This window comes from Astatotilapia calliptera, chromosome 4 (genome assembly GCF_900246225.1).
Source record: "Astatotilapia calliptera chromosome 4, fAstCal1.2, whole genome shotgun sequence".
In the NCBI taxonomy this organism is placed as follows: Eukaryota; Metazoa; Chordata; class Actinopteri; order Cichliformes; family Cichlidae; genus Astatotilapia; species Astatotilapia calliptera.
Genome location: NC_039305.1, coordinates 9698464 through 9840788, shown reverse-complemented (window position 1 = coordinate 9840788; position 142325 = coordinate 9698464). Strand labels below are relative to the sequence as shown.

At 37.4% G+C, this 142325-nt stretch overlaps 1 protein-coding gene across 1 annotated transcript; it reads left to right on the top strand.

Moving 5' to 3' along the window:
- Positions 1 to 51685: 51685 nt before the first annotated feature.
- On the top strand, positions 51686 to 139274 carry hs3st4 (heparan sulfate (glucosamine) 3-O-sulfotransferase 4). Its single transcript, XM_026164495.1, has 2 exons — positions 51686 to 53039; positions 136882 to 139274. The coding sequence occupies exons 1-2, from the start codon at positions 52444 to 52446 to the stop codon at positions 137534 to 137536; spliced, it is 1251 nt and encodes a 416-aa protein (XP_026020280.1). The 5' UTR covers positions 51686 to 52443; the 3' UTR covers positions 137537 to 139274.
- Positions 139275 to 142325: the final 3051 nt, after the last annotated feature.

Genomic DNA, 142325 nt, shown 5'->3' with positions numbered 1-142325 from the left:
CGGTCGTTGTGTCCTTGGGCAAGACACTTCACCCGTTGCCTACTGGTGGTGGTCAGAGGGCCCGGTGGCGCCAGTGTCCGGCAACCTCGCCTCTGTCAGTGTGCCCCAGGGTGGCTGTGGCTACAATGTAGCTTGCCATCACCAGTGTGTGAGTCCTTGGGGACTAGCAAAGCGCTATACAAATACAGGCCATTTACCATCTCCCAGTGGGCCTGAACATGAAATAAACATGTATATACCTTGCAGTTTGCCTGAAATTATCCTGGTAAGATGCCTCAAGAAATAGTTTTTGCTTTTCTGCACAGGCATACCAATATCCTCCCATCCAAAATGCAGGTCACATTACGTGTTATGACTGAGGTGACTGAGATGGGCAGAGAACCTATCTGCCTCTATCCATGCATACATTTTTAAAGATACCTGGTACTGACTCCCCTAAAGCATGCTATTCCTTGAACAGAATTTTTTGATTTTCCCAAGAAGTCTTGCAGTTCATCAGACATCTCCGCATATGAAAGGTGTCAGTGCAGGAAAGAGCAGATCTGCTCTTACAGAGCATCCCGCTGTGAAAACAGAAGTGAGAACAGAAGGTGTTTGTAAAAAGTATCTTTTTATGATAGTGTATATGAAAAATGTGTAAATCTAGCACAAGTAACATGCAGCGCAGTGCAAAGATCTGGGACTTGGTATAAGAATGTTAAAATTTAAAAACAGCTCATTTGTCTCAGGTAAGACACCTCTTTTTTTCCTCTCTAATAATGTGAAAGTTAAGAGCTTAAAGCTTATTTCATTTCTTCACAAAGAAAAACAAACAAGCCTGAAGTAAATGCAATAATTCAAATTTATAATATCGAATCCGATAAGTAAGGCTGTGCCTGTAAAGAACACACTGATTTCTGAGTTCATGTTTACTAAACAGGAAATGTCTAAACAATACTGGAAATCTCAGTCATCTAACGTAAAAAGGAACAACTGCTGTCATCAGTCCTGCAAACACTGGTGTATAAAACAGGATTGGCAAAGCACTAAACCATATCTATTATTAAAGTGCGAAGGAGAATTTTTAGAGCACTCTGAAATTCTGCTGTATTCATAATTTATTTTTAAATCCTTCTTGGTCCCCACTACATATTCAGATCTCATTTACTGTCATCCATGCAGACTCACCTCTTTTATCCTGCAGGAATCTAGTCTCAATTAATGTTCTTATTGGGATTTCAGGGAGGATTTGAAAGGAAAGGTGCTCAGCAGTGACCATGGAAACAGGTAGCAGAAACAATCTGTGTGTTCAGACACAGACGGTGGAATAATGGAATTATTTTTGCCTTTTTTCTTCTTTACCAAGTTCCTGGAAAATCCTTGTAAGTTTATCATAAGTTGGTAGATATAACCCTACACAATCTGAAGAGGGACTTTTAGAATCGCTACATAAATATTTTATCAACTTTTATATAAATTGGTTGTTGCAAATAGTGATGGAGGTGTTCAATTTTCTGCCTAGTTTGTCTTTTCACAGAGGGCTGACTCTGTATCCATACCATTCCTGCACTGCTCAGGGGAAACTCCACTCACAGACGGTGTCTGTCAAAGGAGATAGTGTAGCCACCACGCAGAAGAATGTGGAAAAAATGGTTGGGTGAGGGGGTAGGGGAATTCAATCATTTATCACCTTTTGCTGCACCAGTGTCATAGGGGTGGAGATTCAGAAAACAAAGAACAAGGGTGAGGGATGATAAAACTGCAGAAACAGAAGGTGGTTTAGTGATTTGTCATGTTTTGCATGGTAGACAGAAATGAAATGCTACATATTTAACTCTGAGGAAGAACTTGCAAGGCCACACGATCACAAGGGTCACATTTGTTTGCTTCTCTTCAGAATTATTTTTCCAGCTTTAAAGCCATAAGAATATGTGGAAATGTAACAGATAATCAAAACACAAACAACCAATTTTATGAGCCAAACATAAAAGCTCATAAAAATGATTAAAGTTTTTTTTTCTTCCTTTGTAGCTGTAGTTGGTTGTGGAAATGAGTTTTCTATTCACTTGCTTGCCATTTGCTACTTGTTAGCTGATGGAGAACACATCAGTGAGTGATTTGAATTATTTATCACGGGCAAATGTTAAACACTAAATTTAATTATGAATAAAAAGGCCCCACATTTCACTTAAATTTTTTTTTTTTGCACCTTTAGGTTCTTAGGACGTGAAAGCTGTGCTGCAGGAAGTGATTTGTCGTGATAAAAGTTTCCTGTCATACACCAAATTGTTGTGACATGCACAGCCTAAATATTATTTTTCCCCTAAAAGTGACACCTTTCAAAGGTGAGGCTACCTGCTGAAACATATGTGTTACAGCTGCAGCCAATGTGCAACAACACAGCTTCCCAAAGTGTGGGGCCCCCCCCCGGGGGGGGGGGGGGGGGGGGGGGGCAGAGCCATTGCAGGGGGGGGGGGGGTATGAAAAGGGAAAAAAAAAAAGTACACTTGGACACTGCTAACAGAATGGACAGGTCTTTGACGGGGCTCCCACACAAACGCAAAGCAGGAGATGAAGCATCGCTGAATATGTTTCCAAATAAGCCAAAGACTAGAAAATATGGTTGAAGCATGTCTTCCCTTTGGCTTCACCTGCACAAGTGCCAAGGTAGGTCTCCCCTGCAGAATTAGTTTTCCTAGCACATGCTGGGCTCTCCAAATCACGGGCAAACAGTATCCCACATTCTTGATTTTTATTTCACAAACACTTGTTGTAATGACTAACTACTCCTGACATTTTGGAGATGTTAGCTCTTTATACAGTAAAGTTACAGCAGGATACAAATAATCCTGCCACGATTTGTTCCCTCGGTTCAGATCACGGACAAACAGTATCCCGCAGCTATTTATGTTTTTAAACCCATTTTGCACAGAGAGGCATTTTTTGAAAAATGTATTGATAGCAATGTTGAATATCATTACACAGGAAAAAAAAACAACTACACGTAACATAATTGCACCGTGACGCCTCTGCCTTTCTAAATGGAGGGACAGTAACTGCGTGTGTATATGTAAGCGTGTACATTTTTTGTGTAAAACAAAGGGGGGCCTAGCAAAAAAAGTTTGGGAACCACTGTGTTATGCTGTCTATTGATAGACAATATAAATGATGCAGCTTCTGGGTTTAAAAAGTAAAGATGAGGCAGGGGTTCTTTCCTGATGAGTTTATGAGCTTTGCTGCTAGTTTGAGGTTTTTCCAAATAGAACATAAAGTCCATTATGTGAAAATATGGTCAGATAGGAGGAAAGGAGATCTATTACAAATCCCCCCTAAAAACAAAACAAAAACAAAAAATAACATGTTGGCAATGGAGAAAACACTCAGCATGAGGCTTTATAATGAGACTTCATAAAACAGTGGGTGAAGTCCCCATGGCTACGTCCATCTTTAAATCTGTTGATATGTTGATAGTTGATAATCTACAATACTTTCCTCAATATGTTGAACACTTGCATGCAACAGCAAAATGCTATGCAAACACACAAGTGTAACATTTTAAAGATGTAAACTCAGGTCAGAGGCATAGCACTGACTAGTTTTCATTAACACGCTATAAATTGGCAACTAAAGTTAAGGTTAACCCATTAAGAGTCTGCAGGGATATCCTCTGAGAGAGATGTATGAGAGCTTTGCATACACTGTACGCTATGCGAAGGTTAACTTGAGGATATTTATCAGCAGAAGGTTAATGTGATTTGCGACTACTGAAATTACCATATGTGCTCTGGAGGCACTGAAATAATTCGTATAGCCGGCGGTATGGTGATATTTACTTTGAAATGTGCACAATTAATTACTTATACCTGTTCAGGATTCAACAGCTGAGGATGCTAAGAATAATCTTCTATTTTCCATTTAAACTTTCACTTGAGGTTTCAGAGATAAAAGCAGGCAGAGTAGGGATTATTGCTAAGTGGATTCATCATTTCAACCCATAGTTTATAGTTTAATATGAAGAGATTGTGAATCACACTGTAGATATAAAGGCTTACATATGTTCTTTCAGCCTGGCTTCAAAAGAATCAGAGCCATTACCATCAAGAAGTGATGAGTGCACTGCTGTTCCATAAAGCCCCCATAATCAGTATTTTTATAATGACAAAATGAAATCACAGCATGAAAGGGGTTGCTTTTATTGATTGCCATCATGTGAATATGCACTAATATTCAGTGCTTTGTATAGCTTTAATTTCAGTGCTTTGGTACATTCATTGCTCTAAACAACCTGGTGCTGAATGCCCAGAAGACAGTGGAGATTTTTGTGGACTTCAGCAAGCACACAGCCCCACTCCCCCCCATCATCCTGACAGACACCCCCATCACCTCTGTGGACTCATTCCGCTTCCTGGGTACCACCATCACCCAGGACCTGAAGTGGGAGCCCACCATCACCTCCGTCATAAGGAAAGCCCAGCAGAAGATGTACTTCCTGAGGCAGCTGAAGAAATTCAACCTGCCAACACGGACGATGATGCAATTCTACACTGCAATCATCGAGTCCATCCTCACCTCCTCCATCACCGTGTGGTACGCTGGAGCCACTATCAGGGACAAACAGAGACTGCAGCGTGTTGTGCGCTCTGCTGAGAAGGTGATTGGCTGCAGACTCCCATCTCTGCAGGACCTGTACACCTCCAGGACACTGGGGCGTGCAGCTCGGATCTCAGCTGACCCTTCTCACCCTGGACACAGTCTGTTTGACCTGCTCCCCTCAGGCAGGAGGCTCCGGTCCACTCGCACCAGAACCTCTCGCCATAAGAACAGTTTCTTCCCCTCTGCTGTTGGACACATGAACAATAACCATATGACTGTTCCACCACTAACACATGACCCTACGCTGTGTTCACTGCATCATTCCATGTTTGGCACTGATCACCACCTGCACTCATGTATATATCTATCTACCTAGCACTTTTAATTCTTATTTTAATGTCTATTTAAGCGTTATATGACACTAAGTACCGAAGCAATTTCCTAATGTTGCAAACCTGCTCAACATTTGGCAATAAAACCCTTTCTGATTCTGATTCTTTTAGGGTACAGCAGACAAAAAAGTTGTAAAATCCAACTGTACACATCTTGCTCATCACCAAATAGCTGGCAGACGCAAGAAGAAAGAGAAAAATAATTCCCAGCTCAAAATGATTTCCTGTTAATTTTAGTGCAGCATGCTTAAATAACTAAGCCTTTGGTTACAGGTCAAGTATATAAACTTAAAGTGTTAAGACTTGTCAGTGTTGTGTTTGTAGTTTGTTTAAAATCCCAGAACTATATCAATCAAATGCCCAAATTACACCACCGAACTATTAAATATGCTATATTGTATTAGTTTATTAACTTTATTTTGCCCTACATTATAGTGTTTTAAATTCTGGAACAAATGCTGCTCACCTTGATACACATTTAACTGTTCATACTTCTATATGCTGTTGTTTTCTCTTTAAAAGAGAAAGAGCACTAGTGAAGTGCACAAGTGAAGTTCCATGATCCCCAGGCTGAACAAACTTGATGTCCTAATGCATAGACTGAAATATAGTTCCCTAGTCCCTATCTCAGTCAAGCTGAACGCATCCTTTTTGAAGAAGATGGCAACTAAGAGGATCCAGATGATGGAGCTGACACATCCAGAGTGCAGGCTGTGATGTGACTGTACTGAAGCTTGAATTTTTGCCACACTATCAGCGTAAGACTGCTTTTGAAGTGAGTTGAAAGAACTTAAATCCAATGACGACCGGGTGCACTTTCGCTGCGGAGTGTGAGCGTAGGTACACAGCAAACCTAATGAGGATGCTAACGTATCACTTTTCCTCCAAAACAACCTTCAGAAATATTGATTATGTTTTCATCATATGTTTAGTATTTCAATATTATTCAGTTGCAAAGGGTTCTATTAAAATGCAACTCTCACTGAAACAAAAAACAGAGAAAATACTGAATATAAACTGGTCCAATAATCTAAGAGGTTATTTTTGTTCATCACCCTTGGTTAAGTTTCTTTGTTTGGATCACAGATTTTATTCACGCTTCTTCTTTTAGAGGAGATTTTTTTTTTTTGTGCAAATTTCCATGCATCATTCATGCATGATTTAGGAAAAGAAGTTATAATTAAAGACACAAAGTATAGTACGTAGATGAAGGATGATCACTTTCCAAGTATCTGAGACAAAGGGGCATATAGTCAACTATGAGTCAGTGAACAAAGATGGAAGAAGGTGGTCGAGTTCAGAGTGAACAACAGAGCAATTACTCTGGCCCGAGGAGACAAAGAAAGCTAATCACACACTTGTTATAGTCTTCTAATGAGGAAATGAAAGTTAGCTTGACATTCATCAAAGCACACCATCTTGATATTTTAAGGTTCTTCAGGATATTTGCGCATTATCCTGAAGAGGCTTTTTAATTTTTACATTCAAACAATATTTTAACTAATAAGAATGCAACGGGCCTTCTAGCTTTTGTTCTTCCTTGACTCTTATCTTACATTCCTGCACCTCTTTCTGTGACCTCCTTTTTTATTCTTTTTATTTATTTTTGAAAGTGCTTCCACTAATATTAACCAGTCTGTCTATGACTTGAGGAAGGCCAGAAAGCCTGTTTCATATTTAAACAGTCTGGTTTCAGCAAACAAAGATGGACAAACACTCATGCCATAGTTTTTGTTTAACCTTAACTTTTAAAGAATGATATTTTGGATGGATTTATTTTGGATGGCTAGACACACACTGACTGATTGCTTAACTCCAGAGGTCTTTGTTTTAAACAGAAAAAAAACTGGCATTGCAATTTCATGGTTTTACATTAAATATTGAAAATGAATTGTGTGGAAAAAAGGTGCTCCTTGTCTGTTCAGTTTCACTGTTGACAGAACCCTGAAATTAAACCTGCCAGTCTACATGTTTCCCTCCTATTTTGCAATTTCATATTTGCACTAACGCATCTTATATGACTTAGATATTTAGGACATTGAAACCACGAATGCCTAATTTTTCCAAATTTCTCTCAAGTAAATGACATGTTGCTTTAGATTTTTGAATGCTGAGGATGGGAGCAGATGAAGGGCAAAGGTGCAAAGAAGAATTTCGGAAGGCGGAGTGCAGGAGCACAACCACAGACAGCTGAGAGTCAGTGGTGCTAATGTTGGGTCTGAATGTGTAACCTCACTCTCAGCGTGCTCTGATTAAAGAATGATTTATAGGCCTGCTGGAGAGCCCCTCAGCAATCCGTCTCCTCAATGAGATTTTTTTCCCCTTTCAAGGGGTTTGGTAAATCAAGCCATCTTTGAGAGGATCTCGGGTAGACAATGTCAATGTGTTACTGAGAGGGAGCCATTAAATGCTATAATCACGAAAGCATGGAGGGGGTTCACAGGTGCATATAGACACTTGTCGCATACAGTGTTAGATCTGACACCTTCACTGGAATACATCAACCCATAGAGACAGCCGCACATTTATCATTTCCACAGACAGATTATCAGACTAATTTTAGTGTCTCAGCTTTAGGGTTCATTTGCATCTGAAGATTTAAGATATTCTGTAACGAGAGGGTGGAAATATAATATAATTCACCCTCCTTCATACTCATGCTACACTGAGTTTTTAATATTGATTGTTCAGATGTAAATATATGACCCGTGAGTCGACAGCTGCGCAACAGGACTAAACCTCACTGAACTCCATTGTGTAATGTGAGTGTCCCCCCTGACATTAGTGAACCCTAAATGTCATGTGTATCTATAATAGCTGACGGCCATGCAAGCGGCTAAATGCTAGATGTCGATTCCACTCAAAAACAAAAAAAGGAAAATCTTGGTAACAACAAGAAAGTAGTATCACCTTTTGGTGATTGAGGGATTATTCAGGGACCCTGAATGTTCCCTAATTACCACGAGCCAAATGTCACAGAATTCCAACCAGTAATTTGGGGGTTATTTTAGTATGACTAGTGAGCCAATCACTGAAGCAAAATTTCACCTTCGTCGGAAGGAATAAAAAAATAAATAATGAATTGGAATTTTGAATGAAGGAAAGAAAAAGGAGGCAGAAATTCTCTTGAAATGCAAAATAGCAATTTACATTGAAATCAAGTTCAGACCCTTTCAATGCTCTGCTCACAGACATAAGGGACAAGGACACAATAATCATCAAAAATAGAGCATAAGATTGAAATGTCCCTTCTGGTATAAAGACTTTGCACAGTTAAAAAAAAAAAAGATGACAAGAGTCACCATGTGAAGTCAGTGAGTCCTCTGACATTCCCATCAGTCATTAAGATATCATCCACAGGCTGAATGCTATCTATCAGATGTTGTCATGATGCCATTTGTTCAGTGTGTCCAGTAGGAAACTGGTCTGCATTAGAAATGCAACAGTTATTGCAACAATGAATAGCTTTTCATTTCCATATCATCTCCAAAGAATACAGTATGTCTGAACCGGGTCACAATATTAAATTTCACGTAGTTCGCTTATGATTATGTTGCATTAAAGTTTGTATTCAATGACCGTGACTCTTTTATTAACTAAAGCACACAACAGCTCTGTGTGATGCTTCCCAATTATCTCTTCCTGTTTACCCCATTACATTAATTAGAATGCATAGTATTTACATAACCCAGAACAAACAAGCCATTGAGCTAAACCTATTTAGCTTGAGTGAAAATAATTACTCCACCTACTGTTGCCATTGTCATACTGTAGCTACATTTGGAAACTACATTCGGAAACTGTTACCGCATTATTTACCAAGATGTAAAATCAGTCTATTCAGTGATGACAGGATGTTGATGATGGGGATCATAGCCTGTGATTTTGCCATTTTGAGCTCTTAGTTACTTTTACTTTTTATATTAGAGTTTATTAGTCCTTTCAGTTATTTCCCCTGCTTTTATTCTTTTCTCTGTATCAAGTATATTTTCATGTTTGAGTTTTCCAGTTTAGTTATTGTTACTTACTTCCTGTTTTACTTTGCTAATTAGTTGTCTTTAGTATTACTTCCACCCTTGTGATTGTGTTGATTGTGTGCACCTGTGTCTCATTCCTTCAGCATGCGAGTATAGTGGTGCTGTCTTCCCTTTGCACTTGGATATAACGTCTTGAGGTGAACACTACAAACTTTGGACTTCCTTACTGAACTTTTCTCCAACTTTTTTGTTTGTTCCACCTGCTTCTTGAGTTTGCAAACCATCACAGGGTGTGTGTTCTTTAATTCTCCAATACAACAATGTACCTGTGCATAAAAAGTTGGACTTATTGCGCTGGTAATCACAGTGAAACTACATTTTTCATGTAACGAATTGTGGCTAAATATGTTAGGATACTATGACATGAAGTGCTGTGAGCTCGTGTACCAAAATGAACCTACATCAGGCATCAGAATACCAAAACATTCCCATATTCAGGTCAAATATATTCACTGGAATTTTATTAATGCAAAACCATTTGTCCTCTGACTTCCCAGTGTGACAATGTCTTTTATCTACTCAATAACAATGTAAACAAAACCAGCACAGGGACAATTGTATCTCCACTGTGCTTCACTCTATATTTTCAGATTTGGCCTTTAACAATGTAGCCCACGTACAAAACTAACCTGCCTGAATAACAGTGATTAAACTGGCCAAACGGCTTGCTCATCATTATAGCACAAGGAGAGGGCAGTCAGAGAGTGCTTGAAGGTGCTTAACAGTCACAGAACACAATATTTTTCTCTGCTGATTAGCTTGCAGAGAGCAGAGGAGCATGGGCAATGATTATCCCTGAAGATGACAGAAGAAACATTTTGAAATGCGATGGAACTGTGCTAGTTCAACAAATGTTGAGGTAAGCATCGTAATTCAGTGTTTTCAGCACAAATCTCCTTTCTGTTTATACCCGCAAAAGCAAATGCACATTTCAGGTGAAAATATGCCATAGTTTACAATTACTCAGAGTAGCCTCAGTAAAGACTTGAGGGCAGGGCCAATTGCCAGCTGACAAAAAGTGGAAAAAAACTGTCACTACATTTGCAGTATATTTATTGTGTTATACATATTACAGCAGTGCTTTTGTGTGATTAACCAGGTAGCCCAACTTGTGTGCATATGGCAAAGCCTGCAAACATAATGCCCTTAATCTCTAAGAGATATTTCTGCAAAAAGTGTCTGTAACACCCTGAAACTCAGTTGTCTTTCTGAAAAAAGTGCCAATTATAACATTAAAGCTGTCTACTAGCGACCTTTTTGCATTTGCTCTGTATGCTATTACACTCAATCAAGAAAGGTCAGTGGAGGACGTGGGCCCCATGCAAAACATTTTTTTTTTATTGTTTTGGCTGTTTGTACAACTGGATGTCATCACTGCAGTGGGAAAGCACATGGAAATGTGCCTGACTCTGCATTCGATTCAGTTTTTAATAACATTTACTTTATTGATTATGTTGGATTTTGAAACTGTGTGTACTGTACTTTTCTTACACTGCATAAAGAAGTAAAATAAATAAATAAATAAATAAATAATACTCTGACTATAAGAAGTCTAAACAAATGGATGTTTTCTTTTTAACATTTTTAAAGACATGATTTTTTTTAAATAAAAGATGGAAATATATGTTTAAATAAAAATTTAATAGGTTATTCTAATTTTGTGGTTATGATTATGTAACAGAGAAACAAATTTAGACATGTTCAGCTATGACTGAACATTAGAAATATAAGGACACTGGTCTAAATTTCTCTTGCATTAAAGAAAAAAAACCCCATCTACATTCAAAAATAAAATCTTTCCAACTTTCATGTTGTATTGAATATTCTGGTATTTATTTATTTGAGAGTAAAAAAATGTGATTGTTTTCTTCTTCTTTTTTTTAACAAATAAAACGAGCATACAGCACACTGTGGCTGACTAACATTCAAAAGAGTCAAGCTGCTTTGCATAGTTATATCAGAGTTTGAGGAGGGAGCCCCTTGGTGGGCAAACTCTGAATTTCTCCCTGTATTTTCCTAATAAAATAATACAACAAAAAAAATTTAATGATAATAATTTTTATGACTATGGACATCAATTTAAATTACTAATTCTTCACAAAGGTAGGTATCCCAAGGTTAGGTATCAGCTAAAATTCCATATCATTCATTTGAAATTTGGCAGGACATTTTCTTTTTTTTTTTTCACATTTGGTGTTTTGATTAAAGATGAAAGTTTTCAGCAGATTGATCATTTTGAAACCCTAAATGAAGCTGGAAATGAATAACAGTCCAGCTGTGTATGTCTCATGATTTTTACTGCACGTAATTGTACATATCTTTACATTGTTTCTGCTAAAATATTTAAATGTGCAGTTTGAATCCCTGAAACTTAATTTATGCAACTTTTTAAAGTATATTCTTCCTGATTTTTAACAGTACTCTTGAGGCTGTTTCCCAGTTGTTTGCATCAAATAGCAAATTTACATCATACTAAATAAAAAGTATGATAAATAAAAAACCCGCCTCTTACCTTACAAGCACTGGGATAGCAATCAACTCTATGACTATATGTTGGAAATAGTTAAGACAACTCATTTATTTGGGGCTCAGTTCATCTGAAAGTCCCTAGTTAACAGATTGCTAGATAGCAAAGTAGTGATAACTCAAGCACAAAATGTAAGAATACTGTATTGAATAATAACTCAAACTTCTCTTTTTTTCAAGTGAAGTCTGTTAAAGAATAAACTCAGGTAGCTTCTGTTCTGCTCTGGAGCTACACAATTTCAGGGAAGTCTCCAGAATTCTCCACAGGTTTAACACCCAAGCATGCTTATTCTGCTCTAAGGTAAATTTCTTCAGAAGGCTTTGAGATAGGCAGGTTTTCCAGATCACATCTGTGATCTTCAGATGGACAGACAGAGTAAGTAATGTTAACTACAAAAGCTAAGGTAGCCTGAGTATTGCAACAGTCTAATAATGACTGAGGGGTAAAGACTAGGGAACTGAAGTAGCAGCAGAAGAGAGACAGAGAGAGGGATTCATACCTGGAGGACAGGAGGGACCTTGACAGTTGCACGTTTTGTATTTTCTTGTTTCTAATTACAGAGAAACTCCACGTTGTGGCAAAACAATGTCACCTAGTGGTGACATTCATTTTTAGTTCTATTCTGCCTATTCTAATAAGAATTGGTATCTTTAATGATCTGCAATATTAGTGTCACTTTTCTCTACCACTGGATGTGTCTGTCTTTTAGGTGCAGTCTATGATATCTGCTGATTATAAGCCAGTAATTATTTATTCCTGATGCTTAGAATAATATACATCAGAACCCATTTTTTTCTTTAAATGGTAAATGGCCTGTATTTATATAGCGCTTTACTAGTCCCTAAGGACCCCAAAGCGCTTTACATATCCAGTCATCCACCCATTCACACACACATTCACACACTGGTGATGGCAAGCTACATTGTAGCTTGCCATCTTAAGCCCCAAGCCTAACTGATCTCCTGCCTTTTGCCCCCGTATCAGGGGGCATTGCAGCTTAAGAGGTTAAAATGTAATAATAATAATGAAATAAAAATTCAAACCAGATGAAATAAATAAACTGCTTTCATTGTTTCCTCTCTCTTATTATATTTAAAAAAAAAAACTTTATTTAAATTCATGTGCATTCAAAAATATGCAAACAAAAACCATGACTTGCGGTTTGCCAGAAGGGACAAAACGTATCCTTTTATTCTGATTTGAGTTTTATCAAATCACTTACAAATGTTGTAATTTATATTCTGATTGAAATCAGCGAGAGTGCATTATGATGGATTTTAGATTTTCCTGCTAACCCTGTGAGTCTGAAAGTATCTGCAGCCCAGGCATTGTACTTACTTTGCAGTCAGTTTAGTACAATGACAAAGTTGGCAGGCTGCACTGTAAGTGTTACTGAATGAATATTCTACCACTATTGAAAATCTTTCATCTGTGAACATTTGGACTCGGCTCATCTATTTGTCGCTTGCAGCGGCATTATAATTCTGTCTTTTGAGAATACATTTTGTTAGTGAGAGGAGCTCTGTTTGTGGGGCGCTCCCTTCCTGTGTAGACAGAATGTTAAATCTTGATTCATCATTTCCTATGGGTGGAGAACTGTCTACTGCTGAACACAAGATTTTATTTTAATAAAAAGGGTGCATGAATTGGTCTCAGTGGGAAATCTGTGCTAAATTGCTGTTAAGGCACTATCACCACTGAATACATTTACAGTAAAGTCACATAATAAAGTCTGTCATTACAGAGGCAAAGTAAATGACAATATAAGCCAAAACTTAAAGGATGAAGCGTGTTTCAATCACAAATGCACCGTTTGTGTAACTGAAAGTGAAACAAAAATGTTTGATCACTTCTCAATTTAAGGTTTAATGATGATGAAATATCTGACAAATGTATTACAGCAGGCAGTTAAAAGCACATTAGTACATGTTTCATACATTTTCCCCCCAATTTAAATGAAATGCGCCAAATAACCAAACATACATTGACACCTACAGTACACTCGCATTGGCTCTGCTTAAAATCGGTCATGTACGTAATGCAGCTAATTTTCCTTGATTAGCTGAACTACCAGTCAAAAATATGATTTTTACATACTGATGTGACCTTTGCATGTTGAACAAGATTTAATAGTACTAATACTGCTTCCTGGGGGTTTTTTTTCTTTCTTTAAACACATCTAATTAAATCTTAATTATAATACCTTCTGGCTGTCTATGTTTTGTTAGTCACTATCATTGATGCTCATGTTTAAAGTATGCATTTGAATGCTGTAAAAAAAACTGTTACAGCATTCTGTAACTGCTGTAAAAAATATGATAGTTGCAACAAAAGAAAAGTGGTTTTGCTTTGATGGATACACATTAGGGGGAGTTGGTGTATAAGCAGAGCATGGATGCTGTAATATCTAAACACAGATATAACAAAGTTGTAATAACATTTGTAATAAATCTTTATTTGAGGAGTTGAGTTAGAAACATGGGTGCAACTGATGGGCTGGAAGTATTAGTCCAATGGTCCTTGATGTCCTTGTACTGATTTCAGTGACCTCTGTAGGGATTCATTCACAGCTAATCAATTCACTGATCAGAGCAAGCTGAGCTCAAAATAGCTCTTGTAACCACATCCCAGGCCCTCACATTATACAGATGTCAGTATAAGAAAATGATCAAAGAAACCTCTCGACTGCTTCGTATTTCAGAAACTCTTTTAAAAATTGACTCAGAGTGCATACTACAGATATGTGATTCAAATCCTACAGTACATTAAAGTAAAATGCGTAGGCTCAGTATATAATTAGACAGGAAAACGTGGTCACAGAGCTGTTAAAATACAGGCAACAGTGAAGATTAAAGTCAGCTGGGCTTTTAACGACATATTTCCAGATAGAGTTACAGATCAAATAAAGCTGTTTTAGTTTAGGGTCTTGCTCAAAAGTATTTAATTGGAGTATACACTGTCTTATGAAAGGTTTTAAACACAAGAACGGACATGTTTGTGCTGCTCAAAAGCCTTAGAACCTAGTGAAAAATTATACCAGTAACATACATTAACAAAGCTTTGGGCCACTAGAAATTAAATTATTGGATTCAGAGAGGCTTAATGAAGTGTTTGATTGATTTTTAATGAGCTACTATGCAACACACTTTACCATCTTTGTCAAACAAACAGATATGATGGGAAGCATAATAATGATCACCCATCCCTCTGCTGGTGGTGTTGATGTAGTGCCACCCATAGACAGGTCAATATATTACATCTTCACGCCACATAAATAGCAGACTGAGAAATTAGCAGCAGCATGGTATTTGCATCAGAATAACATAAAGCACTGACATGATGTAAGTGGTATTAGAAATATATTTAGACTTAGTATATTTAGGTATTAGGCTAAATAAATTAATAGTATTAATAAAATGTTCTCTAAAAACATACATTTTCTAATAAGTATGTAATAAATAAATATGTATACATACACACACACACACACACACACACACACACACACACACACACACACACACACACACACACACATATATATATATATATATATATATATATATATATATATATATATATATATATATATATATATATATATATATATGCATGCTCTTAGGTCCTGTTTAATGGATATAGACATAATGTGTCTATATCCATTAATGGACACATAATGTGAAGACTTTCTTTTTAGGGTATCCCCTTTTAAGCTGGATGAAGGGTTTGGGAGTTTCAGCTTCCTAGCATTTGTTAAAAAAAAAAAAAGTTGGACAGTTGACTGAAAGGCTATTTCATGGGCCGGTGTGGGCAATTCCTTTGTTATATCATAATCAATTAAGCAGATGGAATTTATTTGGGGTGTGGCACTTGTATTTCGAAGATTTTGCTGTGAACAGACAACAAACAAGGTCTCCCTGCAGGTGAAACAAGATGAAAACAAGGCATCCTTATGCTGCAAAAACAGAAAAAAAAACCATCCGAAAAATTGCTAAATTTTAGGGAGTGTCAAAATCTACAGTTTGGAACATCCTAAGAAAGAACTGGTGAGCTCAGCAATGCAGAAAATCTGGACATCCATGGAAGACAACAGTGGTGGATGATCACAGAATCATTTCCATGGTGAAGAGAAACCCCTTTACAACAGTCAACCAAGTGAACAACACTGTCCAGAAGGTAGGCGTATTGATATCCAAGTCTATCATGAAGAGAAGACTGCATCGCCTTGAGGCGACTTTTGTTGTGATTTGGCGCTATATAAATAAAATTGAAATTGAATTGAAATTGAATTGCATGAAAGTTAATACAGAAGCATCTCTGCAAGATCCAAGCCACTCATAGGCGTAAAGTAGAGAAACGTTAGACTGGGCTTTGCTAAAAACCATTTAAAAAGACAGCAGAGTTCTGGAAAAACAGAACAGTCTTTGGACAGATGGAACCAAGATCAACCTCTACCAGAATGATGGCAAAAAAAAGTATGGAGAAGGCATGGAACAGCTCATGATCCAAAGCATACCACATCATCTTTAAAGCATGGTAGAGCCAGTGTGATGGTTTGGGCGTGCATGGCTGCCAGTGGCACTACGACACTAGTGTTTATTGATGATGTGACACAGGACAGAAGCAGCCAAATAAATTCTGAAGTGCTCAGAGACATCCCGTCTGCTCAAATCCAGCTAAATGCAATCAAATTAATTGCATGGCGTTTCATAATACAGATGGACACTGACCCAAAATGTACAGCTAAAGCAATCTAGGAGTTTATTAAAGAAAGGAACTGGAATATTCTTGAATGGCCAAGTCAGTCACCTGATCTTAACCCAATGGAGCATGCATTTCACTTGTTGAAGACTAAACTTTGGACAGAAACAAACAGAAACTTAATGTCGCTGCAGTAAAGGCCTGGTAGAACATTAAAGAGCATCTGGTGATGTTCATGAGTTCAAGACTTCAGGCTGTCGTTGGCAAAAAAGAGTTTTCAACTCTTTTTATTTCCAGTCGTTTAATTTGTTTACTTTTGAGCCCCTGAAATGAGGGTATTGTGTTAAAAATGCTTTAGTTCCTCACATTTCTTTGCAATCCCTTTGTTCAACTCACTGAATTAAGGCTGAAAGTCAGCACTTCAACTGCATCTGAATTATTTCATTTAAAATGCATTGCGGTAATGTACAGAACCAAAATTAGAAAAAAACTTACCCCTGTCCAAATATTAATGGACCTAACTGTGTGTGTATGTGTGTGTCTGTATCCTTGCTGTTAGGACTGTACTCATCAGGACAGAGCAGAGATAGTGTGCCTGGAATCTGCTGGAGCCACTCTTGCAGTTTGGAATTTACTCTCCATATATACAGTTCAGGCCTTCAGTGCCCAGCACTTCACAATTTTCTCATGATCTTCTTTCTTGTGTTACTGTCATCTGAGTCTGTCACAACTGAACACTTCTTCTCCTTGTCAACCACAGCTTTGATTAATTGCAGCTGCTTGTCTGCGTTAAACTCGAGGTTTCTTAGTCCTGTTGTTCTCAACCACCTTCTGAGGCGTCTCTTATTGGGTATGAGGGATTTCTAATCCATGCTTTGTGACATCCAATTATTAAGAGAATGAAAGGTGCTTGTTTTTCAAAAGGATTTTGTTTTTTGTTAAAGAATCAAAAGTAGAATTCACAATATTAAAAGTGTATGACCATAAACAATGAAACAATTAAATATTTAAATTAGTTTCATCTATAATGTCATGGTTTAAATAATAGATGCATCTTGAACTTCTCTGTTGAGCATACACAGACGGTTATTGTTATCTACATAGTAAAACAGCAGATAGACAAAATCCCAATTGTGTTAATCTTTTAAACATATATGTTCCTATTGGGATTAGAGGACTGAACCGTGACAGTCTAACCATTAGACCCAGGAACCATTAATTGTTCTTGTGGTGAGGCAAAAAATGGTTCCAGATTACTTTCTTACATGCATTTTCCTGCACTAATGGCTCTGACACAAACATGTCCTTCTCAGGAAAAGAGTATTTTTTGTTTACTATATACTGTGTTGAAAAACATTCCTAAAAAATGGTCACCATACAGTACAGTTTCCTAAAACCATACATATTTATTGTCAGTTGTCTGCACTTCCACCATAGTTGCTGTGGATTGATCTGTTCTTGCAGTAATGGGGGAACATTCACTGTCAGCCTGCAGGCTGTCTGTGGGTTCCACCACATTGGTTTTGCTTGATGGTAGATGTCAGCAAGACCATAGAACAAAATAGTTTTTGAATGAATGCTGGCAAATTGAATTCCTTCTCCATTTGTTGGATGCCAGTGTAAATGGATGCTTATTGACATCCATACTGTGGAGGCCAAGATGACCAGCCCTCAACATCATAGATCGATAATATAAACTAAGACGTCCCTACAGTGAGTCTGTGTGAATAAAGGACAGGAAGAAACAGCCGGCATGGACAAAAATGAAGAGGTAATGCAAAATGTGATTTTTAATGGGTTCATTTCACGGAGGTACACGGTGACCCTAGACACGACTCTGTCGCCTTTATTAAGGCTTCTTATTTCACCTATTCATCTTTGTCATCTTGACAACATTGCCCATCGATCAATAGCCATGGAACAAAGTAGTCAACATGAATAATGTGCTAAATTAGGATCTTTAGCAAATATTGATTATGAATTTGCCCCTGCCCTTGAGCTCCTTCACACAACTTAACTGGTTTATATGCAAAGAAAGCTTGATGTCCTTTCATCACAACAGGAGAAACATACAGTATAGGTCAAGCTTTGCAGTCTTCCATCTATTTTTGAGTGTTGTGGATCGTGTGCATGTCTTCACAGTGAGGCATCCTTAAGCACTGCCCTTTAAAAATGGGGAGGAGAGTAAAGCATACAAAACTGCAGTGATTATCTCCATCCTTTACCCTGGTGGAGAATGCGATGTAGCTTGCCAAAGAGAAAGGGTTGATCAGCCCAGAACATTTTGTGGAAAACTGGCTTTGCTGCAATCATGGCATGAAGCTCTTGCAAAATGTGGCCAGGGACACGCAGTCAGAAATTATGTCTCCTTTCTCCCAGAGTAAACAAGCCAGCACACATTCATTAAAGAGCTCTCGACTGGACCTCAAATGTGTATTGACCAGCTGGGGACAAATGGGAACCATTTCCCTGTATGAATTGAAGTCATTTGTTACAGTTTAGATTGATTCTTTGTCATGGCAACCACCAATGTGTGGTCATGAAATAAGAAATTACATTATCTCCACAGAAATTGATTTAAGATAAAAGAAAATGGTTGTGTTTTGACAGAGTGAATGACCCCATCAAGACTACATAAAAGTACTCATGTACTTGGGTTTGTTGCCAGTTATTGTACCTCTTTTACGACATACTCTATTCACCTTGTTATTCATGAATATTTATAGTCAAGTCCTATATTTCTAATGTAGAAATATATCAAATGTTTCTCACAACAAGCTCAACTTTCACCATAGAATGCCACAAAAGCTTCCCTTGTGTTTTGAATATGAGTCTTTCCCTCTATTGCTTAGTAACTTGATTTGAACATGGTAATGTCATTCTCTAATTGGAGCTTATCCCAGGTGACACTGGGTGAAAGTTGAGGTATCGAGTCATATGTGAATACATAATGATTATATGACTTTTTATACTTATATAATACAGTGAATCCAACATGCACCAAATTGTAACATGACACACAGCTCTGTGTACAAATAAAGTAATTCGAACAGCAACACATTTGTACGTGAATGATACTGTGATAAGACTCATATTAAAAACCTGGTGCTTTAATTTCAGAAATATGCACTGTTTGATGTTTTCATGAAAGCTGTGACAAATACAGTGATTTCCAGCCCACTTGCCATGTTACTAGGGTACAGCAAATACAAAAAAGCATGAATCCATGCTAAATTTTACTAATAAGGGTGAACGTCTTTTTAGAGGTTATGTGTGATGTAAGAACAACCACATTTACCCGGCATTTCTAAAGTCACATATTATTCAACACATAGAGAGAGGATGCTGGAGAGGAGGTGTTATTGTAGTTCTGACAAGATGTCATAACTAAATACCTGCAAAGTGCTGATCTAAATATAAACATATAAAGCACGTTGTTAAAGCTAAATTTAATTTGATGTTAACATGACTGAAATTAGCACTTCTAAATTAGGAAACCCTAAAAATATAGTGTAACCATGCTAAGCCAGAAGGATCTGTTATGTATAGTACTTGGCAAAAATAAAACAAAAATGCTGAAATGTATAGTAATGTTTAATTTTTTAGTTTATGTAAAGCTACATATAGATGCATTATTCATTATTTAATTTTTAAATAATTAAAATTCCTGAAGTTAAATATTTGTTCCCATGCATGTTCTTATATACTGTCAGCCCTTTCGCTGCTGGCGTGTTGCACACCTGAAATAAAAGGAACATTTTTGGGGCCCCTGTGGACCCAGAACTGAAGCAGTCTCAGCTGGAGCCCTAAGTGTACCGTGTGCAATGCTCTCTTGCTTCAGTACAGCAAACAGAGTTATCCAACAAAGCAACACTGACACAGCATCAGTATTACATTTAACTCTGGTTTGAGAAGCCATTACCTTGGCACAGACGAGACAGCTTTATTTAATCTACAAGCTGCCAGCCCTGTCACCTTCCCAGACTGGCACAGCAGGTGCCTTGTTCATTCAATCTGTAGGGGCTGGCATGAGTCGGGGAATTTGATTATATCTGGAACCATGAAAAACCTGGCAAGGAGCAAAGTTCAAACTAGTGCCTATCTGCACAAGTACTGTGTAATCAGTGTTTTGGTTCGTTGATAGACTGCATGAATTAAATGCTAATTTGCAGTAAAGGTGTTGTGATTTGGAAAATATGGTGTGTTCTAGACAAGGAAAGAAAAAAAAGGCATTCTGTTCATTTCTTTTTTTTTTTTTTTTTTTTTGCTTTTTCTTCGTATACATTTCCTCTCCCCCTATTAAATACAGCACAGGCTCTATCAGTTATTACAGTGTTGACAGGCCTCAGCAGTCACAGAATGATCTTATCTTTGCAATCCACCAGAAACATCTAACCATTCACGTCAGGGTTTGAAGCACCAGCTTTATTTCACGAGTTAAATAAGTGTCAATGTTAAAAAAGCACATGTTAAGTATGCATGAAAGGTCAGAGGTCAGTAAATTCTATGTGGAGGAAGAGGAAATAGGGCGCATGTGGCAGAAGGTTAGAAGGTTTAATCCCAACAAAAAAAAGGTGCGAGAAAGTCACACAGTAAGCTGCGCTGAGGATTTATCAGATTTAGATGGGATTGTGGTCACTCTGACCTGCTCCTTCATCCAGAACGTAGAGACAGACAAGGACTAAACCCTTGTAGGATTCTATATAGTTTCTGGGGTTATTCCACTTCTTTCAAGAGATACTTGTTGACATACAACCATTTAAATATATTTATATTTATTAACCTTTAATCTTCCTCGAAAAGCTTCAGCTTTGATTCTTTTATCACCCCGTCCATACACATGAAAAAAGGTTAATGTTTTTATTATTAGATGAACAACGTCAAGCAGAGCTCTCATGATCTATTTAGTGACCTAGAGGGAGATTAGGCAAGAAGCAGAGAATTTAGTGTAAATTACTGCTACACACACACACACACACACACACACACACACACACACACACACACACACACACACACACACACACACACACACACACACACACACACACACACACACACACAGTTGTGGTTTTAAACTGACATATATTCTGGCTCATGTGTCTTCACAGCATTGCCATTGTGGTCCGATTTCTGTGATAGACAGAATATAAATTGAAAATTTATATTGTCTTCTTTAAGTTCTGATTTGTGAAAAGAGACATTTCTTTTGTCTCCTGGACCAAAAAAAAAGAAAAAGAGGGAGATGGTGTCATTTGTCGTACAAGTTTCTGTATTTTTCTCTCTGAAAAACATCTGAAGTTACCCCAGCTGAACATTTGCTTCTGGATTTTAGCAGGCAGAAAAGCTTGTCCTCGCTTAGTTGCCCTTCTTGCACCATGGCAGGTCACGCCTCTTTTCATTCTGTTCACACTAACAAATTACACTGGCCTGGCATGGTAAATAGACATAATAAAGGCTGTTTGTTTTCGGCGTCCTCTTCTAGACAAAGTCAAGGCTAAATGTTTGTTGTAGCTATAAGGTATTTCTCTGCAGACTATGCCTGAGGTCTGCTTAGTTTGGGATGTAATTATTCTGTTCTATATTTCATGCTTGTTGGTTCTGCATACAATAGAAACTGATCACTGAGCCACTGCACACATTTCCTGAAGCTGTAATTGAATAGAGAAAGAGGAAAGCAGAAAGGACGCTGTGACTGTAGTGTACTGCAGATGGCAGTAGTTGAACAGGCACAAGCAGGTAAACCATCCTCTGTTTTTTGTCTCGAATGTTAGCTCCTCCACAGGTGACAGATGAGAACACAGAGCTTCCCCAACAGTGTGGTAGTACTTTTAATCTAGTTCAGATTTATGATGTCAACAGAGGGAAAATTCTCCCTTGCGTCTTGTCTGGGATAAAATGGAGAGTGTGTGCAGACATTAAATAGAAAAGGAGGGTGTTTTTGTGGGTGATGGGGAGAAAGGGGTTTTGCCTCATATTCACCAAAGTCAATGTCCCATGTGATTCATCCCACAACCTTTTAGAAGTCTGACTGAGGGAAGGCATGAGGTGAACTGATAACCAAGTACTACATCAGACAGGAATAAATTGAAAGACAAAGTGTAAATTGCTGCAACTCCAAGAGAGATGAAAGGCAGAGCCGAAGAAAGTTCAAATTGGAACTTAAAACAGGGCAGAAAAAAAGATGATGAACAGCCAATATACATTGACTCTATCTAGTGCCTCATTCCACATGTACACCCCGTGGCTGGGTTTCTCATTACCATAAAAGTCTCGGCCTTCATCTGACAAGAGAAAAAAAAAAAGCGCTTTCTGCTGCTGCTTCAAGAGAACACAATGCATGAAGAATATTGCATCATGGCTTGATCCTGGAGACACTGCTATGTGTTTACAATTGACATATCACACACATTCACACAGTACTATAGTGCATATCGGCAGTTCAATAAAACATTTAACCATCTACTTTCAAACTCTGTGTTGCCGCAGTACAAAGCAATGCCAATTATTGCCAAAGAAGAAGCGAGAATCAAACAGCTAAACCGACATCAGCTCCAAATGAGTGGTCAACACAAGTAGAAAGATGTTCTTAAAAGCAGTGGAGAAGCCAGCATGTGAAAGATTTATAAAACAGGTTGTGCAGAGATTTACAGCCCTGTCTAGACTTAAAGTTTGTCTGTCCTGTCAAATGCTATACAGCTAAATCTGTCACAATGAAACATAGACATATCGTACTGCCAAGACCAATTGTTTGTTGCGTCTCAAAGATCTGAGCATGACCTTAATGATCTGTGCAACATTGAGTGTTGGATTACCAAGTTACTTGAGCCAGACACTGAAAAGCATGCTGCATGTTATATTTTGATTGTGTGGGCAGGAGCTGATACCCCCTCTGCCCTCCCCATATGGAATCCGACGCCAGCAGCAGGGCACTCTGGGGAGGCTTCAGTAGGACAAGGCATTCAGCCAAATAGCAACGGCACACAGCTCTGCAATTTGTCTTCCTCCTCCTCTGGACACACCTCATGAAAACAAATGAACTCTCACCTTTGCTGCTACAGCCAAGAGGCATGCAACATTGTTAGAAGCAACAGTTCATGGTATGACGCTAGGATTGTGATGGGTTCTTGAGGACTGCTTTCTTTAGGGTGGGATCTAGACTTATTACCGTTGTGAGTGGATTCCACAAAAAAAATGGTCAAGGAAAAATAAATAAATAAATAAAAGCAAAGGATATTTAGTGACCTAGGAGGTCCATTGATGTTTGGCCTTCAAGGTTTGTGGACTAGATAAAAGACAGTAGCAAAAAGTAAGTGTTGGAAATTCACTTGAGGGTCAGAGGCCAGATGCTGCATAAGCACTCCTGCTGCAAAAAGATCATAAAGCAGCGGGTGGCCTATTGATTTCAGAGTCTTTATCAGTGTTTCCATGTGGCCAGTGGCTGAAACACTGTAGGATAGATATGTCTATCATCTTTATGTGTACATTTAGAGTGCCCAGGAGAAACAACTGGCGTTAGAGCCTCATTTATTGCTTTCTGTCAACTGTTAAAAAAACAAAACAAAAACAAAAAACAACCCAAACGGTTTTTTGGATGTGTCTTTCTCATCAGCAGTGTTTTCAAAGATTGATTTTGCTAGTAGTGTAATACTATACTGGTCGAAAGGTTTATGAATATAGTGTCATGGAAATAGTGCAAATCAGTTTCCAGTATACTAAAAAAGAAAACAGAGCTACAGACGCTTTGTTGCTTTTACTACAAAGGGGGTAATGCCACCAAACAAACAACAGCAAAAGAAAGATGAGCAGTTACACACATTGTAATCAAACCAGCTGATCACCTGATTACCTGAAACAATTGAAAGCACTGGAAGTGTTGTTAATAATCCTTTCATCACTTGTCAAACCTGAAAGAAATACAATGAACGTTTACTATGGACTCCTTGCCTTTGATTTTTGCTTCAAAATGATTCCGTCTAACTGAGCGGCTTTTGTGAAACTTGCACGACCACTGGTGTTTTTTGCCCTGTTGGACATCTTTTTAAAAATGTTGCATCACTCATTGAATTCAGCAATTAACTTGGTGAGTACAATTCCCATCAGTGTCAGCCAGGTTCTGTCTTTATCCTGCCACTACATGGACTAAATCACTTACTTGACTTGTAGCCGGAAAAGGCCACAAAGAGAGTGAAATTGGAGGGCTAATGGGATAATGCTGAAACAATACTGTGATAGTAACACAAAGAGAGATAGAAAGATCTAGTATCTGGTAATAGGTCTCAGTTACGTTTGTAATACAATGCGCACACACACACACACACACACACACACACACACACACACACACACACACACACACACACACACACACACACACACACACACACACACACACACACACACCTTAATATGTGCTGAATGTATCAAATTGAGCAACGGTTTCTTTCTAACTTTAAGTTTTCAATGCATAAGCATTATTTAGTTATACAGAATCATAGTCATGTCCATTGGGATTTCAACAAAATAATTTTGTATGAGTTGTATATAAAAATAATGTATTTTATTTTTAAGCAAAAATTAACAGGCGACACATTATCACTGCAAATGGTTACATTTCTGGAAAAGGCTGTATTAATTAATAGCACATATATATACTAAAGTTACAAACTCCTACAGCTGTGTTATTGTAAGAAAGTAACATCACTGTACTTCACTGTACTTATGTAGGCAATGTGTGGTCTACTTCCTCTTTCACGCCTTTGGATTGTAGTGTACACTGCACATTGAAGGACCATGGTATCCAGAGGCTTTTGAAGCCATTGGCATAGAGTGTGAAGCTGTCTGGAGATGAGTACATCTGCAAGGGGTGTCAGGCTGACTGTTTTCATTACAACTTCATTCTGTTCTCTTGATACCCAACATGATACTGTAACAGCTGGTAGCAAACGAGTTCAGCTGCCTCTTCATGCATTGATTCAGAGTCCAACCTTCTGGACGGTGCAGGAGAACAGAGCTTTTTGGAGATGCATTTTGATGTATAATCATTCCCTTAACTTAAACAATAACAATATACCTAATCTCCCATTATCTGTATTATTGTCAGATGAAAAGAAATAGATTTTTAATGAATTTGGTAATATGAGAATTGATATTTCTTCTGTGGTGTGTGCTAATCTGGACAACATGGAGATGTTATATATTTTGTAAATGTGAAAACTTCAGTTATCCCCACTCCCACCAAAAACAAATAAAGAAAGAAATTTAGATTTGCACATATTTAAAACATGAGATTCAACATGTAATAAGGTAGACATGTCCACAAAATTCATCTGCACGATAAGCTAAGACTGATGCAAAAACTCATATGTGACTATGTGGTCACCTTTGAATTTACTGCACTGATATTTGTTGTCATAAAAATGCTACATAACCTACATAAATGTGCCAGATTTCTATCAGTAAGTCAGTTCACCAAGAAGCATAAGCTTGTCTCAGTGATGTCTGAAACTTAATGAGTTCACCGACCTCGGTTCATATTCAGGTTAATTGTAAATAAATGCGGGTAGTAGCCTCTGCAACCTGAAGCTGCTTCTCTTACTCACAGTGACCGACTCCCTTGGTAGGCACATGGGGATTAGGTTGAACCGATAGACGAGTATCTCAACTGTGTCTGTGTCTGTGTACCTCAGTGATGTAATTACTAGAGGGGAACATCACAGCTCAATTTATGGAATACCTCATCCATATTTTCCAGTGTTGGAAGTGGAAGCATATATTGTGAGTGCTACCTCAAAGTTTAGCAATCAGACATGAAAATGAACTAGCTGACATTACTGGCTAATAAAAACAAACTAGTTTGTGTAGTCTGATTTTAACATCTCTTTTTAGTAGAAGTTTATCTACCACTTATGTGGCCTCCATAGCTTTACTGTCTTTGATATTTCTTGTTATCATTAATCACTTAAAAATATTTCCCAAGACAAGGTGCTTGCCACACATCAATATGATGTGTCAACATTGTTGCCAATGCGGCAGACATTCTAACTGAAATGCTTTTTTTTTTCTTACTTTCATTTATAAACCCCGGATATTTATAAGGAATGATTTCAAAAGCGTCACTGATATCTAAACTCCCATTGTTTCCTTTCTTTTTAGAAAGCAGTGATGCCAAGGTAGGCTCTTTTCACTCTGTTCCATAATGTAATGTCACTTTCTAACACATCACTGTAATTTTATAATTCACTTTCATTACAAGTATTAAAAACTGCAGCTGAATGCCTGGTATAGGAAAAACTATCTTCAAGCTTAAGTCTTAAAAGTCTATTCAAAATATGACCATAACAATAATGTTTTTTATGATACCGTGAATACAGTGGCAGTGAATTCATGCATAAAAATGCACTACAGCAAAGTAATTTTGTGGATTTTCATCATTATATAGATTATTATGATAGCCATCTCCTTGATGGTTTTGGAATTCTATATGAGTAATGGATATGCACTTCATCCCATTAAGATAGCAGATAAGGTACTTAAAAGGTTGCTGATTGTAGACTGCTATCAGATTTTAATCCTCTTCTCCTCTTATTGTAAGGTGACTACACAACTGGCTCACTAACAAGAGAGAAATGATTAGAAGGGCAAAAATAAACAGGAAGTTCTTTATACTTTACTTTGATATCCGATATTCTTGCGTTCTCTACTTGAGAAATACATATGGAAAAATAATGCTTACAGACAGCTTTACCATCTAAATAGAAAGGCAGAGACTTTAATGTAAGACACTGATACATTTTCAGTTATTTTAAATGCTGCTTCAAAATTAGTCCTCTATTCAAAACAACTATTTTCCAAGCTGCAAACTACTTCACTGTCTTTAAAATGAATCACAATGAATCACTATTTCAATTAATACAAATTCTAGAATCTTTAGATGCTAGAGTGTGAAGATATATTTGGTAATGGAGGTAATGGAGGAAGTCAACAACAAGGTTAGTTTTCTTGACTCCAAGAAGAAGAAAGAAATACAAGAAAAAAAACAATAATAGGCTTTTTGAGTGTATGTATGGTGGTGATTGAAAGAATAGGCAGCGCTTGGATAATTTAAGTCTATAACCTTTCAGTTCAACCCCTGTGTAGGCTGAAATAATGGTAGAGCTACAACAAGTTTCTGTGATTTGCTAATACATGTAATTTTGGTATTTCAGTTTATCACAAGATTTTAAAAAAAGGCACCCCCACCTCCAAACAGAACAAAACATTATAAAGTTGAGAGAAAAGTTACTTCTGTGTTTGTTTATAGTAAACACATTCAAAAAATTTAGCTTCACTCTGTCTCTCTCACTCGCCTTGAAGGTAGAATGAATGGGATTGAATACAGAGGAGTGGAAGGTCAGTGGTAGTGAGTGTGCAGGTGTGCATGTGTCAGAAGTTAATAGAGGCAACGGTGGCTCTGTAACAGATTACAGCAGCTCTGTCAAAGGAAAGAAGGGAGGCAAGCCCTGCAGCCCATTCATCACCAGCCCTGTCTTCTCCTCAGCCTCAGTCTCTTTAAGCCATGTGATAAAGGTGCATGTCAGCTCCTCTCTGCTGCTCAACTGCATCCAGCCCCTGTAGAATCCATACACAGAGGATCGTGTGCCTTCACAGCTTGACAGTGTAGCCATAGCAATCCAAACACCACTCCCTGCGTGATAATGTAATATATATGTGGGAAAGAAGTGTTTAATATCCTTGAGATTTTACCTCTCAAAAGCTCTTCACTTATCAAATTCCTTGAAGCAAATCTGTGCAGACTTATTTATACATTACCTGCTGTGTAACTTAGCAATCTTTATATATGCCTGAGCTTAAAGTTTAGAAAATCTCCAATCAGCTTGACTGCTCAGGGGAATCTGGTATTAATCTTGCATGAAATAGACAGACAGTATCTTATTGTGTAATGTTCTTATGGCATTAAATCAGAATGATAAGTTTATTCAGTCGAACAACCACTTGGAAGCCATTTCTGTTTGACCTAGATTACAACAGGGGATATTTTCTCCCCATTAAAGACAAACGCGTCTGTTTGCTCTCGCCTGGATGTGTAGGTGGGTGTTGGTTGAGTCACATTATGAAGGATAAGCCATTCAGTCACAAAATGTCTCAATATAGGAGTTTTTACCTATTAAGTAAAAGGAAACAACTGCTATATTTTCTAATATAACGTTTTAGAAATAAAATACTTGACAGGATCATGATAACATTCACTTCAAACCTGTGTCAACACTTCCCAACAACTAAATACAGAGTAATAATGTAAGCACCAGAAATAAATCACCTCCCGAGTACAAACAGTTCAGTTTGCACTGCTACAGATAATTTCTTATCTTGCAGATTAATAACTTGATTCAAACATGTGCAACAAACACATCATAACCTTTCTATTATCTTCAGCAAATGAGACAGCTATATGCTGATGCATTCAAATGGTGTTTGTCTTTATAATGAAATTCGATGAAAATACATCAAAGCCTTGCATGTTTTTAAGCTTAAACGTAGTCGAGAGCACATCTACAGATGGTTGGTTAGAGAACAGACTGTGGGTCAATACAGATAGCTCTGCTTTGCAGTACAGAGATTTACACAAGAACTGTGTTTTATAATTCACCATATTTTTTTTTAGATTTCAACAAATTATTTTGCCTGCATTGCAAAAACAGCAATACCGGTAAAATTACACTTGGTTAGAGGAATGGTTTAGTGTTTAACGCTGAGTGATACTTCTCAGAAACATTTTGTTCACCATCCCTGAGTAGATGTCAGAAATTTGTATTGCAGTTCAGGTATTTATATTTAGAGCTGGCAGTTGTGTGTTGTATTGTTTTGCAGCAGGGATTGTTGACACTTTTGTTGGAATGGCAGAGAGATGGGTTGTCTGAGGTATATTGCTATCGACTATGACAAACAGTTGAAAAAAAAACAACTTTGAGGAGCTGCATTAAATCCAATGTAACAAGAATTACTTTACCTTGATACTACACAGCACCAAGAATATTAACAGCATCGATTAGCACTTACGGTTGCTCTGTAATTACTGGTTCTTGGAAAAGATTATTATAAATGCTGCTAGGCAGTTTAAATTCCTCTGTCCCTTGATTAAGCCCATGCAGCAGTGATCAATAATGTAACGCTTTGTTGTTTAGAAACTGTGATCACCTTATCTGACACATCATTTCCTCTGTTGTTTGTAGACCCAGATCTGAAATTATTACTAGAACAATAATATGGTGCTGACATAATTTGGACTGTGTTATAAATGCATCTATTTATTTGAATCCGTTTGCGTTATTTCTTTCCATTAAGCATGAGAAACACTGACATTAAGCTGCATCATGCTGCATTTTAATCGAAAGAACAGGCACGTTGGTGCATGGAGGCCATAAATAAAAAGCCACAAATTGATTTAGATATTAAAAAAAAAGCTTTTTTTTGTAAGGATGGAGACTGATTCTCTCACAATAGCACAGAGACTGGAATAGAAGTACAATCTAACATTTCAAAGAAGTAACAGTGTCTGGCATTAAGGTGGGTTGCAATATGATGCTCACCTCATAATGAAACTTTACTTGTCATTCTACAGTCCATTTCATTTTCACCCTTCTACTGTGTTCCGAGTCCTTGGGGTACACTGGATGAAATGTTCCCCCTGAGTGAATAAATGTCGTGCAGAAACCTGGTTAGGCTTGTGTTAATTTTGTAGTCAGTTCCCTTCTGCGCCACCAACAGAAGAAGGGTACTTCTGTTAACAACTTTGCCAGCAGAAATCTAATCCAGCTACTTGAAGTCTGCTCTGAAATGATATTCCCTCCTCCACCTAACAACACATGGTATTAGAAATTCAGCACATATCAAAGTATTGAGAGCAACAGAGACATTAGAGGAGAGGCGAGGTGTACTGTCCTCCAGAGACAGCAATTTTCGGACTGATGAGGATTAAGCTGGAGGAAACTATTTCTATGAGGATCAAACAGATCACATGAATTATTAATCATGAGCATTTTGTCCCTGATACCCTGAGGAAACAGCAGCTACTCCTAACACAATCCACATCTCATTTATTTTATGGAAAGTTATTAAAGTATATACTTGAAATCAAACTGTTGGTGCGAGGAGGAAAACATGAAAATAATGAATGTCGTAGCCCTAGCAGCAGAAAATATGTCTTTCGGTGAGAAAAAAACAGAGATTTACCGCTAACCTATGGCCAAAATAATAATAAAAAAAGATGTTTGTTCCCTTTACACTCATCACAGAAAAGTGTTTCATTCATAGGTTCACATAAGGACTTCTGGTCTGTTTTTCAAAATGAAACACAGGCAAGTGAAAAGAGTATGACTAAGAAATATTGTATATCTGCTCCCAGGTACAATCTAAAACCCACAATGATGCTTTTAGCTAAATGCTATAGCTGTTTATATCACCATAATGTTGACACGCTATATTAAAAATCATTGATTTCACACTGATTTCAAGAGAAGGATAGTAACATTTTCCAAGAGTACTTATTTCCCGTCTCTTAATATTCACTTTCCCATACCAGCTCATTAATTTATGTATTTATTATTATGTATGAAATGCCATTGGTAGATTAAAAAAATAATAGGTTAGCAGCAGTGCAAGGGGAACTCATAAGTATGTGGTTTCCATAAATTTCAATGCACTCTTTAGGTACTAGTCAATTTCCCTTATTGCCTGTATAACAGCATGTTTGGTTTTCAGAAGTTTCAGCTTGGAAGCAAAGTAGGCTGTTTACGGTGTAATTTCAAGTTAAGAGAAACAATAATGGGTAAATACTTATATGATATAATCTTTTCAGGTTTAACTGCATTGCCAGGGAGGTGAGATGTAAATTTTTTGCTATTTGAGATAGTATACTAATGAGGTGTATAGATAAAGTCAGCTGAACAACATCAGTTGGCAGGAGATTAAAGGTTTGTGTTAATGAAGGCAATGACCAATAGATAACTGTATCATCTGCATATAAATTGAATGCAGCATTTGCTAAATTGTGAGAAAAAATGTTCATAAACATGTGGAGAGAGTCGTGTTGTGGAACCACCTTTTGATACTTGATTAGTGTGAAATTGTGTAAATCACATGCTGTGGCCTTCACAGTGACCCAACCTCAAACTAGCTTAATGGGTTAAGGTGTGGAGCTAAAATTTTAGACAACACACATCACCGTGAAAACAAGAGAAAAACTTCTAGTGGAATGGTTTTCAATGGTTCTAGTTACGCCCCTCTGCAGCCCCTAATCTCTTTGCAGTGAGAGTGCAAGAGTGTTCAGCTGTTGCTCATTGACCACACCTAGTCAGGTGTGCATAAAGGCATACCTGAGGCAGACTTTCAGAGAGGCTCATCAGTGTTTGCCTTGGTGGTACCAGCTATTTTAGCTAACTTGCTATGCAATTTAAGATAAAATCTCTTCTCATTGAAATGATGGTGTTCGTCTCCATTTTTATGTTGTGGCTTTTGATCTGGGTCGTAACACTAGTTGAATTCCACAGACTTGGAGACCCAATGCCAAGGTGCATTAAGTCTGTTTGCATATGGTTTTCTTGCCATGTCACCTATCTGTTGTTTGTAAGATTTAAGTTGGTGGATAACCACAACAATCTGGATTTATATGTGTATGTGTATCAAATCACTGAATTAGGAAGAGGGTTTAAAAAATGGTTAAACTTAAATATAACCAGCAATATCCTTTACTATGAACTATATGCCAGCAAACAGATACAAAAATATTTATTGCTTTCAACATTTTGCGTTGATTTTTGAAAAATAACCCAGAGCATGTATGCAAACCTCCGCTTTGGAGTGCTGCAGAACATCTCTGAAAACCATTAAATGAAATGCTGCTGTCTTGCTGAATTCTTGTCACCCTGTATTAACTGTTTGACTACATACAGACTGTGCTTTCCTTTCATATTTATTAATATAACAGCCTTAAGAGAAATATTAATGTGAACCAAACATCCAATCATGGAGGCCCATATGTTGATAAAAGCCTTTGCCACATTACAGTGTGATGTAAACTCGCTGCAATCAAATTTTGTTTTCCTACCTCAAAGCCGTGGGCACTTGGGCCTAAATTTTGCCAAGGAAGCATCACTACAATTCAAAGCTTGGCACTCCAGAGTATAGAGCTGTTTTCTATCAGGCAGAGACTTTGGAGCTGCCTTCTAGTAAGTATGTGGATGGTGCCCTAAGCACTCGTCTCTGATGGCGAGCGCTGATGAAGAAGTACAATGTCATGGCCAGCGGTCAGCAGTGTTTATGAGGAGTGTCATCATGGCTGACAGCCTTCCTGCTCTATGATTTATGCACTTCCAGTTGCAACAGGCACCTGCCGAGAAGTAACAACTTGCCTGCAGAGGAGTGTAGAATTGTTTCAACTGAGAGGTGTCCTTGATGCCAACAGATTTAATGACGGTGTTTGAAGTTTAAAATTCAGCAGCTGGAGTACTATGCAAACATTTGGAGAGATGCGTTTCAGACATGTCTCTCATCTGATAGAGAAGCTGTTTCAGAGAAAACTGTTCATTCTCTTTTCTTTACTTACACTCCAGTTGTTTTAAAGGTGAAATTTCATGGAAACATGCACCTCTGCTTGATAGCAGAATGAATATTTGTAATAGCTGAAATTTTTCTTTGGTCTAAAGTCATGTTGAAAAGAAAGTACATCCTGTTTCATCCTCAATTTCTCATATTATATATATTATATATATATAATATATATATTAAAAATAAGCAAAAATGAACAGGCAGTGTGCGGAAAAGTTAAGTACACCCCTATGATTCAATAGCTTGTACCACTTTTAGCTCTAACCCGTCTCATTCTCCCCTACAAAGTTGATTCAGTTAATTGAGATTTGTGAGCCTTCAATTATTTACAGCTCTCTTGAGGTCCTGCCACAGTATTTCAGTCAGATTGAGGCCTGAACTTTGACTAGGTCATTATGAAACTTAATTCTGTTGGTTTTTTTTTTCAGCTATGCTGCTGTACTTGAGATCATTATCTTGTCGCTTGACACAATTTTGACCAAGATCCATCTGTGAGAACCTCAGATTTAACTCTAGAATGTTTTGGTATACGGAGGAGTTCATGGTCAAATTAATGACTGCGAGGTGCCAAGGTTCTGTAGTTGGAAAGCAAACAGAGTTCCTCACCAAACATGACAAACATGCATTATGTACACTCTGGTTTTGTCTGTCCAAAAGACATTGTGCTGTGGTTTATTCAGATGTAATCTTGTAAACTTAAGCTATGCTACCATGTTATTTTTCTCAAGGCAAGCCTTCCAAATAAGCCCTACTTGTTCAGTCCTTTTTTAACTCTACTGTCATGACCTTTAACACTGAAAATGGTAACTAAGGCTTGTAGAGTAAGATTTTGCTCTTGACTTTATTGCGATTTCTATGAGCATTGCATGGTCTGACTTTAGGGTGAGTTCTCTGGGATGTCCACTGCTGGGAAGATTGGCAGCTGTCTTGAATGCTTTCCACTTGGGAATAGTCTTTCTCACTGTAGAATGATGGGCTTCAAATTGTTTGGAAATGGTGTTGTAACTCTTCGTCAATTGATGGGCAGCAACAATATCTTTCCTCGTTGGCACTGTGTTAACACACTGAAGAGTCGGCACCAACAAGCTGCTTTTTACAGATGTGGTGATGATCAATTAATTATCGATCATTAATCAATCTATATTTATCTATATTTAAGATTTGCTAAGGACTAAATCATTTTGAGTAATTGCACTCGAGACTACCATGACCTGGATGTCAGAGATCTTACATCCTGTTTGTTATGTATCCCAAAAGGTTGATTCTGTTCATCTGGACGTAGCATTTTCAGCGGGAGAAACGTTTTATCACTCATCTAAGTGACTTCTTCAGACTGAAAACCCTAGGTCAAAATGAGCAGAATCAGCCTTTAGGGATTTCCTTGCCTGGATGATTAAGCATGCATTAAATTATTATGTATGTTAGAACTTTTTCATCTAAAGATGGTGTATTTCCTTTTACAAAGTCCAAGGATTCTACAAAGAGTAAACTAAAAGAAAACAGCTCAAAATAGAAAAAAAAAAAAAGAGCTGTATAAATCATTCTCTCTGCATTGCTGTGCTGCCCATTAGGAGGTTGATTCATCTCAGTGTCTCACTCACAAACACCTTTTCCTGCAGTTTGATGCGCTTTTAAGGATTATATAACACATGAACTGGCTGTGTAACAATGTGTCTATAAGACAAATGTGTATAACTTAGATTCTTGAAAGCCTTATTTAATTAAAATCTCCTTTTTGTCATTTTCGCTACAATCACCCATATGGCACCCCATAAAACAGACAGTAGCACAAAAAGAGCTTTGAAATCATTATACAATTAGGTATTAAATAGATGATATATCCTGTCCAGGATTCGTTAGACAGTTATAGTCACACATTTCTATCACATTTTTTTTCTATTAAATGAAACATTTTTGTTCTTGCAAACCATAGATAAGACAGATTTGACAGACGGGTGTTTCATGAATTGATGGTATAACCTGAGTTTCTTTTCAATCTAAATGTGACACGAATGAATAAAAGCACCTCTGCAGCTTCTCCATTACTGGTTACCTTTGACCTTTGTTTTGCTTCTGTTAGTTCCTTTTAGTTTGTGAGCAGTTGGGGTTAGCGTTATGGTTGCAAAAAAAAAGAAATTAGGAGTATGTGCAAAGATTTAACAACATCTGCAAACAGGTACAGAAATACAGTATATCCGGTTGTTCAGTGATGACGCGACGAATCCTACTTCCGGGTCTAAAGTAGTCTGCGTTTAATATGGCATTTGTGTTGTTAACATGTTTAATGTTATGTATTTTCTTCTATTTGATCTCAAAAAGCTCCTAAAACAGTCAGCGATCACTGTTGACCTCCCTCGGCTTTTATTACCGCTAATCATTTATTTAAGCTCAGTTTTTAAAACCTTAGGATCTAACTACATCCCAGCCCATGCAGCAGTATATGAATGACTAACCTCGTATTGTGGATGGATTATCTCAGTTGTTCTCCTGGCTGAAGTTTGGTCCATTTACAGCATCCTGCCATGCGATTACATTTGTTCCTGACCACCGAGAACACTCACGCTAACTTTTATCAAGTGGAAAAAAAGTTAGCTTGTTTATATTGTGCTAACATAGCTGTGTCGCTAGCCGTCACGTATCACATCATTATATACCAGCTAGCCAAACTTCAGTAACCCTACAAACGTCACTGCTGTTTAGCTTTCTGTCTTCATTTATGTTGGAAGTGATAACAGAGCTCTATGTTTTAATTTGTTTCCAAAACCCCGCAGTCAGGACATGCTACATTGTATTTAGATAGAAGCTAGCGAGCTAACTCCCTGCTAACTTCTAACTCCGTTAAATGTCATAAATTCCGTTTTCATGGATGCCTGGATGTTAAACTCAATTGTTACACCTGGTAGAGCAGAACGCTGATCATTTTATTAAAGATGAAAGACTTTAGACAGTTTTTCAGCTCTCAGTAATGCCATAGTGATCGTTTGATGTATGGACCTGCAGCGGAGTTTAGACCCGGACACGGCTAGTGACGTCAGACTGAACAACCGGATAGGCTAAAACAGCTTTTTTTTCAGTTTTTCAAGTTCTAAGCGTGAAAGTGAATATTTGTTCTAACCACCTTTTATTCTTCAACACAGCTTGAATTTTGTTAGCAAAGATTTCTTGTAATATCTTTAAGATGTCTTCAGGAATAGTTCTCCAGGCTTCTTAAAGGACATTCAAAGCTCTTCTTTGGATGTTGGCTGCATTTTGTTTTGTTCTCTGTCGAGATGATCTCATACTTTGGATAATGCTCTAGGGAGCCATGACTCATAATATTCTGGTGTGGGTTTTTCTATCCAGGTATGCTTTTACTACATTGGCAGTGTGTTTGGGATCATTGTCATAAAAACATGAAGTCGCTGCAAATCAGAAACTTTTCAGATGGTACCAAAAGCTGGCAGCACCTTTCTGTGTTCATAATTCTATCAATTTTTGTCTTTTTTTGCAGACCATGAAAAAAAACACACAGACAAATACAAAAACAAACGACTAAAATGTTCTCTTGAAAATGATCAGGTACAAAGACTGGACTGGAAAATGAATAAAAAGCACTTAATGTGGAAAGAAAAACCTTGAACGAATTCTTGAAATCTGTTTCTCAAACAAACTTTAAAAAAAAAAAAGAGCACCAAAGATAAGTCTGGCTCCTTGGAAGGAAAATATAAAGAAATGAGGGGTGAGTCACGACTTTTCCACAGTATGCCTGGAAATGATTTCTTAATAAACACATCATCATTCTGTGCACATTTTCATAAAAACGAGGCTTAGTTTTTCATGATTTCTTGGTTTTAATTGAAGAATTTAATTCTAGTCAGATTCCCTATGCATTTCTGAAAGCATTTAAGATGATAAACAGATTTTCAGCATTTAACATTTACAAAAATGTTTTTCACTCGAGTCAGTAGTATCCCAGCTGGTATTTTACAGGCAATTTCTGTAAGATATCAGTGGTTTTCTATTTCTATCCAAACACATATAAATTACATGATTTCTTTTACATTTAAATGATAATAACTGTGCTCATCACTATTGTTTACATTGGCCAAGATTATAGTAACAAACTGTACAAAATGATGTTTTATATATGCTTACAATTACCACAATAAAGTTGCTACTGTACAGCTCCTGATTGAAAAGACTCACATATTAAACCTGTTCCATTATTTGACAGATTTTTCAACTAAATAAAATGTAAATAAATAATCAGTCATTATCACAACATTATTATAACAACATTTGTGATCTTTTCACTCTATAAATCCAAATCACCTGAGTCTAATAGTGAGAAACATGTTTCACCACCATGTTGCCTCTACAGCACTGTTCCAGCAGCTTTGGGCTATTCTTCTGTTTTTCCACCATGTCACACTTTTGTGATAAGGACTCGGTATATGCTGGAAGAAATGGAAAAAGCAAACCAGAATCTTTATCTCTCAACATACTGGATAAACTTAACCTCTGCCTGGATGTTATCAAACACCAGTGAGCAGGACCATAATTCTAGTCCATGTGAACATTTACCCTCTGGTCTTCTCTGAATGGAAAGGTACTGTAAATTCTGAATCTCCCATCTGGGGAACTGTTCCTTTTGCACCCTGCATGTCTTGCCTATGATAAATCCTTTTGCACCATATGTGTTCAGAGGGAAAAACATGATTTTGTGTCCCCATTTTCTCCCCACACGAGGCCAAAGGAATATAATTTAAATGTATTACGCTATCATGCAAATGTACATTCAAACTGTCTAATTTTTAAAACGCAGGATACCAAACATATTTTACTACACACTAAACAAAACTGAAATATTTTAATCTTCCAATAAGGTGCTACACTACACAGAAGAAAGGATTTCAAATGCCACCTGGCTAATTAAGGAACAAGGGTGCTTAATATTTGAAAAAGACATTTAAAGGGAAAAAAAGAATGAACAGAAAGCCTTATGTGCATAGGACTAGTATTACCCAAAGACACCAAGCAATGCAATATTTGCAGAGTGTGTCTGTAAATCTATGAACATTTTCACGGCAAATTACATATAACAACTGAGAAGTCCTGTATTAGTACAGTATTAGTTAACTGTGGCACCTCTGCGATTAAAGGTCATTTGGAAACTTTGTGTGTCTCATTTTGATAAGCAGCCCTGAGACTCGTTCACTGAAAAACACTTTGCTGTCTCAGCATTTGTTCTGTAAATGCCTATTTATAGTGACATTAGGTCTATAGTGAGTGACTAGACATTTTCCAATCAATATTTGTCATCATACCCCGGTTTAATGTCAGTAAATATGAGTAAAACTCAGACAATGCTTAGCCCCTGCACAAAAAGACAGACCTGGGAGTCATTTCTAAATCTCATGATGTCCCCTGGTAACACTAAGCCAGTCCAAATGATGCTGTGAGAGCCTAATAATTCAGACTGGGCTTTAGGAACAGTTTAACCATTGTCTGATCTGATTCTTATGGGACAGGTTTTTTTTTGTTTTTTCCACACAGTTTCAGGGCTGACACAGTTACAGCCCCATCGGAGAATGCTGAAAGGAGAAACATCACAGTAGTTTGAACGCAGAGCACTGATTTAGTCTCTGTTGTAGGGGACTTGTGTTACCTGGGGAATTTTTAGTAAAAAATTAGTTGTCTTTTGTGATCCCAATCCTGTGCAAATCTCTTTAGCATGAATTCAGAAAGACATGTGTGGCTAAACTGTAATATAGACTCATTAAAAAAGCATAATCTGTTAAGATGGTATGATGAGCTATTTCAAAAGGATTTACAACTATATAGCAGTCATGGTTTTGGTATAGATTTATAACTGGCAACCAGTAAGTTTGACTGGTTTGACTTCTCTAAGTATGACTTCTCTTTTTTGCTCATGTGCAACATGAAACGTAAACGTGGGTTTCTAAAATATATCAAGTCCCATGTTAATACTCATTCTTTGTAAATAGAACTTAAGAAATAATGAGATGTGTTCCTATTACGGGTTGAAGAATAAAGAACCAAGATGCAGAAGTCTTGGCAGACTAGACTAACAAAAAGCAAACCTTTTATTAGGTTGAAGGTGCAGGCCAAAATGGGGACAAACAGAAGTCCAGAAATCATCACGGGGAATAAGGCAAGAGATTACGAGGCAGAATGGCTGTAGAAATGAGGAGGAAGTGTTGAGGACGACAAGATTGAAGTTTGGAATCAGCCACCCAACAGAGGAAATCTGAAAAGAACTGTTCCCTTTTTTCTGATGCCTGCAATAAACACTGACCCTTTTGTTTTCCTGACATCAGATCAAGTGTATGAAACCCCAGCCCAACAGAGCAGAACAGTTGTGGAAACATGCTCTGCATGTCAGTTATTGGTAAATCAGGTGGAGAATCAGAGACAGCTGCTTCACTTATTCTTTCTGTGCATGGAAATGTGAGGGGCTCTTAACAACTGAGCTAGACCGCTGTCTTTCATAAAACGTGTCCGCATTTAAAAATGTGCCTTCTCGAAACCCTGAATTTTTTTCATTTTACTATAAAACTGCCTTTTAATTCCATTGTCTGTAGATTAGAATAATGGCTTGAAAATCAATCATGATCTTAAAAAAGAAAATATTTGAGAATGTATTTTGGCACAGTAACAGACTCCTAGGTAGGGTTTACTTTCTTTGACTAGCAATGTTAAAACAAAACCTTTACTAGTTCTAAAAAGTTCAGGGTTATGGGAATACCTCTCACTGCAGTTAAGTCAGGACATGGACAGTTAAAACTAGGAAAAACCCACACTGCTACGGCCAGTTTAGCCGTGTAAGATAAAAGCATCTTCGGTAAGTCTTTACCGTTTTGTATTACAGGCCAAACATGGCATTCACGCTGTGTTTAAAAGATTTTTACATAACAATTTTCATTCAATATTCAAAGTTGCTGTATTGCAACAGTACAATAATAGCTGGTGAAGAAAATGATCTAATGGTTATCCCAATGTAAAGACATCATACCAGCTTTATAAGCATAGTAAGCATTTAATTTGAAGCAGCTAATTCACTTAACACACTGCAATGTTTGTCGTGTGTCTTGATGCATGGTCAGTCATCCAGATAAGGAAATCCCAGAAGGTATATTTTTTCCTCTGGCGCTACGTCCAAGCAACAGAATCAGCCGTCTGGGATTTCCTAGAAGAGCTTTGTCCTGAATACTGGGTTGAAAGGTATATTCTATGGAAAACACAAAATATGTAGGCATTAGTGCAGACACTATAATTTAAAACTAGCTGAATGTCTGCAAAAAATGTAATTACAAGCAAATATTTAAGCTTCAGTGATTATTATTACTATCTAAATGCCTAAACTGGCCTGAAAGAATTTGACTGAACGGCATCTTTTTAAAAAAAATCTTATTTACACATTAATAATTGCAAAGGTTAGTGGCCAAGTTGTCTGGCTCTACCTACAAGTCATTACTATGTGGAGGGAGGGAAATGTATATTTATATATGCATGCCCAGCAGAATACAGATGCTTTTTTCTGCCAGCACTATTAGGGGTGTTCTCCATTCACTGCACATGTTTTGTGAACGGTATGGCATTCTAATTTGGTCATTTCAGAGGTATGCTGCACACTCCATGCAGCTCAAGCCCCGGAGTCAGAGTCTGCATGTTTCATCCACTGCAACAGTCGAGGCCACAAGAATAATTTGTTTGTGAAAGCCATCATAAAATCAGCTGAAAGCAACATTTCACACTGACTTATATCTTGGCGCGGCATTTTATCTCAACTCCGAGGAATGATAAAAACATATGGTGTCATTCCCACTGCAAGAATGTCTTTCTAAACATTAAAAGAGAGTCGGGTTAGTAAATGTGCATTTACCCTACAGCCTAAATGACTCCATGGTCACAGTTTACAGATGGTATGTATTAACAAAGAGTCAGCTAACAGGTGTGTTGGTGGCACAGCCATGCTGTTTTAAGCTGTGAATAAAGGATTTGTCCACCTGTTCCGGGATTACCTCAGCTTTTTAAACACTCACGTGCTTTGTAATCAAACAGAAATATTATTTGTTTTAATAGTATAATTAATCCTGTTATATTGTTGTACATTGTTTCATTTTTCCTAAAGTCTGAACCCAAGATCTTTGAATTCCATGTGTACTTACCTAAAAATGTGGATAGCTTCCATGTGGCACTCACCCATGCACCCACACAAACATAGAAAAATAAATCTAAACAAGCAAGGAAAACCGCTCACACAAGCACACAGATAGGACCTTTCCTAAACACTGCTGCCAATTCTGATTTAGTTACTTTGTATCATATAGCACACATCATTATAATTACATATATTTCAGTTGCAAAATATGCAAATGCTTCTTACTAGAAGATTTTTTTATTATCTTAGGAAGACATTTGCAAAAGCCAGTCTCTTGTTCCTTTTCATAAAGTCTCTAGTCATTTTTACGGATCATTCAAATAGTTTAAAAGTACAAGCTGCAAAATGATACGTTTTATTTTTATTTTAAGTATTCATGCTGTGCCAAGTTTCTGATCTGCTCTGCTGCGTATTTGTTTATGTCTTGGAGACAGAATATGTGATTTATAGTTAGACTGGTGGGGGTGGCAGCAAGGGAAGCTGTTATGTTCTTCCTTTGCTGCTTGTCGTGCGCCGCTGCTGTTCTCTCCAGCTTGCTGTACGTTCACCCCGATATGCACCCTCAGGCAGTATGCCTTTCATTATTTCTTTTGAAACTTTCATCTGAAGTCTCTGAGGGATTAGCCCTCTTGATTCCTGACACAGTCAATGAAAAACAAGCCTCATATACAGGGAGGCTTACAGCCAGAAAAGCTGTGCACAGCCCCCCCCCGCCCTCCCCAATCTCTCAGTGTGAAACTGTATAATGGTTTGCACAACAAGTGGAGTCTCATTTTTGACCATTTTGGCACATTCGTATTTGTGTTGGATTTGTATGCAAATATATTATAACTGTGAATGATCATCCCATACTCTCACTGCAGTCGTTTTATATTTTTTCCAAGTTCTTGTAATTCTTTCTATACACAATGAGTCAAATGATTATAATGCAGTATGAAGCTGTTGCTTGTAGTGTGGCCAAGAGATATAAAACACCAAACCTTTTCACACAGTGCAAGTTTAGCTCCTTAGCTGATTTGGGTTCACAGGCTGCGCTTACTAATCGACTCCAGTGAGATGTTGCTTTGTTTTGGCTGAATATTTACATCAATTATATTTTCTGCTACCTTGTTGACAGTGTGCACTCAAAAATAAACCAGTTATCATATGGGTACATTTGGTGAGATACACTTTCAAAAATTTTATAATTAAATAATTCTCCAATTAGGATGAAGGGAAATGTATAAATGTTAATAAATGTTGTGCAAAAACACAGAGTGTTATAAGGCTATTTTTTGTAACAGAGCTATGTGTACCCTTTGTATGTTTTATGTTACTGTTTATTAGTATTGCAGCATAATGATAGCTGGTGAACATTATTCAGCATGTAGCAATGCTAACCACATATATCCTCCCAGAGTAGGTAGAGACCATAAACAGAACTACAAGAGACTGAAACGAATTTAGATTGTAATTCTTCTGGATATGCAAATGAATGAATTGAATGAAAGAATGAATGAATTTCCCATATTACCTTGAAAGGTTTTTGTTTGTCTTGTGTTTTCTATTTGATCACAAAGGGCAAAAAATGTTGATTAATTTTGAGTTAATTTAAAATTAGAAGATAACAGAAACTAGTTACACCATATACTTGCTTCTTAAGTCTTTTTTTCTGAATGACCTAATAAAAAATATTTCTGAAAACAAAAATTTACAACTGGTTGTTGAATAGTACTGACGCAGGAGGTAAGACTGGGACCTGGTTTCTCGATGTCAGTGTTTCAGTTGAAGTTTTAGATGATGATCAAGTTTAATTTACATTATAACAGTATGAGTAAGTGACTGAATATAATCTAAATTTAAACTCAGTGTCTTAGGAAGTCATAATACATGATTATGCGGAAGATCAGGATATTTGCTAAACCATGTTGAAATGTTGTGATCTTGACTTCTAAAACTGTAAAATTGGCGAGTTCTTAAAAAGGAGCATCAAAGTCCCTTTGGGACCTAAATGCAGTGTAATGACGCACACCCCACTCATTCTCCTTTGAGCTTACTTTTGTCAGCAGTTTCATTACTTTGCACTTTGCTACTAAGCAGGTGGAGCTAATCTATCTAGTTTGCCCTTCAGTTATGGTTTACTGTCCAGGGGACTGGACACAAGTGTCTCCAATAAGCCCTTAATTAGGCAATGATAGACTATTCATTTAGTATGCAAAGCTGCAAATCTCTCCATCCACTGCACAGAGCCCTCTGCAGTCATATGGAGACCAACGCTAATGATCTCAGCAAGTGGCAGCAATCCATTGGAGCGCTGTAGCAAGTGCACATTAATCTTGCGGGTGATCCAGTTGATGAATGACCCTGGCCCAGAAGCCCTGGCAGATCCCACCTTAATTATGCTGAGGGAGTCACACCTGGGAGGCACCAGGGGACATTGCTAACTCAGGAACGACTCAGGAGGAGGCCAGTGGTCCACAGGCAGTGCGCTCCATGCAGATCCAGTCTGGTCGTCATTGTATGGCCTTGCTAAAAAGAGTTTTACAGCAACTCCATAGAGAACATTATACCTGGGAGTGACTTCCAAAGCACAAGTTGTGTAAAGGGCAAATAGGTGTCACAAATTCATGACAGCCTCCGCTGATAAATCACAAGAGGAAAGCAATTCTTAGGATTAAACCAAAAGAAAATAACTCATGATGTCTCCTTTTTTGTGATGACACCTCCAACAGAACATTTTCAGCACAACCCTAATTGTACCCCATTATCTGGCTGTGCTCTGACATGTTTTAAGAAAAAAAAAGCACAGCGGGCCAAGTGTTGCATCAGTCTAACATCAACATCCTAAAGATAGCACACTGGCATAATGGGAGGTTGAGTAAAAAGAAAACACGATCAAAAAGCATGAGTAAACAATATGAGAAAAAAAGGAAAAACACTAGCAGAAACATTAAATCCTCTGGAAAAAATGTGATTATACATGACAGAAAACCTTGGACACCACCTTTATTTAATTTTAAAAAATCTTTAACATTTATGGAACCTTTTATTTATTTTGTTTCTATCTTCATTTTTGATATAATATAATATAATTCCCCAGACAAAGCTCACAAGCTTGGTTTTAATGATCTCTAATGCTATAATAACATTGTTTTTGTGTTTTAGTTGTTATCACTGTACAGTTGATAAACTGGGTAGTAGATGAGAGGAAGAGATTGGGCAAGTCTTGAAATGAGTTTTTGCTTCAAAACAGAAAAATGGTCATTTTCTGCTCTAACAGAAAAAAATATAGCTTGTCCCTGTAAGATGACTGTTCTGCTTGCCCTAATTTTAACTACACTTAATACAATTTATATTTTAAATGTAGGGACAAGAAACCTTGAAATTACCTTGATGGTAAAAAAAAAAAACAGAGCTAATCAAAATGCTTTGCAGTTTAAGGGCTTTCTAGTCACCTCTCACTGATCCATTGGGAATTCTCCCTCCCTCTATGTAATTTACACTTTCCCTACTGAAATGGGCAACGTGTCCTTATGTCCTCATATGAACGCATATGACCAATATAGGTTAACTGAAGTAAGATCTATCTATCTATCTATCTATCTATCTATCTATCTATCTATCTATCTATCTATCTATCTATCTATCTGTCTGTGAATCAATGCGTACAGTCTAACTGATGCATCACAAACATCCAGCAATCCGATAAAACTGCATTCATGTACAATAAAGTTAGGATCTAAAAGGTCAGCTCAAAATAGGACAAACCCCAAAGGAGTTCTCTTAAGGTCCAGCTGAATTTAATACACATCCATCACTTTTTATCATCTAATTAGTCCACAGTGTGGCAGCCTGGTCAACAATAGAGGGAGGCAGAATTATTGATCAAGAAGCAGATAGTATCTATCATTTCACTTCAGCATTGGCTCTCTAGTGATTTGAAAACAAGGAAGACAATATCATTGTGGCAATGTGCATAGGAAATCACGAATGGCATTGGTAACAAAGGTAATTCTATTGTTCTCTTCAGTTGCACCACAGGCTAATAGACTTGTACTGACTCTGCAGTTCAACACTTGGTGAGGTATTAGCACAACTATTTCCACCATAGTTTCTCGATCGATTTGCAAATACTTAATTAATAACGACTTGTCTTAACCAAACGTGAGATGAAAAATTAGTCAGTTGACATTATCTTCTATAAGTTGAGGGTATCACATCAAGCAAACTGATAAGATGTTTTCAATTAGGGTGTTTTTTAAGCAATGGGATTGGTATAAGAGTACAAACATGAAGGCATCAAGGGGTATTATTCGAAAGAGCTGGAAGAACAAGTGAAAACACTTAGTAAATGGAAAAGGCAGTTTGATGTTGGCCTTATCTTTGCCGTAGTCAAAAAGAATGGGGAATTCTTCTGCATTCTACCTTTTATTTATCTTAATTTTTTTTTATTTCATTTTGAACTTAAATAACAAAACATAAAAAATAAATAAAGTTATCATATTCTTTCTTTGCAACCCAAACCCCACACCAACCACTCTCTCATTACCCCTCTTGCCCCTCAAGTTACAGTAAGCCAGCTAGTAAAGGGGGACCAAATACAATTATATTGGTGCAATTTATCTAATAGACCATAAGTCACTTTTTCGTAAGATGCCAACTTAACCATCGTCATTAGCCACTCCTCATAGGGAGGGGGTTTCTTTTTCTGCCAATGTCTTAACAAGACCGTTTTGCCGTAGTAAAAGTCAGGATGATCCATTTTTTTGTATAGCAGGAAAAGTCTCCATCAGAAACTTCTGTAGTTATACCAAGTATGGACAGTTTTCGTGAGATGCCAAATCTTCTTTTCAAAACACTGAAAATGACCTCCGTTGATCTCCCACCAGTCCCATAAGATATGTGAAATCAAAGCATTTTGACTCCAGCAATCGTCCACGGGGGCCAAGTTCCATTTATACAGTTGTTGCAATGTTCAATGCCACCTATGGTTATCTTAAGTTGGATAAATCTACTGCCTATTTCTTTATACATAGTATTAACATTATGGAGACATGAGTCCCATTCAACTGAAGACATGTCCAATGCCAGGTCCTGGGCCCAATAGCCCATAACTTTAAGGGTGCATTCTACCTTTTATATATGTAAGGGAAAAATGATGAGATAAAAAAGAAAAAGGGGAATATACATGCTATCTTTAAAACATTTCTGACGGTAACTTCCAAAGTCTCTCAGTTTTCTTGGTCATCCAGTAACAAGAAACCTCTACTGTTCCCCTTCTAGAATCCAGTTGGCTTATGCCCATGTCTGTTCCTCAGTCTGCATTTGAATCTGCATCTAGATTTGTCAAATTTCAGACCCATTTGATGGCCTGCCAATGCAAAGACTGTTCCAGAATTGCTAACATTTGTGTTCACTGATCCTGGAATATGTCTACTTTCATCTTTTCTGTTTCTGAGTCTCAACTGGCAAATGTAGATGGCTCCTGAGTTATTGTTTGGAATTGCTGTTATTTCTTGTTATATCTCTTTCAATCTTTGTGTCTTTCGATTTTTAATTATTGTTTGTTTTGCCAATTTAGTTATGACTTGTATTCAATGAATTTATTGTGTATTTAATCCTGCCCTTGTTACTTTGTGTGCATACTTTTTCCATAATTGCCTCTCTTTTGTTTAGTTTGGTCCTTGTTTTTTTTTTTGCGACTTATTTTAAAGTATTCATGTTCTTTCCACAACCTTCCTTCATGTCTCTGTGTCCTGTATTTGGGTCATCTCTTGAACTGAAATCCTTGACAAGACAATTAACTGAAGTGCCAAAGACTGATGAATACTGAGGGCCATAGATGATGTGTTCACTGTGTCAGAACAACGCTGCCTTTCCACTGTCTAATCTGCTGTAGACTTTGAAATAGGACACACCATGCCCGTCCGTTATGATATATTTATTTTAAAAATGCAAACTTTTAAAGATGAAAATTCCACAACTAGGACATGGCTACACGAATCTCCAGTGACATCTGTAATGCTAGAACAAGCAAATCAATACTGCCAGTTAGTCATTCTGTCAGGTGCCCCAGCTGAGTTGTGCTGGCAAATTCAACACTTGCAAAGCAAGTGTTTTAAAGCAACAGTTATCTGTTCTAAGACAAAATGCTCAGCAATTGTGTTGCAAAAATTACAACAAAAGCACAGGGAAAAGTGTAGCTGTGAGCAGTGAGTGCACCTCATCACTCATAACTATACACAAGTCTCATGACAATGAATGATTTTAGTCCCAAAAAATTTAATATACCTTGATTATTCTGGTACGTTCATTAAGTTAAATATAAATGTTATATAATAATGAATCATTACATTTAAATGTTAATTTTAATGTCTAAACTTTGATATGCAGGTATGACCCTCTCCCTCGAAACCACCCGTTCTGGAAACAAAAAGCAGCTCCTCTTTATTGCCTTTCACACTTATTAAGGTGACTGCATTAAAAATCGATCAGTAGAGTTTTTACACTTGACCTTCTAAACTGAATTAAGGCGCTTCCAAATTCCTTGGTATGCTGGATGGAAAAAGGGACACCATTTTATAGTGCAGACCTTGAGATCAGGTTGTGATTTCGCGTTCGAACAGGGTGATAAATTAAGCTCACTGTATAATCCAGGGATATAGCTTGGTGTTATAGGATCAAAGCACTAAAGAGGACTCTAGTCTGCCTCCATTTGGTCCTATTCAGTCACTAATGACTCTCTATATCTGTCTCCATTCCGAAATGTATCGTGCATGTGTTACATAGCCAATAACTGATTAACCAAAGATTTAATAACAACAACAAACAAAAACAAAGAAATAAAGAGACATAAATGCGATACATAAATAAGTAAACAAGAAGATTTTTATGCACATGGGTCATAAAAGTGCACACAATAAACACCAGAAAAAAAGAGAACGTTTATGTCGTACTCCAACTTTGTTTTTTGTTTTTTTAAATTAAGCAAACCCAAATTTTCATGAAAATGTACAAGACGTTATATCTAAGGATATATTTTAATATTATTTTCATGGTTATGCATCCCAAATTCTGTTTTACATGTAGGCCCACAGGTTTAAGTCTCAACGTGTTTTAATGTGGCTCATGTTATTGTTACCATGCCTACACAAATGCATCAACCAAATTTTATGTTTGGGTTGCTTACCATAACCAAATGGTTTTTTTTCCACATATGATTGAGTGATACTTGTCCAAATGTGTTTACCAGGCCCCAGAAATAAAGAAGGACAATCTAATGTTTCTGGCATAATGAAGAGGTGATTTGTAAGTGTGTCATTTTTGAATAAGGAAATGTGGAAATCTTTTTTTTCCCCGTAGTACTCTTTGGTGCTTCAAATTGTTGTTCTACATAAAAAGAACAATAAAAGTAATAACAAAAACAAAATAAAATAAATTCATGCCTTAAAACAATCTTTCTACTCTAGGGCGAACATACAAAATCTTTATATTTCCAATCTTCCTGCTGAGAGATTCCACAATGAAATTCATGAGGAAAATGCCTTCAAGGATCACTCGGGGGCATTTTCCTCATGAATTTTATTATCTTCATTAAAGGAAGACAACAAGGCAAGAGATTCTCCTGAACCTGCACCAGTCCTACTTAAAGTAGATTACTGCAAAAGTTTCTGTATCAAGATTGCACACGCTTATGCTTCAGCACCATGACATTGCAGTCTATGATTAATTCAAAGGTTCCATGAAAGAGAGAGAATTAAATTACAAGGTCATACAAATATTGATTTACTGATTTGTAGGCCAAAGGCAAGTTTGCTCTTTTTATGGTATTTTCTACTTTCTTTTATCACTATCAGGATGGTCACTTAAATCCATTTTGTCATTTCCTTTCTAAATGTAGCCTGATAAACCATTTTTGCAGGTACGAACCCCAGCGGACAGCAGGGTGTGATTCTGCTGGCCACAGTACTCTGACTTTAATTGCACTGAGCCCCGTAACAGTTTGAGCATATACAGTCTGCCAAAACCTTCCCACAATAGCCGTTCATCTCAGCTCCACCAGACAAGCTTAGACTGTGGCAGAGTTCAGAATCAAGTCATTTCATATTAGTAGACTCAAATCTCAAAGGTGGAGCTGCAGCTCCTGAGCTGTAACTATATTGAGAAAGTGCCACAGGCCTGATGTAGTTTGCACTGGCAGAACAGAAGCTTCGTGTGTGTGTTGTCACAAGAATTATTTTGCAGTCTTTGGGGTTTCAGCATAAGACTGTGTATTGCAACTTCAGATACTCAATCAGGTACAGAAGAGCCTCTGTTGTCACATTAATTCACCATAGAAATGATGTGTCTTGCAGGAACTGGCTCTTGGCTAACTAGGCAGCATCCCCAGTACACCATGGAAAAAAATGCACTGGGCATTAGTTGCTGGTGTAAAAGTCATTTTTTTACATTTTAGATTTAACAATTTGTTGTCAAGATATACAAACCACATTACATCCTTTATACCGATTTAAATCATTTTAGCTTTGCTTTATTTTTAATCTAATTCCTGTAATAAATATTTTGGTCTTTAACTATTATCTGAATGGCTCAGATAACAGACACAACAAAGGGAAGATAAAATGACTTAATATATTTTCTCATGTGCTCGTGTGATAATCATTTATCATCAGCGGCAAGTCGAAGCTTCCTTTTGAATACCATTTCACTTGTGTTGTTATTAACAAAGAAAAATTCTGCTGCAACTACTTCATGGAGATTCTGAACATGCCCAGAAATCTCTGACAGAGTGACTCTTAGACAGGTAGATGGTCTGATAACAGTGGGAATTCACAAACGGTGCAGTTCGTGTTTGAGAGCTCTCTGATTCTCTGAGTGGCAATTTATGAATACAACAATTTCAACAAACCCATTGAGCTCTCCTACACTCTCTTGACTGCCAAACACCTAGTAACCATTGTGCTCTAAACACTTGTTCATACTTTCTTCCCACTCAGCCAATCACCTGCATTGCTTACATGTAGTTTTGCTTTGTGGGTTTACTTGTTTTTTTGTTTTTTAATTACTAAAACCCATACACACACACACACACACACACACACACACACACACACACACACACACACACACACACACACACACACACACATACATATATACATATACATTTATTTATGTGTCTGTGTTTGTGTATTTCAGCAACTTATAGCCCATTGAATCTCATGATACTATCTATTGTGTAAGTGAGGTTTATTTTCCAAGGAGTAACTCCGATTTTTTCATATAAATGTATATTGATAGCAAGCTGTTGCTTAGTTACACACCCAAGAGTTAATAGTATAACCGCTATGTTTCTGACAATGTGCTTGGTCATCTTATGGATGCAAAGTTCAATACAAAATTCATTCTTCTCTTTCCGAGTTTTTGCTTCCTACTCACTGCTGAAATAAATACATGACCCAATATGTCAACCAGTCACTACGTGTATCTTTCTAACCAGGAGTAAATATTTAGACCTCAAACATTCACAACAACCAAAATGACCAACTCTTAAACCCAAGGTGAGCTACAGATTTGGCTTTGTAGGTTGATTAATATGACAATGGGATTATTATTCATATTGATAATCACATTGTTTGTCCAAATGTCAATTAACATCACCTTGTAACAAAAGTATAAATTATTACAGCTTTACACTAATACAGCACCTGCAAAAGCCTTAGTCATGGTAACATGTATTTTTGTGTGTAATAGTAGCTCCCATTATCACAGTTTTTCATTCTTATTTAATGGAAATGCACTGGCTGAATATTAAAGAGCTCCTTTGCTATACTGCAATCCTTTACCGACACTATAATATGACTTGGTATCACCCCTGGTTTGCATGCCCAGCCAGCTACAAGCATTAGAAATGACAAATCTGGTCAAGCAACATATACATAGAAATATTTTTTCCTATTACGACACAGAGATCTTTAAATATAGCAGGGGCGCGCTGTTCTGAGAAGCAGGCATTGCAAATTGTTTGTGACCCAGTACTTATTGTGACGATGGCTCTCCTGGTGTGTTGGAGGTGTGTGATGAATGAGATTCTCTAATACAGGGAGACATTTCGGTGGCATGCAATTTTAGATCCTCATATTGTGGCAACAAAGTGTACAAGTTAAGGTCTACTGAATATTCTCATCAGTAATTATAGTCTGCAGCCCATGTATAATAAATTCAGTGAATAATACGCCTAAGCAACATCCTCAGCACAATGCAAAACGCGGGATTGTTTTCTGCCTGGATTCTTTCACTCAGAAATGTGACTTCACCATCAGCGTTGTTAATTTAAAAACGCTAAATATCTGTTTCCCCTCATGTATCAGGTTAAACTTTGTTTCCGTTTCTTTCTCCGTCATACACACATTCTCTCCTCTTTTGTAAATTAATGCGCCGCAAAAAACCAGCAGGGTGCAGACATGAGCTTTCTGTAAAAAATAACCTCTATCAAAATAATCTCTCTGATATTGAATTTAACAGTGAACTTTATATGGAGCAAATCACACTGCAATAAGCTCTCGCATACTCTAGTGTCGAGTTTTATATCTCCACGAGTAGTTCTATAAAGGAATAAAGATGAGCTTTTTCCCCCCACACAACTCCCTTAGATTAGGAAATCTGACGTTTCTAGCACTACTTGTGCACGGACAGAGGAAAAGTGGGTGTACACACTAGTTGTGCTGTGTGGCTCTGTAGTGCCTCAGCTCAGATGAGCTCACCCAGCCGATGCGCACATCGTAGTATCCTACCAATGTGAGAAGGCGTAAGGACGGCGAGCAGCATCCTGTAGTCAGTGGGAAGTGTGGATGCTTTGGTACAAAGGAAACCGAGTTTCTACTACGCAAAGTAAATAAAGGGACGCGTAAAGGATTGCGCGCCAAACTGCCTCATGTTGGAAAGATTTAGTGGCTTTGTAGGTTGCCTCCACCGATGGGAATCTACTCTTTTGTGGGAGACGGGACTGGACTTCGGGTTGAGCGGTTGAAGAGAAGAAGCGTACTTTAAACACTCTGGTTTTCATTGCCTTTTTTCTTTTTCTCTTCACAAAATGCCAGGATTTCGTCCATCATACGCTGCCCAGTTCCAGTCAGGCTGCTAATTTGGAAGGACGCCAGACCTCCAGCCTCTCATATCTGCAAGTTCAGTCCAATAAATTGTGACATTGTCTGTCAGCCTTGGAATTAGAAATCGATACTCGAGAAAAGGGACGCATTGTTTTTCCTTCGGAATTTTTACGGTCTAGTTCCAGCTATCCTTATAAATATGCGGTTTGGTTGGATTAGGGTGGTTTGGTCCAGCTTCACGCTTTTTTAGCTGGAGCAGCGTTGATAGTGACTGATTATTGCTGTTGAATTTGTCCATGCAAGACTCGGGGTGGAAACATGTCTGACCACTTCTTTGAGAGGATCATTGCTATCAGAGATGGCATTTTGGTCCAGCACTTCGGTTTTCACCTCTAAAGTGCCCCGGAAAATCTTATTCATGTTCACCCTCTCCCTGTCTGTCACCTACTTGTTCTATAGCTTGATGAGCTGCTACAACTCGCTGCAGTTCCCTCTGCAAGAGACCTATGTGTATCAGGGGAGGCTGGTGACAGAGGAGACAACTTTTGTGACATTGAGAGAGAAACTTTATTCCACTTCCCAGGGCTTTTCTGAATTCACCGAATCCGAGAGAACAACCCCGGTATCCATCGCGAAAGAACATGCCGAGGCCGAACAAAGGACAGTGGAGTGGATTAGGACTCAGCCGTCTCCAACTAAATCGGCGGCGGCGTATCATACCACTGCGCTGGAGAGGGAGCACCAGGAATTCAGCACCACGGACAGCGAACTCAGGGTGAACTGCACCTCGGATTACGGAGAGAAGAAACTTCCCCAAGCCATTATCATCGGGGTGAAGAAAGGGGGAACCAGAGCCCTGCTGGAGGCTCTCAGGGTGCACCCGGATGTCAGAGCAGTTGGAAATGAGCCACATTTCTTTGATAGGAACTACGAAAAGGGGCTTGACTGGTACAGGTGAGTTACCTTTTCAATCACGTGCAGTTGTTTGTAGAAGGTCACGCATATATATATATATATATATATTATATATGCAGGCGTACATGCTTTATTAGTTAATAAATTTTTCCGTGTAGAAATGACATGTATGTAGATGACCGTGTATAGATGACATGTAATCCCATTCACGGAACATAATTTCAGCCATCACGGCAAAACTTTTCCACTTGTCAATCTGCACTTTCAGCTACATTAGCTTACTTACGCTAAAATTACAAAGCAGAGCCTAAAAGGGAAAACGTCGCACTGTTATTCTCTATACCGATTTTTCATAAATACACACTGGAGACAACGGCATGCTGAAAGTGTCGGAAAAATCGAATAGAGCAGCTTTAGAGAGTGGTTTCTGTACCAGTAATACACATGATTTATGACATTTGTCTAAAACATGATGCTGTCCTTTAAAAGAATCAATTTGAATTCTTCTCCTTCTCTACTACATGGGTTAAGTGAGTTCTATGACTTTTTATCAGACAAAAACGAGACGTGGTTTTACTGTTTTTATTTGAAGCTTTCCCCGGCTTTATCATAGAGTTTATAATGAAAACATATTTAATCCCATTAAAAACCCACAATAGTATTAAAAATAGCAAAGAGTTATACATTGTTCACCTGGTGTCTGCCATATACCAGTGGATGTGCTGTCACACAGGAGGTTAAAGGTTAGACAGGGGATCATCATCATATATGTTTAAGATTTTTAAGTTATTTATATCCATCTTATACAACATTTTATTTTTATTTTTACAATTTAGCTAATTTATTTTGAAAGAGCCAATTTGGGGCTCCATTTGTCTCCCTTTATCGACCAATAAAACTGAAACACACATCACTTGTGTGTTTCAGTTTCATCACGAAAAAAAAGATTAAAGAAAGCCTATCATAAATAAACAATACATCGTTGATAAATTGTAAGAAATTTTCACATTTACATTTTGACTGTGAAAATATGTAGTTACAATTCTGTACACAGTCACAACCATGCACACAAAAGCGTTACCGGTTTTTTAAAAAAAGGGTCAGATTGTATTTTTTTGTACGTATACTGCTTATTACATAAAGATATCCCACAAATATTTAAATATATGTCAATTTATATTTTGATTTTATGAGTCAAAACATAAAACCAATAAAATGAAACCATGAATTGCTGTAGCAACTGCTTTCTTTTATTTTCCTTCCATCTACTTGACTAATAGTACCATAAAAGCTTGATTTCTTGAAACACTCTTTGTTTCCACTACAACCAGTTCTCGGTTATGTGAGAATTATTTACACAACCTTTCATGTGTGGTAGTTGACATTCACTTTGACTCCAGGTTTATTTGCCAGTGAAGAACCTGTTTATCACTAATGTGTTTATAGGAGAAAAAAAAATCAATTTAGGAGTTCATTCATGGTCAGTTGGTCATGGCTCAGTTAGGCGTTGTTTTCACATAATGATGTTTGACCAGGGGAATTTTCTAATGGAGTCAATGAGCTGATGAGAATGACACTGATTCAAAGTCCCTTCTGTTCCTCTGTAGATCTAAGTCTGTTACACTGGTGTTTGGGTTGTGGAACATCTGCTTTCATCTCACTGCGTAGACATGGGAGCTCTCAGGCTGTTCATTTATCCTGTGCTAATGCAAGCTGTTTCATTATGCTTACGGTGAAAGGCTCATTAGACAGGAGGATGACATGCTCACATAAATAATAATAAATGCACTTGTGTGTTTTAGGGCCCCTGGGCTAAATAATTCCTGAAGGGGCATTTCATTTTGAACATTCACCTCAAAATGACACAAATAAACACGCAAGAAATATTTTACGTCGATGGATAGGCTTCATCGAGTAGGGTGTGATTTTGACTTGCTTCGATGGTCAAAGTGAATAGATATATGCTTTAATCATGAGTTGAGTCACCCTTTTGTCATTGATTTAAACATTAATTCAGGCAAAGTTTGTTTGTTTCTAAACACTAAATGATGTATTATATTGCCTCTCTCTTCCCTGTCGGTAATGCTCTGGCTAATGCGCACTTAATGGAAGTGAAATTATGATCACATACTAATGTTTGCAACAGTTTGACATTGCTGTAGTTGAATGAGACCAGTAATCTCACAAAATGGAATTCATAAATTTGGGCCTGTCTCACTAACACCTGCTCTGTATTTTGACAGCTATGATAGAAGATCTATAAGGAATATATCAGTCTGACGACATCCTATAAGTACATAATGAAATGCCTGGGCTTACTTTCTGACCATGTGTTTTTCTGCCGAGGGCTGGTATAAATACAAGATAACAGAGCTTTATGGTTTTCTACACATATCCTACAAATGTTGTTAAAGTGTCTTTAGAATGAATTGCGATTGTGTTTGTGTTTTTCTTGTTTTTGTTAACTACCTATGTCATATCATGGCATTGCACAGGTACATTTTACATTTACAGATGTCTATGCATTTTGATATTTTTTCATGCAATTTTGTGAAATTAAAATACATAAAAAAAATGCCAGGATCAGGACACAGAATGCATGTCTCTAGTTTAGTTTGGAAATACTGGTAGCACTAGCTTTTTTGGTATATCATGCAAAAATGACAGATAAAATTCCAAGATTTTTCTCTGCGGTACATCTATGAATATAAGCTCTAGTAAACTCTTGCTACAGATGTTATCTTGTACACAGCCATTTTTTTCTGGTATTTCAACTGTTATACAATGTTTCTTTACAACCACTCTTACAGAATAGGGCATGTTGTAAAACAAGGTCATATGCATAATTACATGAGTCTGTTGGAGGCACAATCTTGCTAACCCTAAGTAAGTTTTGAGGTTTGGATGTTTAACTGTGGAGTTTTAGGACTACAGTAATGGTAATTTACTTGTTGGAGCATAATATTAACTTATGCCAAACACGTAACTCACTCTAGAGTATATTACATTCAACACAGCAGGTTAATGCACATGAAAACCATTATCTACTGACCAATAAACTCTGCTGGAAAGAAACATTATCATCCCAGGAAAATCTCTTGGACATCTGTGTTCTGATAACAGATATATATATATATATATTAGAATCAAATTAATCTCTGATCTTACCAAAATCGTTGCTAATACATGTGTTTACATTACACCAATTGTAATTGCTTCTAACACCCAAGCATAATAAAAACGCTCCATAAAGTCAGAGTAAGCAGGTCCAGATGTTTCACAAGGTTGGTTTAAACCTTTTAATAAACTGATCCGAAGAAAAAAAATGCCCAGTGCCAATGACTGATCGTGATTACTTTCTGGCTGCATTCCTTCCGCACAGGACAGATCATGTTGTAAATGTGTGGGGACATCTGCTTCTCCACGTCCCAAAAATAGCAGCTTCCAAGCTGAACTTCTTCATTGCAGAGTTTCCTTTGAATTCAAACTCGTAAATAATTAAAGAGCTAAGAGCAATGCAATAATGGCAACTGCTGTGCTGAACAAGTGATACATATCCGTTTTCAGGGAGCTGATCAAACACATGTGAAAGAGAAAAGATGCTTAACATATTCATCACTTTTATACATGTCACACTGTTCTGCATCAGTGCATGTAAACACCAGAGCTTATTAAAGCCATATTCTGTGAAAAGAGCTGACACAACATTTTTAATTGGAATGATTTCACTCAGAATGAAATGTAAAAAAAAAACAAGGATATAACCACAGTCAAAGGGAGTCATAGGTTCTCAGCAGGAACATATTTTGTATTTTTTTTTTCCTGCTGGCTTCAAGCAGTTCATAAACAAAAGTGTAAAGCCTTGTGTATCTTGCCTTGATATTAGAATTTAGTAAGCCTTTCACCGGTTTTCGGGTTTTTTTTTAAAAGTTTTTTTAGTTAAAGGACCCTTTGTCTTGACAGAAATGGCAGGGCTAAATAAGGCCCTGCCATTTCTTACACACAATAAGAATGCATCTAGGCAATGTAGTACTTTAATTGACAGACAATAGTCAGTTGTATCCATCCTCAGTGATATATTTTGCATTTATTCATTTAGAATGAAAATAGCTTTTTTTGTAGGAAATGTAAGGAATGCACTCATATAGACAAATGTAACGGACCATCTACTTATTACAGCTACAAAGCTGTGGCCTATGGCTAAGCAGCGGAGGAACTGAATTGAATAGTTATTGATCGAGCTGCATAGACATAGTATAAAAATTGAATATAGCTACCGTGATGTCACCTGTTGATGTCTGATATCCTCTTTTTGAAGTCTTGAGATAAACACTTCTGTAATCGTGGTCAAGAAAAAGGGAGGGTCTCACAGTTGAACCATACACTTACTGGCTAATGACTTGTGATTTACATTTTGTTAGCCAATGAGCATGCCGTTTCGTAATCCTTAATCTCTGAACCATGGTTAGAGCAAATAAAACTTCCGTCCAAAATGAGTGACTGACCCTTCAAACTCCACATGAAAGTTTCTACATGGGTCTTGACAGAAAGCTAATTTCACAATGACTTCTATAGGTCCAGCTGTCTTTTTGCAGCCACAGTTATTGCTGTCAAGTGGCCGAGAAATAGAATGAATGTTTAATGCACTTCCACATTAGCTTGTATTTATTTTATACTGTCCATGGACAGCAGAGCACTGGAGACACACTGTACGCCTCAGTACTTGGCGATTCTGCTCTAAACTTTATGTCGTTTGCCATTTTGTGGCTAATTTGCATTGGTTCCTAAACACTTTCACTTTGTAATAATACCACTTACAGTTGTTGGTGGAATATCTAGGAGGGAAAATCTTCCTGGAACTGACTTGTTGCAGCAGTGGCATCTTATTACAGCCAAACTCGATTCAGTAAACATTTTAAAATGAGCCATTCTTTCACAAATGCTCATACAGGCAGACTGCATTGCTGTGTGGTTGATTTAGACACCTGTGGCACAGGGACTAAAAACACCTGAATGCTAAGATTAAGAGGTATGGCCCAAGACTGTTTTTTCCATATAGCGCATGGTTAGATTTAAAACAAAACTTGAGTTGATATTCCAAGTTGATAACCACTAGGGTTTGCTTACTCTTCATAGCTTTAGTGATGTAAGTGTTGAAGTATAGAAAATATATGTTGGTCAATCTACGTTGAAAGGGTATACATTTTTATTTAATCATTGTGTCTGATCAAACCAATAGGCTATGAATAAAAAAACACAGAAAAAACACACTACATTAACAATGTGTTACCATGAAATCATTCACTATAGTGCTATAAAAAAGTCTGTAAATTACGGTTAATTTTTTTTAAACTCTGTTTGTATGTATGGTGTACATAACCTAACCACTTAAATCTAAAATTACACATAAAAGAAAAAAACAAAATGAACTTAATGCAGTTTTCTATGCATTTTCAATCACCAATTCCAGTATTTAGATCATATGGAGAGCTAAATACCTTCTGAAATATCTATCTAGTGTCCTATAGTCTATGTTTTAGCAAAACAATATAAAATACCGTATTTATAATGTAACATATCATGCTTAATTTGCATACAATTATACTAATTTATACTGGAGAAAAGTAACCCATTGCTAAAACCTTAGCAGCTGGAGAAACTTGAGGGATCAAAATGCAAAACTAAGCTTTTTTTTTTTTATAGAGAACTTGGAAGGAAAATGATAATTTCACACATTTTGTATATTTCAGAAGATTTTTAACTTTCTAAAATTGTAGCATAAGCATGCATTTCTTTTGCAAAAGATTTCTGACTGGATTTGAGGTTAAAGAAGTTTGTAGTTTTTTTCAAGACTATAAAAGTTTAGTTTCAAACCCACCACATGTGATATTCCGATTAGGTTTCCAAGTTTAGTGTAGGCCTGGTATAAACCTCCATAGACAGTCCCAGATTGGGGACTGGTGCCGCGTTCTTGTTTTTAGCACTCTTGGATAGTTTCTCCAGTGTGTTTTGAGCTTACTTGAACAAGCAATTTGCAATGTAGTGGCATCATTACTGCTCACAGAGGACTTTCATCAGCCAATTGGCACTTTTAATGCTGCCTCTATTTCTGAGGAAAGAGGATAAGCCATCACCACAAGGATTTAACTTATCTGTTCTCTTGAGCTTGAGTCAACCTGGTGCAAACGCCCATGCTGGAAAAGGAAGTGTTAGATGCTTGGTGACCAACACAGCAACTGTTGACTCCAGCTCTGCCTGTGCTCACGCATACAGTACTTCAGTGAAAAAAAAAAATATGTGCATCATAAATTGTGCTAAAGAATTTAATTGATTACCAGTCATTCATTAAGATTTGTGTCTGATGTGGGTAAACACTCAGCAGGAATTCACTTTACGCTGATTTAATGAGCACCTATTAGAGAGGTTGACTGTTTGGTATTTTCGTCACTTTTGCAAAATGTCAAACAATGGTGTTTACATTAATGTTAACTAATAGGGTTTGTGAGGAGTGAAAAGCACAGCAAGAGTCTATAAAGAAAAAAACGATGCTAAACTGCTGTCAAAAAAGCTTCAAAAATTCATGTATCAATAAACAAGGCAGAAAACTATCCATTTTTGGACTCACAAATGGTAAATGGACTAGTACTTACATAGTGCCTTTCTACTCAGTTGAGCACTCAGAGCTCTTTCTACAAAATCTGGGGTTCAATATCTTGCCCAAGGTTTTTTTGGCACGTGAACTAGAGATCAGTCCGCTGACCTTCCAATTGTTCAATGACCTCCTGTACCACCTGACCCACAGCTGTCTAATTTTTATTATGCATCTAATTTAAAGATAGTTAAAATATTAAATTCCAAAATAGAAAAGATATATTTTTCCAAACTTTAACATCTAAGGTGCATAGAATATTAATACTAGGAGTATCTGCCTACTACACAGTGGAAAAAAAAACACAATTTTGGAACATGTCAGATTGTCCATTTCAGATTAATTCTATTTGAAAAGCATGTGTATCCAGATCAAATAATACAGCAGAGAGCACGAGGTTTCTCATCTATTGAGGCTCAGTGTAATTCTGTTCCACACTGATGAATACACTGCAAAGTCAGTAGTTAGATTACTCTTTTCACAAATCAGAATAGCTTTCTGCCTGCAAAAAAGAACATCATATGGAGCAATTATGTTGTGTATTATGTGATAAATATGTAATTAAATAATGTTAAATGTTGAAGCCAGAATGCAATTTGCAAGCAATTCCAAGATTCAAGGTAATTAAAAGTGAAATGCACACCAGTTCTGCCTGCAGACTCATATTAAATTTGTGCAGCCTATCTGTATTATGTATAAAGGTGAACATTCGATAAGAGTCTGCTGTACAGCTACATCAACAGAGTAGATTCAAGCCAAATCCTATGTGAAATTCATCAAAAATCAATATGACTCTGAAACAAAGATGCTGGGTAAATTTCAAGTAGCTCTGTCTCTGTGTGCTAGTACATGCACCTCATGAGTACATGTGCTGTGTCTACCCTCCATATGTTTGGATAACCTGTTACATATTGAGTTTTCTTTGTAACCCTGGATGTCAAATTTGTCAGAGTGACCTACTTCACAGGGTGTAGGGTTATTGCCCTACCCACTTCAAGAGTTTATCATTCATTAACAATAAAAATATATATTTAAATTTCATTCAAATTTTATCCAAATAAAGGTTGCAAATGAGAATCAAAAACAAAATGTTATTTATTCTTCTTAATTTCCCAATAAAAATATACACATTTCCTTCAGCTTTGTGCCAAATTTTTCCTCTGAACGTCTGTGCTCAGTCTGCAGTGGCTCTATGCCCCACCAGTGGGCTCTGCCTCACATTACTTTTTAAACAGCTAGAAATCCATTTCCTGAAAAGTATGAAGCTGTTCTATGAAATGTGTCCAAAAGTAAGACTCGTTGACCCATAAATAATAAAATAATGTAATACAACATAATTTAGATGTGAGGTACAGATAAACACAAATTGATTAAGTTGAATACTGCGATGTACAATAAAAGAATCCTCGTATATGCCAGTTAATGGTTTTCCTCACAGTCCCAGTCACAAAATCTTATCTTTCCTCATGTGGTGCTTTTTCCATTGTTATACCTCTCTGACCTGTCTTCCCCATGTGATGTTTTTGTGTAATGTATGTATGGTCGGAGGGTAAGATGGCGCCGCCATTGCGTGCAATAGGTCAGGAGCCTTAACATGAAATTTCCCACTTGTGGGACTAATAAAGGTATCTTATCTTATCTTATCTTAAAATAACTAATCAAAATGTAGAATGTATCCTTTAGTCATATGGGAAAATATTGGAAAAATGTAATTCAAAGGTTTTCTACAGGTTTTGCATTCAACTTTGAAGATAATTGCATATAAATAAAACTTGTAAATTAAAAGAAAGTTCATGAAAATTACAAATGATGACATGAGTGGATCAACAGCTCAACACAGGTCTGCATGACTGTAATGTTTAAATATATTTAACCATATGATAAACTGGTTACCGGTGAGCCAGAACCAACATTTTTCCAAGATTTGGAAGCTGTAATATGTCTGTGTTATTAAAATGACACTTTGCAATAAAAGCTAAAGAGACATACCCATAAATCTTTGGGAGATGGCCCTACCTTACCATCTCTGTGCTAAAAAAACAAATCAGCATACCTTTCAACTCTATAATTGTCCCAGCAGATGTAAGTTTTATTCCAAGAAATTTGAAAACTATTTTTGTTCACCATCACTATGCATCACATTAAAATGTACTTGCTAAGTTCCATCCTTCTAAATCCAAGATTAATGTTGTGAAGATTCATCTTTCATTCCAAATTATAATATTTTTCTGAACTTAATGTAGCTTCTGGTGCCTAAACCTAAACAAGTGAAAGTGCAAAATGAAATTCTGTCAAACAAGGTAACTAAACGACCACCACTCCAAAATCCAAATTCACACTTTGCTGCACAGGACAGGTACTTTAGCATCCTCCATTAATTGATTAATTATTTTACTTACTATGAGGTTTAAAATGAATGGGGTTTTCAACTTTTACAAACTTCTCATAAGAAATGCACTATAATCAGTGAATCCTACACAGCTACATCCCTTTACCTCATCCAAGGTCATACAATAGAGTACGTTCAGTCCTCACCTTATCTTATCAAAGGAACGTATCTATTTTTTGGACTGCACTGTGAAAAAAATCCTTTTTTTAAAAAAATATTAAACTCAGTGGAAGAAGTGTCAGTGTACAATGTCTGATTTAGCTGCTGCGGCACGTCAAAGGAACAGAGTGTAACGCAGAATAGGCATTGGTGTACCTGCAACCTTTGGTCATAAGACAGGATTCGAAACAGGAGGTGTGTAATGGAGATGTGAATCCATGGCCAAGCAAAGCAGCAGAAAGTCTAAATCCCGCATTTATCCCTTGTTTAGACCTGCTTTCCCTCTCTCAGTTGCTCCTTGGGCAGCTTAGCCCCTGACTCTTGCCACCTGACTGGGAGCCCATGACTCCACTCAGTGGGGAGATGGGAAAGAGCACGGTGGGCCAGATCCCGGAGTAGGCAGGATGCCATCCATTCCAGCTGGGCCTGTGTGCTGCTGCAATGCTTCCCTCTCCTACGCATTCCCAACATGGCATAATCTGCCTACGCCCGATAAGACAGTGCCAAGACTCGCAAGGACGCACCTCTGAGTGCTCCAGTGCCAGTACTGCAGTTGTAGAATTCAACTTTTTAATTAGCAGCATACCCCTGTGCTGTAAAGACAGAGGACTGCTTCACTCAGGTCTTTCTCAGTGCCCACCCTCTTTCCACTTGATTAAACTCTCAAGGATCACAGAGCTCTGAGGTACCAGTTACCACAGGAGCAATCATGTTTATTTCTTGTTTCAGAATCTCTTCAGATCCTGCATAGCTCAGAAAATTTGCTCTTTGGATCCTAAAAACGGGAAGAGCAGCCTTTTCTTTTTTGTCTCTCTAATACACAATAATGTATAGGTCTACAACACTTGAGTTTTAATCTATGTTGTTGAATCAACAAAGCGATGAAGTCATTCTTTTTGTATTGGAAATGACTTCTTATTGCAACAGGACAATCCTTGGTAATTTATAAATATGCTGCTGAATATAAGAGTGTAAAGGTAGAGTAGCAGCAAGTAACTGCGCAATCTGAAATATGAAATAGTGTTTCACACTCTTTAATTTTAAGAAATAAGCAAACTGTTACATGCCTAAATTTCAGAAACCTGCACTGTCATGAACAAATGGATGTATTTTTCACCAAAAATTGAAAACTTGTGTTACATGGATTATTAGCATAATATATAATCTCTCTCTCTCTGTGTGTGTGTGTGTGTGTGTGTGTGTGTGTGTGTGTGTGTGTGTGTGTGTGTGTGTGTGTGTGTGTGTGTGTGTGTGTGAGGGGGTGGGGGGCTATATCCAGTGTTAATTGAATAGGCTCAAAGTGTTAATGCTAGCTAATTTTAATAAACGACACTGACAAATGCAAAACTAGGGTGGCACTGGGATTGTTTTAAGGTGGTACATGCCACCCCATGCCACCACGTTAGATCTGCCCCTGTTCCTGTTACCTTTGAGCTGAACAGAGCTAGAGTGAAAATTGTGTATGCTCCGATGGGCTTTGTGTCGTTAATGTTCGCTAACTAAATGCAGTGTTCTAAAAGCAAAACACACGTCTTGCTGTTATTGTGTGATTTTATGCAACATGTATCATCAGGTTGTGAATTAGTTAACCTCGGGTGAGACCTCTGAATTTCAAAAAGAACAGGCACTAAGCTGCAACTATTCCAAATCGCTAATTAGTACGACTATTACAACATGATTCTCTGGTGTCATATTTTCTGCAGCAAATATTCTAATACAGTGGATAAACACATACTGTACATACCTCAGTGTAGAATTACCTTTCAAGAGGTTTTTTTTCCTCTGGTGATTTGTTTTGACTGAATAGAGGCTTCTTTTATTCCAGGACAACAGATAGGCTTGATCTTATTCTAGCCATCTGTAATGTGTCATGGGAATTATGGAAGAAGTAATAGCGCTTCATCTTTTCTGCATATAGAAGAAGGGCGAAAAAACTCTTCAGCAGTTAATGGGTATAGCCAATTTCATCCTGCCTTTGGTTCTGTTCAGAATTCATGCACATACCTCCTCTTTTACACACACATTTGTCTCTTTCTCTTGCTCTGCTGTAGCTACACTCCAGTGCTTTCAAGTGGAAGTCTATTTTACTTATGGTTAGATTTTAATTCTCCATTTTTTCCCCTTCCACTGCTATGAAGTGGCCCCAGGTTATGGTTTGCCATAAAGGCACATATCCACTTTTTTGTGTCCATCAAAACAGCTAGATACAATTTGCAGCAGCCTTCTCCTCTGCTGTTGCTGGGATAGACGGAAGGACTTGGGCTTGTGTGTTTGTTCCGCAACATGGACAGATTGTCTGAAAATGAAAGACATAGCTTCATCTGTTAAATTATTTATTTTGGACTGAAAATAAAGTATAAGCTGAAGTCATTTTATGCTCAAAGGGATTCATTTCTCCCAAAAGATTATTTGCATGCGACAGAATTGCCGTGATATGCTTCTAGTCTGGAGGAACAATGACTCTGTTCGGCAGAATGCTGGTTTACAGACGTCTTTAAATCTCTGCAAATAAGACTACCTTTGGGACAAATACGCATGTCAATCATACTTGTCAGGATTCCAATTTTCCTTTCCACATCTCCTGAAGCACTTTTGCTGCTCACGCTCCTTATTGGCTGCGAGCGATATGGTCTCAAGACACAAGCTGATGCATTTGTTCAGTCAAAAGGAAAACCTTGACAGGAATGGACATAGAGCCAAGATACAGGAACCGCTGGAGATATGTTTCAAGCATGTGTCTATGGGAACTGATGGGTTCTTTTGTATTATAGGCTGAGGGATGAAAAGAAGGAAAGTGCATATGACGATAAACGCAACGCATTAGGTGTTTGCTACAATGCATTAAATATCTTAACATAAAAATTGGCCTGTTTGCTAATCATAGATGTCATAATTTTTAGAAACCATTTTTTCCCCACTAATTACTATTTTTGGTATTTTATGGGAATGAAAAATGACCGTTTCTAGGGGTGGTCCTTAGAGTCAAATGCATCTTGTGCTCCTCATAACATCTACAGTTCAGCAACGACCTGACAGACTTAATTCAATTATGGCTGTGTGATGTGTTGAGACTCCGGAGGTGTGAGCTAATTCCTCTGTTTACACCCCTGAGTCACTGTCACAAACAAAGACAAACACATTCATTGGCTTCCAGGATCTTGTTTGCTGTGATTGTCCCACCGCCTTTGAAGTTTCTCATCGCTTTATGTTGTTTACTTATTCATGCTCTTTCTTTCCCTCAAATCACCATGGGGTATTCCGTTAGACGAATTTTAGCACAGTGTGAAACAAAGTATGAGCCGAGTATTAGATGTGTAAACTGCTCTCAACACACTTCTTACATACAGTCAAGATGTTGCTATGCTGGATTGAATAGTGAGAGAATATTCTCACTATTATTTTGATTTTATAACTTGGTTGAAACATATTGCTGATGCAGTATGTGTTTGGTATATTGGAAGTCATTAACACAAGCTGTGGCATTTGCCAAACTCCTTTGAGACTTGGATTAAGCCAATGGAATGCAAAAGGAGGCTTTTAGGGATTATGCTAATTGCTAATTGCTATATCAGGAGGTGATTGTTTTTCCTGGGTAATTTGGATTATTGGTAATAGAGATTTAGGAGAAAGTTGACGAGTTCTGCTTTTCTAATAAGGCTCTTACCTGCTCTCAACCATAAAACCAACTCTTCTCTTGCACAATCTGTGACATGTATTTGTATCATTTCTATGATTAATAATATAAACAGCAAAGCTGGTAACAATTTATATAACTGAATGTTTTGGTTCCAACATAATGTTTTAATCACAACATAATATATTGTGTCTAATTGGAGTAAGGGTGTTTTTGTTTGTCTATAAAGAACATATTGTTCATCATTTTTTATTTAATTTTGTCTAATTTGATACAAACTATGGCCTGTTATTCTTTATTATTGCAAAACAAAACAGAATATGGATAGTACATTTTTACACCTAGACTACTGTCAACAACACAGAGCACAAAAAAAAAAAAAAAAAAAGAAAGGCTCAACACTCGTGTATAAATAAGGGTTAAGAAAAAGGAAAATTTACTAAAGAGGTAAAGTCAATTTCTTTTATTTATTTTATGGAGTAATAACTCCTTTTGTGCAAATTAGTAGCTAAAGTAAGAGCTTGGTTTCAGGGGTATACAGGGAGCACAAAACATTAGGGGAAAGAACCCTAGTTTATTTTTTAAAATTTTGTTTATAATGAAGCCCATACAGCCGATAGAAGTTCTTCAGTATGTGTTGATACAAGTAAAATCAGGTGCTAACTTATTATGCTTATGTTTCTGTATTATTTTGTTTTATTATGTTTTTATATAAACTGAAAGAAACTATCTAACTTGTTAATATTAAAATCAACAAATAGAAAATATGCTGTCACTGTCTCCTAATCAGAGACATTTTTCCTCTGTTTCCTGAATCAACTTTTGTTTTCCTGAGAGATTTAGTAGTCAGACACAGACAGAATTGCAAAATAAAAACAGAGGTTTATAAAGAGCCTATCGAAATGGTCATTGTTTTATGGCTTTAGGACATTTGTTGCCTAAACCTAACAACACGAGTGTCCTTTAAAATATCATATTCTTAGTGAACACTGGACTAAATGAATAGACTCTGCAACTAGTAAGATGAAGTGAGCATTGCTTGCTCTCAGAGCCATGCAGTTCCTCACTGTCTATGATGAACTGTATACAGTTTACTTACAACAAAAGTATACAGCTTGCCGGCATTAGTCAAAGCCAGTCCATATGAATATTTTATCTCATGAGAGAATATTTTTGTTGGAAAAAAAAGAGTAATGTGTGATTTTATAGTGCTATACAGTTATTCAGTTATTTTGTAACGTGGGAATGATTCCGCTTAAAAAAAGGCGAAGCTCTGGGAAGCTCAATTAGAACAGTGAAAGAAATGAACATGAACTCATTTTATATTTGTAGCTGTGAAATTAGATCAAAACGATAAACTGTGGAATGTGAATGTGAGCTAACCTGTTTGTACTACTTTTTCACCTTGTACTGTGTGATATTGCACTCAAAAATAATCACGTGTAATGTGTTTTAATTTTATACATATTTTCCCTATATTTGGATTTCACAGAATGTCTCATACAGGTCCAAAACAAGCAAACACAACACATTTTAACGGCATAAAAAAATAAGGCTTAATGAATCGTTTTAAATACATAACACATTTTTAATATGTAAACACACAGAGTTTATTGAGAATTTATTTATAAAGGTTACAATAACAGTGCACATGTTTTAGCACTTATTCCCTTATTCATTAAGGGTTCATTTTAGAATTTATCAGCCATAAAAACCTATTCGTCCAAACTGTGATGAAGATTCATAACGGCTATGTTACATTGAGCTTGCACTAGTAAGATAAGAATAAGAACTCCTCTGCTTTCAAAAGACAAAGACCAAGTAAACCATTTCCATCCTTCATTTATTAATAGACTGTTATTAAACTGCTCATTGGCTGACACTTAATGGCTCATTTTAGCCCTTTTATTGCTTTTATTTGAAAGAATATATTTATGACTTTTAATATAAAGAAACACTATTTTTATCTTTCAATATAGTTGAGAGTGCTTTGCTATTTTAAAGACTTTAAATTATTGGATTTGACTGTACTGCTTCTGATTAGTAAGACACTGACCTCTTAAAAAAAGAAGAAAAAAAAAAGGCTATTTAGGCGCTTAACAAATACCAAATGGTGGGTACCTCATCCTCACTGCCAGCTGGTCAATACTGTGAGAGTGCAGTGAAGCACACCTCCATGTATGACGCTTTTTAATTTGTCATTTCAACCCTCACATGAGAGACTACAGGTCAGATCCCACATGGCGTGGGTGATATATAAATAATTTTTCACACATTACTTGTTGTTTTCTTTTTAAAGTAAAACATTATTTTATGTAACTACTCACCTGAGAAAGTAATTGGCTACATTACTTGTTATATTGTTTTCTAGTTACTTGTTGTAGCAAAACTTGAAATGTATTGTTACATAATTAACAGTTAACAATATAAATCTTAGGCCCCATTCCTATACAATGACATCAGTCCCTATTCTAATGATCATGTACATGTGATCTTTTTTTTTTAGCATTTAACCCTTGTATGGTGTTCGGGTCTGTGAGACCCGTGTTCAGTTTTTTTCAAAAGAAAAATTAAACAATTAATTATTTTTTCACGTGTAAATGTGTTGTGTCTTTCCACTCACTCCACTTGATTATAACTGATTTATTTATAACATTTTATATAAAAGAAAAACGAGAAGCACATTAATTCATAAATGTGATCTAACAAAGGTAAAGGGAAAAAATTAACCATGTTTGCTGTTCATATGTCTTGTAATTGGGATGAAGTAAACATCTGTTGAGTAATTTAACATAAAATTGTTTGATAGTGTTAATTTGGAAAGCCAAAACTCTAGCGGGTCCACCAGACCCATGAACACTGGCTGAGTAACAAAAATACAAACACCACACAAGGGTTAAGAGTAAAGACAAGGCCATCAACACAAAGTAAAACTGAAAACGAGCTCAGAGACTTAAGTTATTGCCGCTGGGATTCTACTGAAACATATACAGGTAGAAATGGAGGCTGCAATGCAGGGTGGCTGGTCATCACTCTCGTTGTTACCTACTGAAGATCAGACTCTGGGACTGGTCTGGGACTGGCAGACACTTAGCCTTAACAAAACTCTGGGTTCTTCACAAGCTTTGTGTTGCTTACTAGGAGCCAGTGTTGTGCTGTCTGTGTAATGCAGTTGCTACTGTTCTGCTTGCAATTGGCACCACTCTTGCCATTTTATGTTATTGTAACATAAGTGTGCTGGTAAAAAGGCATATTTGATTTTTTTTTCTGTCCATTCATTTAGGTAATCGACGAACCTTTGATACAATAGGAACATAATTTTAGCTGTAATGTGATTACTGAATTTAGTAAATCAATGCATAAAATGATATTATGTTACCAAAACATGTTATGCAGTTACAATAATATATTTTTTGTAACGTATTACACCAACCATTGGTCATTTGTATACTTTATTTTGTATTACTTTTGCTCTTCAGTCGTTCTCTTTAGCCCCTCTTTGGCCTGTATCTGTAACACGTCGTCCTTTCAGCATAGGAACAACCTGCACATCAATATCCATGAAGAATTTGTGTGACCGGCTTTAATTTTAGCTGTATAGTTCAGACTATGGAGGCCTTCAAAGGGATATTCCCATCTTTGATTGGACATCCAGAAAAGCTCTAAATTATAAATCCCATACATTCTGAAGTCTTTATGCACAATTTTACTGTTTTTCTAGAGAATCTATGACTAGTTTTTATATATAGGTTCCCTTATACCTTGTTGTGTTATGCCAGCTGGGATATAGTTGATAAATTATTCTATTGCAAGTTTGAAAAAATGAGATTTTAGGTGTGTGGCTTCAGATAATGCCATTGTTTCCAAAGATACTTCATGCCAGAACCTACAAAGATGCTGTTGCATTGTTGAAAGTCCTACAACTTGATCAAAATCAGCAAGACTAAATTGGCTGCTAGCTCAAATGGCCTTTATAGCCTCTGAGGAAAATAAAATACTGACTAACGCCTTTAAAACTTGATGAGCTTTTAACATTAGATTGCAGTGACTGACACCTTACTATTCAATCAGTATCCACAATTTTGAAGGTGTTTTATTTGAATAATATCTCGGGAAAAAAACCCCAGAAAAACACTTCACACAAGCCAAGAGCCTTAAGCAGATTTGTGAGTAAAGTAGTCAGGGATCCAACAAGGTCAGCCTGGTATCAGGCAACAGAGGATGAATAACAAGTCAAGATATTTTACATGTTTTCACTACTGATTTTTTGCTTTTTGCATGTCTTTCACACCGTGATTGGCAACCTCACCCTGACCCTAACCATAACCTTTTCACATGCAGAGTTAAAATATGCATTATTAATTTATGCGATATGAAAGAATCTTTGACTTCAAAATATGTGCCGCACGAATCTCCCAACAGTCAATTTCTACTTATTAATTCAACTTATTTATTTTATGTCTATCTGACAAAACCATGCAAACTAACTACTAACTGATTTTTGAATAAGCACATATGTACTTTTAAGCAACTGCCGAATACATTGACGCTGTGGCGCGCAGTAAACATTTTGTCTTAATTGATGTTAGTAATGAACAAGGACATGCCTTCCATCTTTTGTTTCAAGGTCACTTTGTCATTACAGTCTTAAGCTGTGTCCCCTGGTCTTTATAAAGGACCAACTTACCATGAAAGAGTATCTGGGCCGAGGTGAGAAGGTGGCTGCTGTAACTAATGGGTTTATTTAATTTAATTTATTGCTCTGGCTGAGGCATCATATGAGACATGCTGGTCACTGTAAGATTGAGAGTTTTTTCCACGAAAGAAAGAGAGATTAACCCTCTTTTCAAAAGGCCAGAATACACTCTCATGTCATGCTGTAATTTTTTTTTGGCTAGATAGCTGGATGTATAAATCCGCAGAACTAAATGAATATAGGTTTGTGGTGAAATAGGGTTCTCAAGCGTATTTTGTACAAGCCTTCTAATCAGCGTCACACTGGGGCCATGCATGCTGGGCTGGGAATCTGTAATAAATGAGGGCTTTGTCAACATGTCCACTGTTGGATGATGTAAAGTTGCGTCTTTTGATTTCAGTGTGTAAACTGAAAGGCACTTCAGCATATTTTTTTACAAGTAAATGTTTAGCATTCACTGCTATCTTTTTCATCTGTTAGGTATTTCTATGGATTGAGGAAGGCATTCTCTTTTTTTGCCTTGGGCGTATTAAAATAATTAATCTATCCTTAATACCATTATGGTGGCTACATGTCAGACCAGATCTCCCTCTTAACACATTGTCTCCAATTAACATTTTCCAAATTTCTGATACAATCTGCAGAATACAAATGAAGCAGTACTAACAGCTGCTAGCTCTGTGTTGTCTCTGCCCTGTGCAAATAGGTTTTTTTTTTCCTAATCTGTTTTGTAGTACACCTCATTTTTACAGGAATAAACATGCATGCTCTGCACACTGGGTAAACTCAACAAAGGCTTCGGGGTTTAGAAAATTAATGTGCCATGATAATTAGTTAAGCAATGGAGCAATGCCAGAGGAAGGGATTTCACACCTTGAGTCTAATAATATATACCATAATTCTCCCTGGTTGTAATGTGCATATGTTTCTTCATGTTATTTCATGGTGTCAGTGTTTAGTGATCATCTCTTACCAAGAGAGCATTTTAAAAAAAAAACATCTTTGTACGTGAGAATATTTTAATCCGTATCTGTTTGGATGTCATTAACAAATTTCATTGTTATACTTCATATATATGTATTCTATTTGGGGTGTCTGTATTTTTTTTTTTGGAACATCTAAACTCAAAACAAATCATATGAAAGTGTAAAATGCTAAAACATCTAGTAACAGGATGTTCAATACACAGTACATTTTCAATGTAAAACTATTTGTGATCTCATGGACAACACTGAATACAACTCCAAGGACACAAACCAATACCTCTTTCTATCCTGCTAGCTAGTTGATTGCATGTAATTTCCCTCACCTGGCATTCCAGGTGTAAAACACTTCCTGATTACATCTTCAAAGTGAAAACCAGCAGGCCTTTAGGTGCAGAGGGCTTGGAAAGAGAAGTACTGCCTTAAACACTCAGCTACTTCCAGAACCATCAACTCTAATTACTATCGTCCATGCCAGTGAATGTTTTTCTTTTAAAAATGTCACTTAGTATTAGATTTTTTTTATATAAATGAAAGACCAATTTTATTTTATTTTATTGAGACTTGTCATTCTTTACTTCACAGAGAAATGTCTGTACAGATGCAGTGGCAAATTATTCAAATGGATAATGAGACAGTGGGTTGCACAGACACTTTGACATCAGACAGCGCTGCCCCCTGCCCTGTGTAAGTGCTAAACCACAGAGTCAGGCACGGGTCTTTTTCTCCATAAAATCTTTGCTTTTTGTTTCCTTAGTTTTTTTTTTTTTCTTTCATTTGACTTTTGAAAGCTCTAACACTGAAAAGCACAACAATGTCCACCGCATGTTCTGCCAGTTTTTGAAAGTTGCCGGAGAAATCGTGCAGTGAAAATGAATGTAATCGCCAGACCTCCCATTGTTTTGATACCATTTAAAAAGAAGAACAAAAAAAAGTGTAGGTCTCAGAGCTGTGAACATGTAAAAGAAAATCACAGCCAAGTCCTGTAATTATGTCTGTTTGCGTTCGCTAAGCATTTTTTGTGTCTTTGTTTGCCTATATCCTGCAGTTCATGTGTGAACCAAGAGTGAAATCTGACATATTACACATATTATTGACTTTTTTTTTTTTAGCAAACACCTTTATACCAAACAACAACAATATTTAAATGTTCTTTTGGGCAAGTCCTTCATGTGCATTTAGAACATCTCAGATCCACCAAGTGGGACTTCTGGAGTTATCCTGTGGTGTCAAACATGAGTACTTTGAATCTATTTTGATTCTGGTTATGGTTATGTTGCGTTGTGGGCTTCCATATGAAGCACTAGATCAGACCAGCACTAGGATTTGAGGCCAGGCAAATGCCCTGAAGTCTTTCTCATGTTACTAAAGCCATTCTGCAAAGCTTTTGTAGTGAAGTTGCACACATTGTCTTGTAGGGGAGGCCATGTGGTCCAGTAGCACCGTTGAATTAAAATTTGTTTATCTAAATTTTCTTTACACACCTTACATACAATTTTGATTCAACTTCAAAATATTTTGGCCATGAAAGACAAAGAACTGTTTGGCCAGAGGGAGGGTAACCCCTTTGACCAAAGATAAGACCATATGTTAGATATTATGATCAGTTTTGCCCCCATAATTCAGACATAAAAAGATTCAGTGCACTTTTCCTGTTTGAATATTTTGGATATTGCTGAGGTGAATGATTGTGTATCGATGCCCACTCTTGATCTTGATGTGGCTGAGAAGGCTTAGGCCAATGTAGAACAGCTGTGGTTGTTAGTAAACCTAAGTCATAGACTTATTTGTAGTTAGTTCAGGAAGTGTATAGGTTAGTTTGCCTAGTCACACTCTTGGGTGATTACTTTACTGAGCAGTAGCTGGTTTTCTAACCCTGATCCTGTTGTTTCCAATGCCCTTCTGAGCTTTGTTCATGCTCTAATCCCTGTGCTTACTCAGTGTTGCTTCCTGTGTTACTTAACAGAAACCTTCATGTTGTGGAGTGGCAGGTTATCACTCAGTATGTTGAAAGTGTTGTACCTTTGTGAGGATTCTTCATGGAAAAAAACATGGTCTTTCTTAGCCAGGCTGGGTGAGAAAGCACACTTCCTTGTGCTGCCAGGTGATCATGTCACCTTCTTCAGCCAGCAGGAGTGGATCATGTTAGGTCCTGGTGCTGCCCAGCTCTTCATGCCAGGCTATTTATTTTCTTGGCCTCTGCTTCTCTTCTGTGTCCCACTAGCCTAACAGCCAGAGCTGTGAGACTTTTGTTTGGTGAATTCTAAAGCCTTGTATTTCTTTTCCATCTAGCAATTGTCTATCACAGCATCCTAATGAATGAGTAACATCTTTTAGGGCTTTCTCGATCCCAGCTTTCAACCTGTTAAAGACCCATCATTTATTTTGCAATGGTATGGCTGAGTTAATTAGCTTTCATGATTGTGATAGTGGGTTTTATTAGTTAGCTTTGTGGTACAGTTCGAGCATTGATTTTTTTATTTTTTTGTAAGTTTTGCCACATATTTCACACTTGATCCAGTGAATGTATTTGCCATAATTGATGGTGGTGTATCATCATGTTCTTTAACACTGTTCTCCTATATCAGTGTCACCTTGTGATCTCCATACTGTTCAGTGGGGACATTACAAGCTCCAGCTGTAGTAGTAACATCCTTCTATGAGGTTCTGAGTCAGAGTGATGTAAATCTGGTCTTTTTTTTTTTCCTAGTGAATATTTCTATACCTGCCAATTTTTTTTTTTTTTCGAACAGGTGGACTCATCCACAGACACTTTGTTTTAATTCACTAACTACCCTTTGGATCGACTTCAAGCACACTTCGAAGAAATAAGAAATGACTATCCTTCTATGGTGTCTGAAGGCATCTGTGTCTGTGTTGATAGCCAAGTATTACCAAAGGTTTGCGCTGATTGGAATTCAAAACTCATTCCATTTCAATACTAAATTAAAAAAACAAACAGACAAACAAACAAAAGATGGTTACTATAGTTATATTATACTCTATGGTAACTGGAGTGATGTCCAGTTTTAATTTTAATAACTACCTAGACTGTGCCTGTCTAATATCTTAATAGTTTACTTTAATTTGTTATAATTTAATGTGATTGAAATATCTGAAACATTGCTGACTGTCTTAGCAAGATGTAACTTGTTCAGCAAGCTTAACAAGCATTTCAGATTAATTAGATTGCTGCTATGCAACAGTCCTACTTATTGTAACCAAGACCTTGTATGATTTTATAACTGAGGAATTTCATAAAGCTGCTGTTTTAAGCTGCTGTGTTCATCACCATAACATCAAATTTAAATATTTTGGTTTATGAAGCCTGTCAATTAAACGGAGTTCAGTTTTATTTAAAAATGATGATAACTGCCACCTCAAGGCACTTTATTTCATAGGGAAAAGACACCGGGATATTAGAGGGAAAACTCCAACAATGGGATGACCCCCTTAGCACTTAGTGACAATGGGAAGAAAAAAAAAACTGTTTAACAGGAAGTAACTAGGCTCAGGGAGGGGGATCCCTCTGACAAATTGGAGGTAAGGGAAAACAGAAGAGAGCAGAGGTAGATAGGACAAAGTTAAGACATGGGAGGGAACCAGGATTTAAAATTAATTAAAATAGATGCAACAGTGGTGTATAAATGCATGGACAGTGAAAAAGAGTGAAGGAAAAAAAATGCTTGCATCATGACAATCCCCAGCAGTCTAAGCCTATTGCAACATAACAAAGGTATGGTTAGCATCACCTGATCCAAACATAACTACAAGCTTCATCAAAATTCAACGTACCATATTGTATTCTTAATACAATATGGTACTAAGAGTTCTTAATATATATGATAGGTCAAGACCTTATAAGTGATAAGTAGGCTTTTAAATTAAATCTGGATTTACAGGTAGCTAGTAAAGTAAAGTCGGCTAGTTACGGCTTGGTTTGGTTTTTAGGGTTTTCCTTCAGGTACCTGGCACCAGCTACTTTTTCGTATCTACTCAGCTTGGGTTCTAAGCAGGATCTCAAAATGTGAAGTCAACAGACTGCATGCCACCGATTGGCTAGTCACTGGTGTTACTTGATGAGTTATGATAGCATTTCCTTCACGAAAATCAAAGTAGGTACTACTAGAAAAGGGTGATTACTGCCATTACTGAAGGCTTTTTAAGGAACTTTTAGAACAACCTGATAACAATGTAGTAAATGCAACTGAGTGTTTCCTCTTCACTCACCTTTTATTTTATTTTTTTTCACTCACTATATGTTTATACACCGCTCTGCATTTTATCATTAGTTATTATTAATCTATAGTTCTCTTCCACAGCATGTCTTACTCCTGTCTTCCTAATACCTGCGGTATGCTATAATTCTATAGCAAAATACTATAGTGCAACCTGTATTCAATGAATTTTAACAGGATAAAAAACCGCTCTGAGATTCCACTCTCAGAGGCCATAATAAGCCATTACTAAACTTCGCTAGTGCTGTATCTATACTGTAATGAATTGAGAAACCTGACTGGGATTCTTCAAATAAATCGCTCCTCTACAGATGATTAGTTAGCTGTTTTAAAACTGCTCTTACAAGACTTTTTGAAATAAAAGGAAGATTAAAAATCAGTCTATAATTAGCCAAAACACCTGGGTCAAGTAAAGGCTTTTTAAGTAATGCTTTAATTGCCACCATCTTAAAAGCATGTGCCCATAATAATAACCCATCAATAAAGATAAATATTTAAGGCTGAAGCATTAATTAATGGTAGGACTTCTTTGCTGTTTCTTAGGAATGGGGCATGAAGTAATTACTAAACTGAACTCAGAACCATCAATGTGTGAGAAAGATTTTAAATATCAGCAGATTTAAACATTGCTGTACACAATATATCTGTGCCATGTGCATAATTTCTATCTCTAATGGTGAAAATGTAAATTTTCTTTACTAGTTAAAGACTTTAAAATGAGATGAATACTCAGTTTAACAGAGCTCTGACTCTTTTCCATCCTGACTCCATTGCTGTACAGAAATCTGGGGTTATTCTTGTTTTAGAGAGAGAAAAATATTTTTTCCCAGCCAAACAACAGTCTTCTAAATTAGTGAAACTCCATTTTTCCTCCTCCAGCTTATGGGTTATCTACTTTGCTTGTGAGTTATAACAGGCAGTCAAACACCTCTGATTTCGAAGCTTTGTCTTTTAGAGGAACCAAAATAACCAGAGTGAAGATGTAACACTATTAACAAAACAATCGACTTCTGAGGGAGTATGGTTTAGGAGCTGTTCCTCGGTCTCAGCTGTATTTTTTTTTTCTAAACTTTTTATCACTAATACAGAATGGTTAGCATGGTACAGAATTTTCCCTGCCAAATATCAACCTGATAGATTGTTGACCCTGTGTTTAAGAACACCCTAACATGGGTTTTACATGGACACATAACAGCTGCATGGCTGCCTACTGTGTTGGTGTCTTATGCATGAGATAAGCCTCTGGGTGTGAGTCTATCCTCTTCCGGGCTAGTGTTGTGGTTTGTTATTTATTTATTTCCTGAGTGGATTCACTGACTTGCCTGGCCTTTTGATTACTGCATTCCCTAATGCCTTGATTTAATGCACTCTTGGAGCTCAGATATTGTGCTGGCAGCCAAAGACCACTTCCTTCAACACTGCCCCATTAATAACAACAAATAAATCAGGGCATACTATGAATTTCCTCACTTGCATATTGGACCTATTTGGAAGTGCAATGGGGCCATCTTTATTACACAGGAGGTATAATGCCAAACAGTTATCTGTTTATACTTCAATCCCAAGTCCAAACCATGAAATGATCCATATCTGAATTAATTAAAGATGTTATTCCCCATGGGATACTTAAATTTATATTGCATTTAAAATCCACAGAGCGTCCAAAATTGATGTACTAAAATAAACTTATTTGATTTCTAAATGAATTTAGTGAGAGAATATAATCTCTCATATGACACTATATTTGTTTCTATGTAGCTCAGTATGTGCAAATATGATTTCTTTACTGGCCTCCTTGAAATCTAAAATGGGATTTTTTTAAAAGAAAAAAGAATCACGTTTGTAAAACTGTGACGTGCAATAGATTTGCCTTTGCAGGAGCCTGTTTTCTGCACATACAAATCAGATTTAATTTATCATCCAAGACAGAAGAATTATTATTGTTGTCAGCATGTGTTTATCTTGATTTGGCCCTGTATAATAAACTTCACTCAGCAAACACCTTTCATTGTATTCAAGTGCAAATGTGGGATCGAACCTTGTGTGTCTTGAGTTGAAACTGTAAACAATGCCAAATATCTTCTTCTGTTACCTGCACAGTCAGTTTCTTTGTAGCATGGATGCAAATTGCCTTTAAATCAGCAAAGCCATGTATCTGTGAAGGACAGAACTGACTGAAAACAGGGCACCTGTTTAAATGAGAAACTTCTTAATGACTGAAGGTGTTCATAATTCCCCAAACTTAGATCTGAGTTATGCATATTTATTCAGTGTTTGCTCTAGCTATGGCCATAAAGCCCAGCATATCATTCAAAAATGATATTAAGTAGAAATTTATAGCAAATTTTGAAAAAGTGAAATTTAGGTCAGTGTAAACAAGTAATAGAAGATCAATAAATACAAACGAGGAAAAAAACTGGACACCATTTATATACTTATAGTCATTTGTATTGTTTATATACCATTAATCTCCCAAGTATTCCCCTTTTCCCTCTTCACGTTAAAGCATAAACTGCTGCAGGCTGCTCTTATGCAACTAGCTCTGTCCATCCTGTAACAGAGGAAAGCATACACCATGTTCACATAATCCTCCCTTTAAAAGAAAGACGGAAAAATATAACAATATAGGACACTATTGTTCGTGGGTGAAGAGATATTTTTATGTATGTAATTATGGCGTTCTGATTTTGCCTTGGGTCGAATGTCAATTTCAACCTCCCATTGAAATAAAGCTGAAGTAATTAAAGGCTCTGCATTAATTACATAAATGAAAGGGTTCTTGATAATAGACATAAACACCATCAAAGTAACAGTAGAAACTTAATGCAAATGGGATCCTTAGAGAAATGGTGTGCTTAAGTGTGGTGTGTGATTGTGTGTGTATGTGTCAGTGTGTTAACATGAGGACTTCTATATGATTCCTGATGATGATGATTCTGTTTTTTTCAATGAAATTCAAACATGTTGGCCTGCCCAGCTGAATAATCAGCATCATTAGCCATTCTTTCTTTTTTCGTTCTTTTAAAATGTACAAACCCACTATAGAAGAGATGATTTTAAAGTGATTTAAAGGTTAGCCAATGAAACGGCTTTAAGAGAGCAGATTTTCTCTGAGATGTTAAGATATATGAATTATGTAGAATGCAATTATTCCAGTATTTATCATTATGTGTGATATTCTTTTCTGCATTTGGGAAGGCAGGGGGTGCATGCATGACATTAGATATATTTAGGTTTCAAAATTACCAACAGCTGATTTAAATACTTTAGTGACAAAAAACATTGGCCAATTATCCGTTTTTCAGTTGTTCAATCACAATAATCTCATTACAACTCTGCAGTCAATGTAAGTGTATGCTAAGAATACAATTGGGAGACGGAGAGTGAATGGATCTCGTGTTTTCACTTCCATGCTCAACTAAATTATGCACTGGAGCATTGTTTATCCATCAAACTAGGCCCTGTTCCAGCAATCCACTCACAAAGAAATTCAGAATTAATTGGCAAGACTAAAGTAGAGGCAAAGCAAACAGACAACTTTCTTTCTCTGTCCATGAGGCAAAAAATATCCAGTAAGGGAAAAGCCAGCACTTGCTGTGTTTTATGTCTCATCCTCTCGGTTCTTATGCCAGAACACACTTGCTCTGTAGAGTGTTTAACCTCTGCACCTCCAGTTCCCTAAGACTCCAGCTGGAATATCCTGAGTAAAATTAATGTCATATGGTGAGCAGCGATTGAGGAGCCAAATGAAGGATCATGAATAACGGTCTGATAATTGGGCTCTGCTGCTGCTCTCTGTCGTCCCTTAGATCTGGGGACAGAGAAGGAATGGGAGTCAGGCAGGAAGAAAGTAACAGAGCTTACTCAGCAGAAGACCCATTTGAAGCAGAGTCACACACCACCTTCTACTTTCTACTCTTATAATTGGCCTTTAGTATACTGTTAAAGGACCTGCTGAGACAGATTGCATGTAAGTCACCTGTTTGTTCGTTGTTGTTGTTTTTAAGTAATTCTTCAACTTTGCTGTCAGTGGACCTCGTAGACTGTATTGTTCATGCTTGAGGGACTGCTGAGGAGTGCACCTTGGTGAGAACTGTGTTTACCCATAAGCCACTCAGCACAGTGACACATGCTTTCACTTTGACTAATAAATCATTGAAGGTCTGATGTGCATCAATGGGAATGCAGTGTCAGTTTTGATACTTGATTAGCATTTCTGTCACTTCGCCTTACGTTTAACACAACTCCAGCTGTGCAACTCAATTGACATTGCTCATGGTCATGACTATGACGAGCTATTCCTCAATCTGGCAGCTGATCGTAGCAACACATTGGCAAATGTGTAATTTCACTGAATATTTGAAAGAAAACTGTTTGTATCCAGTATACTGTAGTAATTAGAATATCTTGTTGTTCCTGGATTCTATTAAAGCATTTTTACATGATTTACAGTTCAAAATAAACCTTATTCAGCTTATGTTTTAAGACGCCTCTGTTAGGGCTAGCGGGTCGGACTCAAGCGTAAGCAGCGGGTCACGTTTACAATCTTTAACTTTATTGAACACCAAGTGCTATTTACAAAGTGAGGGATTTGGGGAAGGGCTCCAACGGATCCACGAGTTGATGGGGAAAGGGACGGGTGCTCCACACTCGCGGGGTCTCAGCTGCTCCTCACGCTCTCAGCTATCACTCATGCTCAATCCTCCAAACTGCAGGGAACAGGAAGGGTCCAGGAATCTGAAGACAGGAAGGGAAGCAATCACTAAAGGTACGCAATATTGGACACGAATCTATAAGCCGGGATTCACACTAACGTGGTAATTCAATATCCCAGCGACGAGAGGCTCTGAGCTGCTGCCTTTAGTAGTGTCCAGAAACAGTGATAAGCTACAGGTGAGTGATTAGTGGCAGATGTGCATGCCAAAGGCAGGAGCCCGAGGAGAGCTCCGCCCCGGCCGAGTGATGCAGGAGCAGAAGGGAGGAGAAACGAGAACAAAACAAAAACACATGTAGCCTAGCAGGGCTAGCCGGGCAGACACAGGGGCCATGACAGCCTCAGTTTATCCCTCGTCTCAGTTGAGCTGTTTTAACTTGTTTTTGTTAGTTTTTTCTTGGTTTTTTGCTTCCCAATTGGCTGTCCCTCACAAACTGAAAGTTTGAAAGAAAGGTGGCCCTGTAGCCAGAGTTGCTATTTATCCTTCAGCTGCCGATGTGACTCAGGTTTGTTTGTAGAAAATGAATTTGCTCACAAAAAAGTTAAAAATGTCACACAAGGCTTAAAAACGATACTCATCTCAATGTCCTCAACAAGACACCAGATGAGACAGTGTATCTAGTTTTGAGAGGACTCACAAGATCTTTTAAATGATCCATAATTCACTGAGTAGCACAATTTGTTTTAAAGATTTTTGGAAGAAACGTGTTCCACCTCACCCCGACAAGGGCAGTAGCTTTCAGCGCCTTTTCAAACGTTTGTTTTAAAAGAATGCTACTAAGCTTAGGAAAATGCCAGGCACTCAAGGTTTAACATGCTTAAAAAAACATTACCTAGATAATTTTATTCATCATTGGGTTCTGATGGTGCAATATTCAGTGCAATTTACCACGCTATCCTCAGTTTTACACACCACAATGTGCCAAAATCCCTGAAGATTCACTATTTTTGAAAGTCTGGTCCGACCAGTCATGACACGTTAAAAGTTGTAATCACACATGCTGCCCATTCAAGCGTTTCAATGAACGGTAGCTGAACTTTTTAACCCCGTCTTCTTGTTAATACTCATGCTTTATTTATACACTTTATGACTCAGAGATTAAAGTGAGCTGTTTGCGTGCCCAGTAATGTGGAAATTGTGGAGTGTATATTAAGCAGCATGGAGTATGTGGTTCACAACTCCCCTTAGAATATTATGTAAACAGTGTGCCTCTGTACACATATGGGATTTAGCATCCTGTCTTAGCATATGTTAACCTAGACTCATCTACCCCATCTGTTAAACTCAATTCAAAACAGCAAAGGATGTAGTGGGGTCTGTGGCACAGACTATGCAGTCAAACTGATGAAACATCAAATGTTTCTGCATACACTGATAGACAGCATCTTAGCTTACACAACCCTGCTCTTAGCAGAAGCATAAAGTGAATGAAATTATGAAAAAGAACAAATATTGTCACAAAAAAAGACTCCTTTATTCAAATGGATAAAATAGCACTCTCACAGCTGACCCCTTTTAAAGTGAATATATATCACTTTTGTGCTTTGGAAAACAGAATTATTTAGACTGTTCATAGGATCAAAGGTAATGTAGCAGTGACCTTGGAATTCAACTATAATTTAATTGAGGTAAGTGCTTGAGCCACATTTTCATGCACACTGTTAATATGGTAATGAGAGGATATGTTAATATCCACCTTCATTCTTGTCCTCATTCATCCTTGCTGTAGTGATACCTGTCCGTGGTAATGCCTGCTGCTTCCCTCCTGATAGAGGCTGTCCTGCCCCATCACTAACAGTAATGCTGTCACGTCAGAGCTAGAGGCAGCATGCACTTAACCCTTTCATGGGTATCACCAGCTTCCACTTAAAAGTATTATGTGCATATATGCATGCAGCTATGCAGCATTCCATAGCTAGAGGTTTAACAGAAACATTTGAATTAGTGGCAATATGTCTGTGTAGATTCTCAGTCATCCAGGTCATGGTAATCTAAGGAGCTTGAAAAGAATAGAGACTGGACTTTTGCCTCTTATCCGAGAAGCTTCTTCAGTTCTAAGACTAAATGATGGAGAGTCCCAGTTTTTTAAGTCGTCGTGGGAGTTGTCCACACTACCGGTATTTATCATGTGGCTCATCAGAGGTTTGGGGTTTTGGATGAAACCACTTTGAAACCACTGTAATACCTTGCCTCACCCTATCATGTGACTTACTGAGATCGTCTGGTGCAAGATGTGAGGAAGGGATCTCAAACCTGGATTATAGGTGGCAGACAGTTGGTGTCGTGAGCCATACCGTCTGTTCAAAGGTGGTCGTTCACAGTGGACACAGATTGATTCTTTAACTCCTCTTTCAAACATCTATCTTCTCTATCCAAAATGTGAACATTAGCATCCTCAAAAGAGTGACTTTTATCTTGTAGGTGCAGATGTACAGCTGAGTCTTGTCGAGGAGGTTCTTCGATGTTGCTGCATGCGTTTATGAAGTGGCTCTTTGGTTTGTCCATTGTAGAAGTCTGAGCACTCATCACTGCACAGCACAGCATAAATTTCATCATTTAGTTTGTGTTTGGGAGTTTTGTCCTCAGGATGAAGCATTTTTTGTCTGAGTGTGTGGCTGGGTTTGAAGTGAGTACACAGTAAGGGATGGCTAGGCGGGGTCCCTTTGAAAGAGCCGAGCTTTACTTTCCACTTCCCTAATGTAAAGGTTGGCTACAATGATTGACACTGGGGAGCCCATGACACATCCATGTTTTTGTCTGTAGAAACTCTTGATTTATTTAAAATATGTGGTGGTCAGGCAGAGGTCTAACAATGCGCAAATCTGATCGGCGTTTTCTAAAGAGCTGTCCTGCTGTAGTTGTTTTCTGTCTCTACTATCTCAACTGTACGTATGAAAGTGAAATGAAGAGTGAGACACTATGGTTTCATCTGTATCCAGTGTAAGTTTCTGGACCTTGTTGATAAAGCAAAGTCCAACTGTTTGAGGCTATATAAATGTCAGTGGATAAAGCAGCCATTTACTGTTTCATTCATTCATACATACATTTTGTACAGGCATTATTACACCTGTGCAATAACAAGTATAAACTATCTGTTGAGGTTATGAGGTGTATCACAAAATCAAGTTCTTTAATTAACTGCTGTAATTACTGTAATTACTGTGTGAAGGTTCAGTGTGACGTTTTACAACATTAATTCTGTCCATTTTTCAGATCATCTTTAAACAAGCATACAAGAAAAGTGAAGAGGCATTGTAGTATTGCTCCTGTGTTTGCACAGGGAGTAATATCATACTACATTTCATAATAGAAATAAATAAAAGATTAAAATAAAGGCCTTTTTTTATATACATATCTCATACAAAACACTGAGACTACTCAGTTATTTACACTGATAAAGAAAGGCATCAGAACAACATTTCAACAAGGTACATAAAACATCTTCTCTTCTCCAAAAAATAAAAAGCCAAGGTCAACGATTTACAGAATTATTTTTGTAAATCAACTAATTGCTCCCATTGGTTTAAAACACATCTAGTGATTCACTGACAGTGTGTCCTCATCTCTAATCCACCTGCAACCCTGAAGTATACATAAAGAAAATGGATGGCTTCAAACATTGAGAAAAGTAGTTTATTTATTTTTAAATTTTCAAAACAATCCTTTAGCATCCCATGTCAGCATTGATTCAATAAGACAGTCATTTATTGGTTTTGTGTACAAATAAAAAGTGGAATGCAGGCTCTATTACATGTTCTGCATCACCTTATATTTTCAGTCTTTCATTGTTTCATGTACTCGCTAACTTTATATATTAACAACACTGGTAATGCACTCAATAGTTACAATGTTCTTGTTGCATTTTTTGCAAAGGGCATCTAGTCTCCAAATATTTTTGATCACTGTGATTTCCTTGATTTAGAATTGTTAGTACATTAGTGGAACAAAATCCCGTTGATCAATGTGTGACACACAGTTTTCCATGGCAACAATAAACGACTTTTTCACTCAGCTCTAGCTAATCAAAATCAGCTCTTGACACTGCACAACAGATTAGCAAAAGAACTACCATTAAGTCAAAGAAAATAATGAGTCTCACTGCTTCCAACATTATTCAGCTCAAAAATGTTCATTTAATTTAATACTCTCTGATGGTGGGTAAATAGTCCTACATATAAATGCAAAATGTGCTGAAGACAACTGGAATGTCTTTTATTATATTTTTACAATAGGAATCAATACAGATGCTGAGTTGGGCGTTTTACGTAATACTAACACCCAGACTGATCCAGTGATTAACATTAAGTGAAGTATGTTGCTTGGTCTATTCCTAACTCATACTAATCTACTTTCAAAGAGGCCTTGGTGCCCATCAACTAAGACTGTTTAATAAAAATGTAGCACAAACTACTGCCACAGGGATCATTTTACTGCCTGCTCTATTTTCAACACCACATTTTTTTTCTGTCTTAAATGTGTAACATCACTGTTTTTCTTGTGAGCTGTAAGCACTGAGTTTATGCCCACAGCAGTTTGATGACTAAATCCTTCCAATGTAGGCAATAAATTGAACAATGATGAATACTCCTCCTAACATGCTGCTTATTTTATGTGGCCAGTGTAGACAAGATGCTAATTTACAAATGCATAGCATATAGCAGCGGTCCCCAACCCCCGGGCCACGGACCGGTACTGGTCCTTTAGCCGTTTGGTACCGGGCCACGAGAGTTGAGGCTTGGGTGTGAAATGTATGGTTTTCAGGGTTTTTTATTGGTTTTTAGCGTTATTTTGTTATCGTTTTTATCGTTAACTCGGTTTTCCTGGGTCTTTTCACGTGTGTTATGAATAAATCTTCTTTTTTCTGTACTGGTATTGGTTTTATTTTGTTGTATTTATCTGTGACACCTTAAAGGCCGGTCCGTGAAAATATTGTCGGGAATAAACCGCTCCGTGGCACAAAAAAGTTTGGAGACCGCTGGCATACAGTACTTGTTGAGATTACCTGAAGATAATGCTAGGAAAAGACAAACCATTGTGAAATCTTTAAATCAACTTTTTAGATTATATTTTCAAGATAACATTAAATGCTGGTCATATCTCTAATAATAAGGATTCATGTTCACAGATTCCATTTTCTACGCAAAAACTTTAAAGTTCAGTGTTGGTGACTCTCTGGTGACTCGATCTAAGAAGGGTTTTCTTTCTAATCCTTTTTTATGCTTGCACTGCGAAGAAATAGCTTGTGACATAAACACTTTCAACCGTACGTTGCTGAACCATTTAACCATACCTGCACAATGAATAATGAAGGAGAAACTGATCCTGGCTGTCAGTGGCAGCTCAGTTATTTACGATCTAACAACAAAAAAAGATAAATCTGTAACCAAGCAACATGAAGCACTTTTGAGAAGTACTCTGAAAATGAGGCCATGGGAGGCCTAATGGATACAAAACAAGGTTGCAAAACTTTGCTTTCAATTGTAACAGGCATACGGTTGCACGGGTTTCATGTTCGGGTTATTTCGCAACGTTTAAAATGGATTTTTCAGTGATGAGTGTATTTTTCATAGATTACAGGCTACAGTTTGAAGGTTAGCAGAATTAGCAACTACTTAAATCTAACAAAATATGGATACTTTGATACTATAACTAAACTTGACCTTGTTAGGGTTAGTGATGAGTGATTATTCTTTTTTGTGATTTCACAGCTTTCAAGCTTCAATCTTTGTGTTTGAAAGCCTTGAAATTGTAAGTAAATCTGAGCTTTCTAAGGGATAACTAATATAATTAGGATCTAATAGAGCAAAAGTAGTTTTTGGTTATGTTCATCAAGGTTTTTAATTTGAAGAACTGCAAACTTATATAAATTCAGGGTTTTATTGGCAAGAATAAGCTAATTACCATTAAAATGTTTAAATTATTTAGAGAAACAATTATACTGCTAACCACAAATCCTTAAGGAGACAGCCATACAAAACGGAAGTTGGGTTGTTTTTTTTACATAATGCAATATTGTAATTATTTGTGCTCACTCATGGATTTGTTTGTTTGTTCTTCATGTAATAGCACTACCCCACTAGACAAGTCTAGGTTTGGTGGTTTTCTCTGATTCTCTTCCAGAGTTTATCAAAGAATACTCTGTGTGGCTTGACCCCTGCTTTAAGCATTTTGGCCTACATTGCGCTGAACAAAGTACATCTTCTTTGTCTTCCCCTGTGAGAGTCTCTGAATCAGAACATAATGGATTCAAGAGAAAAATGCTTTTGGCTATGTCTGATGCGGCTTCTTTTTGCGTCATAATAATTATTTCTTAGTGTATACTTATTTTGGACATGTCTATGTGGCTATACAATGGTCCTCTTAAATTCGAATGGTATTCTTGAAGACCAGCGAGTGAAGTCAAACGGCTTAAAATTAAAGTGTGACATAGTTTTCAAATCTTCTTATCTTTACAGCAAAGACAAATTATATAGTACTGCCACACAGACGTCTACAATCAGTTGTAATTTTGTTATTCTTTTTTGTTAAACAACTCAAGCATCTGAAACTTTGGAATAGATAGTTATTACATCAGTTTAATTCTTCTTGAAAATAAAATTGCATAGGCCGACTGAATTATTAGGTAACACTGACAATCAGCATTCACCTTTATTAGGGAGAAATTTAAAAGACTTTGTCCACAATGGGGAAAAACATAGCTTAATGTTGAGTGGATATTTTTTAAACATCAGGTTTACAAATCACTCTGTGTTTGTGTCTGCCATGTTGCTGTTGAGTGTTGCAACAGTAATAGCATTTTAAAGCTAGCAGCTGTGAATCTGCCCTACTGTTAGAGGCTCTGACAGGTTTAGTGGCACAACTGCATTAACCCAATGCTGAGGGAAAGAGCTGAGTCTGCCAGTCCCCAGCACCATTTTCACACACTGTTCTCACACTGGACAAAGCCTCACACTTTGATCTGTTGAGTGAGTTCTACCAGAGAGTCTTAACTGCCTCTGACTTTCCTCCTCGGGCTCCTCTCCAGCTCAGATGTGCGCTTATGGAAAATAAAGAAGAGCTGAAAGGTTTAGGTTGAATTTGTTTTACTGTCACTGTAGGCAAATTAGTAATTCTCACTTAATGTTCATCACCATGATAACTGACATAAATTCAATTACGTTATGCCTATATTAACATATGCTATTGAAGGTGTAAAATTCATATTTTAGATAAGCTGGCTCATGATTTGCAGGAAATGGAAAGCCTTTTGATGGTGTGCTCAGTTAACAGCTTTGTGACATTAAATTACTCTTTCTACACATGTTTGTATCACGCATTGTTCCTAAAGACGAATCTAATGAGGTTCACTCCCATTTTTGCCACAGTATTTTACATTTTTCGTTAAAAAAAAGTCTTCATAAAAAGTCAGTGGAAGCAAAGTCAAAGAGGTGTAAGCTGAAGAGGGGGAAATTTCTCTCCGTTATCATTTTTAATGGGGTATAATTTCATTATGAAACAATTTCTTTCTAAGGACACTGTAACTATAGAAATGCAATGCCAATTTGGGTTTATTGAAGGTCAGATATTTGGAGTGATTATTGCTCTGCGTCTGTGTAATTATATAGTTGAATAGCTAATTAAAATCCTTGTTAGAGGTTACGATATTCCTTTTTATTTACCTTCTCTGTGGACTTCTTTGGTCTTGTCAATCCTTACAGCCTTGCCTCTACCTACACACACACACACACACACACACACACACACACACACACACACACACACACACACACACACACACACACACACACACACCAGCTCCACCACTGTTGCTACCATTTCTGTTCATGTCATTCTGGTTGAATAAGAGATAGCACTGAATTACAAAAAAGACAATACTGGATGTTTGCACTCAGCCATACTGAGGTTATGGTCTGGGGAAGCTGATTAAATACCATGGGAGCTTCTTTCCAGCCAGCTTAATCAGGCATACAGTATGTGGGTGAACACTATCCCATGGTGTTCACACCCGCCTATACTAAAGAATGAAATTAGCCGCACATCCCACATCCCGAAGTCTTTTCTCTGCAGTTTCTGTGCATTTTCTTTGCCACACAAAGTAATTGCATTTGTTATCTATTATTATCTATTAGGTTGTACTTTGTGTTATTTAGAGAAGTGCAGGCACCAGACACCTAAAGCTATAAGAAGAGTCCACCAAATGAATGCGTCAATGCCTGCACCTACAGTACCTATCAGTACTGAAAATCCAATTCCCAGGTGGAACTGTGGGAAGGTAGGAGGAAATGTGTGGATCTTAAAATACATCTTTTGTTGCGTAAAAAAAAAAAAAAAGTACACTGAGCGAATGTGAATGGATCACTCATTGTATGTGACCTATTTGTGTTTTGTTACTTCACTTAGAGATAATTTCATGTTTCCTTGTACCTTAAAAACCTTAAAAACAGAATATATTATATATATATCATTTGCTCTGGACTTTTTGTCCAGAGCAAATGATGCAGTTGCATACAACGCATTCCTTTTTGAATGTGCTGACTGCAGGGGTCAAATTTTGCAACTTACTCTAAACACCTCACTAGTGCTGACTTAAGACAGCTAAGATCTGATCAAACCTTTAAATGCATAGCAACAATCTATGCACACTGACAGTACAGACACGGGTGTTAAAAACGTGCGACATAGGCGTCGCGCTGGTGATGACAATTTCACAGATGTGGCATTTTCATGAAATGATGGAACATGGGCATATACATCTGCCTGTACATGTAATCTCAAGCCTCAATAGCTGCACACAAGAAAAAAGACATTACAGGCAGAAAAAGACACAGTCTACATGCATTTATCTTACTGAGATGCACACAAGGACTTTTGCATGTTCGAAAGATGTTTTGTGCTTTTGAGTCTTACCTCATTTACTTTGCTCTATATGTTCAGATCTATTACAAAATAAAATGTCTGTAATAATACAGGTTACACTGGTGAAGATTGTCTGTAACAGGTGAAATTATGAGGTCCGAGAGTTTGCTACTGAATGTATCTGCATCTTACATAAAAAGATTAGCAGGAGTTAAATTTTGTTTAACTGACTTTATTTTATACTTGCTGCTTTATACAGCAGTTCCATCACAATGCTTTGTGTACCCTGTGATAACTTGAATCAAAAGGCTGAAGAGAGAAACCTTATAGACTATTGGTGTCTTTTTTGTAGCATCTCCACTCTATGTAACTATGGAGCATGTGAATTTCTCTTGAAATGATACATTTAGCCAAACAAAAAGTTAATAATTGCTTTTTAGTATTTGCACCAGCATAATTTCTCTTTCTCAGTGGTCCTTAGGGCCAGTATTGAAGAGCTGCGAAGCTTAGCTTTCAGGTACTTCTTCTATACTGAAGTGGAGCTCTTTGCTGCTGACAGTTCTTGTCCTTTTCAGCCACGAAATCAAAGTAACTCAAAAACTTCGAAAACTTCAAGGATTCCCTCTGTGCCATTTCACCAGATGAGCTATGCACATGTCCACAAACAACTGTAGTATGGAATGCTTTCCTCCAAGAAATAGATATGAAGCAAACAAACTACAAATGCTTGAGTGATTTTACTTTTTGTTTCATGTTTTGTGGCAACAGCCCGAACAGTGAGAATGTGATATCACCTTATCAGTAGCAAACTGCTTATTTTAGAAAGTAACTATATGGCTACATGCCTGGTGAAAATCAGGATTATTTAGTACAATAAAAAAAAATCTGTGGACTCTGATGATGGTTTACGATGCATTTGCCCACAGAATTCTTTTTTTTCAGGATAAGATAATTAATTTTGTCATAATAACCCCTTTTGAAGGTTAACCACTTCTAAAAGGCCAATTCCCCAATTATTACAAGCTTCTCCTCTGCTTTTCAGTTCCTACATTAATGAGATCACCACAGTTTTTCTGCAAAACTTAGACCTTTAACATGCACTTACTCACATTACCACAAGAGGTTGCCTATGTAAACAGCAATAGTTTTTAATCCCCCTTAAAAACATGTGACTCCCCATAAAAAACTGAGGATTCTTTCTGTCTCAATATGAAGAGAGATATTGCTTTTAATCTTCGGTCTGTATTCTTATTGTTAAACTATATTATATGTAAAGCAGTCATGAATTTTATCACAGCTTACCTTGTATTCCTATATGAACAGCCGTGATTGACAATTCACCAGCACAACAGGTACTATACAGCAATATCAGAAAGTGATAAAATACATATGATGTATCGGATTCTTTTTTTATGTCACAGCTGTTGTTGTGTCCTCCCCCATATACCAAAACGTATACTGTGGCGGTGTTTACCTACTTTTAACCAATCAGAACCACACCACAAATGTACTGGCACAGCAGCTCTGCATGGAGGGGGGGTTCACTAAAGATGCCACACTGTGCACGTCCATTGATGCTTTAGAAAAAGCTCGAAAGCCACAGCTGATCCTCTCTCATTTCAGTGCACTCAGCACATTGGGCCCATAATGCCTTGAGTGCTTGCCTGAGCTACATGACATCACTCAGTGTAGCTACTCTCCAATTCTTAGTTTCTCTTCTGATATCCAGGGCAACAAGAATAGAATAACTGAAAAAGAAAAAGGGGTCTTGGCAAGGGGAGGCAAAACAAGAAAAAGCTTGCCCCGGGCATAGCACACCAGAAAGCTCTCTGTGGCACACTAATCTGACCACCCACTAGTGGTGACCCATGTATTCCCTGCGTGAGCATCATACTCTAGCGCAAGCCCACCCCTCCATCACTGTCACATGCTGCACTAATGAGTGCCAGGAGGCATGAGGTCAATGACTAAGCTGATTTGCCTACTGATAAGTGATTGCCAGGAGGTACAGCAGTGGAGAAACTGAAAAAAAGTGTTCCTGCATTTGTAAGGATGAGTTTGACTCCCTTCTCCTAAAAACATATTGCTGAAAACCGGGAACAAGGCAAGCAATTTTAGTAAGACATTACCCCAAAAAAACGTTTAGTAGGACTTTCAGAGAACTAAACCAACCAATAAACCAAATCGGAGGTAATAATACATATTCATTATTTAGAAAGGAGGATGATACCAGTGGTGCAATCATAAACTAGAATTTGGTGCATTTAGGATCCAATTTTTTTAGCATTCCCTGTACATCTGTCTTCTAAGCTATTTCAGATTTAAATTGCCCCTTAGTGATTTTTAGCATGCCATTCACATAGGTACGTGATAACAGCCCCTCAAACTCATTTACATGTGATTATGCAGCTGTTACTGTAGAAAAGAAAGTATAGCAGTAATTGTCTGACTTTTTTAGCAAGCAATTACATAGCAATTTGCTCTCTGTAATCTGAGATGCTATAGTGTGCACTGTGTGGCAGCATTAATTAAAGACAGAGAGGTGTATTTCTTGATACTCCTGATCCTTTGTTTACGTCTCACTACTAAATTTATGTTTTCCACCCCTATATAAAACGAAACATTCTTAATGGACATCGAAATGGCTTCTACATTTCCTTTTCTAATACACGTACAAGGCAAAAAAACAAAAAACACCATTGCAGTAATTACCATACAGCTTGTAGATGACAAGGTTGTTTTTTTTCCTCGTCGTGTTCTATGGATAGATCATTATTTTTCCAGATTATCTCTCACTCGCTTTCTTAACTCCACTAAAAGCAACATCAAGATGCCGATGATTTTAATCTTGAAAAAATGAGGCTCAAACTCAAAAGAAAGATGAAGCCTGGAGCATTTACAATTTCAGGCATCAGGTAGGGTTAACTTTGCAGTCTACTTGCAGAGGATCAGAGAAACACTTGATGTCTTTATTTTGGCGAGACATTCGATATTGGCAGTTCTCAAGGAGACTGACAGTAGCTGTAATCGATCAGGTCATCTGGTGTCATGGCGAGACAGCCGCATCTAGAGGTGGGTTGTCCGTCATGGCAGCCATCCCAGGCCACAGGACTAACTGCATCGGTAACAGTGCAGATGTGCATAAATGAAAAGGTTGTTTAAATTAGTTGCTGCCTCCATTTTTGTTTATTCACTTTCAGACACCTAGTGCCATTAGACAAAGGCTAAATTATGCATCAGGTACACGCCACAGAGTCGATTTTTGGGCTCCCACACGAAGTATTTTTTTTACGTTTGGCAGTTTACTCATATGAAGCTTTTATCAGAATGGGTGCAGGCTACTTCACAGAGACCTCATGTTTTGGTTTTCTATTTTTTTAACTTACCGTTACGTAGTTTTATAGCTTCGGTTTGGGGTTTTATTAAAGCGCTTTCTCGGTAAGACCTTGTAAATAAATAAAAAAGGAAAACAAAAATCCTCTATCTTATGAAGCTTCACGGAGCAGAGAGATTCTGCATAACTACACAATAGTGTGATTTTGCATTATTGTATCTTTTTGGAGGGGGGGGGGGCAAATGATTTATTCTTGCAGGAGGACGGAGGCAACATATGCTGTCACAGGTGTTGTTTGTTGTGAACCTACCCGAGAGCAAGTCTATAAAACTAAATCCATCAAATTTACACCCGATTTTGTTGCCATTGAGCAAATACACATTCAAACATCTCATAGCTGCTGGTTACTTGTAAAAGTAACAACCAATAGTAAAAACATTTGTTTTCATGCTGCTTTTTTTCTCCTCTGCCACATTGGAATACCCTTAAAATGCAGTATTGCTAGAATATAATTGCAATCACCTAAACTTTTTCTTTGATTTTTATGTTGAATAATAACAAGTCAGCACAATGTTTAGCTTTTAGGAACCAATTCAACATTTAGGCACGTAGACACGGTCAAGATGACCTGCTGAGTGAGTTTGTCAGTGCCAGACAAGCCTGTCTGATTATTTCAAAAACTTCAAATATACTGCAATTTTCCAATACAACATTCTCTAGGGTTTATACAGAATGGTCTGGAAAAAAGCACATAGGGACTGAGTGGCAGTTCTCTGGGCGAAAGTGCTGTATTGTTGTTGGGCGTGAGAGAACCCATATGGAAAAGATATATATAAATCTTATAAAGTTTGTATCTGTCTTGTGTGAAACTTGTATGAAAAGCATATAAGAGTGAAAACAGATATAAGATCCCTTGAAAAATTCTATAATGAAACTTGTATGTTTTGGATACTTACTAAAACAATGTATGAAAGTAATGAGAAAGTGGCCACTTTCATGAGTAAATCATGTAAGCCTTATATGATTTACTCATGAAAGTGGCCACTTTCATGAGTAATCACATATAAGTTTTTACTATTTCTTTTCCATATGGGAAGAATCGGTAGAGCAGCTTTGAGCTAATAGGAGGGCAGCACTCAAATAACCACTTGTTACAACACAGTTATGCAAAAGAGCATCTCAACAACAATACATTGAACGTTAAAGCTCAGGAGACCCCCGTCAGCTAAGAACAGGAAAGTGAGGTTAAAATTGGAACCAAAGGCTTGCCAAAATTGTAGAATAGAAAATTGGAAAACTGCTGCATGGTCTGATAATTCCCAATATTTACAGCATCATTCAGACAGTAGAGTCACAATTTGGCAGAAACAGCATAGCATGGATCTATCTTGCCCTGTACCACTTGTTCAAGTTGGTGGTGGTGATGTAATGGTGTGGAGGATATTTTCTTGGCATGCTTTGGGCCCCTCAGTACCCACTGAGCATGGTTTAAATGCCACTGCCTGCCTATTGCTGCTGACCATGTCTCTTTATGACCAGTGTACTCATCTTCCACTGGGGGATTCTAGCAGGATAATGGACCATGTCAAAGCTCAGATCATCTCAAACTGTGTTTGAACTTGACAATGAGTTTGCTTTACTCAGAGGGCTTCCACAGTAACCAGGTCTCAATCCAGTAGAGCACCTTTGGGAAGTGGTTAAACGGGAGATCGGCATCAAGGATGTGCTGCTGACAAATCTGCAGCAACTGCATGAAACATGACCAAAATCTCTGCAGAATGTTTCCACAATCTCAGCTCAGGGCTGAGATTGCTCAGGGACAGCTAAATAAATACAGGGAGTGCAGAATTATTAGGCAAGTTGTATTTTTGAGGAATAATTTTATTATTGAACAACAACCATGTTCACAATGAACCCAAAAAACTCATTAATATCAAAGCTGAATGTTTTTGGAAGTAGTTTTTAGTTTGTTTTTAGTTTGAGCTATTTTAGGGGGATATCTGTGTGTGCAGGTGACTATTACTGTGCATAATTATTAGGCAACTTAACAAAAAACAAATATATACCCATTTCAATCATTTATTTTTACCAGTGAAACCAATATAACATCTCCACATTCACAAATATACATTTCTGACATTCAAAAACAAAACAAAAACAAATCAGCGACCAATATAGCCACCTTTCTTTGCAAGGACACTCAAAAGCCTGCCATCCATGGATTCTGTCAGTGTTTTGATCTGTTCACCATCAACATTGCGTGCAGCAGCAACCACAGCCTCCCAGACACTGTTCAGAGAGGTGTACTGTTTTCCCTCCTTGTAAATCTCACATTTGATGATGGACCACAGGTTCTCAATGGGGTTCAGATCAGGTGAACAAGGTGGCCATGTCATTAGTTTTTCTTCTTTTATACCCTTTCTTGCCAGCCACGCTGTGGAGTACTTGGACGCGTGTGATGGAGCATTGTCCTGCATGAAAATCATGTTTTTCTTGAAGGATGCAGACTTCTTCCTGTACCACTGCTTGAAGAAGGTGTCTTCCAGAAACTGGCAGTAGGACTGGGAGTTGAGCTTGACTCCATCCTCAACCCGAAAAGGCCCCACAAGCTCATCTTTGATGATACCAGCCCAAACCAGTACTCCACCTCCACCTTGCTGGTGTCTGAGTCGGACTGGAGCTCTCTGCCCTTTACCAATCCAGCCACGGGCCCATCCATCTGGCCCATCAAGACTCACTCTCATTTCATCAGTCCATAAAACCTTAGAAAAATCAGTCTTGAGATATTTCTTGGCCCAGTCTTGACGTTTCAGCTTGTGTGTCTTGTTCAGTGGTGGTCGTCTTTCAGCCTTTCTTACCTTGGCCATGTCTCTGAGTATTGCACACCTTGTGCTTTTGGGCACTCCAGTGATGTTGCAGCTCTGAAATATGGCCAAACTGGTGGCAAGTGGCATCTTGGCAGCTGCACGCTTGACTTTTCTCAGTTCATGGGCAGGTATTTTGCGCCTTTGTTTTTCCACAGGCTTCTTGCGACCCTGTTGACTATTTTGAATGAAACGCTTGATTGTTTGATGATCACGCTTCAGAAGCTTTGCAATTTTGAGACTGCTGCATCCCTCTGCAAGATATCTCACTATTTTTGACTTTTCTGAGCCTGTCAAGTCCTTCTTTTGACCCATTTTGCCAAAGGAAAGGAAGTTGCCTAATATTATAATAAAGTTGCCTAATAATTATGCAAGACAACATGCATGAAGAGGATGATGTGGACAAAATACTCATTTGCCTAATAATTCTGCACTCCCTGTACATAACATAAATACTGGAATTAATTTCTTCAGTAACATAGTTGATCTCTTACTTTTCAAATATATACACTTAAACACGTTCATACAATATTTATGTTTTCACAAATATTATCCACTATGTATTGTGGATAATATTGTCCTTTCTGATAGTCACCATGTGCTTCCTTGCTCTAATGCTGAAAGGAGAAAAAAGGGAGTGTGCTGACATTTTAGAGTGAGTGATCCACAACAAATGTCCATTAATAGTGTGTTGCATTTCATGGATTTCTGTTGTATCCTCGAAGCTCAACACAGGTCATCTGCACCATGCCAGGAAAGGTGATGCTTTACCAGCCTGCACAAATCAGTTTGCTATTTCACTCTGCATTACAGGTGCTATTTAAAATGGTTTTCAGTTCATAGGTTCTTTCCGCATGAAAAATACAGATAATACTTCCACTATAATTAAACAACAAACACATAATCAAAGTCTCATATTGCCATGATGTTGTGCAGGACTCTGTCTGCAGTGTTTGGTAATCAGTGTTAAGAACTGGAGCACTGGGAGTCTTGTTTCATAAAAGATATGAAACAAAATGTTACTATTTTCCTTCTGTCCCTAAAGAAAAGGACAGTTAATGAGGAGATGACCTTCGGAATTGAGTGACTGGCCAAATCACTATAACTTGCACAATGTACTTCTTAAACAATTTCAGAGCAACAAAAAGCACCATCTGGGGGCTGAAATCTCTCCAAATGGTGGTCCTACATCATACCCACCCTTTTAGAACAGGCAGCTACACAAAACAACCAGTGGCAACGTTCATGATGTACTTCCCATGTGTATTGTGTATTCAGATCTTTTAAGGTTTTCAAGCCTTATGGGCAAACTTTTGATGAACCCTATTTTTAGCATATATTGCTTAGAGTTCTAGAAATCTGCATCACAAATGATCAGCTGTTTGATAATGCATAATGCAGACAGATTTAGGGGTGACACCTGGAGTTACTTACGTAGTATTACCTAGAAGATTAATTAATTCATATATTTTCTTACTGATTTCGGTCATTTTTAGTTATTTAAGTCATTTCATAAGCTTTGCTGGATGCATTTGTATTCTATAAACTGTCTTTTGGGGTTTGGCATATTTAAAGGAAGATTATTTTGACAACTTTATCTTTATTTTCAGAGAGGTAGCAGATAAAATCAATTAAGATAATTATGAACCAACTTAGATAATAACCAATAATTAATATAGTAATTACTTTTATCAGTACAGTATGAGGAAAAGCACAAGATAAACATATGTTTTTTCTATGATTTCTAAGAATTAGTGGGCATATAGTCATTTATGCTAATTGACATCTCACTTATTTAAATAGCTAGATATTTGGATGCATGTCAAGGCTATTTCAATCATATCAGCTTGTTGACATTTAACGATGGCCTTGAATGGGTGTGAAAGAGGCAATTTTTTTTTTCTCAGTTTTTTGATCACCCTAAGTAACTGCGTGTAGCACTTATATCACAACCCCCTGCTGAGTCCTCACCCTAAGCCACTGCAAAGACCATAAAAGCCTCCCTTATAGATTATACTTAATTTGTAGTGATTTTCCTCTGGGAGAGTGGGATTCACAGATGATATTTCTTGAAAATCTCCCAATAAATCACGACAATAAGAATAATTTTGGCATTTTTTGAATAGGAAGAAATAGTATTCCCTCTCATATTCAGGCAAAATAATGAATAATGCAAGACCTAACACCTCAGCCATTCTCCTGGAAAACTTTGGTTCTTAGAAAATTATTAATCTTTTTGGTTTTAATTGAAAACATCAATAATGTCCAATTGAAAATTGTAATTGTTAACACGTTTTAGAGAGAGAAGATAAAATGAACCTTCAGGTGGAAGCTTTTGAGGCTGCTCCCAGTTATCTTGGTGTGTGAAAAGAATTCTTATATTCTCTACCTTCATGCATACAAATAGAAGCAACACAGGACATTATCCTGCCAAAGGTCCAGAAATACTAATTACCTGCTGTTTACTGGGCTTTATATACCCCACCTTTCTTGGGGAAATCAATAATTACACACAAAGGCCGAGGGAATGAATTCACCCTGATAACCATTAGCATGAAACTGGATGAAGTTCATTAGCGATTCTGTGGGCATGGTGTGTAATATCCAATATCGGAGACAACCAACTCTGTTATGCCTTTGTCTTTTGTTCTCATCCTTTGAAGAAGGTACACAAGTTGGTATTCTGTGACAATTCATTACAGCCTTACACAATACGCAGTCTAATATATTGCTTCATAATAGCACGGTGAGCTATTTTTGATACATCTTTATGCCTTTAGTAGATGCTCTATCTCAAACATTTCTTATTTCCAATTGTCAAACAATGAATTTTTTGTGAACTAAAATGCTACGATCATTTTCATATGCCAGATTCTACCAACTTGGGGATAACTGCCAATGTAGAGGTGATAAGTGGAGGATAGTATAATCATAAAGGGGGGTTCACAGTGTAAGGTGAAACCGGTGATTGTGGTACCTCGTAATTATCCTGGCAGTTTGCATACATCTATATCATTGTTCCATTACTGTGTGACAAGTGCCAAGACCACAATTACTACATTTTTATTGTCAGAATGTCTTCTAATGCCATCAAATGCATTCAGTTAATGCAGTCTTTCAAAGGGATTTACCAACAAGCACATTTACATTTGGGAAGGAAACTGATCAAAATGTATATGCCCTTAAATGCTAAATGATTTAATAATAGTGTAATAAATGTAGCGTCATTATTTTCATGATTTGGGCATCTGAATCATTTAAATGAGTTCAACTGGATTTTTTTTAACAAGCTTTTTACACTATGTAGATTTTACGTATGAGCATCTTATTGTGTCGCGCATATCCACTCTTATCTTTCAGTGCACTCTAACATGACACTGCATGACTGGTTCCCTATGGCAGTGCACACGACAGCCCCTTTCAAACTGAGATGGACATCACAAAGGGACCGTGCGGGCAGAAAATAAATAAATAAAGAGATGTTAAAAATTAACCTCTGCTTTTCCCTCCATTGACCAAGTGCCTCAAACCACCATGAAAGCTTTCATTAAGAGAAGCAGACCGGCATTCAGAATCAGCATTAAGCCTCACTGAATTTGACTTAACTGCAATGATACTGAACATGGGTGAATACGTCACAACAGATTTGTGAAATTTTCTTGTTTCTGGTCAGAAGAAAGCTCATTTTCCCTTCAGCACACTTCATCTGTATGTACCACATTTTCACAGTCTGGGGAATGAACCTCAATTTGTACCCTGTATAACCCACTGCAGTCTTTTAATTAGTTTGTGGAGGCACATTTACATTTCCTGAATATTTATATTGAATTGCATCCTATTAAATCTTGTCAAAATATCTCATCAATTAGAATAATTATATGCACACACTGCTCATTAAAGAGAGTAACTGTAAGGCATAACTAAAACACAGTGCAAACACAGTCAAAACACTAGAAAATAACATTGCAACACTTTTAGCGACACCGGCAGCATTGCTCGTGGAATCTGTTGGCAGGTCTGCCACAGTGGTAAAAATCGGGGGCACCCCTGGACAGATGCTGTGTACACAGTTAAAGTGAATTTCTCTATAGTGAAGACATTATAAGAAAGAGACATATGTCCTTAACTGTATTCTTTATAACAGCAGGATTGTCCAATCAGTAAGTTGGTGTGTTGATGCATAACCATGCATAGTGGAACTACTGACAGGTCTTGATATAATTGGCCAGAGGTGTTACAAAGACAGGTGCTGCTTAGGCAAACACTTGCCTTGAAGGACTTCAGTAATGCCACTACATTGGTTTAGAGTGGTCATGAGTAAAACATCTCGACAACTAACGCATGTTTTGCAATAAAGTTGTACATGTCTACAAAGTTCCAAAATACAGTGATAACTCAAATGATTTATATACATAGTACCAATGTATATCATGTGGATTATATGCAATGTATATTATAATGATGCAGATGCCTGCCGTATACTGTAAACAATGTGTGGTGGGGCGTGGTCTGCAGTGCCGTGCAGGGAGGGCGGACGCACCTGGGTTTGGGTGTGTTGTAGTGTGGTGTGAATAAGACACGGCGGGACCAAAGATCATCATTTAGAGCCATTTTATTGATTTCCCATCACAACACAACACACCCAAACCGTGCAGGTGCGTCCGCCCTCCCTTCACGGTGCAGACCACGCCCCATCACACAATGGCAGCCATTTGTAGCACAATTTCGGATTAAAGAAAGCAACCAGAAAGACCCGAAAATGATAAACTTGACATAAGACAAAAAAAAAAGGAGATATTTTGACTCTGCAGAGTTAATGATTTGGAATTTAATTTACAGTTAAATGAAATTGTTCTGACAGCTGTGATGGAGCACAGGACTCAAACTGAGGATGGCAGCTCTAAATTATCTGACTGTAGTCAGGAAACTGTAAATTTGTCTGCTACACCTCACCTGTCAGAGCTGTATGCCATCAAGATTTCTTTTGTTTAGCAGACTTAAATCACATTTATAATAAAGCAGATCAATGTGTCACTTGTATAAATGGGAAATTTACAGCTGTGTTACCATGGAAATGTACATATTGGTGGTACCAGTGTTTATCTATTATCAGGGGAATTTAACCTTCAAACAGCTGAAGCTAAATGAATAAATATGTTTTGTCAAAAGCCTGATTACATGCAGGAACACAGGAAGACTTTACTGGTAATGCAAACTGGACCAAATTATTAATTGACGCGCGATTTTTGGATTGCAATTCTAAGTAAATGAGGAAGCGTATCGTGTCCATGTTTCTCTTTCTCTCTTATTTATGAAGAAAGTCCACTGAGACTTTTTTAGGAGAACGAGAGCCTTAAACTGGTTGTCTAACACCAAAAACACAGGAGTTGGCAGCTCTGGCTTAACGAAAGCATGTTAGTATTGTCTCTGTGTTAGTATGCAGATGTGAAGTGCTTGCTGATTGGTCAAAATGCTTTGGCCAAAAAAAAACCCCAAAACATCACCCTATGCACACGAGACATTAGCTGGAGCTATGACAATTCTCCATATTTACACAGTAATGTGGCTGTTTGGAACAAACAGCGATTTCCATCACAGTCAAACACCATGTCTGACAAGTGAGAATAACCCGACCCTTTGTCTTCTGTGTTTGTTCTGTTTTTATGCAGCAAAACACTTGACAGGGGAGAGAAAAGTAGAAGCGTTATTGGTAGACAGTTGGTCTATTGTTGTTTTCTTATCGTGCTTTTTATGGTTTGTATTTCAGAAACACCTGAGTATAGAATGCACCTTTTTAGTATGCATCTTTAAATGCACTGGTTTGAAATGTGATAGCTATTTGCATATTTATCTAGTGACTCTGATACTACGTAATTTTCCTTTATTGTCAGTTTCTTATTTTCATACCTCTTCATTTAGGTGAACAGGTGAATACTGAAAACCACAATCTGTGTAAAATGTAGAATTTAAAAATGTTATGTTAGGAGCAGTGATTTTAATTTAAATGTTAAAGTATTTTGAGGAGAAAATATAGTGTCGTATATATTTTAGGCATTCAGCTCTCATAACACAGTAAGTCAAAATCCTTTCAGCAACAATACACCTGAATGGTGCAAACTATCCTAGGATAAAATATATAAAGGTCAACTAGGATACTTTGTCAAACAGTATTAATAAAAAAATACAAATTTAAATACAATTTAATGAACGTTAGTGGCAATTTGAAGAATTCCCATAGTACATACAAAAACATATGATTCCCCATGAATATATCATTCTTTAACAGATGTCCATCTTTGCCCCAAAGACTGCTTTCCCTAGTTCTAGTTCTGCTTCTAAATTTCAAAGTGAAAAGGATAATTTACTGTGTGCCCGGGGAAGCCTTGCTTCAGTCTAGTAAACCTGTGTCTTTCAAGTTTTCTCTTTTGCAGTCCCTGCAGTAAATCAAGTGAGCGCACTTCTCTTTTTCATCTCTCCTGAGACATATTTTGTTTCAGTTTTCTGAAAATCACACAGTTTAGTCAGAGTTTGAGGGTGTTGTTTACCGCAGTAGAAACACTGCTTGGGAGGAAGTCATGAAACACAGCATGCTTTGCAAAATGAATAAACAAACTACGTTTGACTTTTTTTTTCTCTTCAATACCACAACCACATCATCCAATTCGTGGTGTTTGAATTGTGCTCATGGTGTTATCCTGTAATCGCCAAATATAACCTCTAAGTGCGCTTGTCCGTGTCTAGTTGGATACTTGATGAGAGAGAAAGAGTTTCTCAAGAAGAGAGGGTTTTAAAGTGCTCAGCATACCCTTTCTCTGACACTATCTTAAGTGAGACTTACGGCAAGTGGACAGGATCAGAGTGCAGAAAATATCACAGAAAGAAGAAGAGATAAGATTGATCAAGGAGAAAAATAGGATGCTCCTTCAGAGTCATTCATCATCACCTTGTTTTTGTTAATTTAAACTCCCGATTTCTCTGAAGGATGTGCCACAGTGATTGCTGATTCATATAAGTATTTGAAACATGCTTCTTTATAAAAGCGAGTAATTAAGTGATCTTATCTGTCTCTTGTAAACCCTTTTTAAATGTCTACATAAATACAGCACCACTAAAATAACCACAGTAAAGGAAACACACTTGGTGCTAACTGTGCAAGCAGTAAGACCTTCCACTGAGAATGGAGTATCATTTTTCTCAGCCGCATGATTGTCATCCTGGAGGCCTAGCAGAGGTGGCAAAAGTACACACATTTCTCACTTAAGCAGAAGTACAGAAACATGTGTTAAAAAAATGGTAAAAGCTCTGGTGAAAGTACTGATTTAGCTTTGCTACTGAAGTAAAAGTAAAAAAGTACAAGCTCTGAAACGTATGTATTAATTATTAAATTAAATAAAGTAGATCTTTACATGACATTTCTGCTAACAATTTGAAACTACTATTAACTTTTTTATTCTTTTTGCAAAGCTAACTAAACCTCGTGTCATATTATAATAAAATAATACATGAATACAAGAGAATTCCAACTTTTTTCAACCTTAATGTCAATTCTAAAGAATTCACCCAGCTTGAAAAGAATAGATAAAAGAATAGAAAAGATCTATAAGATCTATATAAATCTATAATAATAGAAAAGAAAAGTAAAGCCACCAAAGCTAAGGTAACTTTGCTTCCACAGATAAACAGAAAGACGAGTATAACCAGTGGGATTCGGCAGGCATAGTGACACCAAGGTTGGTTGTAACGGTGCAGTGTGAGGAAAATAATCACTTAGAAATTAGAGACAATAATTTTTGTTGTGAGCAAATTGTGATTTAGTTTTATTTGTAGTCTTTTGACTAAAATATCTTTTAGTTTTGGTCATTACTTAGGCATCTAAATTCTTTTAGTTTTAGTCTAGTTTTAGTTAACTACGTTTTTTGTGTTTTTAATAGTGAGAGGTGATCCACACAGTTCACAAAGGGTCTTACTTTCATTGATATTAAATGCAAAATTTCTACAATTGGCTTTCTTCCGAGCACTGATATTTTGCCACGTTTTCATTAGTAAGAAGTAGCATGGGAGGGGGGAGCTCTTAATCTTTTTCTCGGCAGCAGATCAAAATGTGTGCATTTAACTTTACTGCACATGGAGAATACTTTTGGATCACTTTCAAACTCGATTGAATATTGGTTTCAAGAATTCGAGAACAAATGAGGACATTACCTGTAAGCTTTCAATTTCCAGTTCAACAAATATCACTGTGCAGTTCTTACATTTAAATCTAATCTCTCTTCTTCCTCTCCTGCCCTGCCTTTCTTACATCTTTCTCCATCTCTGACTGAAGTTATCTCACACATTCTTTCTCTCCAAGGGAAAAACAGCAACTGCGCCTTTAGCTAGCAGACACTGTGTGACAAACTGCACAGAGACAGTTAGCTGATAATTTTTAAGCTGTTAGAAACATTGAATTTGAAATTACCTGTCAAATTACTACCTATGTGCTTGCTCCTTACAACTTATTATTCCATCCATTTAGGTTCAAATCAGTTTGATGTTTGAAGGCATGCAATGACGGGAAGTAATAACCTCCCCTTGTCTTAAACCTAAAGTAACGAACCCGGTTTGAAAATGTAAGCACAAGTGAGAAGTGATTAGAAAGTGTAGACTTTTCTGTTAAAATAAAGGGATTAAAAAGTTGTGGGAAAAGTAACGTATTTTACATACTTCACCTCCCAACTCTAGCCCTAGTGGTGTGCTATAACTACACTATGCACTTCGATACGTTTGACCTAAATAATTACTCGAGCCCATGTCATTTGAGAAGCTCCATCATGACCAAAATAACCATATGAGCTTAAGTACTACCTTTCCCTCGATCAGTTTTGAGCAGACCTCAGTTTCTAGAGGCTTTTCACCCCAGGCGCATTTCTTACAATAAGAGAGCAGAATATTTTTATTAAAAAAGAACCCTGTCTTATTCAGCTGATACTTCCAGCCATTCTGAGTCATCTGTAAAAATGTTCCATGTCAAATGAAAAACTACTGTAATAAATAAATAAAACAATATTCTACTGTGTGGTTGCCCACCTAATCTGAAGTGAAACCACTGTTCTACTTTTTGGGAACAAAGACAGTTCAAGAGCATCTCTGGTGCTTTGACGAGGCTGTTTACTTTAAGATGTGATTTGAACAGCAGCTAAAATTGTTTGTCTGCTCAGTTCTGTTCAGTGTTTATCTATCCAGACTCCCATTCCCACCCAGATTAGCTTTAAATCTATGTCCCACTTTAGAGAGGAGTTAGCTCTACTTGACAATTTTTGCTATCTCTCTAAAATGACAAATGCCATCAAAGAATCTGGAGGCTGAAGTAATACTGTTTGCCTTGCAGTTTGCCAGGTAATTAAAATGGGAGGGCAGCTTCCTCCCTAATGTCAAAGGGATTTCTTTATCAGCTTTGCAAGGCGCTATGAAATGAGTCTCTCTGAGCCATAGTCTTAACCGTTCATATCACCTTCCTCACTCTGGCTTGAGTTGCAGTTTTAGACGAGGTTGCTATCCTGGGCCCCTGACTCGATCATTAGAAGGTCAGAGACACACAAAAAGAGACAGATTGTGCAGCCACCTCTCAACAGGACTCATCTCATCTCGTTTACAGCACAGTGTGTTGCTTTCACGGTGCTATGCTCAGGAATGTGACATGGCTAACACTGACAACTTGAAATGTACATAAAACACAGCAAGAGTCAGCGATCCATCCTGCCCACTAGAAAAAAAAAAAGAGTTGTTTTGAGATGCAAATTTTTCACTAAGTGCAGTCGCACTTCACATTTCTGACAGTGTTGTCACATGGCTGAGTACTGCTCTTAAAGGCTTCATCCTAATGATGCTGCTGTTAATGAGGCGGTGTTTGATGACACACTATTTAACGTTAACTGAATATGAGCACACTACATACTAGTCATACAATATGTAGAGAGCTGGTATGCAATGCAGGCGATGGAAATGAGTTCAAAAAACTTTATTTTGTTCATGCAAAAGTTGAAGGAACGGTCTGCGTCAGTTAAATATGGCACAGAAATTGTGTGTAGGATTTAAAGAAAAACTCCATCAACTGCATTTGCTGTCATTAAAGTTCAGGTAAAGTATACTGAATTTAAAATAAATAAATAAATAAAATTAAATCACATAAAAATAAAGTCTACCTATTGTGATATTTCCATGGTTGAAAATAGCATACACAAAACAGTAAAGGAGAATGGTAAGGGATTAGTAAAGGAAACTAATGTAAAACTGCCATTATGAAGGTACATCAGTAGTCCATGCTCATGGTACAGTATAATTTGGCCTTCAATTTTTGTGCATTGTTAGGTGGGTGGTACAAAATCTACAAATGGATCACCATTGTTCAATTTTGGTGGTTGGTAGGCAACACAATAAGATCATAATAGCAGATATAGGTTAGATAAGAACATTCAGGGGCCTAAAATATGATACCTATACCAGTTTGGTTGCTCAATGAGTGTTTACGAAGGAAGACTCTGCAAACAAACTAATAAACAGATTTCATGTATCTTGGAAAGATAAGAGAGAGAAATGTCTTGTTAGGATTCCGTTTGAGTGAGTGAATTTAAGAAGTGAATACGAACATTCTGTCATTAATCATCATGCTCTGTCATCTGTATAAGATACACATTACATATGCTTTATAGACTAAATACCACATACATCAAGTCAGGCAAATATGTGGTTCAGACTCTGTCAAAGAAAACATGCAGAAAGTTTCAAGCCTCTTATTGCATGTCTCCATATTGGTCTCCCAAATCAAACGCACGCATTCACACACATGCTGCTTGCTACCAAGAATATCCTCACACTTAGTAATGACTTGTAACATCTCGAATAATGGCTTTCCCACCCAGGCAAATTCTAACTGGTGGTTCTGGTTGTTGTAATTTACACCACAGGTTTCTGGATCTGAGCAGTGCTAAAAGTGAGTCTCTGCAAGAAGCACACACATAACACAGTACTGTGTTACCTAGTGACTGGGCCCGTGACCAAAGTAAAGCGTCATCAAAAAAAGTGCTACATCACCAAAAAAAGCAGTCCTCTCTTTATCTACAGCTCTGGGGAATAATTAAACCTGCTGCATATGTTGTGACAGAGTATTTAATTATATCAGTTGTACACTGTGAGGCACTGCTCCTTTGGGCTAGATTGATGTTTAAATAAAATTAGCCCTTATTGTCCAGTGTTAAGCAGACACTTTGTGTTATTTATGTGTGTGTATCCTGGGTACAGTAACACAGATTTAATTGGCATTTGGGAAGTGCTGTCTTTTGTTTCCCATCAATTTTTCATACTTGGGCTGCTGTCTGCTTTCGTAGCTATGTGAAGTAGCTGACTTTTGAGACACAAACTGTCCAAAATGAATAACACTGGCTTTTAGAAAAAAGACGTTTTAGCGATAGAGGCGGAACAGTAAGCAAAAAGCACCATCTTTTTTTTTTCTATCCAGTTTTCTATTCCCCAAACCCAGCTTTTTGTTTCCATGATCCTCTCTCTAATAGTGTTTCTCTCTTGCTTTTACTTCATATGACAAACCTCCTCTCTGCCTCTTAGTCTCTCCACGCTTATAAAGCTTTTAAACATTGATAGTGCCTGCAGAGGGCATGGATGCCCACGTGGGAGGACAGTTGGTGACCTCAGGTGATTTTGAGCACCTGGCTCTCAGAGGAGATGTGTGAGGAGCGGATCCACAGTTTCTACTTTGCTTTTAGACAGACGTGCGCTGCAGACCCACTTTCTCCGACTGCTGATGAATTCTTTTTCTTCTCACCAGTCACAGATGTGCCTTTGATCACTGTGTCTATTTTTACAGTCTTTCCTTGTCACTAAGAAATAAAACTAATACAACACATAAAGACACCACTATTTTGCAGAATGGAAATGTGGAGGAAAAGAGTATATTACTCAGTGGATCTCAGGATTATCTTAGATGTTTGACATCAACCTTGTAAAAAAAAAAAAAAGTGATATTATTTTCATCTCTGTTTCCTGTGCGTGACTGACTTCACTGCTCGTTTGAAACATAACAGACAGCACATCACGGTGTAATGAAAAGGACAGGCAAACACAGCACACAGCTTATTTAGGATTCCCAGAGAATTTAGAAATCATGGGGTTGTTCCTTGGCACTCTGTATTCTGCTGATTGCTGTTTTTATGAATCTGGCATGAAACCATATGCCTCTGTGTTCTGCAGTGTTTGGTAAAGAATGTAGTGACTGTTTGTTTTCCAAAACCTAATGCGGCTTCATATTTCCAAGGATGCATTTAGTCATACCTCATTTGGTTTGAGGACACTTAACACCCTCAATTAGTTTGTCTTTTCCATCATTCATTTTGATAATGATTATTGTCTGCTACATTCTCAAATAAAATAATTATGTCCTACACAGCACAGCCAATGCTCACAAGTGATCTCCCCTGGAGGATGTTTTCCAACAGTCTGTTGTAGCCGTGCATTACAACTGATTTTCTTCCAACACATGTGCTGACAAACAGTGATTTAGATGTCAAAATCGGCTCTGTTCACTACACACGCTAAAGCAGCATAGGCGTATCAGAGCGGTCAAGCATGGCATTAGTTTTCCAAATTCCCTGAATTTGTCGGGTTTTAAAGGATTAACAGGGAGTACACAGCTCAGTGCTGCTCTAAACTTTCCAGATTTTGCATTTGTAATGATTGATATGTTGAGCCAATTTTTAATCTGTGGCTGCCTTTAAATGTCTGGCAATCTATATTATTCAGGTTATATATATAAATAACAAACTCCTGTTCCAAAACAGTTTAGGAAAAAATGTCAAATTTTGGAAAGTTTCCACTTCTACCTGTCTGGACAAAAATAATAAGCCATCACTCTGTGACTGAGCTGCATGGCACAATCAATCTTTTAAGAGAGACACAACAGAGACTCCATAAGAAAAAAAATATTTCCCCTTCTGGTTCTGGAATCAGATCGTGGCCGAGGAAAAGGTAAATCATTTGTATACACTACATAATATATAACGTTATCCTTCACAGCCACACTCATAAAGGTTTATAATTCAACAGCAATCCAAGCCTTCTCTAAGCTCTTGCTCATTAATAGTTGCTGAAAAATTCATGGTGTTAGCATTTAAGCATCAGTTTGCAATTAAGTTGGGAGAGGTGCTGCAAATTTGCCTCAGGCTATGAATGCCACAGCATGATAAAGGGCTTCATTCAAGTCGGTGGTTATTATGTGTTTATGTCCATATAAAAATAAACAATTCATCATATTGATCGGGCCTTCTCATTAACAGAAATAACAGGCCACTTTGTTTGAGACTTGTTGTATTATTAGATTTAAATCATTAAAAGGTCTTTTGGCTTTAGATAACTTTAAATCACAAGCTGATTGTTTCATACTGTGTTTTACAGTTTGAAAATATGATAACGTCATTGTCTGCGGTTTCTTAGATCCAGTAGCTGTTTACTGTACTTCCATGTTTGTTACATCTCCGTAAAAAGAGCTTGTTTTTCCTAATTAGTTGTCAGTATCATTTAATTTAATATGATTTTATTAGAATTTTTTTTTTATTGTAACACAATAAGTAGGGTTTTCTTATTATGAGAATAAATCATCCAAATCATTGAATCCAGGTGTTCCAGTTACTTCCATGCTGATTCAAATCAAGCACCTAGACATACAGATACACACAGCTTTTGTTAAAGAAGGGGTTGCACTCAGGACCTCAGTGAATTCTAGCGTGGTATGATAGGATGCCACCTGTGCAGCAGCAATTTTTCAGGAGTTGGACTTGGCCCCTTAGTTTTAGTGAAAGAAATTCTTAATGCTTCAGCATAGCAATTTCATGCTCCCAACTTTGTGATAAACAGTTTGGAGATTGCCCCTTTTGTTCCAACATGACTGTGCACCAGTGCACAAAGCAAGGTCCATAAAGACATGGATGAGCAAGTTTGGTGATGAAGAACTTGACTGGCCTGCACAAAGTCCTGAACTCAACCCAACAGAACACTTTTGGGATGAATTGGAGCAGAGACTATGAGCCAGGACTTTTTGTCCAACATCAGCATGGCCTCTCAACTACGCTTCCGAAAAGCCTTCCCAGACGTGTTGAAGGTGATATAGCTGCAAAAGGTGGGCCAACATCCTAATAAACTTCAATGGATTAAGAATGGGATGTTGCTCAAGTTCATATGCGTGTGAAAGAATACACACAAATTCTCGGCAATATACTATAAATGTAGATACAAAGAAACATTTTGCTTTTTTTAATCTTAGATCTTTTTGGTTTGTTTTATTTTTTCAGCAATAAATAGATGGCCATATTGTGAGACTTTTTGTAACCATGGTAACCACACAGTGCAGGTGCAAACTTATTGTTCATCTAGGTCTTGGTGCATGTGACGCTAGAACAGGTTTATATATAGAAGGTATGTAAATATATTGTTCTTTTGTAAAACATGAGCCATTCTTCTCTTTTTTCTAAACATGGCTGCACTTGTCACTAGACATGACAGTATTTACACACAGTGCTGTCATCAGCCACCTTTTCATTTTTCTTTGCATCTCTGCTACACACTTCACACTGCTACACACTTTGCACTGCTACACACTTTGCACACGATCTCAAGGTAAAACTGAACAATGGTGACAATGTCTCTGAAGATAAACAATGGTGATCAGCAAGAAGTACGTCATCGCTTTGATTCAGTCCAATTCAATTCAGTTTTATTTATATAGTGCCAAATCACAATGCCTCAAGGTGCATTATTATGTAAGATAAAGACCCTACAATAATACAGAGAAAATTCCAACAATCCTCTATGAGCAAGCATTTGGCAACGGTGGAAAGGAAAAACTACCTGCTAACAGGAAGAAACCTCTGGCCTAGTCTCAGGAAAAGGGCACCATCTGCTGCCACTGGTTGGGGGGATGTCAAATTATTGAATGAAAAGAGGAAGATTCATAGGGAAAAATTGTATATCTAATTGATATGTAGAAAAAAAAGATATCAACATGAAAACTAGGAATGAACTTTGATTCTAAAGCTTTGTCCATTATATTTACATTAGCCTGAGATCGCTGTCATGTCTATTAATCAGATCTTTTGTGCCTTTTACCATAATAATGCACAAATGTTTTGCTGCATGCTACGTATGCAATAGAATTCTGCCCTTTCTGAAACATTCAACTTTTCTAAATTATTTTTTCAATCAATACAAGTCTTGCAGAAGTGCAAGTCTTTTGCAAGTTTTTTCAAAGGCACTTCATTAATTTCAGATATTCATTGTAGTGTAAAAATATCCATATTAGGCACAATTGGCAAAATTCCACCAGTAACTACCTACAAATAATTTATCACAGAGCCTAAAAAGTAATAGTCTGCTCTGTATTACTTTACATTTTTAATGTTTAATGATAACTTAACAAAAATAATCATAATAACAAAAACCTTGATTAGTGCACCTAACAGCTAACTGTGATTCAGGTCCTTCTGATCACAAATATTTTCACCCATTTTGATTCATTCTGCTTAAGACACAAAACATCTCCACATGCTTCTTATAAGCTCTCAGCATTTTGTTTTCTACCCCCTGCCTGCTGATGCATCTCACTTTTCAGGTCACTCACAAACTATCTAAAGATGGATGGAGAGAAAAATGGAGGGGGCCTTTAAAAGAAAACCCTGTTTTTCTGAAAGCCGTTTTTATTTCCAGACTTAATTAATGTTGGGCATCAAAATAAAACACAGAAAAAAGAACTCTTACAAGTTAAACGAAAGAAGATTTTAGAAAACTAAAATCTTTTGTGTCCGCACGTGTGCAGCTTTCTCAAGCACTTAAACTATATTTCAGTGCTGCAGTAAAAGTAATACGTGAGGAATACACTATTCTTCCCAGTGATCATATACTCTCAAAGGGCTGCATTGTTTTGCTTGAATAGCCATCGTCTTTGTGTTTCAATTGCTATGTGAACAACCCATTTGGTCAAATACACTATTTTAGTAGAGAAGACAAACATACATATTTAATGATATTGTTTGTCTCTGAATCTGTTGTTCTCTCTTGAGTGCCATTCTGGCTAGTGTAGTGCATGTATAGTGTCAGATCATCCCAATTCAACTGTATTTTTTATGCAACATCCAGTGAAAATTTAAGCTCAACTGCAGCAAAGTGATTAACCTGTTGATTACTGCCTCGCAAAGCTGTAATAAATTGTCAATAATTTATGTGGTGTGGTGAATGCTGCTGCTATAGATTCATGTTGCATTCTTTGTTTAACTGTTGCTACGACAGTACATAAACTCAGGTGTTGCACAGGGAACATCAGGTTTTATAATAAACCAGCCACAGGAGCCTCAGCATCCCCAGAGTGTGTTTTTTGCAAAGGCAATCCTGAATACAATAAAAACACAGTCATGTATATTAAAAGAAAATAATATTCTTACATAAAGTATAACAGTTGGCATCAACAGGGTGGATATGATGTTTCAAACAGACAGAAGAAGCTAAGAAAATGTAATAATCCTTCCAGCGTAACACTATAATTTATAAAAACTATAAACTAAAACCTAGTCCTGACATCTAAGATATCCATCACTCTGTTTATATTCAGTCACGGTTCCTTAGTTTATTCTAACCAAATGTTCGCCGATATCTTAGAAAACTAGTTTACCCCCTGTTTCAACCATCCAGTGAGATTTACATCAGCTAAATGTTGTCAGTCTAGTTGTTGCTTTGTCTTTTTGCCACAAGCGATTCCTTCAAGTGTAATCAAGCAATGCTTTTAAAATGTAGTCTCTCCTGATTAAATTACCACTACCATCTGCCACTTATATAATAATGTCACACAAGTTTAAATATGTGATCATTTTTGTGGCATTCATTATCTGAGAACTGTCAGGAACAGGAACACATGGAACATGTTACACTGGCTTTACTGCACTGTACAAATTGTACAATTTTCAGTCACTATTGAGGTTTCTGTATTAGCAATGCTACCTTTACATCCTAAACCAGAGCAAAGGTTAATCCAGAGCTGACAAAAGAACAAGGTGAAACTGAACGCTGCCTGGCTCACATTTTGGTCTCTTATAACAAGGTTGATACCAAATCATATTTCTACTTAAGTCAATAAAACAGCCGCTTTTTAAAAAAAAAAAAAAAAAAAAAGAAAGAAAGAAAGAAAGAAAGAAAAGGTTAGCTGTCTTTCTACAAGTGTGGTTGGTATTAATTTCCCACTTTTCTGGTTTTCAGGGTAGGCGAATAAATATAAGCAGGTAAATTAATGATAATGGTATAATATTCAAAAGGTCATGCGAGGTGTTGATTTATTTGATTTTTTTCAGTCTATAACAGTCAGATGTTGTTCAGCATGAATAACATCAGCAAGGGGGCAAAGGGTAACCAGTATATCAATCCGGGTCAAGAGATCAGTCTTCCCTGTGATATGTAACCCACAATCGTAGAGCAAGCACTGAACAGAAAGCTCAACACTCTTTGAGGCAGCAAAGGTCAGAGACTTGGATTCCAACTAACTGATGTCATGTGCCAGGAGCTCGTCACTTTGTGCTGAGCAGCTCAGCCCTCACTTTGACTCTAGAACTTTGACTCTACAGTGGGCTAATTGCTATAAATTGGAAGTAACCTGTTAACCTAATGTCTCTCATATTGGTCTGTGGCATATTTATCTTTAATTGGCTGCAATGAAGTTTTATTCCCTGATCTGTGATGCATGTTAGATGACATTTAACCACTTTGACTGACATTTCCTTCATAATCTTTTTCACAAGATTTCACAAGGCCATCCTATCAAGTCAGTTATCAAAACACTTCTGCCTATACAGATAATAACCTCGGCATCTCCTTTGTGCAACATTTGAAATAGCTCTGCTTTATATGAATGACAACCTTTTAGACATGATTTATTCTAATGTATGACAAGTAGTTCATAAAAGTGCAGGGAAGAAAAAAGAGCAGGATCACCTTAAAGTCAGACTTGTTCCTCTTTGGTGCCCCAAATACAAGAGGCATAATGACACTATACTAAATTTATGATTATAAGACTAATCCAGAAGCATTTCTTTTTTTACATGCTATATTGAAAATATTTTCATTTTGTAATTGTATTAAGGGATTTATTTTCAAAGTGAACATTTTTTTCAGCTGGTCATATTCAGCAGACTCTTGACTGTGAGGCTTTGTGGAATGTGCAGTCAGTCTGCTGAATTACTAGGATAAAACTACTCTTTGCACAGTAATTTTCTTCTATACTGTAAATTTTTAAAGGAAAAAAAAAGTTTTAGACTTAAACAACACATGAAGGCCAAAGTCTGTATTACTATTAGAGTGACTGCAGTCCTATTAATGTAGGCAGTAGAGTGACACTAGGTTTGCCTGAAATTTGTCACTGAAAAGTAAGCAGAAATTGGAGTTTTCATTAATGGTAATATGCATATGATAACATGTGTATTACCAAGTTGCTATTTGTAACTGCAGTAAAGTCATGTTCGATTTTGACCATATGTTTGGAGAAAATGTTCATTTTTGGTATTCCTGTATTTTAGAATATTATGGTCAATGTTCTACCTTAAGGATATCAGGGATTTTGAGTATGTTTGTATGAGAATGCTTTTTCTTGCTTTTTGAAAATTTACACCCAAATACCAGCCAACGAGCCTGTCAGCTGTGGGGCAAAAGGTTTAGCTAAGCTATATGAGGTTCTATTGTGTTTTTTGTGCACCTGCTTTATTTAAAATGGCCAAAAGGCACACCAATGATGTGTCTTGACAGCTATTCAGACCCACTTGAAAAATACTTTTATTGCAAAGAGAACTGTTGGGTTTCAGGGTGTGAACACAGCTCATTCTAGCTGAGATAGAGTGTCAGTGGTGTAGGCAGACTCTGCGCAGAAGAATGTGTATGCAGCTCACAGCCATGTGCTTCTCTGTCATGGTCAGGGCAAATGACAGCCAGACTGCATTCTCTGTCATATCAGCTCACAGCGAAGGTTGGGGATTGTCTGGGGCCAAGAAACACGCACTTGAAAACACAGCAAGAGAGTGTCATACCATCAAAACATCACAAAACGCTCTGTCTTCAAGTGAAAGTGATATTTTTAAAGAAGAAGGGACAGAATAGAGTCACAGTTTACTGTAAAATAAATATGTAAACATGTATTTACCATAATTTAGTGTCAACTAAAACTGCTAGAAAATAACATGAGGACAAAAGTCAATTTTGCTAGCCCAATTCCAAAAAAATGTGCAAGCTGCATAAAATGAATGCTACGATTTGCAAATGACAGAAAAGGCTGACAGGTAACAAAATTGAACTTAAATTTAGTCCTGACACTAAAATGGAGATGGACCATCCAGCACTCAGGTCAAAATCTTGCATATCTTATTGTATGGGGGTACTTTGCTTAGTAATCTAGCAGCTGGAAAGCCATTATTGGTGCTAAAATGTCCATACAGGTTTTGGAGCAACATGTTCTCCCACCCAAATAACATCTTTTTCAGGTCTTGCACGTTTCTGCAAGACAATTCTGAACTGCATACTGCTACTATTAAAACAGCAGCACTTCACAGTAGAAGAACTGTCCGGCCGGCAGTATAGACCTTTAATCAGCTAAGACCAGGACGGTTGAGCAGCTAGAATCTTATATCAGACAAAAATGGGACAACATTCTTCTCCCAAAAGTCCAGCAACTGCTCTCCTCAGTTCCCGGAGAAGACTGCTGTTAACAGAACAGGAAATTCAGTGGGAAACATGACCTCACACCAACTTTTTTTATAAATTAAAAATTTCATTTTTTTTAAATGGTTCGTTTTCTGAATTTAAACATTTTATATGTTTTCTATGCTCTATTGTGAATAAAATATGAATTTATGAATTACAGTACAACTGACTGCATTCGGATTTGATTTAAATTTTATTTACTACGTGCACAACAAAAATAATCCAAAACATTGTAAAGGACTCTTGAAAAGTAACTATGTTCATGGGTGAACATATACGCTAACAGCTAAATGCAGACATAGGTTAGTATACAAGACTTAATGGGGGAAGCAGTTTCCCAAAAAGCAGCAGGAAATAAATAAGGAAAAGGCTGTATTTTTTGTATGCGTGTGTATAAGTGTGTCACTATATGAAAACAAAAGGCTATCAGCCTATGAAATACTAATACTGATGAAATACTGACATTGCATTTAAGTACTGTTAATAAGCAGGTAATACTTAAGGTACAAAGCCTGCCTGGTATCTTCCTGCTTCACTGCTGTGGCAATGGTTATGATGGTACGATAATAATAATAATATTAATTATTATAATAATAATATGCTACATGCTATCAGTTGAGTCAAATATTTATTTTTTTCCTTAGGTCTCCTCTGTGTTTTGCTTTAAAAAAATAGCTTTAGCTCTTACTGACTGGCTATGACTCATTTTTATTTATTTTTTAAAAACAATATAGGCCAGTATTATCAATGAGGGTTTTCTATAAAACAAAGAAGTTAACGATAAAATCTTTTTTTTTAACTGCCACTAATGTTGTTGTAAACTATATGTCCAAGCACAAAACGTAAGGACCTAATAAGCAGACTTACTGCTTATAGTCAAGACAGACTATTTTTCCTACTCCATTTTGAAGCTTTAAGTGTTTGTGACAGTGTGTAAATATATAAATTTTTATATTAATTTTATATAGTCAAACCTGTAAAAGTGCAGCTTTTTTACAGTAGCTTTTTCTCTTAACAGCCTCTTTTACATTCCTGCGGCGCTCCATCAGATTGCTCTGAACATCTGCTCTGAGAATAACAGGGAAATATCATGGGTGCACTATGTTGCTAAATAGTAATCAAATCAACATGATAAGTGGCTGATTTGATTACTTGCATGTCAGGGACATCAAAAAACACACTTCAGTATAACAAATTTAACCTTTAAGGTATACAAATACTCTAATTAGACATTTTAATTACCGAGCATCAATTAGAGAAACCAAGAAGTCTTTGCACCATACACGTCCACCTCGTAGCACTTGGGTTTTTATCTCAATAAGCCATTATGAAATGAGCGAAAAGCCCAACTGTGTTGTAAAGAAAAAGACTCAATTTATTTCAAACAGGCTTTAGTAAAGTAAGTCAAACTGGACACTTTTCTCTTTTGCAGCACTTAAGCAACATGAATAATTACAAGCTTTACTGAGAATGTCTGACAATGTGATCATGAGACTGGCTGTGCTTGTCACAAGCAGCGCATTAAGTCATCAGGAATACAGAGCTGTCCAATTGGGACGCGTACCATATCTTTATCAATAATAATGTCTTTCTCTAAGACGTCATTGTTCTGGCCCTGAAGTGTCTGCAGCGGATGTCTGTTTTGTTTTTTTTTTTGTTCTCCTCTTTGCTACATTATACTTATGATACGTTACATGTATAGAATGTGTTTCATTGAAGGGATTAGTCAAGTCTAATTTAACTGGTTGTAAAAATGAAAAGTACAAAAGAAGTATGTTTGTGAGATTACATTATCGTGATGGTGCCTCGTCAGTTTTGGTAGAGAAAATGTATGCATATGAAGCTTATCTAAATTTCCCCTGACAGGCCTGAGGCTGGTCACTTCAGGGATTTTGTTTGAGATGTCAACATCCTTAGCTGTGCAAAATAATGAACATCCAGAAGGAGAATAAAGCATCTTTTAATAGCCCTCTGTCTTGCTGAGGTAAAAGTCAATGTGCAAACCATTTATAATGAGGCAATCATCAGGTGGAGCTTGCGATAATATTGTTTCTCATAATATACCCTGAAATTTATTATGGCTTAAAAACCCTTCCCAAGACAAGAAGAGGAATTCTTACTGAGGTTGTTACAACCCGAGGAAGGAACAACACATTGCATGCATCCACAGTGTGTGAATATTCACATGAATCATGCAAATTGCCAAGGTTTTGAACACAACATTCAGCTGGGCTTGTAAAGATTAGTAAGACCTGCTGACTTGGAAATGCACATTTGAAATGTGATCATGTGAATAACCAAGCAAAGGATTTGTGGAAAAAAATTCTTCCTGACAAGCTTTTAACTGCTGTGCTCAACTATACAAACTGTCCATTAATAGCTTTGCCCATTTAAGTTCATCTGAGATTATCCTTGCTTAAACCACTCTTGGTTTCATAATGTCTTCAGTATCTAAGTGGTGAGAGAGGGCAACACTTTATATTTTCAGATGAAACCAGGAAAAATGCATCCTTATGTGAAACCTGTCTCTGATGAGTAATATTAATGGCACTCTGTCTTCATAGAAACTAAAGTAATTTACAACAAATAATGTAATATCCCAAAGACGAGCCAAAAACAGAAAGCATTATACTTAATGGTTTAATTTAATTACTTACTTTATATACAAAATATTATACATAATGGCTTTGCAGGTTTTAATATGGCTGGACTGCTGATAGATTGCATTTGTGATGCCTGCATGGGAAATGGTGATTAAAATACTACTCTTCTGTGAGAGCTTTTTTGCAGATTTTGAAACCAGGGCAAGGGGATCTTTGCTCTTATTCAGTCACAAGAGCATTACTGATGTTGGGCAATAAAGCCTGGATTACATTCGGCATTCCAGTAAAACCCGGAGGTGTTGGATGGCATGCACGCTGGACAGAGAGCCCTGACTAGGACTCATGAGGGCTCTGTGTACAGAGTGTCTGTCCTCAGTCCACTTTTGCCACGACATTCTAATGAAATCCTGTTATTTATTTATTAGTGTTTACAATCTTATATCGAAAAGTACCAATTTCCACTATGTCTTAAGGCTCAGTACTGCATACTGACAGGGCCAGGTTGATGTTGTGAGGCCTTTTTCCCCTCTCTTTTATTCCAGAAAGTATTTATATATTAATCAGTACTCCTGTGCCCCCTTTAACCATACCCACTATTTTCATTGTGCTTGCTCTTGGCATTTTTTTCCTGTATGCCAGTCTTGTCATATTCTTTTGTCTATAATTTTTCATTTCATGCAGTTTCATTTAGGTAATCTCAAAACCACTGTCTTTCTGGCAGACAGTTGTTCCCTTGAAAAAAAAAGATAGGTGTTAAACCTAATTAATTACTGCTAAATGAAATAGCACCTGGATTTTCCTAGCCCCTTTTCTATTCTTCACACCAAAGCCTCATTTACGCCAAATTTCAGAGCGGTGGAGATGATCATACCTTGCTTTTACACATTTCTGACATTTGAATGAGCTGATAAAGTCACTAGAGAGGGCCTTTGGTGAAGCTATTTTGATTTCTGCGCACATTTATTGCCTAAATAGATTCCTGTTGAAGAAAATATCAAGTCACATTGTGTTGTGAATGATATCTGAACTACCATTACAAGATTATAAGACGTATCTGCTAACAAGGAGCTACAAAGAGCTCTTGTTTGCTGCTTTTGTGAGCTTTCAAATGAGGTGCTTGCTTTTCAGAAGCCTTCTATTCTACTGCTGGAATAAAATGAAAGAAAATATTGCTTGTATGTGCAAGAGTCATTAAGCAATTAATTTATTGTGCAACTTTACACGCCCCGGAGTCCAATTCAATTTATAAATGCAGATTGATTGGGAAATTAGATTCTTTAAATTAACTGAGCTTTACTTTTATATAAAGGGAGGGTCCATAATCACTGCAGCGTAACATGGAGAGTTCGAGTACTGGTCAACTTGGTGTACACACCAAAGGCTGTTTTTTGTGGATGATAAATCAGTGAAGAGCTCATAGTGGTTAATGATGTATGGTAACACAGAACTCACTGCACAGAAGAAAACTTGACTACTGGCAGAGATAAGACAACAGTTCAACTTCCAATTGAGTGCTCAAAGTGCTCAAAATGTGGCGATGGAAATGCATGTCCAAAGGATTATTATTGTCATTGCTGATTGTTATTAATTGCAATCATCTATATATCCCAAATTCATTCACTAGAAAAATACCGTCTTTGTAATATACAGCTCCTTTACTCCTTGCATTTCAATGCCGCAATGCAGTTTGCTGTGCCAAATCATCTGATCACAGTGCTTAATTGAATACTGATGTGAAGAGTACAAGAGATAGCAGAGCAGGCTTCACAAGTAATTAAAAAATGCAACTCAACCCATATGGATAATTTTCTTTAACTCATTTATCCTCTGTGTTGAAGTGTACCTGCTTTAGCTGGTGGTTATTGATAAGACACTCCCATGTCAGGAGTGCGTCTGCTTTTTGGAGAATTTAATTTCCAGTCAATATACAATATAGAATGTTGGAGTAAAGGAGTAATAATCTGTTATGTAATATTTCCCTTACCTTTGTCTGTATCACAGGGATTTACTTGGTAGCAGAAGCTCAAAGATTTTCCACAGTACAAGGACAACAGGAACTATAGCACACTACACAGTGAACTCCCAGCTTTGCAAATATGCATTTATCAGCTCATTTGAATGTGCATAGGGACGGTGTGGTGCACAGTGTGCTTCTAAGTGCATTATCCAGTCAGCAAATTTTCTTTGGCAGGATGGTGTTCCAAATAAACAGCTAAGCTGTGGCACCGATTTGGCGATATATACAACCCAGATGTGGTTTATATCTTTTCAGCCAAATTCAAACCATCACACCGTCATGCCATGACCACGGGTAACTGTTTTTTTGGTGTAACTGACTCGGGATGCATCTGGACTTTGTACAGAATTCAATTTTATCCTTTAGCCAATGAAAACCGAGGCGGGAAACTGTTAAACTGATGTAAAAAAAAAAAGGTTAATGTTGAGCGGGTAGAATTACTTTATAAATTGCTGCATACCTGCCTGTTTCAGGAGTATGTGATACAGCATGGTTTTCTAAGAACGTATGTTTGTGTTCTTATCTAAAAGTAAATGTGCTGTAGTGCCGTAGCCCTGAGCTGCTTGTTTTTACATGGGCAGTTTGTTTCAACATATTCTGTTATATCAGGAGAAGCCATCTGAAGGAAGATGACTTTAACCTCGTAAGACCTGAACTCTTCCACGGCATGCATTTTTAATGTCTCTTTGATATTTGGGCTGATTGGGACCCGATGAATGTAAAAACAAAGAATTACCAGATTTTTTTTTTACCTTATTTTTGTTTCTAAGACAAATAAGAGCCACATATGAGGATATTCATTTAAATTTTTGATAGAACAGTAGAAGTATAATGTCCTCGTAAGTAGATATCAGGCCCTTGTAGAGCAAAATTGAGTATTTTGAGCGAAATAACCCAAAATGTGATGTCCACATATGTGGACGCCAGGTCAAAACACTTAAAATCGTTTTCCCATATTTTCATAAAGCATATATTTTTATGTAACTTAGCTTTACTATTTATATAATGGTAAGTGATACATTTCAAGACTAGTGCAAAACATGTGAGGACAACAATATCAAAAAGCCTTCTGAGATTAAGGTTTAATATTTGGTTTTATTCTATCTATAAACATTTGACACATTTCTCTTTAAGCTCTCCCTTTGGCAGCCTGGATTACATGAGCAAATCTGTATATCTCTAAAACATTATCCTGCGTTTGTGATGTGTGTTTATGGCAGATTCCCTTGCTGTGTCAAACTACCTCTGCTGGGGAGATTAAGGGTGTGTACAGGGTTTACTGGAAGTGCTCAAACAAGCTGCTCAAAAGGCTGAGGGCTATACTGAGATTCATTCAAGGATTACATCCTCATATCTCCTCCCATCTTGAGTATTGAAAACCAGAGAGATGTTCAATGACTTGCAACAGCCATTTCACAGCTGAGGTGTTGTCTGCCCATTTCCTCCATGATAAAGACTGTCTTTCTGGTGGTTTGGGGCTGTAACCAGCAGAAATAATGCGGAACTGACAAAATAAACAGGTCTTGCAGAGTGTCTCTGCTCAGTGAGATCTTTGGTTGATGTTCAACTAATATTATAGTTGCAAGTATTTGAGTCCATGAGACTGGGAAGGAACGTGCCCCGCTTTGATCTTCAAAATTATTAAATATACATGACAGAAACCAGAAAGCTCAAAAGCCATGATACGAAGCTATTCCTCCATAAAGAGAGACACTTAGCGGAGCGGTTGTTTAGTAGCTATTTTCGTGTTTTCTTTCTGACAGCACAGCAAAGCCGCTCACGCTGCAGAGTTGGGTCCTGTTTATAGTGGACTCTGTCTAATCCTGTCTCTAATCCCTTCAGTCTTTGCAGGTATGAAACTCCGGCAGGGGAAGCAACCCTGTGAGATTAAGGTGTTACATTAAATCTAACAGTGATTAAATAACCAACCATTATATGACTGTAGCAAATTAATTTCCCCAGTGTCATGTCAGCTGGGTAACACAGTCTATCTGTGGAGCCAACTCTGTGCTGCTGATTTTAGATGAAGTCACACCATGCAGAAACATAATAGATTTGCCTCTGTACATAAGTCACAGTGAAAACAAAATTCCTCTAACACAGGCAAGAATTCAGGCCTGCCAAGTTGTGCATTTGCATCTTGAGCATTCCAGCAGGGCCTTAAAACACCTTTTTTGCCAGATATAAGAAAAGGCCCCTGCAAGTAAACACATACATTTAACAGCACGTTCTGTGCTTTCCTCTGCCTGCAGTTGCAAATATAACTGACACAATATCTTATAAGTGATAGCAGCTCACATGGCAGGTGAATTATTTCAGCTTTTCAGCCCTCCCAACAGACTGTCTGAATTGAGCAATCTCTGCCAGCTAAAGCACAATTTGGATTAGCAAAAGCCCCACTGATAGGTCAGCTTAGCCCGTAATGGAGCAGCTTAGGCCTTGTCTGCATGATTATAACATTCTTAGCGGCCTATTGCCTTGCTTCCAGATGTTACAGCACAAACATATCTGCCTCACTTCAAGTCCAAAATAAAATGTAGATCAGAGGAACAACAAAATGATGAACATTTTAAAAACACCTTTGCATACGTGATACATTTTTCAAGAACCTTAATTGTCAGCAATGCTGTTTGTGATAAATGTTGAAAGGATCTTTTAGCTGTAAAATATGTCAAGCAATGCTTCTTCCTTATTTGGCACAAATAATTTATTCTAAAAGTTCTCATCTTTGACAACATTTTCTTTTTTCATCTGTTTGCTAAATCAAAGCATTATAATGTCAACTTTAACAACATTTTAACTACATTCGACTACAGCAGACATTTCATTTCTGACGCTTCTTTTTGAAATGCTGGCATGTGACGAATGCTTTATAGTTAATTGATATTTAGCAGCACTGTTATTTTGCACTGTCTGTGCATTTAAGCAGCTACACATTCAACTTCAGAAACCCCATTTCTCAGACCTTCAGCAGTAATTTATTTTCAACACTTCAATTCCTCACTGCTCTTTAAATTAGAGCTCTCAGCCTGTGCAAGTTGTTCTCATGAAACACAAATGACAATGTAAATTTCCTCATGTCGTGACAAAACGACGCCGTTCGTGTGCATATGCATTTGTTGGAAAGTGCTCAACACACCACCATGTAGTGATTCTCTTCTTAGCATGTTGTTTGCATTATCAGTACATTATATAAACAGGCCAAGATCAGGTTAGAAGTTTTAAAGCTTTATGATGGATGCTGTCAATGATGCAAATGGGTTTAAGAAGATTACCTGAAAAATCAATGTTTTATTTTTCCAAATGACAGTCCCAGTGTTTATGCAAACTGCTGTGTGGTTTAGTCATTTTCAAAGGGCTGTCTGTCTTTAGAAGTCTCTCAGACTCTTCTGATCACAGGTTTCACTCAGGGGGCTTTCATCATTTACCTTTCTCCTTACCCAACCATGCCAACACTTCCACTGTTAATATTAAACGAGACGTCCTCATGGAAATAAAACACGTGCCAGAATGTTTTCATCAGCTCATTTCTCTTGCACGTGAAACTTTTTGTTTATAAGTTCACGGCTCATTTAAAAGAACTTTTGCTGCTAGCTTAATTCACATGCCTCCACCATGAAAATGGACACCTACGACCAGCAGTTTCCACCACATTATTGCAGGGCACCCCGCTGCTTTGACTTCACGCTGTAATTGCTTTAGCTCCGAAATGTCATGAACGTGATCTGTGGCCACATCTTATAGTTTGCGAAACAAAAATGTCACTTTTATTCACTATTATTGTTTTAAAAAATATATTCTGTTTCGTCTCGAATACTCGCATACTACTTACTACTGGATTAAGTTAGCTGTCTTTTTTAACAATATACGTAGTCACTTCTATTGCAATATTGAAGTCAGGAATTAATAAGGATCCGAAGAATGAGGAACATAATGGGGGCAAAGGGAGCCTATCCCAGCTGCCTTAAGGTGACAGGCAGGGTACACCCTAGAAAGGCTGTCAGTCTATTGCATTGCTAAAACAGAGACAGTCAGTTATTCTTGTTCACATTAACACCTTCAGCCAATTTAGAATCACCAATTAACCCAACAAAGAGGAAGCCAAAGAAACAAATGGAGGAACAAGGAGAACTTGCAAATCTCAGTATAATGTATTAAACATATTTTGGAAAACACATTTTTTATTTAATAATTTATTTTTAGACTCCCTTGGGTGTTCCAGGCCTTGGCTGATCAGTGTTGTTGTTCTTGTTGTTTGGAGGGGAGTTTTTATTTTCCCTCTCTCGCTTTCTAGCATCCTAAATGCTTGAAAGATTCATGTTGCTGTTGATACGTTTAATTTCAAGCTTATTTGTATGGGCTAAAAAACAAACAAGACACTAATAAAAGTGCTCATCGATTAGTTGATGATGGGCTAAAGTGCTGTTAGCAAAAGCCTGCATTTAGACACATAACTGTTTTCCTCCCTTTGTCAGGTACACCGCATACCCCCATATAATACAGGAACCTTTCTCATCTGTTTTCCATCCTCTCTTGCCACAGCCAAAGGTAATATTTTACAATGAGTATTACGATGGGCCAACCTGCCCAGATGACCAAAAGCAGCTTAAAAGAATTTGTGCCGCTCTGTTTGATTGGTATTAAAGGTGCTTTTGCACCACACTACACACTGTTGCACCGTGTATAAGCAGAGACAGGTAGTGGGTAAATCTCTCAAACACAGGTAATAGATACAGTTTATTTCATGCCTCCCTTATTTTCTTTTCTTGCTTTCTGTTTTGCCTGTTGGGAGCAAAAATCTTAGAGGCTTTTTTTTTTCCAAATGCGAGACAAAAGTGAAATATACTCTCAAGCACTCGTAGCTGCCACATGCACACTGAAATATAGAAGTATATACAGAATATGAAATGCCTAGAACATGGGGACAAAGGTGCAGTGCAAGATGTGAAAGACACAGACCATAATAAAAATACATGAGTCACACCATATTTAAAATGAAATACAATGTTTACAAAGCACTATCAGCAATGGCACATCGCCCAAAGTCATCTAAAATCACGCACACCAGCAGGCTGCCACACTCTCCTGACAGAATAGACTCACACCCTTTCTCAAGAGAGATAATCACTTTTAGTTGCTGGCCAGTCGCAGCTATGAACTGCTGACCCAACATTTCAAATACTGCACGTTTTACTTTGTAAATTTGATCAAAGTCTTTCAAGTTGCACCAAAGCTTAAAGAGTAGGATCAGGATCCATGTTGCAGAGCAACTACCATGTGTTTTTGCTGCCGATCATATGATCATAATGTGGTGGATCATAAATTTGATTAGTTTTGAAGTTGTACATCTCTGTTCCTTACATTTCATGTCATGCCCTTATTAATGTTTTATTTGTTGCTTTGACTGTTTTCGAATAGAATATGCAGTGGGAACATAGAGGGAGATAAGTAGTGAAAGTTTTGCCAGGGTTGATTGTGCGTCGATCCATTGTTAATGCCTCAGGGCTCCAGTAGGTGGGTTCGCGCACCTCCTCCTTCACTCAATCCGGTTGTTCAGTGATGACGCGACGAATCCTACTTCCGGGCCTAAAGTAGTCTGCATTTAATATGGCTTTTGTGTTGTTAACATGTTTAATGTTATGTATTTTCTTCTATTTGATCTCAAAAAGCTCCTAAAACAGTCAGTGATCACTGTTGACCTCCCTCTGCTTTTATTACAGCTAATCATTTATTTAAGCTCAGTTTTTAAAACCTTAGGATCTAACTACAGCCCAGCCCATGCAGCAGTATATGAATGACTAACCTCGTATTGTGGATGGATTATCTCAGTTGTTCTCCTGGCTGAAGTTTGGTCCTTTTACAGCATCCTGCCATGCGATTACATTTGTTCCTGACCACCGAGAACACTCACGTTAACTTTTATCGAGTGGAAAAAAAGTTAGCTTGTTTATATTATGCTAACATAGCTGTGTCGCTAGCGGTCACGTAGCACATCATTATATACCAGCTAGCCCAACTTCAGTAACCCTACAAACGTCACTGCTGTTTAGTTTTCTGTCTTCATTTATGCTGGAAGTGATAGCAGAGCTGTACGTTTTAATTTGTTTCCAAAACCCCACAGTCAGGACATACTATATTGTATTTAGATAGATAGCGAGCTAACTCCCTGCTAACTTCTAACTCCGTTAAATGTCATAAATTCCGTTTTCATGGATGCCTGGATGTTAAACTCAATTGTTACACCTGGTAGAGCAGAACGCTGATCATTTTATTAAAGATGAAAGACTTTAGACAGTTTTTCAACTCTCAGTAATGCCATAGTGATCGTTTGATATGTGGACCTGCAGCGGCGTTTAGGTCCAGACACGGCTAGTGACGTCAGACTGAACAACCGGATACAGACGAGTGAGAGTGAGAGCTGCGTGTCTGTGCCGTTCTTTCACCTCTCCTCACTATTTCCCCTGTTTAAGGTAACTGTCATGCACAGATCTGTATAAACGTGGCAGCATGTGTTACTGTTGATTATTAGGTCATTATCATTGTTCATTTTAGCGAAAGATGTGAATTGCGGACTATTTTGCTGAGAAGTTCCAGTTAACCTCTGTTGCTGTGTATGCGAGTTTTCACTATTACTCCGCCATATTGTGTGAAGATTTTTCTGTTACTATCTGTATAAGTTAACTACTGAAAGACATGCAGCACTTAAAGTATTATTTCATTGCTGTGGAAAGTTAGTGACTGTGTCAGCTAACATGTGCAAGTTAAAAAGATGTTTTTGTCTAATGCTACAGTTCATGTTATCTAAAGCATTCTCATCAGCTAATGCAGCGAACAATAGTGACTTAGTTTGGACACAGTTGTCCTGAGACTGAGTGCATATCCATAAGAATATTGTTTTGGTTGTATTGCATGTGAAACTCATTACAGACGAGTGAGAGCTGCGAGTCTGTGCCGTTCTTTCACCTCTCCTCACTATTTCCCCTGTTTAAGGGCACAACAATAACAGGAGGTCAAACACGAGACAGAGGAATGAAGACAGAGAAAATACAGAGAAATTGCAATTAAGTGATATTTTTAATCAGTTAATGGTTTTTTTTCTATAAATCTTAAAACTGCTACAATGATTTAATTTATGTTGAAAGAAATTAAATAGAAAAGAGGGACCTGGTAGATAAAACAGTGTTAATGAGTGTTAAGACTTCCCATATGGAAAAGATATATATAAATCTTATAAAGTTTGTATCTGTCTTGTGTGAAACTTGTATGAAAAGCATATAAGTGTGAAAACAGATATAAGATCCCTTGAAAAATTATATAATGAAACTTGTAAGTTTTGGATACTTACTAAAACAATGTATGAAAGTAATGCGAAAGTGGCCACTTTCATGAGTAATCACATATAAGTTTTTACTATTTCTTTTCCGTATGGGTTGACCTCGTCCTCACTGGCTCAGGCACAAAGACAGTTAAATGCTAGAGGCATTTCTCATCTCTTTTGAGGTTAGAAATTTTGCACCACAGTTGACTGAGGAATTCACTTAAAAACTCAAGGATAGAAACTATATGAAGAGATTCGTGGGTCATAGTGTATTCCATATTAGCTACAGTTTAAAACTGGACAGTTAAACCTGCACTTTAAATGTATTTTTATTGTTTGTATTTGTCCTCACCACGAATCTTTCTTTTGTTCTTAGACAATAATCCTTCTGAAAACTGAGTTTCGTTTCTATCTGAAATATCACAAGTATTGTTTCTAACCCTTTCAAGTGCACCAATAATTGCAATGTAAAATGCAGAGATACTGGGTTGCCAGTGTGGAAATGTGGCAGGACACACCCAATTTAAAATGTTGGTTAAATGCAAATTACAGAGAAAATTATCTGGCAAATATAGGCTTAATTACTATTAGTTGGGTCTGCACAACTTCAAGCTTTAAAAAAAAGCAATCTTAAAGATTTGACAGTAAAAACACGAACTTTAATACCTTAGGTCTACTCCTTTTTGTCCCTTTACTCGCTGTGATATTTGAAACTGATCCACAGTCTAAAAATATGTAAAATAACACATTGCCTTTTCTGTTTCTAATTCATAACTGATAAATGGATGGATACTTTTATAGCAATTTTCTGCACAATTTTAGAATTCAAAGCACTTTCTTACTACTAGCCTAATTTACCATTTATACAAGTGCTTTTTTATGCCTCAGCACTTTTACCCTAACATCCACACACACTGATGGATTGACAACACTTTGATCTTCAGTATCTTGCCCAAAGATACTTTGACATCAGGGTTGTAGTCGAACAGGAGGATCAGCTAGCGGATCCGTTGTACCTTCTTAGTCCAACACAATACAATTTTTTGTTTTGCTAGTTAATGTTTTTAATGTGAAGCTGTAGCAGTTGGTAATATTTGGTGTGCAAATTAATAACTTAATACAATAAATTAATAAAGCATTTGTCTCTTGGCAAAGTCACTAGATTTGTAATATTCCAAATATAAATATGCTGCACCATTTTTCATCAGTCAGCAACAGACTTAATTACGATTGTGATACCACATTAAGTGATTTATGGGGGCTTCCAGACATTTATTTGAATGAAAATGTTCAGGATTGCCAAGATTGAAAGTGGCTTCATGCAGCATTTATATGCCATTATGTGTGGTGTTCCTGCAGTTCTGTTGGAGCCGCTGAAGTCCTTGATTAATGTTAAACAGGAAAGGCAAGAAAGGAAACGCAGTACACACTTTTGCTTTTGCTGGATTTCTTATTGATGCATTTCAATATCTGCTGTGTAGTAACTAAGAAATGAATGCAAATGTGCTCTGAAGAGTGCTATTTAGGTTTGGGTTGAAGCATCAAGACAAATACATGTAGAAAGAATTGATGGTGAACCAGTGAACCAAATACTCGCTTTGAATGCAATAACCCCTACCTAATTCAGCAGTGACTTAATTTTTACTATATACATGTTTCATTTTATTTACTATATTGCTCATTATTCATTTTTTATAGCTATGACAACTGTGGCCAGCTTAACACATACGCTTGAGGGAGAAAATAGACAAGTACTCAACTCAGTCACTTGCGTCCTTTGTTGTAATGTGTGAATAAGGTGCATTATATAGAATCAACAGAGCCCAACACTGACATTTCTGTAAGGCTTCATTGCAAAGATTACCGATTTTTACAACATGAGAAAAGACAAAAGTAAAAAAGTCTGCTTGCTTTCAAATTTTCATAATATTCATCCTGACATTTTGTGAGTTAACTCAAACTTCTAAAAGGAGAAAATCGTCAAAATTCTGTCTGTGTTAGGGTAATGTCTTGCACACAGAAAGTAAGAGTTTGTGCAGTCTTCTTTTTCGTAGTGTCATGCTGACCTACAGCCTAATAATAAGTTGGGGGGGGGAAAAAATTAGAAAAAAGTAGGAAAAAATACTGCCTCTGATAGGTAATTTCTGGAAAATGTCCAGGTGTTTAACTGATCGAGCTGCCAAAAATCTATCATTTGGATATCAAATCTTTTCTTTTAAGTTTTCACCAGAGTACTTATGAGTAATGCAGACCAACAGTGTCTGTAATGTATACCTGACAAAGACCTACATATTATACTCAAAATTACATAAAATACAATTTGTGCTTTCCGGTTATATTAAGTTATATCAGCCACACATGCAAATATGGTGACATTATCCATTTTACATTATTTCTTTCATCAGTCATATGGCGTTGATCTGACGACATGCAGCAGCTCATATGTTCATGTCTTCTTGTTTAACCACAATAATTGATGCCTTTCAGTCTTGTCATTCTGACAGACACTTTATCAAAAGTTACACTTCAGCTACCTCATAAATCCACTTAGAAAAAGCATGGAAAGAGCTCATGGATGTGTTATGTAATCAAAAATAATGAGCATTTTAATAAAAAGGTTGCTTTACATAATGCAGCCAAACAAGTGCAAAGTTTTGTCTGTGGTCAACTTAAACTGATTGGATCCTGAAGTGTTGCCCATTTTTTTCTCTGGCAAGGAAATCTATCATGTTCAAACTGTCATATTAATTGGTTCTGCTTAACTGAGCTGGATCTGCAATATAGCCAGGATGTAAATTTTAGCCTTTGACTTTGACGTATTCAGGTGTGACTTTCAATTAGAGCTGCTGTTTTGTGCATTTCGTTGAGCTATTAGACATTTGGTAAGGTTTCAACGGTGTAAGCGAATTAAGTTGGGCTAGGCAGGCGCTAATGAAAAGCCCTCTGTTCCACACAGAAGAAAATGCAGAGCTTTACATTTTTAACATAAATACCATAAAGTATTAAATGCAAAAAAAAAACCCAACAACTTTGAGGTCACACTCTGTCCACTGGCTCATTAACATTGATATTATCATATCACATTGACCTGCATGCGGTTGTTATGTTGTGTTCTCGCTTGTGCTCCAACTTTGTAAATAAATGAATGTGAAAGTGGCGCAGCAGTGCTGGGACAAGCACATAACATAGACTTGTTTCTGTAGTGGCAACATCAATAATGGAATATTGAGGGCAATTGTGATCAAATTGAATGAGTGTTGTCTGAAGTGCTCTCATCAGTTCATTCAAAGACAGATAAACAAACAAGTAAAGAACAATAAAAGGAGACAATCGTCTTTCAGAGGAGTGGCAAACTGCTGTTTTTTTATTAGACCACAGATGAGCCATTATGTAAGGATATTATTTTGGGTTATGTACTGTGTGTTTATTTCGAGATTTATGATTAGAAATCAGTTCCTTTTTATAGCCAGCAATGTTAAGACAAGACAGTGAAGTTGAAAAAAAAAAAAGGCAATATCCTTGAAGTTTGATTTGAGATAAGATTGCTTCCGTTCTCTCTCCCAGACATTAATACAGTTAAAAATAGACTTATTTTCTGGCTCATATACACTGTTATGTACTAATGTTGCAGGTCGGTACAGCATTCCAAACATCCTCATAGTCTGCTTCATTGCCACACTTTATTTCATGATGTTTTATGTCCAAAGGGCATCTGAGCACAGCTTCAGATCTCAGCACTGCAGTCTGGTGATGTGGGCAGAGAAGTACCTGGCTTGCCCACTGTTGGAATGGGATGGTCTTTAGGGGATCTCAGGAAGGGGGTGGGGAATAGGGGTTTGATCAGGACCAGCTGTCACTTCTGTCCTCAACTATTTCTCAAAGTCTACAGTCCCGCAGAAGTACAAGTATAATAGGCTTATTTAGAGTGGGGAGGCTATAGCAGTTTTGCTCTCCTTGTCATGTTACAGACATGATTTGCTTGTCTTTTAATCTCTACTGAGGAAAGATTGACAATATTAACATTCAACAATTTAGCATAACTCTGACCGCTAGGCTCAAAATGTTGCATTTAATTAATGAATGTGGTGCATCTGTAAAGACAGCATGATAAATGTGGACAGATATACAGTCTATATTCCGTGATCATGGCATTTCAGGTGAAAGAAAGCAATGCACTTGAGAAGAAAGCCAACAGTTTGTATGACAAACAGCATTAAATCTGAAATGTGTTTAAGCTATTTAGAACTTGGTTCATAGTTCAATAGGAGTCCATGTTAAGGTGTACTTATTTACCATTATTATGCACATTAGTAGCTTAATGACTCTTTAGAAATAATTATAAGTCACTTATTAATGACTTATTCATCACAAAATATTCTCCAGCTACTAGACCATTAACTTAGAGTTATCCCTCAATTACCTCCTAATTACTACTTAGTAAGTATGAGAAAGCTGTTATATTTGAAATATGATTTTAATCTGCTTTGCTTATTTTGGCTCTTAAAAGGTGGTAATACCACACCAATAGTAATTTTCACATAATAGCAGTTAATAAATTTAGTGTACTATTAAATGATAAAGTGACTTTAAAACAGTGTTCCTCATTCTATCACCCAATGTACTGTTATGATTAAAGACAGGAACAAAAAATCTCACTGCAGTTTGGCATGGTTTCATCCTATTGTCTAAACAGCTTTGAAACAACCTAGCAACACTCTTCAGTCAGTATGGGCCTGGTTTCATCGCTGCTTCTTTGTGCATCAGCCAAACTGGGAACTCTCAGTGAAAAGAAAAATAAATAGATAAAAATAATATTCAACAATGCTCATGGTAGTCTTAAAGGTTTTTCAAATAGCTGGTAATAGCTAGTATTTTAGTTGATTAACAGACAAAAAACAGTTTAAGGGAGTAAAAGGGGATATTGTAGAATAAACAATAATAAACGATGTTGTAGTATAGATTAATTTTTTTTATAAAAATGCATTTATCGTTGCTGATTACCAAGCACCTGACTGCATTTTGAAATACAGTTTGGTTTGGTTTCATCTTTCTCATGAAACTACTTCTAGATCTGTGTTTTTAATAACAACAGCCAGTAAATGTAAACAAGAAAAAAAAAGAAAAAATGAAATAAACTGGAAGTCAGTGAAAGAAAATAAGTGTTTAACGTAAAACGAGTCAGGAAAATTCTAAAAGTAAAAATTAACCATTTCCATATTGCCCAATGTAATAGTAAAAGCTCTGCATCTGAGACTCTACTGCACAAAAAAGTAGCATGCAGAGCTAATATTAAATACATTCAACCATATCTTCTCTTTTACTGGATTTCAATAAAAGGCTTTTATGCCTATTATGCATATAGATATCTTTCTGGTGTGAAAAGCCCCTTGGATTTGAAGATAGTGAAAGAAAGACATAATGTTTAAGTGATTCAGAAGGAATCATTAAAAGCAATAAATGGATTACGTTTGTGTCTGTGTATGCACACGTGTCTTTAATTATTATAATGTAAAACTTAAAACATGAACAAAAAAGAATTCATTAAATATATGTATATAGGTGTGACACATGTGAAAAGCCTAATGTCACTTTTTCAATGCTCTAAATGACAAATCACATAATATTCTCACTGTAATTGTAAGTGGCTCTATGTACATTGCATAACTAAATCCAGTTAATAGCTTAAAGGCAAGGCTGCTGAAAGGATACTTTCACTACACAACCATGTGGTTAGGTCAGATTCAGGTTGAGAAAAACAAAAAACAAGCCAAACTCTCTCCCATTACTTGAACATGATCTGATGGCTCAGAATGGCAGCCTTCTCTCTATTTATTTTCTTCCCAAAAGTTGCACCTTAACCGTGACAAAACAATGCCTCCCACTCCACAGCAGACCCACCAGGACCCCTTTGCTCTGGCCTGTGGGCTTGTTTTTTTTGTGTGCCAAACATGTACGCATCCACTTGTTGAGAGCCAAGCAAAGAATGACTCATTTGACCAACCTTTGTTTTCTCTCCACTTTGCAGTAAACCCATGTCTTTGTTCTTTGTGCCGCTGTAATCACAAACATGTCACTCATGGTAAAATAATTGGATTATTCATTGCAAAATGACCACAGTATATCTCTCACTGCAAATGTCTTGACTGTTTTTGATGAAAAACGCTTTTACACCCTCGACTGATATTTGTAATTCCAATTGTAAGTGTAATACATTTGCCTGTTCTTGCACTGGTTTGTTTTTTTGTTGGGGTGGGGGGGGGGGGCTGCCTGTACTAAGCACTGGTTAACTTATAAAGGTTTATCAAAGCCATTTTTAGTAAATCCGAGTACAACTTCTGCTTTCTCTATTATAGGACTAACAAGTATGTTCCTTCATAAATGGCAAAATGACAAGATTCTGACACCTCCCCGACAAAACGATTATTCTCTCTTACTGAGTCAATATTGGCAGACAGCAAAGAATTCCTGTAATTTACACCTCAATATCATTATGTTAGTTTTTAGGCGTTATTGAAAAAAAGAAAAATCACACAAATCTGCCCACAACATTGGCCCCCTCTCCAAAGTACACTCTCCAAGGAGTCAGCTTATTATGAGTGGACTCCTTTAGAATAATTGATTGTATTTGACATGACGTGGAGGAAGCACGGCAGATTGATACTCTGCTGCTGAAATGTGATCAATCCAAATGAGAGACTGTGGGAGCGTTGATTCCTCTGCCAGAGTTTATTAGAAACAGCAAAGCTTCTCTGGAGAAACTGCATTTCTCCATAAACAGCTTGGACCTATTAGTATCTGGGAATGTAAATGAGCATCATGCCTCACCTCATCATACCTCAAAATATTCCCCGCACAACAGTTTGACAAAACAGAATGAAACATCGAGTTAAATGCTCACGTATGTTGTAGTGGGTGTTTAGGAACTAAGACTTGTGATTATCTACTAAGATTTTGTCTTAACAAACACACACACACACACAACAAATTTGATTTGATGTACTTCACATTCTTACTAATGAATCAACTTTCTCAAATGGCATCCTCCAGATCTGAAAATTATGAGGAGTGGGTGTAAAATGGAATTCCCTTCCTACGAGTACGTAACCTTGGTGCAACTGGAAAGTGAACTTGTTTTAAAGGTTGATTTTGTCTTTTCATAATTTATTTCACTGTGGATGACTTCTTTCTTCCACTCAAAGTATCTGATTGCAAAATGTATTGTTAATATTTGATGGAAATATTTTTTATGCCATAAATTGTCAAAGGATCATATCTTGACAATGATTTTTTGAGTAATTTTATATTATTTCCTTAGATACTTGTAATGCAACACAGTTAGAATTCATCAAATGGTATGAGAGACCTTTCCTCTATCTTCAAACTTCTGTTTGCTATGTAAATAAAGTGTTAGGCACGTGTTGAAATGCAAGAAATAAATGTTATGTGGTATGTTCTCGGTGTGAGGCAGTAAACAACAGATGGTGAGCAGCGCCACTTTAGCGCTATGGATTTTATTTAGCTACCCACCTGAATGACCTGCATTGAGCTGAGCAGCTGATGTGGAGAGAAAAAAAAGTAAGAATTAACTGTTTGCTCGTGTTTACTTCAGTTCCACTAGATTGCAAGGCCAGAGGAGTCATTTGCAATGCACAGTAAAATTAGCTTGCTTATCAGTGTTTTGATTTCCTTCCCGCCTCAACATCCAACTGACATTTTAGACGTACATGGTCCATGACTGATTCTCAATCAAAAGCACAATAACAAGCTACTGGGCTTATGTGCTTTTGCTCGCTTTTTTAATTAAATGTATGATGACAAGCAATGAGCGTGATTACAATAATAGCCTGCTATGTTTGTGTTTTCAAAAAAAGTAACCTTGAACACTGTATAACTGTCCTTTCAATTGGATATGCTCCAAAGATTGCCAGGGAGACGCTGCAGCTAATGTCCATACAGTAGGACGTCGGTTGTTTCAAGGTGATTCGCTGTGGTGTGTATCTGAACTTTTTTTTTCTGCATGGCGATGTTGCTCTATTAGACCACCTACTGGACTTTGGAGTTTAATGGCAGACAGACCTGAAGTCCTTGAAAGGTTAAAACAATCTTTAGCCATTTATTACTGGAAGGGGGAAGTGTGGAAAGTGATTGAATATAATGAAAACTAATACTCTTTCTGGTCACTATGCTATCTGTAGATATGTTTAATATCCCATTACAGGCCCAGAAGTAACCACAGTTCTATACTGTCAAGAGACAAACATAATCCAGAGGGAAATTACCCATCAGGAAGGCAATACTGTTACTGAGATGCAATTACCAGGCCACTTGTGAGACTTTCAGCCGAGTATCCGTGGGTACATGTGTGTGGTCGATATGTGCATAACAGCTCTTATGTCTAGCAGAGTAAATTGGATTCTTTGCTGGAGAACAGTTAATTTAGAATATGTCCAAGATGCAAATGATTGATGTGACTATATCGTTACAACTGTAGGTTTGTGGTGCAGGGCAGATAAATGGAAAAAGAATATTGCAGGGAGAAGGAAATAGCTTTTATCCCAGAATTATGGGGAAATTTCTCCACTAAATCAGTGAGTCTCCAGAAGAAATAATTTCGATTTTGGTCGGTTGTTCGGACATTCATTTCCAAGCAAACATTGGTGAATTTGGAAGGAAGCAGCTTTCTACGTGCTTGGATTCTGCTTCTTTTTTACAGTGTATTACACATCTCCTGTGCTTGTATTCGTTAGTAGTTAAATAATCTGCATGTCTCACAGAGGATTTAATGTACCAATTTAGCACTGAATCACATTGCTTACAAACAAAGAAAACAGTACGGATTGGAATGAACATCAGTGTAAACATTTGATAAGGGTTTGCTTGAGGCGATTGCTATGCTTTATTACTGATACAAAAATAAAAGCTGCAAAAACAAGAGTTGCCTCTGTGCATTTGATATACTTGCCTCTGCAGTGGCCTATCCTACAACTCAGAGATGAAACTCATAATATTGGTGGCAATGGCACATGGCTTCCTGCGACTCCCTGGATTAATTCATCAAGTCTGGGACATTTCAACTGTACTGCAAATTATCTCCTTGAATCTGATAATTAATCACTGCTGCTTTAAATGATTGGCCCCTAACCTTAAATGCAGCAGAAAGAGCAAAAGAAAAGAGCTGCCTGCACCCATTCCAATCTTCTCCTGCCGGGGAAGTGCATGTGCATTAGAAATAAAACTGCCTGCACAGAGTGTGAGCCTAGCATGCATAATAAATGTATGACAAAACAATACCCCAGGCACCCCAGTATTAATGATATGCAGTGAACTCATTATTAAAGTTCCAAAACAGCTCCTGGAGTAACACAGATGGAGTCAATTAAGCAATGAGCATACTTGCTTTCCTGCTGTTTCATCTTCCTTCTTTTATCTCTTGCATATTACTCTATGGATGTAATTAGCTGTATGTTTCTCCTCACAACATAATGTCCAGTGATAATAACGGTTATTTTCTCTTGTAATTTCGAATAATGCACTGCTTAGTAAATGTACCAGATTTGCTTGCACCTTGTCCTTGGGTATGTTATTTGCACTGGAAGAGGTGTTGAGGGTAATACCATGCTAAGCTGTTTTTTTTCCCCCTCTGCTGTTTCTGTTCCCAGAGACCTGATGCCTTCAACGCTGGAGGGGCAGATCACCATGGAAAAGACACCAAGCTACTTTGTGACTAACCATGCCCCCAAGCGCATCCACTCCATGGCAAGAGACATCAAGCTTATTATTGTCGTGCGTAATCCTGTCACTAGAGCCATTTCAGACTATACACAGACTTTGTCCAAGAAACCCGATATCCCCACCTTTGAGGTTCTGGCTTTTAAGAACCGGACGCTGGGTCTTATAGATGCCTCGTGGAGTGCGTTGCGTATAGGAATATATGCTCTTCACCTGGAGAGCTGGATGCAGTATTTCCCACTCTCCCAAATGCACTTTGTCAGTGGAGAGAGGCTCATTGTGGATCCTGCTGGTGAGATGGCCAAAGTGCAGGACTTCTTGGGACTGAAGCGGATTGTCACAGACAAACACTTTTACTTTAATAAAACGAAAGGATTTCCATGTCTAAAGAAGCCAGAGGACAGCAGCACTCCCAGATGCCTTGGCAAGTCTAAAGGGAGAACTCATCCTAAAATTGACCCAGATGTGATTCGGCGGCTGCACAAGTTCTACAAGCCCTTTAACATGATGTTCTACCAAATGACTGGTCAGAACTTTGAATGGGAGCTGGAGGAGGACAGTGAAACTCGTAGCTCTCAGGACTAGCATGGCACGGCTCAGCCACACCACCAGCCTTCTCACTAAAACTAATCTTGTCCGGCTTCATCTTCAGAGAGTGCTTGAGCACGCCAATCAATCATGGCTGTCTTTGCAGTGTCTGTACCCATTAGCAAGAGTTTACTGACATGCTTTTTCTTGATGATGGCAGATCATTATTGTATATACTAAACATAAAATATATTTATATTTGTGTAAATGAGATGATTTATTCCTTTTGGGTTTAAAGCATAGAACTGATATAAAAAAAATCATGTTGACTATGGCAATGCATGCGATGAGTTAAGTGTCCTTACCTCATGAGCCCTAAGGGTAAACTCTGCCTGTTTCTTCTCCCTTTACTTTCCTGCAGTTTGTTGCCCTCACGCCCACTCACCAGCATTCAGTACAAAAAGATATTCTATTTCAATGGCTAATGCCATGAAGCGTTCTGTATTATTTCTTTTAAAAGAGTTCTGCTGCTTTATAAGAGAGAGAGAAAAGAGGACATGATAGACATAGAACTATAATCCTTTGACATGTGCTCATCTTTTCAGTTGTCTATATCTGAGTGGAGACAATCCTTTTAAGTTTACCAAAGTGTTAATTTACTCTGTGTCACTGTTATGGTTGATCTGCACTCATTAATTGCATACATATGAGAGAAGATGTACTGTGGCCATCATTCAATAATTGGATTGTTTCACTGCACAGTTGAACATTAGCATACTGACGACCATGCGCACCAGTGTGGTGCACTATGAGTAGTTTTGGTATAGCATTACAAATGAATCTGTTTTCTCTTTGTGCATCAAACGAGTCTGCATCTAGGCAGAAGAAAAAATTGGTGCTGCCAAAGCATTCCCAAAAATAACAGTTGACTTTTGTGGTCCTGCTTGCCTTGTGACCCTCCTCTTGTCACAGTAATACATGTCAATGAGGGTGAAGAAAAACAGAGGACCGAGCAGAAGTTTGTTACCAAACATCTGCTGCTATGCAGTCTTCTGTCGTTAGAGATTAATGGCGTGTTAAATAAACTGCTGCTGCTGTTGGAACAATGTCAATGTCAAAGAGAATTTGCTGTCAAGGAAAAGCTACATACATGCCCAGGTAAATTACCAAGCCATTACTGTATGTGCTTAACTTGAATGGAATAACTCATGCCAGTCAAATGTGCTGTAACTAGACGTTTTACTAGCAAACACTTAATCACATGATCAGCAACGCTAACTGATTGAATGCTTGTACCAGATATTACAGGCTTTTGCTGTGAAATGTTAATTTACTCATACAATGAAATAACAACATGACCCATCATCTTTCCTTTATTATTTTCTGATTTTGCATAATCTGCTGTGCGTCTGTCTGTTGTCTCTGGACTTTTCATCAATTGAGACAATCAATACAGCCAATGAGTCAATAAATACAGTCTGCTACACATCACTGGTTGCTACAGCTATGATGCATTGCTCTGTTAATCTTCCCTGTTCTCTTGCCATGGATGGTTGGATTGGTTCGCTCTCTGTAGACCTCTCTGTCACCCAGGGGAAGCCAGCACCAGCAGCTACTTACACAGAGCAATTGATTCAATCAAAGTAAGCACTATACTGCCCTTTGTAGCACCAAGCCTGAACACTTACCTCTGAGTCTCACTATCCCAGAGTCACAACTTCCACTTTGAGGCTTTTCTGTGCAGCCATCCCTTGGTGTTTTCTTGACAATGTCTCTGCACTTTTCCCCCCCCCCCCCCCCTAATCTATTTCTCTCTCCTCACACATGTCATCCTCCAAAGCTGTGAAGTGTGTTGGCTGTTTCACAAAGGTGAGGCACTGAATAAAGATAAGTGAACTGCAAGCAAGACATGCTAATCACACAGTTAATAAAAGCCCTTATCATCATTTATTTATTCACATTTTTCATTTATTTATTCACATTTTTGCTAAGCTTAAGAACAAGCATTATCCAACTTCCAAGCCAGACAGTCCCTCCTACTCAGTGTACAGATACTCAAAGAAATCCGCAGAAAGCACCCTACAGGGTTATTAGGACAGATGACGACTCCATTTTACATCTTTGAATATGCAGCCGTGTTGTCATTTGCATTTCCAGGATCGCACACTTAAGGGAATTCCTTTCCAAAGTGAAAACTTGGATCCAATTGCTCATTAACAGAAACACGTGCACCTTTTTTTTGTATCTCTTGCTTGTTTTAGGTACAGGAGGAGCACTGTGATACATCCGACAAGGCTTACCATGCATGAAAGACATGCTAAGCTGTCCTTCATGTGTTCCTCCCACTGGGGGTCATGCTGTGTTAATGTGGTTCCACACTGTTTCCAGCTTCAAGTAAAGAAGATTGTGATGATAAATGAGTGTCACCTACTCATCAAACTGTCACTGCTTAAGTGCCATCATTTCGGAAATGGGGTACAAATTCATATTTGTCAGACATTACTGAAAATTTGGCAGGAAGTTGAAACAGTGCTTTGAATAAAAAAAAAGAAAGAAAGAAAAAAGCACTTGGACGTACCAACAAATGTTTTTGCAGTAGCCTTTTGTGTGTTTGCTTTTTGGCTGAAGGGCTTTAATCTGTGCATGGTAAAGTGCGAAAGTATGCATTCACTTTTCTATTTTATGAGCTCCAATTATATACAGCATAATGGAGGGTGCAGAAGAAAAAAAATACAGTGTTAATAGTTTGCTTGCGGAAACATGGATGTTTGAAGAGAAGTCTCCATTACTACCAACTAATTGGTTTTTCACTTCATTTGAGTGAATGATCACCAGCTGTGTAAAGAGGCACAATAGTGTCAACTCTGACAACTTAGCACTCCTCCACTCTGAGTAACTCTCTAATGTAGTCTCTTAAATTGCTCATTTTAATGTCCACTGACATTCACATTAGTAAAGGACAGATTCATTTGGAAATGTAGTTTTAGAAAAGGTTTCAAAAATCTTTAAGCAACTTGTTTGCTAATTGTCAACACGCAATAAAGGTTTTTTTTAGCAACTGCAAAAGATCCACAAAAAATTGCTGAAAATTAGATGGAAGTTTACATCATGGTCATTTTTATTCATTTTTAGTGAAATAATTCATCTATAGAGGAATTTTATTTGCATGGAAATGTCCCAAGTAGGGATGGGTATCGTTTAGGTTTTATCCGATACCGGTGCCAAACCGGTACTTTTGAAACGGTGCCGGTGCTTAAACGGTGCTCAAACCGGTGCTTAAAGAATGGAGAACACAAAATTGGTCCAAAAACCTCTCATGTTCAGCTGTTTTTTTTGTAAAAAGATAACAATGTTAGCCTTTTCTGCAGCTATGGGGCATATATAGTATCACTCTTGGCTGGAAGCAGTGCTTAAACAATGGAAAAAACACAAACTTTGTCCAAAAACCTCTCATGTTTAACTGCTTTCCACTTTTTCTTTGGTCATTTTAGCCTTTTTGGCCAGCGTGAAGGGAGTATCTGCCATCAAACAAGAAGACAGCCGCATGTAGCTATGATGATGTTTGCTAGTTCACCTTACATGCATTAATGTAATAACGTGGTTAGCCTACTCAACGTAAATTATACACGAACAACATTAAGCTACTCACGCAGAGAAGAACGGCTGCTGCTGCCATCATCATCCGTCATCATTTCTGCTACACTGGCAGGGCTAGGGGCCAGGACTCTCCTCTTCGGGTTTTTGGGGGATGTTGCTAACTCGGGGTCCGATAACAGGCACCACACCCGCAGTAGATGTGCACGGTGTGAGGTCTCGCAGCAAGCTATCAAATACGGCGCATTTTTCGGCTTTTAAAAAAAAAAACGCTATGCGTCGCCAGGCGTTTCATCAGATTCGAGGAGTTACCTCCTTTGACAGTATTACCTTAAAGCACTTGTTGCAGGCTGCTGAGTTTGCATCTTTTGCTGTGAAGTACAGACTTTTGACCGCTTCGCCTTGGGCATTTTTAATCTGTAGCTCTGCTCTAAAAGAAGGTACGTACCTGGACCCGCCTACTATCCTCGAAAATGTAAAATGATTGGCTACTAGAATCTAAAGTGTATCACAGCTCAGGAAAAAAAAAGCACCGAAATGTGCGCTGCTTTTCGGTCTGGTTACTACGGTTTATGTCAGATACCGGTACCCACCCCTAGTCCCAAGTGTGGTTTAGGCAGTCATTGATTTGAGATGCTACCCATGTATCTGAACCTGATTCTGCATCTGATTACTAAAATCCCTCTCCCATTCTCTACAGTCATGTATTTTTTTTAAACAGTGTATATCTTCAGATGGATACAAGGGGTGTGTCAGACAATGAGAACGATCAGTTGCCAAGAACAACCCTTGCAGTAGTAATCGAACATACCAGCACCTGCAATTCAAACATGAAGTATGTTTCTTTAGCAATAAACTACATTTCCATCGGAAATGTATGAAAGTGTTGCCCTGTATTGTGGAGAAGAAATTATATTCCAACCCATTTCAGTCGAAGCTGGTGTTGAAGCTCGCTCTGAAGTTGCTGTAATAATCATTTCAAGTCAATAACAAAAGAGCAAAGATTATTACAGAAAGAGTGTTCAATCACACATGGTTCCAATATCCTGAGATCAACAGTTCCTGCCATTTCCATACACCAGAATCAGTGCTGGCAATTATGACCAATCATTTCATCTAATGCCACTTTCCAAATCAGGAACTTCCTCCTAACCACCTCAGTGGAGAAAAAGCATCTTCTCATAAATCTTGACTCAAAACTCGTTCTCCTCTCCGTGCTGTGATGGGTGATTTTCAATCCCTGCTGCCCCAA

Coding starts and splice junctions, on each gene's coding strand:
- hs3st4 (XM_026164495.1), top strand. CDS start 52,444: ATGGCATTTTGGTCCAGCACTTCGGTTTTCACCTCTAAAGTGCCCCGG. Junction 53,040..136,881: donor AAGGGGCTTGACTGGTACAG/GTGAGTTACCTT, acceptor TTCTGTTCCCAG/AGACCTGATGCCTTCAACGC.